The 139,218-nt window shown below is 58.7% G+C and overlaps 3 protein-coding genes across 5 annotated transcripts; 2 read left to right on the forward strand and 1 right to left on the reverse strand.

Annotated features, from left to right (window-relative positions):
* Positions 1 to 3,585: 3,585 nt before the first annotated feature.
* On the reverse strand, positions 3,586 to 28,125 carry STX2 (syntaxin 2). 2 transcript variants are annotated; one of them, XM_040986900.1, is made up of 11 exons: positions 28,053 to 28,125; positions 20,227 to 20,298; positions 17,633 to 17,732; positions 15,412 to 15,486; positions 12,822 to 12,895; positions 12,068 to 12,176; positions 11,390 to 11,463; positions 11,168 to 11,305; positions 9,445 to 9,555; positions 6,895 to 7,018; positions 3,677 to 3,744 (listed from the first exon to the last, which is right to left on the reverse strand). In XM_040986900.1, exons 1-10 carry the CDS (start codon positions 28,080 to 28,082, stop codon positions 6,938 to 6,940), a joined length of 864 nt encoding a protein of 287 aa, XP_040842834.1. In that variant the 5' UTR covers positions 28,083 to 28,125; the 3' UTR covers positions 3,677 to 3,744; positions 6,895 to 6,937. The 2 variants fall into 2 exon arrangements, with proteins under 2 accessions (XP_040842835.1, XP_040842834.1); XM_040986901.1 differs by lacking the exon at positions 6,895 to 7,018 and having other exon boundaries at positions 3,586 to 3,744.
* An 8,727-nt stretch (positions 28,126 to 36,852) lies between these two features.
* Positions 36,853 to 39,189, forward strand: RAN (RAN, member RAS oncogene family). Of its 2 annotated transcripts, XM_040986902.1 has the most exons (7): positions 36,853 to 37,051; positions 37,303 to 37,349; positions 37,624 to 37,708; positions 37,779 to 37,904; positions 38,208 to 38,395; positions 38,549 to 38,719; positions 38,804 to 39,189. In XM_040986902.1, exons 2-7 carry the CDS (start codon positions 37,314 to 37,316, stop codon positions 38,846 to 38,848), a joined length of 651 nt encoding a protein of 216 aa, XP_040842836.1. In that variant the 5' UTR covers positions 36,853 to 37,051; positions 37,303 to 37,313; the 3' UTR covers positions 38,849 to 39,189. The 2 variants fall into 2 exon arrangements, with proteins under 2 accessions (XP_040842836.1, XP_040842837.1); XM_040986903.1 differs by lacking the exon at positions 37,303 to 37,349 and having other exon boundaries at positions 37,004 to 37,051.
* A 24,637-nt stretch (positions 39,190 to 63,826) lies between these two features.
* Positions 63,827 to 113,808, forward strand: ADGRD1 (adhesion G protein-coupled receptor D1). Its single transcript, XM_040986866.1, has 26 exons — positions 63,827 to 63,883; positions 63,966 to 64,002; positions 69,503 to 69,586; positions 70,372 to 70,467; positions 71,751 to 71,873; positions 74,175 to 74,354; positions 76,407 to 76,661; positions 79,152 to 79,216; positions 80,333 to 80,488; positions 82,460 to 82,519; positions 83,527 to 83,644; positions 84,281 to 84,391; positions 85,184 to 85,259; positions 86,029 to 86,164; positions 94,089 to 94,162; positions 95,893 to 96,016; positions 99,990 to 100,093; positions 100,963 to 101,074; positions 102,575 to 102,728; positions 106,680 to 106,746; positions 108,251 to 108,317; positions 109,397 to 109,488; positions 111,716 to 111,842; positions 112,593 to 112,634; positions 112,903 to 112,995; positions 113,713 to 113,808. Exons 1-26 carry the CDS (start codon positions 63,827 to 63,829, stop codon positions 113,806 to 113,808), a joined length of 2,706 nt encoding a protein of 901 aa, XP_040842800.1.
* The last annotated feature ends 25,410 nt before the right edge of the window (positions 113,809 to 139,218 follow it).

Consider the following 139,218-nt stretch of genomic DNA (forward strand, 5'->3'; position numbering starts at 1 on the left):
ATTTATAAAAATTTAGTCACAAACTTTTTCATCTTAAAAAATAAAGGAATAATTAGACATTCACATCAAGCTTGTACTCTCAAAAGAAATATATTCCTTGTGAAAGAAATCTGACTAAGGTTGATGTGCAAGAAGGGCTGGCGTTTGGGTTAACCCAGGCTGTTCTGCATCCGGGAAGACAGTGGAGAGCTGCCCTCATCCTCGGGCCCCTGCTGCCCAGGCTGGGTCCTGCAATGAAGCTCCTGGGGCCTGGCCTGACCCTGCTCCAGCGCCGGGGCCTGGCCTGACCCTGCTCCAGCTCCTGGGGCCTGGCCTGACCCTGCTCCAGTGCTGGGGCCTGGCCTGACCCTGCTCCAGTGCTGGGGCCTGGCCTGACCCTGCTCCAGCGCCTGGGGCCTGGCCTGACCCTGCTCCAGCTCCTAGGGCCTGGCCTGACCCTGCTCCAGCTCCTGGGGCCTGGCCTGACCCTGCTCCAGCTCCTGGGGCCTGGCCTGACCCTGCTCCAGCTCCTGGGGCCTGGCCTGACCCTGCTCCAGCGCTGGGGCCTGGCCTGACCCTGCTCCAGCGCCGGGGCCTGGCCTGACCCTGCTCCAGCGCCGGGGCCTGGCCTGACCCTGCTCCAGCTCCTGGGGCCTGGCCTGACCCTGCTCCAGTGCTGGGGCCTGGCCTGACCCTGCTCCAGCTCCTGGGGCCTGGCCTGACCCTGCTCCAGCTCCTGGGGCCTGGCCTGACCCTGCTCCAGCGCTGGGGCCTGGCCTGACCCTGCTCCAGCGCCTGGGGCCTGGCCTGACCCTGCTCCAGTGCTGGGGCCTGGCCTGACCCTGCTCCAGCGCTGGGGCCTGGCCTGACCCTGCTCCAGCGCCGGGGCCTGGCCTGACCCTGCTCCAGCGCCTGGGAGATCCCTCTCCTGTCACCCCGCCTTTCCATAAAGAATTTTTTGTATACGAATATGGCAATCCAGGAATCTACCACGAGGAGTCTGTTTTCACCAGGATGATCCGATTTTTACTTTCTTGATGTTCTGGTTGCACATGTCCACATCCTAGCCCACGCCCCGCGCCTCACACAGCTGTGCGTGTCCACACCCCAGCCCACGCCCCGCGCCCCACACAGCTGTGTCCACATCCCAGCCCACGCCCCACACCCCACACAGCTGTGCGTATCCACACCCCAGCCCATGCCCCACACCCCACACAGCTGTGCGTGTCCACACCCCAGCCCACGCCCCGCGCCTCACACAGCTGTGCCTGTCCACACCCCAGCCCACGCCCCGCGCCCCACACAGCTGTGTCCACATCCCAGCCCACGCCCCACACCCCACACAGCTGTGCGTATCCACACCCCAGCCCATGCCCCACACCCCACACAGCTGTGCCTGTCCACACCCCAGCCCACGCCCCGCACCCCACACAGCTGTGTCCACACCCCAGCCCATGCCCCACGCCCCACACAGCTGTGCCTGTCCACACCCCAGCCCACGCCCCACGCCCACACGGCTGTGTCCACACCCCAGCCCACGCCCCACACAGCTGTGCGTGTCCACACCCCAGCCTACACCCCACACAGCTGTGTCCACACCCCGGCCCACGCCCCGCACCCCACACATTAATGCTAACATGTCTAAACGGGGAGAGAAACCCTGAGGGAAGACAGAGAAACGGGGAGATGACACAGATACTGGGCAGGCCAGGGCACACACCATGGTCGCCCCAGCTGTGGGCTGCCTGACCCGGGTCTGAGAGATGCGGACTGAATTTAGTGACTCATGACTAGTGCAAGAACTCTAGCGGATTCCTTTAATACATGGTGCTGCCAGCCGAACACAGACAACGAGCAAACGTGCCTGAGTTAAGCTGCACTGTCACACACAATCACAGCCACAAGTATCAGCAATTTTCTCAGAACAATTTATTAACGGATGTGCAATAAAGTAAGTGCCAACATCTTTCCAAAAATGACAAAGTAGAAAGCAAGCATTTCTCGTTCTTCTTCTCTGGGAATTTTTAAAAATGTAAACCTGAAATATTTAAGGGAACAATAAAAAAGTAACAAATCAATCTGTAAATATACTGTTAAAAAATCTGACTTCAAATTGGTACATAAGGCTTCAACATATTGGTGGGACCACTCCAACTGATTCAAAGATCCACCCACAAAGCATTTCCGCGACTTCAGCCAGGAAACCCCGAGACGGCATTGTCTGCCACGAGCAGCGGGCGGGCAAGCGGGACGGAAGTGGAGGCAGATCCAAGCAGCGCTGGGGCCTCGCCGGGCGGAGCCACCCGCATCACAGGCATGATCCACGAGCCGGCCGGGTACACGCGCCCACGGGCAGGGCAGCGCCACACACACACAGAGCCCCGCGTCTCAGCCGAGCCGTGCACTGGGTCTCACTCAGGAAGGCCACCCTGCTGGAAGCCAACCAGAGTCCGACCACACGGCGGCCTGCTCCCGGGCACCTGTGGCACTGGGAGCTAGCTCCCCGGGAGCCAGTTCATCCACTTACAATCTCAACAGTCCCCTCAATAGATGCCCACACCCACTCCGGGCACTTCTTGGGTCCCCAACAAGTCACCCAGTGGCTGCTTCTCGGGTCCCACGAGCACTGGCACCCAGCTTTCCCTCAGGCCCTAAGCGGAGCCCCGGGGTGTGCATGAGAGCGCGCTCTAGCTGCTGGAACGATCCTGGTCAGCACAGAGGCCCTACCGCGTCCTGGGGCAGTGACGGCAGGGGACGCGCAGACAGGGCTGCACGCAACCTGCACCCGTGGCAGGAGTGCTGAGGGCCGTGCAGCCGCGTTCTAACTGCAGGCTGTCGGCAGGCAGCCAGGATGGGGCTGCATCCCGGCTCCAAAGGCCACGCGCGCAGACAAAATGGGGTAAATGAAGTTGTTCCTATATTAAACAATTTACAAACATTCAAAATTACACATTTCTTACAAAACAGCTCTGTGATAAAATTATTTCTGCCAACAAGATATAAACACAAGTTAGCACAGGGCAGAGAGTATCTTACTAGCCTGTTACCTGAAAGAAGGCAGGAAAGAAAATCTTCGACCCAAATCTAACGGCTTTGTAACAAAGTATTCCTAAACAAACTGCATATGCACTTTTAACACTGAAATATTTTTAAAAATTGAAATGTTCAATAATTCCCCATTTCAAGGCACTGACACAGGCGTCACTCCAGGCCCAGGCCACCCCAGCTCCCAGTCTGTGCAGTACTTCCCCTAATACCAGGCTACATGCTTCCTCCTCGGGGCTCTGCCATGGGAGCCCGGAGCCCAGAGCCCAGAACCCAGAGCCAGAAGCCCAGAGCTGGGAGCCCGAAGCCCAGAGCCGGGAGCCCGAAGCCCAGAGCCAGGAGCCCGGAGCTGGAAGCCCAGAGCCGGGAGCCAGGAGCCCAGAGCCCAGAACCCAGAGCCCGAAGCCCAGAGCCGGGAGCCCGGAGCCCAGAGCCCGAAGCTGGAAGCCCAGAGCCGGGAGCCAGGAGCCTGGAGCTGGAAGCCCAGAGCCCGGAGCCAGGAGCCCGGAGCCCGGAGCCCGGAGCCGGGAGCCAGGCAGTGGGGCCCAGCAGGCAGGAGGCCCCCAGGAAAGAACAGGATGTGTGTTGTGCTGCAGATGTACGTTGCGTCTCCAGGGATAAGCAGCTCTTGGAATACGGTTGCTAGGACAACGTGGCTGCTAGGATAATTCCAAGGATCACAAGCAAAACAATCACACAAATAATCATGAACATCATTTTCTGCAAGATAAAGAAAAACATTAATTTTTCAATGTATCAAAAACTACAATCATCAACAAAGTCCTTCCAATAGTATAAGACAAGCCCTTCAACCGAAAAGGGTCTGGAGGTCACGGACGTGGGCAGGGAGGTTCCCAGCGGCAGCACGGAGCTCTGGGCCGGGGGCCACACTGCTTCACCGGACTGTGACTCAAGGCCACGGGCCACTCCTGGAGGGAAGGCACGGGCGGCTGCCCCGCGTGTGTGACACCTCCCGCCACAAGGAGCTCAGGCCGGCTGCTCACGGAGTCTGACTTCACCACTGCTCCGTGTCTTTCCCCCTGGAAGGACGCGGCACGGCACGCGGCCACCGGGGATGTGTCTGAATGAACAGAAGCCTGCCGCGGGCAGCTGGTCCCCCCGGGTGAGGAGGAGAGGAGGAGGACAAAGGCACACAGCCTGGGGTTCCGGTAAAGCAGCCTCTTCATTCCAAACTCCCAAGTTCACAGCCACAGGGACGGCTCAGGAACCCTCGCTGTGCCCGGACAGTCCGACAGGAGGCTGAGCAGCCAGACGCGCTGCTGGCCCTATGAGGCACACGCTGCCCTGCACAGCAGCCCTGAGGACGGGCACCACCAGGGAGGGCCAGTCCTGCCTGTGCCTGTGGTACACTCTTCCAGGAATGCCCCACCCTCCTGCGTCTCACTGCGAATGCCGCACTCCAGTCCAGGAGACACCTTCCCCCGGATCCTCCCCTCGGGTCTTGGCAAGCACCGCTCCGACCTGGCAGGCTGGCCCTGGAACCTCGTGGACTCAGAGCCTCGGAGCAGGCCTGCACGGTCCACGGGCACGCCCTGCAGCGCATGGCTGACACTGTATTCTGGAGCCTGTGTGGGCATCCTCTCGGAGTGGCTGTGGAGCTGGGTGCCCTCCCTGTGCCCTCAATGGCCTGCGTCTAACAACTACTCCCACCCCATCTCCAGGAGCCAGCTCCCAGCAATCGCTTGGGCTTCTCGGTGGAGAGCACGCCTGCAAGGCGACCTGGCCTTGAGCTTCACGCTCTGGCTCTCCCTGTCCAGGGGCACCCTGCCCAGCCTCCACTTCGGCCTGCGTGTTTTGTGCAGGAGCAGACAGCACCAAGGGGAAGCCCCCAGCCAGGCCAAGGGCACAGGCAAGTCCACTCCCAGGGGTCAGGCCAGGAGCAAGCTTTCAAACTCAACTCTGCCATTGTTCCCTTTAGCGTAACCTCCGGGAACCGACCACGTGTGATGGCCAACTGCCGGGAAAGCAGGGGGGCATCACTCTGAGGGGCTGGCACACATAAACGCCAGCCTGGCAGTGGAGACACAGCACATAGCCAGTTCCTCGGCACAGCTGAGTGGAAGGAGTCAGGAGAGGTGCAGAAGCATCCCACCTGGGCTCTCCTCCAGGAGCGGACGGGCAGCCCCAGCCCAGCAGGTTCCTGGCATGTTGTGGCTGGCAGCCTGCAGTGGCACAGTGGCTTAAGCTGCCAGCTGGGTCACCAGCAGCCCTCACCGGGATCCCAGGTTCCTGGCTTTGGGCTGACCCAGCCCTGGCAGCTGCAGTCATTTGAGGAATGAACCAACAGATGGAAGATTGATTGGTCTATCTAATTAGCTCTCCTTCCCCTCTCCATTAAATAGATAAATTTTAAAAATTAAAAAGATTGAACAGCAATAGTGAAAGGGTACCATATAAATTATTTATTTGCTATGATATCTTATATTTTAAATATTTATTTATTTTTATTGGAAAGTCAGATACACAGAGAGGAAGAGAGACAGAGAGGAAGATCTTCCATCCATTGATTCATTCCCCAAGTGGCCACAATGGCCAGAGCTGAGCTGATCTGAGGCCAGGAGCCAGGAGCCTCCTCTGGGTCTCCCACGTGGTTGCAGAGTCCCAAGGCTTTGGGCCATCCTCGACTGCTTTCCCAGGCTACAGGCAGGGAGCTGGATGGGAACTGGAGTTGCTGGGACAAGAACCATCACCCACATGGGATCCTGGCACATGCAAGATGAGAACTTTAACCACTAGGCTATTGAGCTGGGCCCATATCTTATTTTAATAAGAACCCACAAAAGGAGAGAGAGACAGAGAGCTCTTCCATCCACTGCCTCACTCCCCAGATGGCCACAGTGGCTGGGGCTGGGTCAGGCCACAGCCAGGAGCCAGGAGCCCAACACAGTCCTCCACCTGGCGGCAGGGATCCAAGCACTTGGGCCATCTTGTGCTGCTTTCCCAGGAGCATCACCAAGGAGCTGGGTCCAGAGTGGAGCAGCCAGGACTGGAAGGGCATTCACACGGGATGCTGGCACTGCAAGCGGCAGCATCATGAGCTGGGCCACAACACTGGCTCCTACTGACAGTTTTCGAAGAAATAGATGTTGCCACACACACAAAAATTAGACAAAAAGATTTTGATGACAGTCGATGTTTTATAAGCTTAGTTTCCCCAGTCAGGCGGCTGTGACGTCTAGGAAGGGCTGTGTGGGAGGGCTGAGACGGGAGACGGCAGAGCAGTCAAGTACGAGCACACACGGGACTCACAAACCAAACAAGAGCCAGTGTGGCAGGCAGCGGGCTAAGACTCGACCTGCGGCGCCAGCGTCCAGATGAGGACCAGTCCGTGTCCAGTTTATGCTCCACTTCCCACCCAGCTCCCTGCTAATGGCCCGGGAAAGCAGACAGCATGGCCCAAAGCCTAGGGCCCCTGCACCCAGCTCCCACTGGCAAGTCCTGCTTCCCGGCCTCGGCCATTTCAGCCCATGACCCAGCAGATGGGAGAGGGCTGTGTGTGTGTGTCTCCCTCATTCTCTGCAACTCTTTCAAACAGATAAATACATTTTTAAGTATTTTAAAAATTAAATAAAAACTGTGTAAGGTAACAACTCTGGTTTAAAGACAAATAAATGGCCACATGGTCTGTGTTAACCCTCAGTAAGGTAGCAACTTAGAGTGCAAGCCCCACGTGCGAGTGGGACAGACCGCGAGACGGGGCTGCTCCAGCAGCAGACCCCGCGTGTGAGTGGGACAGACCGCGAGACGGGCCGCTCCAGCAGCAGGCATGCACCAAGCGCCATGCCCACACACTGCAGCTGGGCAAGCGTGGCCAGCGGGAAGAAGCAAATTGGTTGATTAGTTACTTACTGCCAGGCTGGCAGAGGCATGCTCCCTGACGTCATCAGCACCATCATTTGCCGACTGATAAACCAATAATTAGAGCAATGACAGCAACCAGAGCCACGGACACAGCCACAATTATCCACTTTTTCTGTCAAAGAAAAGCAAGCTGATCACACTGGTGTCATTTGTCACAGCGCAGACACGGTTCAGTTCAGACTCACGTCACACTTACTGGAACCCGAGTTAAGTTGGTCTCCTTCACCTTGTCTGGTAACTTACTTGCCCCTCAGCACACAGGGCCGCATGCGGGAGACCCCTGCCAAGCCAGGGCTTGCGTGGGGCACAAGCCTGCTCCATGTGCTGAGAGCGGTCACCCATGGGGAAGAGCCCCTGCGCCACCTGGCCGAGCAGAGCACAGCAGTGAGCAGGCAAGCGTGGCACGCTGGCGACCCCCGGCCCCAGGCTGGCATCCCGTAGCTCACACGGCCCAGGGTGCCGACCCCACCCAGCACCCGGCAGAGCCAGGCCCCCACCGCGTCTCTCCCCGTGGATCGGTGCCCGTGCAGCCAGCACGCCCCAGCTGACACGTTAGGTCACGGGGAGGAATGGGAACCACCATCCCAGTGCAGCCTTCGCAGTCACGGCCAGAACCTCGCATTCTTTAAAGGCAGCACAGCAGACCCCGTGAGGAGTCACGTCCATTCCCAAGTGCAGAGCAAACGCGCCCTGCAGGCTGACGTCACAGCCGGCTGACGTCACAGCCACCTCAGCCCTTCTCTACCCAGCCCCTCCTGACTTCCCTTCTGAACCAGCCCCTTGTCCCCACATGGAGCAGCAGGCTGTCACCAAAGGCACTGGAAAGCAAGGTCTGTGGGAAGCAGCTGAGGGAACAAACCCCCAACCAGGCTAACGCCCTGGGTCCCTGTCCCCCCACACTGCAGGACACAGCCCTGTGGCAGCAGGCCAAAGCAGCAGCCACGCACCGCTACCGGCCTCCGAGGGCCAGTTCTAGTCCAGCTGCTCTGCTTCTGGCCACGCCCCCTACCGTGCACCTGCTCAAGCCCAGGACGGCCCAGCACCTGGCCCTGGCTCTCCTATTGGAGACTGCACCTGCAGCCTCCTGGCTTTGCCCAAGCCCGACCACAGCCACTGCAGCCACGCCAGCAGTGAGTCCCCAAATGCAAGACAAAATGAGTCATAAAAGAGAAAGGGGGACAGAGGCAATGAGACTTAACCTAGCAGATTCACTGTCAAGGTCAGGCCTGAGCAGTAAGAACAGTCACACAGGGCCTGGGACCCTCCAACGGGAAGGGTGAGGGGCGAGCCAGAGGGACCCCCTTCCCCTGAGGACCTGACACGGCTCCACAACCTCACACGACCCTCCGTCCTCCAACCAAAGAACCAGCACATCACCTGAGCAAGGAATACACAGTCACGCAGAATGTACCTAACAAACAGCAGGAGAAGTCCAGCCCCGTGTAACCCCAGTAATCCCGGCCCTGTGAACCCCAGTAATCCCGGCCCTGTGAACCCCAGTAATCCCAGCCACATGTAACCTCCCAGTAATCCCAGCCACGTGTAACCCCAGTAATCCCGGCCCTGTGAACCCCAGTAATCCCAGCCCCGTGTAACCCCAGTAATCCCAGCCCCATGTAACCCCCCAGTAATCCCAGCCCCGTGTAACCTCAGTAATCCCAGCCCCGTGTAACCCCAGTAATCCCGGCCACATGTAACCTCCCAGTAATCCCAGCCCCGTGTAACCCCCCCAGTAATCCCAGCCACGTATAACTCCTCCAGTAATCCCAGCCACGTGTAACCCCAGTAATCCCAGCCCCATGTTACCCCAGTAATCCCAGCCCCGTGTAACTCCAGTAATCCCAGCCCTGTGAACCCAAGTAATCCCAGCCACGTGTAACCCCAGTAATCCCAGCCCCGTGTAACCCCAGTAATCCCAGCCCCGTGTAACCCCCCCAGTAATCCCAGCCACGTATAACTCCTCCAGTAATCCCAGCCACGTGTAACCCCAGTAATCCCAGCCGCGTGTAACCCCAGTAATCCCAGCCCCGTGTAACCCCCCCCAGTAATCCCAGCCCCGTGTAACCCCCCCAGTAATCCCAGCCCCGTGTAACCCCAGTAATCCCAGCCCCATGCAACCCTCCCAGTAATCCCAGCCACGTATAACCCAGTAATCCCAGCCCCATGTAACCCCAGTAATCCCAGCCCCGTGTAACCCCAGTAATCCCAGCCGTGTGTAACTCCCTCCTAGTAATGGCCGACGACAGAACTCCAGTGCAGCTCACCACCCGGCCAGCAGAGGGAGCCGCACTTGATTTGCTTGTGAAGGGGTCTGCTTATCCAGAACACCGAAAGGTTTCTACCCAACTTATAAAACTGCCAGAAAACGAATGAACATGGACTGAGGGGCTCTGATTTCCTGCAGCACCGTCCGGACAGGCTCATGTTACTGCGAGGTGGAAGGGTTAGCTAGGAGGCATTCATCAAACAGTGCTGACCTTCTGGCCTATAGACAAGAAGGGAAGAGAAAGACACCGCGACCCTTGAACCCAGACTCACCCTTCTGGCTTTGCTCTGGTATTTAATGGCTTTTTTGGTTTCCTCTTTGGCGTGCTCCACGTAGTCCGCAGCATTCATGACATTTCTCTCTATGTTGTTGACCATTTCGCCCTGAGGAGAAAGCCTCGTGCTTAGCAGACGCTCTCAGATGAGCCCGTACATCCGAGACAGCCACAAACATGACGTGAGCAGGTAAGGACCAGGAAGGGGAGATGTGGTGAAGGGGCTCCAGCAGGAGGAGCGAGGGGCAGGTGTGGCCGCCACACTGAGCCGCCGCTCTCACTGCCCGCTGGGCACAGGCTGCCACCGCGAACACACACTGACACACGGAGGACGCCTTGCCGACGTCGCTGAGCAGGCACGAGGCTGAACTAACGGAAAACAACGCAACCTGAGGCAGATGAGGTGGAATGCTGGGGGACACACATGTACCTGGCTGTGTGCAGCAGCAGGAACACCTGCAGCAGAAAGGAGAGCTGTGAGGGCCAGGTGGCTCGCTCACTCACACCAAGTGACCGGGCACACACGTGCATCCGCGGGGCACCACATGGCACGTCGTGGCAGCACGCAGCTCCACACAGCACCACACGGCACCTGGCAGCACCACGTGGCACCAGGGCAGACGCGCACAGAGCTGGGCCTGCGTGTCTTCCTAAGGAGATCTTTGAGAGGACGACGAAAGCCAAGGTCAGCACAAGCCCTCTGCGCCTCTGACGGCCCTGGCCACCTCTGCACACGTGCTGAGGAGATGCTGGGGGACAGCCGCGCTCCCTGCGCCCTGGGCACAAGCGATTGCCCAGCCCATGTCAGCCCAACTCCCCTCGCAGGCCAGGGAGCTGGGGGACGGAGCCCCGCATGGAGTCACTGAAGGCAGCCACTAAGACGGCGGCCCTGGGGGGTGCAGCGGCCAGAGCAGCCCTGAGCCGTGCCCGCGAGGGGACTCGGAGCCTCCTGGTGGCGGGCTGAGGGTCCCTACATCTCCTGGAGGCCCTCTCGGAACGGCAGGGCAAGTGAGGGCACACCAGGCACCCCACAGAGCGTGCTGGCTCTGTTCCACAGGTCTGTGTGGGGCTTCCCACGTGGCCTGTCAGCCCCTGAGAATACCACGTGACCAGGTACATGACTTGGGACAGGGGACGGGTCCCCTCAGGGTTTCCTCCCAGTTGGTCTGTGACAGATTTTCCTTGTAGAAAACACAGCCATTTAGAGAACAAAACTGAAATTCCCATAGTGCCCCTGTTACTACAATGCTTGACATTTCTCTGTTGATCCTGTTTCAGATACTCAAGTGCATCTTCTGTGTGTGTTCTAGCGGTTGTGCGGGGACACACGTGTGAGTAAAATTATCAGACTACCCAGCTCATCTCTTCATGCAGTGTTCTATAAGTACCCCCTGACATATCACAGTGTTGCTGGAGCCCCGACACAGGCTGACCTACACCCACCCTCCCTGGGCCCCGACACAGGCTGACCTACACCCACCCTCCCTGGGCCCCGACACACGCTGACCTACACCCACACTGCCTGGGCCCTGACACAGGCTGACCTACACCCACACTCACTAGTCACAGCTCAGGGTGCTCCCAGCACTCCTGTGTTACACACAACACTGAAAGTCACTTTTGAATTACAGGATTGTATCCAAGCAATCCCAGCGCCGAGCAGGGTCAGGGCGCAGCTCCCACGGCCCAGGGCCTCTCCTGAGGCCGCGTCGTGACCTCACCTGCGTCTCGACAAACATGGCCATGTCCACGAACATCTCATGCAGCTCCCGGATGCTGGTCTCCAGCTTCATGATGTCTTTGTGGCGTGACTCAATCTCGTTGAGAGCTTGCCTAGTAATCTGGGAATCTGAGATTATCTTTGAGAAACAGAGGAGAGCGCTCATGAGCCCGGCTGGTGGACGCCACGGGAGGGCAGGGAGCCCGCGGCCGCGTGCACTCACGTCGGAGATGAAGACGGAAGGCTTCCCGCTCTCCAGCATCTCCTCCAGCTCCTCGTCGGTGGTCGTCCGTCCAGCTGAAGAGGGACAGGCAGAGGCTGCACTCGGGGGGCCCGCGGTGAGACCCCAGGTCTCCCAGCCCAGCCCAGCTCCAGCTTCCTGCCACACACCAGGGGCGGCAGGGGGGACTCAGGTCACAGGCCCTGCCGCCCACGCGGGAGACCTGGCCCGAGCTCCTGACCCCCAGCCTCGCCTGTGGCCGATGAGGGCGTCTGAGGAGTGAGACAGAAGCACCTTCTCTCTGCTGCTCTGCCTTGGTCTCAGATAAATAACGAAAAAGAATGTCCTCCAATCAGAACGCAGCTACAAAGGATCAAGGACTCGCTCAACTGTGAGCAAGCAAGTAAAATCAGAGTCCCTAACACTTCCAACTGGATTTCTGTTTCCTCCCAACATACCCTCGCGGCAGGTGTGACACCGAGAAGCAGGCAGCCTTCCTGCTGGGACAGTACCTCCTACTTCGGGTTCAGTGAGGGAAACCAGCAGCTCGAGTCGTGGCTTCCAGGGAAGGGCAGTGGGCCGAAGAGGGCCCTCGTCCCAGGACTCGGGACGCACAGACCTGCTGCCCCAAGCCGGGACTCTGCGAGCAGACGGTCTGTCGGGGAGGGTCTGCACACTCACTGATCTCCAGCTGCCGCTGTATGCGTCCCTTGCTTCGCTCCCGAAACACAGTCTGGGCTTCGTTGTACTCTGTCATGACCTCCACGAACTTGCGAGACAGCACGGAGTGCTACAACAGAAAAGGCTGCCATCAGTCCATCTCGGGCAGCTCGCCCGTCGAAAGGGACAGGCAAAGCTGCTGCTTTTGGGGAACAGCGACTGTAACAGCCCCCCAACGGCAAACAACTGCGGCCTGCAATGGAGCCTGTACAGAACCAGGCCTGCACTACCCTCCCTACTCGCAGCAACTGTCGCAGCCTGCCTTCACACCTGTTCACCTGTTCACACATCAGCAGGCCACAGCTCTGATTTTATTAACCAAGGCCTGACTGGGCTGGCGGCCGGGCAGGCTGTCCACAGAGCTACACGTGTGGCAATGGGCTGGCGGCCGGGCAGGCTGTCCACAGAGCTACATGCGTGGCAATGGGCTGGCGGCCGGGCAGGCTGTCCACAGAGCTTGCTCTCAGGATCACTCTGGTAAAGTCAAGCATTCTAGAATCCTCTTTGCTGCTCTATAACTTGTTCAGATGACCTTCCCACCAACACTAAACTGGGGGAGTGTTCTCTGATCGTCAGACGAGGCCTGACAACAGATGACTGTTCCACACACAGACTTCACACTCTAATACGCTACGCAGAAATGATACAGACAACCAAGTCAGCAAGTGCAAGAAAAGAAGGCGGACCGCAACTCCAGCAAGGCTGCCACGCACACCTGGGTTCTTCGTATCCGGAGATCCACAGACGCTCGGTTCCCGCTCTCATCCTGCTCCAGGCTCCGTCCAATGGCTAGACACACACAGGAGCGAGTTAACTTCTCAATGTAAAATCCAATGTTTTCAAGACAAATCTCAAACTACTTCTTTTTTTTTAAAAGATTTTTTTTTTATGTGAAAGGCAAGTTTACAGAGAGAAGGAGAAATAGACAAATCTTTCATCCACTGATTTACTCCCCAAGGTGGCCACAACAGCCAGGGCTGAGCCGATCTGAAACAGGAGCCTGGAGCTTCTCGCAGGTCTCCCACGGATAACTCAGGGCTTTGGGCCGTCCTCCACTGCTTTCCAAGGCCACAAGCAGGGAGCTGGATGGAAAGTAGAGCAGCTGGGACATGAATTGGCGCCCATAATGGATCCCAGTGGATGCAAGGTGAGGATTTAGTCACTAGGCTATCACGTCAGACCCAAAATTGCTTTTCTTTTTATCTTGGAAGCATACTTCATTATAAAAATCAACATTAACAACTAGGTGACCTTTAAAAATTCTAATAAGACCACCTGGGCCCAGTGTGATGGCTCAATGGCTAAATCCTCACCTTACAAGTGCCAGGATTCCCTCTGAGTGCTGGTTCATACCCCGGATGCTCCACTTCAAATTCAGCTCCCTACATATGGCCTGAGAAAGCAGTCAGTTTAGTCCAAATCCCTGGGACCCTGCACCTGCCTGGGAAACCCAGAAGAAGCTCCTGGCTCCTGGCTTCAGATCGACTCAGCTCCAGCCATTGTGGCCACTTGGAGAGTGAACCAGTGGATGGAAGATCTCTGTCTCTCCTCTCTGTAAATCTGCCTTTCTAATAAAAATAAATAAATCTTTTAAATAAATAAATATAAAAAGATCATCATCCATCCCGAGAAAAGTATTTCCCTGCTCCTGATGCTGTGTGGACAGACGCACGTCCTCAGGGCAGAAACGGGAAGGCAACTAACCCACACACTTCACCAGCAAACAAGGCACCATCGGGGAGACGGGCAAGACAAGCTGGGCCTGGGGCAGAACGAAGCTCGGCTTCTACAAACAAGCTTTATCCTACAACTTTGTAGGACACACAACTAAAGTAAAATTAAGCACTTTAAAAGCAATCCTTAAAATTAAAAAGAAAAATGAAGCAAGCAAACGTAACAGTAATTTTGGCTAACAGCACAATCACATTAAAAATCTAAAACAACCCAGTGACAGAGAGAACAATTCAACGGTTCCAAGTGACCCCACAGTGACAAGTGTCTCTGCATGTTGCTGGGATAAAGCAAATGAGTCATTAGGAAGCTGGTGTTTCAGGCGTGGCTAGGAGACAGGGCCACAATGCATCCAGTTGAACGAAGCTCCTGTTTCGTTCTCTAACTTGCAGTACCGCACGGCAACGGTGGTTTACTCTATCTTTTGGGAAAAAGAGAAAAAAGCTCTTGGCTCTACCCACTGAAAAGAGGGAGTGAATCAACAGACAGAAGATCCTCTCTGTCTCTCCTCTCTGTGTGTCTGACTTGCCAATAAAAATAAATAAATCTTTAAAAAAAAAAAAAGAAAGAACAGTGGAGAGGAGGGCTACACAATCAGAGCGAGTGATTGTGTGTGCACACATGTATCTGTGTGTGCGTCTGTTTGTCATGGGCAGTTAGAGCCAGTGACCATGTATGTGTGTGTGCGTTTGTCAAGGGCATTTAGAGCGAGCGACTGCGCACATTGTCAAGTGTAACCGAGGGACCCTGCCATCCGGGACCTGCCTCCCTGTCGGCCAGTCGGTTGCCAGGGAGCACAAGTTTCCAGAGGCCTGCAGAGCCCAGCCCAGGCCCGCTGGCAGTAGCTCTCAGTGTTTCCAGAATGAAACCTACAGAGACTGTTCTAGATTTCCATGTTCTGTAAGAATCAAAATACAACCCATCTTTAGCAGATCAAGAGAAAGCTACTACTGGGTAAGTTTGTAAGAACTCGGCCACTAACAGCCACTTGGAGACTACAAAGCAAATCCACCTCCAACATCTGCAAGTCACCCACGGCATGAGGTCACGGTGTAACAAGTCACCCACCTGTCATGACGTCACGGTGTAACAAGTCACCCACCTGTCATGAGGTCACGTGTAACAAGTCACCCACCTGTCATGACGTCACGGTGTAACAAGTCACCCACCTGTCATGACGTCACGGTGTCACAAGTCACCCGCCTGTCATGATGTCACGGTGTAACAAGTCACCCACCTGTCATGATGTCACGGTGTAACAAGTCACCCACCTGTCACGAGGTCACGGTGTAACAAGTCACCCACCTGTCATGATGTCACGGTGTAACAAGTCACCCACCCTTCACGAGGTCACGGTGTAACAAGTCACCCACCTGTCATGAGGTCACAGTGTAACAAGTCACCCACCTGTCACGAGGTCACGGTGTAACAAATTAAAGCAAACAATCTTACCAGATATTAATCAGGACGTTTGAACATGCACAAGTAATTTCTGAAGAAAATGTAAGATTAGAGAAAACTGCAAGGAAGACACAATGACAAAAAATTCCATCATCATTAAGCTTTACACTTACACTTTAACTTGGCCCGAACTTTATTAGCAGTTTTCTTGATTTCTCTGTTCAGATCTTCAAGCTCTTCTTTTATCTCTTTAAAAATGTAAAATAAGGTACCTCGGTTATAACATTCCAGAAGAACAATATTCAATACGTCTCAACACAGTGGCAATCTTAGCACATCCTCTTCGGGGCCGGCATGTGGTATGACTCCAGCATCGCACGGTGCCGGTTTGTGTCTTAGCCGCACTACTTCTGACCCAGCTCCCTGCTAATAAGGGCCTAGGAAAAGCAGAGCACGCCCCAGATGTTTGGGTCTCTGTCTCCCAAGGAGACCAGCTGAAAGTACCCAACCCCGCGCTAGCCATCACAGACACCTGAGAACCAGTGGCCGGAACATCTGTCTCTCCCTCCCTCTCTACAAACTTCCAAAAAAAAAATAACCTTTTAAAAAGAATCATTTGTATATTTTTATAAATTTTGGAACGAACATATTTAGAAAAAAAAAACCTAAGTTGATACCAGGACCCCCAAGAGCAGGGGTGGGCTCAGGGCTTTAACAGACCCACTTGTGTCCAGCCAGAGGCGACCTGGGCCACGGATAGTGCCTGACTTAACCTAACCTCCAGGTGACGCCCGCGTCCAGCCGGAAGTGACCTGGGCCACGGACAGTGCCTGACTTAACCTAACCTCCAGGTGACGCTCACACAACCCAAGTCTGAGAACAGCTGGCTATGGCAACTCCTGGATGAAACAGCTCACCAAGCCCACTGCTGACACCCAGGCCTGAGAAAGGAAGAGATTAGCCATCTTTTTGGGAGGGTGGGTCCTGCCACGTGTTTGGTTTTCTCCTCTGCTAGCACTGTCAGGGGCCTCGGGAACCTGCATGAAGCCCAGCACCACATGCCCCTTCTCAAGGGCACTGGCAGGCATCCCACCGCAGCTCCCATGCTCACTTCCAGGAAATCCTGCCCATCGGCCTTACTGTACACAGAGGTGACTTCACATACCAAGTCACAAGCCATCGCCCAGTGACCATTCCCTGAACTTGACGTGGCCTTTCCTGTGTAACTGTGGCCTGACGGCACACACAGCCACCACCCAGGGATCCTGGGCGTCTCGATTCAGGAATACTCATGGCTCTCGCCTATGGGAAGCTGCAGGCAGCATCAAAGACCATGGCAATGCCAGCCTCCACACAGCGAGAGTCCAACCACCCAGCACCCCACAAGCTCCCAGGCAATGCAGTGGACAGCAAGGGGCAAGCTGACGCTGCAGACGGTGAGAGAGGACAGAGAGACCACGGTGACAGTGAGAGACAGAGAGAGACCACGATGACAGTGAGAGACACGGAGAGACCATGGTGACGGTGAGAGACACAGAGACCACGGTGACGGTGAGAGACACGGAGAGACCACGGTGACAGTGAGAGACACGGAGAGACCACGGTGACGGTGAGAGACACAGAGACCACGGTGACGGTGAGAGACACGGAGAGACCACGGTGACAGTGAGAGACACGGAGAGACCACGGTGACGGTGAGAGACACAGAGACCACATGACGGTGAGAGACACAGAGACCACGGTGACGGTGAGAGACACGGAGAGACCATGGTGACAGTGAGAGACACAGAGACCACGGTGACAGTGAGAGACACGGAGAGACCATGGTGACGGTGAGAGACACAGAGACCACGGTGACGGTGAGAGACACAGAGACCACATGACGGTGAGAGACACAGAGACCACGGTGACGGTGAGAGACACAGAGACCACGGTGACGGTGAGAGACACGGAGAGACCACGGTGACAGTGAGAGACACGGAGAGACCACGGTGACGGTGAGAGACACAGAGACCACATGACGGTGAGAGACACAGAGACCACGGTGACGGTGAGAGACACAGAGACCACATGACGGTGAGAGACACAGAGACCACGGTGACGGTGAGAGACACAGAGACCACGGTGACGGTGAGAGACACAGAGACCACGGTGACGGTGAGAGACACAGAGACCACGGTGACAGTGAGAGACACGGAGAGACCACGGTAACAGTGAGAGACACAGAGACCATGGTGACGGTGAGAGACACAGAGAGACCACGGTGACAGTGAGAGACACGGAGAGACCACGGTGGCGGTGAGAGACACGGAGAGACCACGGTGGCGGTGAGAGACACGGAGACCACGGTGACAGTGAGAGACACGGAGCGCCCGGTCGCCAGCAGCCACATACTTCCTTCCGGGTTTGGAGCTGAAAGGATGACGCTGTGGTCTTTCTTCACAGCTTCGACGTCCTGCGCTATTTTCGCGATGCTGTTTCTGATCTCTTCAACCTAGCAGACACAGTGAGATGTTGAGGCAACTGCAACAACGTCCCCATCTTCACGGCCTCAGATAAGAGGGACAAAGAGTGACAAACACTTGCAACAGAAAGAAACACAAGCCTCTTCTAGGCCCACACCACAACCATTTCGAGCAGGACTCCAGGGAGAGGGAGCCTACATCAGCTGTCCTCCGACGATGGTGACAGCAACACCACTGTGCAGCCCAGAGGCTGGGAAGGGCCACAGGTCCCGAGCAACATGACAGAGGCACCGCAGCACACTCCCGTAGCACCAGCACTGTGCAAAGTGGAACTCAGCTGGCCGCACAGGACGCGCCTGAGTGACACGCACGTGTGAGGAGGATTTTCAGCTCGTGTGGCTGGTCCTTAAGACTTCTCTCCAGTGGATATGGTCTACACTATTCAACACGTCCCGAGACGTAACGTTCTCACTCCCGAGTTACTCGGATGAGTGAGGTAGCCCTCATAAGCCCTGTGGCCGACTCACTCACGGCCCCAGAGGCATTCAGGGCCCGGTCCCTGGCGCCCTGTGGCCGGCTCTGTTGTGGCCCAGACATGTTCAGGTCCTTGGTGCCCAGGATGGCGCCCAGGATGGCCTCCAGCATGGCCAGGGAAATCCTGCAGATGTGACTGGACTCAGTCAGAACCACTGGCCCTCACGGTGCCTGCCCATGAGCATCCTGAGGAGGGGCCAGCAGGTGCAGCCTGACTGAGAAGGAGCAAAGAGGTCACTGACAGCAGGGACACGCAGCTGCCTCGTGGTGAGGGCATCAGCAGGCAGCTGGGACTCAGCCCACAACTGGCCTGGGGCTGCCGACTGTCAGTTTTTCTGGCCAAAGGGCCTTGACTGAGGCAGCGAGGCACTGGGTCCTGAGCCGGAAGACTACCCAGGAGAGCCTGCATGGCTGCGAGAAGACCTCAGGCATCCTCACTGGGAGGCAAGGAGCCCACAGCAGAAGAGGAGACGTGCCCGTGAGGACAGCTCAGAGGGTGCCCTGGAGGATGGAGGGCCACGCTGAGGCAGAAGATGGCTTCCGGGAGCTGCAAAGGGGGAGCCGACTCCCCGGGGCAGCCTTGACTCTGCTCTGCATGCACACAACCATGAGACGGCAGACGCCCAGCGCCTCTGCTCGCCAGCTCTGCGTCATCTATTACAGCAGCAAAGGAGGCTAAGACACATATAAATGTGAACATACCTCTGTTACTGAAAAAAAAAAATTCTAGGGCTAAGTGCTGCGTTGCAAAGCTGTCACCTGCAATGCAGACACCCAAAATGGGTGCTGATTTGAGTCCCAGCTGCCTGCTGATCCACTTAAACGCAGTGTAAAATGACCCCCAAGGGCCCAGTATGGTAGCCTAGCAGCTAAAGTCCTCGCCTCACACACATCAGGTTCCCATATGGGCACCAGTTCGTGTCCCAGGAGTCCCAGCAGCCCTACTTCCCATCAAGCTCCCTGCTTGTGGCCTGGGAAAGCTGTCAAGGACGGTCCAAAGCCTTGGGACCCTGCACCTCCATGGGAGACCTAGAAGAGCTCGTGGCTCCTGGCTTCAGAGGGGTGCAGCTCTGGCCGCTGCAGCCACCTGGGAAGTGAATCAGCGGACAGAAGATCTTGCTCTCTGTCTCTCCTCTTCTTTGTATATCTGACTTTCTAATGAATAAATAAACAAATAAATCTTCTTTAAAAAATGACCTCCACGCTTGGGCCCTGCCACCCACGAGGGAGACCCAGATGGAGCCACTGGTTTGAGGGTTTCCCTCGGCTCAGCCCCGGCCACTGCAGCCACCTGGGGGGTGACCAACAGATGCATCTCTGTCTCTCCTCTAACTCTGCCTCACAAATGATAATAATAAAAATATGTGTTTCTAGTTGTGTTTTCCAAAAACAGATGGGGTGACTGGAGCGTGGTTTGTATTTTTTGTACATCTCATTTCTAACATAAAGATGCTCAAATGAGGAGTTTCAACAGCAGCTACGCATCTCCCCTCAGTGTGTGGGTGTGACACCCTCCCCTTCCAATTCTAGTTTCCCACTGATGTAGCCCAAGGGGGCAGCCGGGAGGGCTCGAGTGCTTGGGCCCCGGCCCCTACAATGCAGACCCAGCTCGGGCTTCCCACCGGCCCAGCCCCAGCCAGTACAGGGCAGAGCTCCGTCTGTGTCTCTGCCTTCCAAGTAGAAAGGGCGTTAAAGGTTAGTTTATGTTGGTACACAGCGACATCTACTCTCGCGTCTTTAGTGTTCTGCCTCTGACCCTCATCTGGGGATGCCCCCACGCCCCTGGGCCAGATCAGGCTCCAGGAGGCACCTGTTCTCAACTCGAGCATTTCAATGGTGCCAGCAAATCCTAGAGAGCTCACAGAACCCAAATGGGGTTGCGAAACTAATTTATCTCAATATCATTTCAAATACGGCAACAGCACGATTACATTAACATAACCCCATTTACATATAAAACCACACCTGGACTTCGGTAAACGCCCTTACCTGATGGAAGAAATCGTCCATAAAATGGTCCCTTTCAACCACAACTGTGTCTCCATCATCATTTTTCCTACACTAAAATGGACAAAAATTTTAATGTAAAAGTTGTTTAAAATTTCCATAGCAACCAACAAAAATCAATAAAAACAAAGGCAGTCAGTAGTTGAAAGACCTCCACTCACTGGAGCGCTCAGCTCTCAACACACCGGCAGTGCCCCCGCAGTGCCAGCTGGCGCGAAGGGCCAACCCGAGGGCCTGCCCCTCAGCACCGCCAGGCCTTCAGCGAGCGCATGCAGACTCTTCCAGCGTGGAGAACACTGACCCACTCATGTCCTCAGGTCCATGACTCCCCACCCAGGCTCCCGGCCATAAGATACACTGCAGACCAGTGTAACAACTGCAAAGATGGCAGCCAACGCCAGGACCTCAGGTCAGACGACACCGGGGACTTCCCGGAGGCCTGGCAAAAGCACCTGCCTTTGGCACCGCTCGGGGAGTGAACCAATGGATGGGAGCGCTCACTCGCTCACTCTCTCTCATTTCCTCTCTCTTTTGTTCAAACAAATGATTTTTAAAAGAGAAAAAGCAAGAAAAGAAGAATGAAAGAGAAACAGAGAAAGAAAACAAACAAGTAAGCAGAGGCACTCGGATGGCCACCACACTTCCGACGCGCTAACATCCTGCTTGCAGACGTCTGGCCCCAGGACTGTGGGAACATAAACTGCAGCTGTGCCAAGCATCCCCACGCTATGACTGTGTTAGATCCAAAGCCACTAACGCAGCAGCAGAGAGGGGCGTGTGTCAGCCCACCGTGCTGACCGTCCTGGCAGGGGAGACGGGCATGCTGGCCCTGCCTCGCGTCCCTGCAATGGAGACGGCCGCTGCCCCTCAGGAAACAGGCTGTACAGATAACCTATCTAGCAAGCCTATAAACCAAAGAAGGCTCTCGACGCTCCTACCAGCGCATGCTTCCAGACCAAGCTGGGTCCGGGGAAACAGCAGCCGGGCCACAAGTCTAGAAACGGGAACTGAGGGCAGCGCCAACACTCTGCACCCTCTCCACGATCCCGCTCCTCAAAGCCAAGGTGTTCCCGGGGGCTGAGTGCAGGGCCCAGGCGAGGACAGTCAACCCTCCGGACGCCGGCCCATGACCTCTCTCACGTGCATGTTCCAACACACGCCCAAAGCCTTCAGCATGTGCCCCAAGTCTGGGAGAGGGTGGCAGGACCAGCACTGGAAGCCAGGAAGACTCCCCATCCCAGCGGCACTGCTCCAACTCATCTAAACCCTGACAGCTGCCTTTCTCCAGCTCGGGATGCTGAGGCATTTAAAACACTTTACAGGGGGCCAGCGCTGTGCAACACTGACACCCCATGTGGGCACAGGTCCCAGCTGCTCCCCTTCTGATCAAGCTCCCTGCTTGTAGGAAGCAGTCGAAGACGGCCCAGGTGTCTGGGCCCTGCCACCCATGAGAGAGACCCTGAGAGTTCCTGGCTCCTCTCTGGCCTGGCCCCGTATGGGAAGTGAACCAGTGGACAGAGTATCTGTCCCTCTGTGTCTCTTTCAAATAAATATATTAGTTTTTTAAACATTAACACAGGGCCCGGCACCGTGGCTTAGCGGCTAAAGCCGTCACCTTGAACACGCCAGAATCCCATGTAGGCACCGGTTCTAATCCCAGCTCCTCCACTTCCCATCCAGCTCCCTGATTGTGGCCTGGAAAAGCCGTCGAGGACGGCCCAAAGCCTCGGGATCCTGGGCCTGTGCAGGAGACCCGGAAGAAGTTCCTGGCTCCTAGCTTCAGATTGCACAACACCGGCCATTTTGCTCATTTGGGGAGTGAATCATCCAACGGAAGATCTTCCTCTCTGTCTCTCCTCCTCTCTGTATATCTGACTTTACAATAAAAATAAGTAAATCTTTAAAAATACAAAAATACAGTTCAATGAAAATAAATTTAATTTTTAAAACAAAATAAAATACGGGCCCGGCGCGATGGCGCAGTGGTTATGGTCCTCGCCTTGTACACCCAGAATCCCATCTGGGCGCCGGTTCTAATCCCGGCAGCCCCGCTTCCCTTCCAGCTCCCTGCCTCCCGGCCTGGGAAAGCAGTCGAGGACGGCCCAAAGCTTTGGGATCCTGCACCCACATGGGAGACCCAGAAGAGGCTCCTGGCTTCAGATTGGCTCAGCTCCAGCCAGTGCAGCCGCCTGGGGAGTGAATCAACCGACAGAAGATCTTCCTCTCTGTCTCTCCTCTCTGTATATCCACCTTCCCAATAAAAATTTTAAAAATAAATCTTTAAAAAAATAAATAAATAAAACAAAATCCTTTGGACACACGACAAACTTTTACTAACACCATCTCACCAGTGAGACCCCAAAGCCAGGATCACTTTGGGCACAGCTGTGAGAAGGCAGTCCTGCAGAGTAACCACCAGGCACCCTGCTCTGAATCTCCTCCAGCAGGTGTCTGCCCCCCAGCAGGTGTCTCCCCAGGCAGGTGTCACCCCCGCAGGTGTCTCCCCAGGAGGTGTCCCCCCACTTCCCAGCAGCAAGGCTGAACCTGCATTAAAGCACAGGGGAGATGGTCTTCAACACCACTGGTCCTGAGGAGGGTCACTCCCACTGGACACGCTCCATGTGGACAACCACTGTCCACAGGCATGAGCCCAGAAGCCCCATCCCCCGATCTGGAGCACGTGCCACGCATCACCCTTGGTCCGCATGCTTATCAGCACTGGCACTTTGCATCCTGGAGACCCGAGGGAGCCACAGCTTGGGCATATATTCTCTGTCTCACTTCTTCCCCGAACTCTCCAAACCATTAGCGGATACAAAGCGCCCCAGCTGAGGGTGCCTCTGGCTGGGAGCCTGAGCTGTACGTTCCTCCCGTCAGAGGGAGGCCACGCTCACTCTGCCATGATGACAAAGTACAACCCAGCCCCAAGCCGCCTTTCCGACAGCCCGTTAGCATGAATCGCAAAACTGCCGAGGGGAACGGCGCCTGAAGCCCTGGGACACGCCCCCACATGACACGCTTGTTTGCCAAAGCGTCAGAGGTGGGATAAACGCTCAAGTAGCAGCTTTCCATTGCTACTCATTTTGCTTCTCTAAAAAGAACTACAGTAAAAATACAATTCTCCTTGAGTGAGTCCTAGGCCACCCGTGACACAGTGTGTTGTGTCCCAGCTACTCTGCCTGCAGTACAGACCCCTGGCAGTGGGCAATGTCCCAGCTACCTGGGCCAGCTGCCCCTGTGGGGTACCAGGCAGTTCAGTTCTCTGCACTCAACCTGGACCCGCACCAGCCCTGTGCCCATCTGAGAAGCAAACCAGCAGACACATGTCTCTTCCTCTCTCTGTCATTCTGTCATTTGAACAAATAAATAAGCCCTCAGGACCTGGTGCAATGGCCTAGTGGCTATAACCTCGCCTTACATGCACTGGGATCCCATGCAGACTCCAGTGCATGCCCACTGCTCCGCTTCCCATCCAGCTCCCTGCTTGTGGCCTGGGAAAGCAGCAGAGGACGGCCCAGGTCCTTGCGCCCCTGCACCCGCATGGGAGACCCGGAAGAAGCTCCTGGCTTCAGATCAGCCCAGTTCCACGGCAGCCATCTGGGGAGTAAACCAGCAGATGGAAGATATTTCTCTCTCTCTCCTCTCGTTCTTTTTAACTTTTGCCTTTCAAATTAAAAAAAAAAAAAAATCTTCAAAAAACAGTATTATACCCTTCGCGGCTTTTGTAATTTGGCGTTTTCCCTGAATGTCAGGTTTAGAGATTTCTGCATGCTAACACAGGTCAATCATACCACACAACTCAGGATTCCCGTAAACACCCACGGTGCCGTGTTACACAGGCTGTCGTGTCACCCAGTGCACGGGAAGGCCCTCCTCAACAACTCCTCCCACACTCCGCATGCTCCCTGGGGCCCCGCACAGCCAGGCAGAGAGCTGCTGAGTCACGGGGTGTGAGCGCCATCAGCCTACTAAACAACACCACTGCGCCCCAAGGCACGTGCCGCCTGAGGCACTCCAGGGCGTGGTGCCGCCTGAGGCACTCCAGGGCGCGGTGCCGCCTGAGGCACTCCAGGGCGTGGTGGTGCCGCCTGAGGCACCCCAAGGCACGTGCCGCCTGAGGCACCCCAGGGCATGGTGCCGCCTGAGGCACTCCAGGGCGTGGTGCCGCCTGAGGCACTCCAGGGCGTGGTGCCGCCTGAGGCACTCCAGGGCGTGGTGCCGCGCCACCCTGGGCCACTGGGCAGAGTGGCCCCTCCCACAGCCACGCTCAGTGCTCCCCTCACACCAGGGTCAGACCTGAGGTGGTGCCAGGAGAGCTTGCAGAGAGGATGCTTCTGATGACAGAACTCCAGGCGGGTCCCCCATGTGGATGACCAGGAGCCCACCACGTCAGCCGGCACCTGTTGCCACCCAGGGTGCCACGAGCAGGAGGCCTGGTCAGAAGCAGGGGAACCAGAACTCAGGTCAGGCACCCCAAGCACTGCACCAGTCACCCCAGAAGGAGCCGGGAGAGTCGCTTCCCCCTCTCCTGGCCGCAGAGAAGGGGCCATGGCAGCTGCCCAGCTCTCCTCTCAGAATCACACTGGCCATCTTTGTCCTAGCCATCCACTGGCCTCTGCCACAGCCATGTGCTCACCTGGTCCCTGCTCACTAGATCTCACTGCAAGCCACGCACCGTGACTGGCACACTCACGCCCCTGCCCTGGCCCACGGGCCCCACGGGAGCCACGGCACCTTCATGCGCTGCCTATCCACTGTCACCTTCCTGCCCCAGGAGCCACGAGCACAAGGGCTCCTCTCACAACTTGTGCATCACGCCTAAAAAGCGCCTGGCACAAAGTAAGCCATCAGTCAGGAGCTGGGCACAGATGGCTGACAACCAGGGCAGGGATATGGGGCACTGCGCTCCCGGACTGAAGGCACATACCTATCCACACGACTCACACACCCAGCCCATGCACATGCACATATAACACACGACACACAGCACACACACACGACACAGCACACACGCGACACACAGAGACACACAGCACACACACGACACACAGCACACACAGACACACAGCACACACACGTATGACACACAGCACACACAGACACAGCGCACACACGGCACAGCACACATATGACACACAGCACACACAGACACACAGCACACACACGACACAGCACACACACACAGCACACACACGACACACAGCACACGACACACAGCACACACACGACACACAGCACACACACACGACACACAGCACACACACGGTGTGCACACAACACATACACACGCAGCGCTGACACACGGCCTGGATGCACGCAGCAAGGAACGGACACGGCCAGCAAGAGCAGCCCCTGGCCAGCTTGCTCAGGGCTGCCCCTGCCCTCTGCCCCCCTTCCTCCTTCTACTCCAGCGCAACAGCTTTCCCACCTGACAACAGAAAGAGCCTTGAAGACAAGACTCTGCTGGCATCTGTCTTGTTCTACCCTTCATTACAAAAGACACAAGCACTTGGAAGCAGACTTTCACAACGTATGCAGGGCCGTCATCTTGCTGTGCTGCTCCCACGCCTTCCACGCTGCGATGCACTGCCTCTGCTGACCCTCGCCCTTGGCCACCACACCCAGTCCCCGGCCGTGGCTGTGCAGCCTGCGCACTGCCTGCAGCGGAGCCAGTGCCCGGGCAGGTGTGCACGGCTGGCTCCCACGTCACGCCGAGTGCCCCTCTCCACTTGCAGCCACGAGCTCTGGGAAAGCCATGTGAGCTCTGTGCCCGACCGCTACCTTCACATGGCATCAGCGCTTAGACAAGGACCCGCAAGGACAAGGGGACATGCAGCTCTTCTCTAAGCAGTTAGCAGGGCTACTTCCCTCGTCAGGAGGAAGCATGAAGAGCTGACAAAGGGGACAGACACCTTCCCTTAGTGGACACTGTAGGTGAGATATGCTATCAAATCAAACAGCAAACTTTCCCTACGAGAAAGCCCAGCCATTCGGAGCCGTGGTGGCGGGAACTGAAAACAACCCCAAGAACTACTTGAAAATGACAGATTTTGTGGTGGAGGAGGCGGGAACATTTAAATTTCTATCTGGTAACACTGGCAGAGCTTTTAAGTATTAAAAGTTGCTCAATTGTTAAGTATGCCAAATTCAGTTTTGACTTTCAGTGCCAGGCCCAGGAGAGGGCAGCAACTGCTGGTGACCCAGCTCTACCCCATTCCATAACGTCAGACTCCAACCCGGGGGGTCGGTGCCAGCCCCACCTCCTCCCCAGGTCCACACCGCCCAACGCCCTCCAGGAGGTTAGACATGGCACCAGCCCCACCTCCTCCCCGGCTCCATCGCCCGACGCCCTCCAGGGGGTTAGACATGGCACCAGCCCCACCTCCTCCCCGGCTCCATCGCCCGACGCCCTCCAGGGGGTTAGACATGGCACCAGCCCCACCTCCTCCCCGGCTCCATCGCCCGACGCCCTCCAGGGGGTTAGACATGGCACCAGCCCCACCTCCTCCCCGGCTCCATCGCCCGACGCCCTCCAGGGGGTTAGACATGGCACCAGCCCCACCTCCTCCCCGGCTCCATCACCCGACGCCCTCCAGGGGGTTAGACATGGCACCAGCCCCACCTCAGGCTCAGGACACACCAAGAGGTGTGACATGAACTGAGCTGAGTCAAAGGCCTCCGGGAAGTGGTCCTTACCGTCCCCAGCCCCCCCCAGGACCCAGCCCGTCCCCAGAGCACCACCAGAACTCGAGGACCTGGCAGACTGCATCACGCCCTGCTGAGGGTGGAAGTGTGATCACTGCCGGCCTGCTCACTTCCTGCCCAAGCCAGGAGAGCACATACTGCGGCCCGTGTACATGCATGTATTCCGCTGGCAGCGCTCCCGGACAGTCCCGTGTGGACAGGCTGAAACCATCCTCAGACTGCAGGAAGAGTGCCCGAACCCGAGCCTCCCCAGGCCACTGGCCACCCTGCCTCTCCCTAACGCTGGACACACACACACGGTGCCACCTGTGTCCCCCCAGGCCACTGGCCACCCTGCCTCTCCCTAACGCTGGACACACACACACGGTGCCACCTGTGTCCCCCCAGGCCACTGGCCACCCTGCCTCTCCCTGACGCTGGACACACACACACACATATACACACAGTGCCACCTTGTCCCCCCCAGGCCACTGGCCACCCTGCCTCTCCCTGACGCTGGACACACACACACACGGTGCCACCTGTGTCCCCCCAGGCCACTGGCCACCCTGCCTCTCCCTGACGCTGGACACACACACACACACACGTGCCACCTGTGTCCCCCCAGGCCACTGGCCACCCTGCCTCTCCCCGATGTTGGGGACCTAGGGACACACACACTCGGTGTCCCCCCTGCTCCGCCCTGGGAGGTGGTCAACCCCCTGTCCAGCGGACGCCTCGCTGCACCTGCACGCTCTACAAGCACCCTAGCCAGCCCCCCGTGGCCCCGCGAAGCCCCCAGGCCGCTCTCCGCCAGCTGGGTGTGCCGGGACAAACACGCACAGCTCTGGGGTGCAGGGCAGCGGCGTGGGCCCGCCGGGCGCCCACGTCCCGCGTGGACAGGGGACATCCCGAGCGCTGGCCTTCTCCGGTGCGTCCCGGGCGTGGACACTGCGCGCCTGCGGGGCCGAGGCCGCCGGCCCGTTCCGGGCACCCGGCCCAGTGTTGACACGGCCCGGCCGACCCCGGCGCCCAGCGGCCAGACGCCCCGTCCAGCGCCGCCCCACGGCACGACGCCCCGAGCCCCGCCTCAGCCCCGGCCAGAACCGCTATCTGCCGCTCACCGCCGTCAGGTCCGGCAGCCGGTCCCGCATCCCCGCCTCCGGCCGGGCTCCCTGCTCGCCGCCTCCCCGCTCGCCGCCTCACCGCGTCAGCTCGCCCGGCCCGGCTGGCCGCCCGCCGTCCTCCCCCGGGACCGCGCTGCCACGGCAACGGCGGCCGGCGCTCTGCGCATGCCCGGCCCGCGCCCGCTCCCAGCCACCCACGCGGCCCGCCTTCCCGCGGGAATCCTGAGCGCCGAGGCGGGGCCGCGAGGGGCGGGGCTCCAGTGGTCGGGACCCCGAGGGGCGGGGCTCCAGTGGTCGGGACCCCAGAGGGGCGGGGCTGCAAGGGGCGGGGCTCCAGTGGTCGGGACCCCCCGAGGGGCGGGGCTCCAGTGGTCGGACCCCCGAGGGGCGGGACCTTGTGGCCAGGCCCTAGTGCTTTTATTTTATTTATTTATTTATTTATTTTCTAATTTTACTCCTGTTTATTATTATATTCCTTGATACAGTACGATCTATGGATCATGGGATTTCCCTTACTCCCTCCCCTTTCACTGAGTTCCCCTATATCGTTACTATAATATAGTTCTTCATACACAATTATATGCCCATCATTGCGGGCATGGACAATGGCAGAGTCCAGCATCCTATTGTCAGGATATAGTAAACAGTTTCATTGGGAGTCCATCTTTGTCTGGAAGTAGAGATGCACACTGCATTGTATCCTCACATCTGGATACGACAGTCTCCATTACACAGCTACTATACATCCCCTTGAATTAAAAGCCACAAAACATAGTCAACAACAAGAAGAAAAAAAAAATTAACAATGCCATGAAGTTAAATAACATGCTACTGAGTGACTAAGGTGTCGCTGAAGAAATGGAAAAGAAAATCAAGAACCTTCTTTAAGAAAATGATGCTACATTGAAGAATTTAATCAGAAGAAAGTGTTTTGAAGAGATGAAACTAACAAAAACCTCAAAACCCATGAGATACAGTTTCCACTGATCTTTGTTGGTGAGATATGTCTCCTGTGGGTAACAAATAGATGGGTTTTGTTTTTTAATCCAGTTTATTAATCTATGACGTTTGATTGATGGGTTTAAGCTATTTATATTCAGGGTTAATACCAAACAGGGATAATTTGGTTCTCTCATTTTAGCAATGGGTTGTTCATTGGTTTAGTCTTCTGTTGTTGTTTTACTGAGATGTTCTTCACATTTGCCTTTGGTTTCGGTAGATGCTATTTCTCTTCTCTGTCAAGAGAACATCTTTAGGGGCCCGGTGCGGTGGCGCAAGTGGTGAAGGTCCTCGCCTTGCACGCCCAGGATCCCATATGGGCGCCAGTTCTGTCCCAGCAGCCCCGCTTCCCTTCCAGCTCCCTTCCTGTGGCCCGGGAAAGCAGTCGAGGACAGCCCAAAGCTTTGGGACCCTGCACCCACGTGGGAGACCCGGAAGAGGCTCCTGGCCGGCATAGCATCGGTCGTTGCACTCACTTGGGGAGTGAGTCATCGGACGGAAGATCTTCCTCTCTGTATATCTGCCTTTCCAATAAAAAAATAATAAAAATAAATCTTTTTTAAAAAAGAGAACATCTTTAAGTATCATTTGTAGGGCAGATTTGAAAGAGGCATATTCTTTTAACTTTTTTTGACTGTGGAATAATCTTATTTCATTTTCAAAGACAAAGGAAAGTTTAGCTGGGTACATTATCCTGGGCTGACAACTTTCACTATTTTTTATTCAAGTGTGGGGGACCCTCCCCAAGGCGGAAGCCGAGAGTGCTGCAGTAGGGCTGAAGGCAGGCGCTGTAGTGTGGGGTGTCCCTCCGCAGTGTGGGGTGTCCCTCCGCAGTGTGGGGTGTCCCTCCCAAGGCGGGGTGTCCCTCCGCAGTGCGGGGTGTCCCTCCGCAGTGTGGGGTGTCCCTCCCAAGGCGGGGGCCAAACTACCTTTTGGGCAGAGTTGACCTCCTTCTCACCTTCTGGAGGTAGTGACTTATTTGTTCTTAAATTTTTATTTATTTTTATTGAAAAGCCAGATATACAGAGAGGAGAAGAGACAGAGACAAAGATCTGCCTTCTGCCGATTCACTCCCTAAATGGCCACAACGGCAGGAGCTGAGCCGAACTAAAGCCAGGAGCCAGGAATTTCTCGCAGGTCTCCCATGCAGGTGCAGGGTCCCAAGGCTTTGGGCCGTCCCCGACTGCTTTCCCAGGCCACAAGCAGGGAGCTGGATGGGAAGTGGAGCAGCCGGGACGTGAACTGGTGCCCACGTGGGATCCCAGTGCATGCAAGATGCAGACATAGCCACTGAGCCATCACACAGGGCCCAGAAACAACAACTTCTGCCCTGAAGAGGGTCTAGCCATGGACCTGGTGCCGTGGATCAGTCTAATCCTCACCTTACAAACACCGGATCCCGTATGGACGGAAAGCTCGTGGCCGCTGGCTTCAGTCCGGCCCAGTGCTGCTTGTTGTATTTGAGAAGTAAACCAAAGGGCAGGGGACCTTTCCCTCTGTCTCCCTGTGTTTCCCACTTCTTTCAAATAAAATGAAGGCTAGTTTCTGAAAACCAATTTGAGAAGGGCTGTTTGCACACACAGAGGGCAGAAGCTTTCAGAAGTGGTTCCAGAGATTTGGGTCTTGCTTTGTAGCAGAGAGCAGATTGTGGTGCCCGGGCCAACACGGCAAACCTGTGAACTGTGTGTCTTACACAACACAGTTCCAAAGGCCGAAAGTTCAGTGGGGAAGCCGTCAAGACCAGCTTTGGGTGACTAGAGGCGGCGTGGCTTTATATATATATATTTATATATTTATTTATTTATTTATTTTTACTGAAAAGTCAGATATAAGAAAGGAAGAGAGACAGAGAGGAAAAACTTCCGTCCAATGATTCACTCCCCAAGTGGCCATAATGGCCGGTGCTGCGTCAATCCAAAGCCTGGAGCCAGGAGCTTCTTCTGGGTCTCTTATGTGGGTGCAGGGTCCCAAGGCTTTGGGCCGTCCTTGACTGCTTTCCCAGGTCACAAGCAGGGAGCTGGATGGAAAGTTGAGCAGCCAGGACTTGAACCAGTGCCCACATGGGATTCTGGCACTGCAGGTGGCAGATTAGCCTGCAGCCCCCATGACTTTTCCTTTAAGGATGCCATTTCATCAGAGGGTGACTTTGTGTAACCTTTCCTGGTAAATTTATCTTTTATTTGAAAGGCAGCATGTCAGAGCGATCAAGAGAGTCGGATCTCCCAGTGGCCACAGTGGCTGGAGGAGGGCCAGGCTGAAGCCAGAAGGCCAGGCTCTGCCTAGGTCTCTTTGTGATTGGCAGGGTCACAGGTACTTGGGCCATCTCCTGCTGCCCGCAGGCACAGAACCAAGGAGCTGGATCTGAAACAGATCAGCCCAGGCTCAGCCCAGGCTCCAGTGTGTCAGCAACTCCCGCATCTAGTCCCGGTTCACTCCCTGAATGCCACATGTAACTGCCAAAGCACAGCTGAGTCCATCGCAGGGGGGAGTGGACAGAGGCAGACACGCAGCCGCAGAGGCACGCATCTCGTCTCTTTTCATCACTTTGCTTTCTCCCCATGATGACACTGAAATCCACAACTCAACGTGAGAGTTGAACAGAAACGATCTGGCTGGACCAAGCATAAGCAGGCGGCGTGATGGTACAGCGTGGAGTTAGCAGGAAGCAAAGCCTGTGGAACCTGCCCTGGGCCAGCCCTGGTCCTGGACACAGCTTGCAGCTTGTGTGAGACCCGTGCAGCCCCGGACGCTGCCAGCCAGGGAGTTCCCTGCTGATTTCCTTCCAGGGCATTCCAATGGGCCAGCGCCAATAATTTTTCTAAAGATTTATTTCATTTTATTTTAAATGCAGATTTTGCAGAAAAAAGATCTTCCACCTACTGGCTCTGTCCCGAAATGGCAGCAACACCTGCCTCCACCCTCCCCGCAAAAACCTTTAAATAAGTAATTACAACCAATAAATATTAATCACAACTACTTAATGATCTGACAATACTTATTGCTCTTAGAAATGACTAACATACAATGTGTTTCATTAAGGACTTGAGATTTATTTGAAAGGCAGAATTCTGGAGTGAATCAGTAAACAGATCTTTCGTTTTCTTCTCTCTGTATATCCGCTTTTCCAATCAAAAAAGAAAAAGCAAACGGGCAAAACATGTAATACTTTTGACTGCCCTCTACAGGAACTGTGAGGAAGTCAGCAAAAGAAGAACAGGAATACCTCCGTGGTGAAGGGGTTATGCGGGCTGTGTGGTCATCCCGAAGGTCCTTGTCGGCGTGTCCGGGCCTCTAGCACACCTGGCGGCTCAGCATGTAGGCTGTGGGCCACTGAATCCCCTGGATTTCATGCCAGCAACATGAACACACACTGCATGTCCACCTGGGCCAAACGGGGCACGAAGCAGCACTGTAGCAAGCTGGCCATACGCACTGGCCTGCCCGGCCAGAGTGTGCAGGACGCCTGGGCTGGGCTGGCTTTGGGTGGTGGGGCTCCCGGAGACACAGGGCAGCCACATGTGGCATACGTAAAGATCTGTGTCGTCCATATTAATAACATGCATTATTCATCATGCCCGTCTGTTGGTGATGCTCACCGTAGCTTTCTGCAGAATGGGAGCTTTCCTCAGGCGTGTCCAGGCCCTTGTGCGCAAGCTCACGTCACCCTGGGCAGAGCACCGGGGACAGTCCAGGCCGCATGCGCTGACCGATTCGCCCAGGGCACACAGGTGCTCAGTGGGAGCATCAGGAATGGAGCCTGCCAGGTGCCCACCTTTGGACAACTCTGTGAGAGCCAGCGTCCTGCCCCAGGGTGTGCTCTGATTCTGGCTGCTGTGCTCCCAGAACTCCATGTGGCTGTCGGGGGCCTGAACCAGCAATTCTAAGAGCTCTCTGTCGCTCTGCCTTCCAAAAAGAAAAGAAACAAAATAATAAATAAATAAAAATAAGTTTAGCAGCAAATAAAATGATAGATAATTTTAATAGCAAAATACAATGGAATTCTGTGGTTCTAAATAAACTCGTTTTTATTGTTTTATCTCCTTAATGAGATGCTAGGGAAACAGAAAACTTGAAATCCTCTCAAACGGTCACTTGCCAACTTGAGAAGGGTTACCAGCTGACTGCAGGTCCGTGTTCACAGTTCACGCCTGGAGGCCAGGCCGCCCAGGGGAGGGAGTGGGGCAGGATGCCCTGCGCTGTGCCGGCTGTGCTCCGTGAGTAAGACAGCGCCCAGGAGGCCGTATGCCAGGCCTGGCCCTCCGAGCCCACCATCAGGCAGCCTCCTCCGGGGGCATGACCTGCCTGCTGGCTGCGCTCAGCTTCCAGAGGCCACTGGGTCCTGAGCTCCTGGCATAGCAACTGAGCACCTGGTGCCTTCTCTGCTCCCTCTCTCTGACAACACCCAGTCTCCGGGCCGCTAAGATCAGGTGAAGTGCAGAGTAATCCAGGAGAGTCTCCCCCTGCCCGCAGCCTCGGCCCCACCGGGCTCTGGCCGTGAGTCCACGTGCGCCCGTGACTTCTTTTTCGAAGGTTAGTTCATGTCTGTTCATATGAATGAGAACGGAGGAAGGGCGTTCTTCAGACACTTGCCTTGCATTGACTGGCAGAGAGCACCTCCATCTGCTGGTTCACTGCCCTTCGAGCCACAGCCCAGGGGCTCTGGCAGGTGCAAGGGTCCAAGCACTTGGGCCATCCTGCTGCTTTCCCTGAGGGGCTGGCAGGAACTGGGCTGGAAAAGCCACCGGCAGCGGACGGGCAGCGGTCTGATGTGGGTGCAGGCTTAAGCCAAGGCTGGCCCCCAGGAGAACCTTCCTGAGGCGGCAGTACTGTTGCTAGACTGCTGCGTCCCACGAAGGCCAGCCTGGTATGAGCCTGCTCGTGGGCACGGACACCATGGGAGGCAGCGGAGGACGTCCTGGGCACAGCGTGCCTGTGGCCACACAGCAGGTGACCCACACAGCAGGTAGCCCACACAGCAGGCAGCCCACACAGCAGGCGACCCACACAGCAGGTAGCCCACACAGAAGGACAGGCTTGAGTTCCTAACTCTGGGCCAAGCTTGGTGCTTGCAGGTATATGGGAAGTGAACCAGCTGATGGAAGGCCTCTCGGTGTGTCACTCAACCTTTCAGAGGCATAGTTCTTGGCTTGTTTTTAAATTAGCTTATGCATTTTCAGAAAGAAAACAAACCCCTCACCCTGAGGCTCTGGAGCTGAGGTGCTTAGAGTTGGAGGAAGCCAAGCTCAGATCAGCAAAACACCAGGCAACTTCTCCCTGGGGTGCCCCACCCAGACCAGCAAACCCTTGATCAAGTTCCCCCTCAGGGCTCCTGGTGGGGACCCTAACTGCACCAGATTTAGAAAGTGCTGGTGGCTCAGATGAACGCGTAAGCTTTCTCGGAAGCGCCAGCCCTTTCTTTAACAGCACTGACGCCCACAATAAGAGGTTTGAAGTCCTGTGGACAGGCCACTGCTGCGGCCTCCTTCAGAGGCCTGGGGCTAAGATAGTACAGCTGCCCCCAGGTACCAGGCAAAGCAAACTCAAGCCCCAGGCTGGCACTGCTCTCCCAACTTGCAAGGAAAACAGAAAATGCACACCCTGGGCCGGCACGGTGACTCCAGCGTCCCAAGCAGCCCTGGTTCCTGTCCAGCTGCTCCACTTCCACCCTGCTCCCCACCAAGGCACCTGGGGAGGCAGTGGAAAGTGGCCCAAGTGTTTAGGCCTCTACGCTCACAGGGGCTCTTGACTTCCGCCTGGCCCAGCCCCGGCTGCTGTGACCACCTCGGCAGGGAAATAGAGGCTGGAAGGTCTGCCCGAGACTCCGACTTCCCAAAGTTTTAAACATCGAAGAAATCGTAAGTCATTTCTGGCCTGCAAGTTCCTCCTGAGGAAAGGAAGCCGCTCAGCAGTGTGGCTGAACCCCACGCCTGGGTAGGTGTGGCACAGAGCCCCTCAGGACATCCACGTCCCCCTCTCCGTCCCAGGGGCCGGCTACTGTGGCTCCTGGAGGGCAGCTAGCCACAGCCTAAGTGCCCCCCAGGGGAGGCCTGGATCCAGTTCCAGGCTTTTGACCTCAGGCACTTGGCGGGCAGGGGGCTGAAGCTGTGGATGGGAGCTCTCTCTGTCCCTCTGTTTTCAAATCAAAAACGAAAATGAAGAAGTAAAAACAAGCTCCAAACCTCGAACGTCTATGGGTAATGGAATGGTGGAGTAGGCTGGGCTGGCCGCCCTGGACAAGGAGCACGCTGTAAGGCAGGCCCGCCACTGCTGGCTCAGCCTGGCAAGGATCCCTGTGGCAGGGAGCGGGCAGGGCCTGTGGGCACCTGCATTCCACACTGACGCCTCCAGAGCTGGGAGAGAACCAACCTCTGCGAGTCCAAGGCCCTGGTTGTGGGGTTTTGTTGTGAGGTGGTTACGCCCCGTGTCTGTCATAAATAGCAGCGTAGGAGGCCTCTGTCCAGTGGACCAGAGGTTTTGAACCCTGTTGCCTGAGCCCTGTCTCCCCCATAGGAGTCAAGTGCCGGGTATTCAGCACACCCAGGGAGAGGTCATGTCACTCCTTCATGTCCACCAAGTGTCAGGTGAGCTCCGGCCCCGGGGGAGGCCGTGGGCTGTGGTGTGATCCCCCAGGCCCACAGGCACTGTGAGCCCCAGAACGTTCTGTGCTCCTGGGGAAGGTGTGGCTAACTGGGTCACCAGGCCCGCGGCAGTGTCCTCCCAGGGGAACGGCAGCTGCCAGTGACAAGATCTATGGCTGTGCACCCAAGGCCAACACTCCTGCCCGGACAAGCGGCGGGAGGACCCCCCAGTCCATCTCTGTGGAGGATGGTTTTCCCCATTCCCTACCACAGCCCAGGTCTTTCATGTCCTTTAGTAGTATTATTTTTTTCACGTTTACTTCACTTGTTCCTGGGAGACCGTAGTCTTCCAGCTGCTGGTTCACTCTGCAAATGGCCGCAATGACTAGCGTGGGGTCTGAAGCCAGGAGCTTTGAGTCTCCCACACGGAGTTCCAAGGCCTTGGACTGTCCCCAGCTGCTTTCCCAGGCCACAAGCAGGGAGTTGGACGGGAAACGGAGTTTAGAACTGGCTCCCACGTGGGACGCTGGCGCCTCAAGCTGGGGATCATGCACCTTAACTGGGGCCAGCACCAAGGCGCGGTAGGCCCGGCGCTGCACTTCTTATAGCTCTTTGCCAAAGCCTAGGAAAGCAGCAGAGGATGGGCCAAGTGCCAGGGACCCTGCGCCCACGTGGGAGCCCCCCAGGAAGCTCCTGATCAGCTCAACTCTGGTCCTTGTGGCCACCTCGAAGGAAGCCCTCTCCAATTCAGGCCTTTCCCATAAAAACCCGCCTTTGCCCGCGGGTTCGCCCGCGCGTGGAGCCCCGCCACTTGTCCCCGGGGCTCAGCGGGGCCGCCACGTTTGGGGGACGCTGCCAGCTGCAGGGATAGTCCGGGAAGGCCGCAGGCCTCGGGAGGCTGAGGGGACGGGGCACGTGAGCCTCTCATTCATTCTGCGGACGCGCGCGGGAGGAGCCCGTGGCCACGGGGCCCGGCCCCAGGGTGTCCCCGGACGGGCCGGGCTGCAGCAGCCGGCTGGCCCTGCCCCCGCAGGAAGCGAGGCCGCGCTTCCCGCCAGCCCGACCGGCGCCGCGGTGGGAGCAGGGCGCGCCGCCCGGCCACTGCGCACGCGCGCCGCAGCCCGCCCTCGCGGCCGGCGCACGAGGTCCGCGGCACGGCGTGCGAGCGCGCTCCCGGCGCGGCGTGCCGCGTGACGTGCCGCGGGCGCCGCCCAGCTCCGCTGGCCGGGCCGGCCGACGCCGGGCGGGGCCGGGCGGTGCGTGCGCGCGCCCGCGGGCCACGTGGGGCGCCGCGCCGTTGGCCCCGCCCCGCGCGGCCCCGCCCCGCCCGCCCGGCGTCGGCTGCGTCTCCGGCATTTGAATTGCGCTTCCGCCATCTTTCCAGTCTCAGTCGGACGGGCGCGGAGACGCTTCTGGAAGGTAGCGGCGCGGAGGCCGGGCGTGGCGGCGCGGCCGGGGCGCGGGCCGCTCGGGGGGCCGGGGCCGGGCTGCGGCGGGCGGCGGGCGGCGCGGGCCGGGCGGCGGGGCCGCGGGAGGGCCGGGGGCGGGAAGGCGCGCCCTCCCGCTCGCTCCCCGGGGCCCCCTCGGCCCGGGCCTCCGGCCGCCATGGCGCCGCGGCGGGCGGGCTTTGTGGGGCGCACGTGGGCCGCAGCTCGGTGTCCTCCTTGCAGACAACGCCGCGATGGCCGCGCAGGGAGAGCCGCAAGTGCAGTTCAAAGTAGGTGCGGGCGGCGGGAGGAGGACGGGAGGCCGGCAGGGCGGGAGGACGGGTGGCCGGCAGGGAGGAGGGCAGGGCGGCGGGAGGACCGGGCGGACGGCAGGGAGGAGGGCAGGGCGGCGGGAGGACCGGGCGGACGGCAGGGAGGAGGGCAGGGCGGCGGGAGGACCGGGCGGACGGCAGGAAGGGAGGCCGGGAGCACCGGGAGCACCGGGGCCGCAGCCTCGTGCTCGGCCTTTGTGGCGCGCCGCGTCCCAACGCTGGCCTCCCGCAGCTGGTGCTGGTCGGCGACGGCGGCACCGGGAAGACGACCTTCGTGAAGCGCCACCTGACCGGCGAGTTCGAGAAGAAGTATGTAGGTAGGTGGGCGCCGGGCGGCGGGCGGCGGGGCGGCCGCGTGTCCGCGCGCTCACGGCCTTGCCGTTGCAGCCACGCTGGGCGTCGAGGTGCACCCGCTCGTGTTCCACACCAACCGGGGGCCCATCAAGTTCAACGTGTGGGACACAGCCGGCCAGGAGAAGTTCGGCGGCCTGCGGGACGGCTACTACATCCAAGGTGGGCGCGGGGGCGGGGGGCAGGGCCTGGCGACCCCTGGCACCACCGGGCTACTTGCTGTGTCATGCTGGGCGCGATGGGGAGCGAGCATGGGACCCCGTAGGCCGTGGCCTCAAGTTGCCTAGGAAATCGGGGCTTGTCACGTGGTCATTGCTGGCCGAGACACCACTGCGCACGTGCCAGCCTGGGGGATGGCCTCAGTATGCGGGCAGGTGCCTTGCCCGCTCTGGGGGGGGCACCCCTGGGTGGGTACCCCCGGTGTGCTCCTGGGTTTGTGCCAATGGCTGTGAGTCTGTCTTGCAGCCCAGTGTGCCATCATCATGTTTGACGTGACGTCCAGAGTGACCTACAAGAACGTGCCCAACTGGCACAGAGACCTGGTGCGTGTGTGTGAGAACATCCCCATTGTGCTGTGTGGCAACAAGGTGGATATCAAGGACAGGAAAGTGAAGGCAAAATCCATTGTCTTCCACCGAAAGAAGAATCTCCAGGTATGTGTGGTGCCTGCCATCCGCAGCTCCTGTGTCTCGGCCTGGCCTGGGGCGTCTGGGAAGGGGGTCTCGGCCTGGCCTGGGGCGTCTGGGAAGGGGGTCTCGGCCTGGCCTGGTCTACTTCAGCACTTGGTTCCACTCTCTGTCCCACAGTACTATGACATTTCTGCCAAAAGTAACTACAACTTTGAGAAGCCCTTCCTCTGGCTTGCTAGGAAGCTCATTGGAGACCCCAACCTGGAGTTTGTCGCCATGCCTGCTCTCGCCCCGCCAGAGGTGGTCATGGACCCGGCATTGGCAGCACAGTATGAGCACGACCTAGAGGTATGGCGCCGCGCGGGGCCTGGCGTCGGGGCGGGCTGCCGTGGCCGTGCTCGGGTTAAGCTGGGTCACTGTGTCCTCCCCTAGGTTGCTCAGACAACCGCCCTCCCGGATGAGGATGACGACCTGTGAGGAAGCGAGGCTGGAGCCCGGCGTCAGAAGTCTAGTTTTATAGGCAACTGTCCTGTGATGTCAGCGGGGCCGCGTGTGGGCCATCTTCTTGTCTAGCTAAGCAGAACGTGTGCTTCATCTGTGGGATGCTGGAGATGAGCGGGCTGGGGTGGATGTGGCAGCTAACGCCCTGGTCTGCTGGACCTGCATATTAGCTCTTGGGAATGCAGTGGTCCTCTCAAGTTTCCAATACAAGACTGCTAACAGTCACATCACAATATCCCGTGGAGAAATTGTTTGTTACTGTCATTCCCATTCCTTTTCGTTTAGAATCAGAATAAAGTTGTATTTCAAATATCTAAGCCAGCGAAATCATCCCTCGTTACTGAGCGTGTTTAGATCACTGGAATTGGAGATTGATGCTTTGTCCTTAGGCTGGGTCTTGTCAGAATGGGCTCTGGCAGGTGCTGGGTCAGGTGCTCAGACCCATCAGAACAGTGCGTGCTTTGTACAAGCCAGCAGGAGTAACGGTTACCCTTGGCGTTTATAGCGAAGGAGACCCTGTTTGTATCCTTCGGACTTGGCCAGTGCCATGCACCGGGGCAGCTTGAGGGGGTGCTGGGTTTTGTCAGGTGTCGGATGTGCAGTTGGTGCTCTAGATGTTTGGAACACGTGAGGATGTGCAGGAGTGTGGTGAATCCTGTGGGAGACGCTGGCCGGGGTGGTCCCCTGGCTTCAGGCGTCCTGAGCCCCCTGCCTCGGCAGGGCGTGGCGGGGGTCACCGAGTGCGGTTTCTGTGTGATTCCCGCTGGCGGGTGCAGCGAGGGTGTGAGCTGCCGTGTACCCTGAGGTTCAGAACCACGGCTGGTCAGATTTCCATGTAAGCTATATTGTGTGGAATGCAAGTGACATATAGAGGAGTTGGAGCATATATGTAAGTGGTTAAAATTTGGAAGCTTTTTTCCCCTTGTTTTAGAACATTTATTTTTTATTGGAAATGTAGACTTACAGGAGGACCTTCCATTGGCTGGGTCACTTCCCAAGTTGCCACAGTGACCAGAGCTGAGCTGATCCAAAGCCGGGGGTTGCTTCTGCGTGTTTCGCATGCACTCAGGGTCCCAGGGCTTTGGGCTGTCCTTGACTGCTTTCCCAGGCCTACGGTCCGTGTCGGACCCACTTAGTTTTAATTGGGTAGGAAGGAATTTACAAGTCATTCACTGAAAGTATTGCAAATATATTGCTTCTGCCTTGCCTGGATTTTCTGAATCATTACTAGTATTTGTTGTAGGATTTAAGAGATGGTTTGGGCAGCTGAGAACATGGGGTGCAGTTCTATCCAGATTACATGAGTAGAAAATGTCTTCCCCCCTCCCTTTTGACCCAGTGGAAAAGACAGGACAGTCCTGTGGAGGAGTGGTGGCTTTTACAGAGGCCGGGTCGGTGTGCCTGGTCCAGGGTGCGGCTCGGGGAGGGCTTGGACCTGAGGCAGGTTGGTGTTTTTAGTGGGTTGTCTTGGTGTCTAGGAGAGCGGGCGTCCACTTCCTGGCTGATGTCCGCTTCAAGGAGCACCACACCAGTAGAGTTTCTGCGTTCATTAGGATTTCAGGAATGCGGGCAGGTGTTGGTGTTGGAGCCGAGTTCTTCGGCTCCTGCCGTCAGCCGTAGGTATCATGAAGTCGGCGACCGTCCACAGGACACTAGGGGGTGGGGGATGCACAACCCCACAGCCTGCCCTTCGTGAGGGCTTCGCTGCTCCTCTGCCCGCAGCTGGAGCTCCCGGGCACCCGGCACTCCCCAGCCGTCTGCCTTGATAGTGTGGTCTGGTAGGAAGGATGGGGTCCTGTCTGCTGCCCAGGCCCCGAGTGCTGTGGACTGGACACTCTGGGAACCTTGAGGATTGGGTCAGTGAGGTGTGCTCAGGCGCTGAGGGCTGTCCCGGAGGACCCATGGCCTTGACTGGGGTCTGCGCTTTTCTTGTGCATGGAAGGTTCCTGGGGGTGTGACTGCACTGGGCCTGGGCGGGCATGTGCAGGAGTGGGGGGTGGGTCCGGGAGCAGTACAGGTCCAGTGTTGCCCCAGAGCCCTCTTATTTGGCAACTGCCGGGACAGAGCCTCTTGGGGACACCAGCCAGTGAGTTGGCTGTGCTGCCCAGCTGGATGAAGGTAGACCACACTTGTGAAAGGGGTGGGACCCCTCGGATGCCAGTGAAGGCCAGGGCTGGGCTGAAGTTGGATGCCACACCCACCTCCCAGGGCCTGCATGGGCAGCAGAGTTGGGTTGGAACTGGACTGGGGCTCTTAAAGGATCTGGTGTCTTGTCTTGAGAGAGCAACTGGTCTTCACTGGCTCCCTTCCCACATGGCTGCCATTTCCAGGGCAGGCGCTTCGGCTGGCTCTCCCACATGGATCATCTGCCTACGTGGGTGCGTTAGCAGGGAGCTGGCTTGGCAGTGGAGCCAGCCAGAACTGAGCTGGTACCTACATGGGGCGTATGCCATGGCATCAGCTGCCCACTTCCTGTCGGGAAGGTTTTGCCCTCTGCAGGTGGCACTGCTCTCCCTGTGTTACACATGTGGAGGAGTAGGCACAGCGCACGTGCCCCGTGGCAGCTTGTGGAAGGAGCGTCTTCCCAGAGTTGGCTTCCGTCAGTGACAGGGCCAGAGTTTGTGTGAAGGTCTCTTGTCCTTTAGATTGTGTATATGTCTTCTTTATTTTACTTCATTGAAAGCGACGGGGAGGCAGAGGGAGAGAGCAGAGGAGGCCGCGTTACCCACTGTTTCACTGTGCTGTACCCAAGGAATCTTGTTTTTATTAATAAAATTACATCTTAAAAGTTAGAGAGCCAGCTGCCATTTGCTGTTTCAGTCCTCCAAGGCCCTGGACAGCCTAGGCCTGGGGAGGCCCAGCCAGGAAGCTGGAATTTAGTGGGACAGGCCCTCCAGTGTGAGGGGGCATGTGGGCATCACAGGCCTCCAGTGTGAGGGGGCACGTGGGCATCACAGGCCTCCAGTGAGGGGGTGTGTGGGCATCACAGACCTTTTATTGGAAAGGCAGGGATAGCTTGGTTTATGGACTCAGTCCCCAAGTGGCTGCTACAGCTGGAGCTGGGCCAGTGTGCAGCCAGAAGCCAAGAACCTGGCGCAGGTCCCCTCGTACGTAAGTGGAGCAGTCGGGCGCTCTGAGCCAGGATTGGAGTCCTCTCGGGCTCTCTGCTGCTGCTGCATTGTGTGTTCCAGAACCCTAGGTACATTGTGCAGTGTGCCCTGCAGCCAGTGCGGCACCGGCCTGTCCTCCCTGAGCCCGTCACTGTCCCCTGCTGGTGATGCTCCAGAGCGCCTGGCTCTTGATGTACAGCCACCGCTTCCAGGAGCGTTCACTGGCAGCTTCTGCAGGACGCTGAGCTGCTTGGGAAGAGGAGAGGGCAGCGTAAGGACATGTGCCATGTTGGGGCTGCGCCTGCATGTGCTTGTGAACACTGGCAGCTCGGGTGGTCCCCGAGGGGCTCACAGGCGGCACGTGTGCCAAGTGGGCTCTGGCAGGCAGTAGCTACTTGCAGGGTGATGGAGTCCTAGGCCTCTGGAACTTTGCTGTATTTTTTAAGATCTGTTCGAAAGGCTGATTTACAGACAGAGCTTCCATTCACTGGTTCACTTGCCCCAACAGAGCAATGCTGGTGTGGAGCCAGGAGCCAGGAGCTTCGTCCAGGGCTCCCATGCATGTACACGGTCCAATGCAGGCACTTGGGCCGTCCCCCCTGCTTTCCCAGGCAACAAGGAGGGAGCTGGGTTGGAAGTGGAGCAGCCAGGAGTTGAACCATTGTCCATATGTTGGTGCCACAGGAGGCTTACCCTGGTGTGCCGTGACACGGGTTCCCTGGGTGATTATTCATGTTAAGTTGGTGTAAGCAGTGAGGTACAGCATCTTTCTGGGAGGCCGTCCTGTCTTGAAGTGGATTTCCTGTCTGCGTTGACGTGCCTTGAATCCTGTTGGCTGAGTGTGCACACCGGTTGGACTTACTGATGCTGGGTGCCGGGATTTACTGCGGCTGTGCACACCTCGGTCCGCCTGCTGCGCCAGTCCTGCAGGGAGCTCTGGGTTTGTGTATCTTAACAGACGGTGACTGTGGTAGCCACCTGTGAGTTAGGCAGCCGGCTGTGAGTTCCAATGACTGTGCTTCCCAGACGGCTCTCTGCCTGTGGCCTGGGAAGGCAGCGGAGGATGGCCCAGGTCCCCGGCCCCCTCCCCTGTGTGGGAGACGCGGCAGAAGCTCGTGTCCACCCAGCCCAGCTCTGGCTGCTGTGGCCAGTGGGGAGCGAACCATTGGGTGCATGTGGCCCGCTGGATCGTGCTGTGGGAGGTTCTGTGGGGATGGCAGGTGGTAGCAAGAATGGGGTGGAACCCTGGAGAGCGCCTCCAGCCGTCCTCACTCTGGTTAGGGTGGTGGCTTCCCAGCACTGTGGCTCTGTGTCAGTGGGGGCTCTGACCGAGAACCGCTTCTCCACGCGGTCACACCGCCATCACAGAGCGACCGGCAGCAGCTTGTCCTTGTCGGCTTGGTGACATGGGGAGCCCCTCGCCTCCTGAGGCCGCTGTGGCAGGATTTCCGACTCCTTCTATTGGTTGTGTTCCTCCATGCGTTGTAGCTTGTTGAGCCGTTATTCGCTCTCCGGCTGCCGGAAGCCTCTGGGTTGGTTTCAGTGCCGTCTGGAGCTGACTGCTGGCCTTCAGGCACGGGCACGCTGGGAAGTCTGGGGTTGAGCAAGGCTGCCGAGGTCCTCGGGTGGGGAGCCCCGTCACAAGCACTGCGCGGAGGGTGCTGCCGGAGGTGGGAGTGAGCAGCGGCCCCGGCCGTGGCTGCCAGGCACGCGTTCAGACTCCTCCCCAATGCTTTCACGTCTCTGAGTTGATGCACACATGCCTTTTTTTTTTTTTTTTAATTTTTTAATTGGAAAGGCAGATTTACAGGGAGGAGAAACAGATCTGTCTGCTGATTGACTCTAAGTGGTAGTAACAGCACGAGCTGATCAGAAGCCAGGACCTTCTTCTGGGTCTCCCACACAGGTGCAGGGTCCCAGGGCTTTGGGCCGGCCTTAGCTGCTTTCCCAGACCACAGGCAGGGAGCTGGATGGGAAGTGGAGCAGCTGGTACATGACTGGCGACCATATGGGATCCTGGCAGATGCAAGGTGAGAACTTAGTCACTTGGCTACCGTGCTGGGCCCACACATGCTGCTGCTTACGCCAAAATGTTGGGTTTTGTCAGTGTTAATGTACTGTGTCCTTGCTTTACTGCGTGAGGCCACCACTTAAAGGAGTGGCACTGGCTGTGGTCTGGGCTCTGCTTGCATTCGCTCGCACAAGGCAGAGTGTTCTGACGTCACTGTCCATGTGGTCTACCAACAACTGAACACACTTACTGCAATTTTTAAACTTTTGAAAGAAAAATTTGTTTAATTTTTGAAAGTTGGAGATCTTCATATTTTGGTTCACTCCTCGGGTGCCCAGTCAAGGCCAGGCAGGAGGCAGGAGCTTCCTCTGGGTCTCCCACGCGGGTGCTGGGGCCAAGCACCTGGGTTATCCTCGACTGCTTTCCCAGGCTGTGAGCAGGGAGCTGATGGGACGTGGGGCAGCCGGGACACGAACCTGCGTGGGATGGCAGCGGCACAGGCTGTCCAGGAGAACACTCACCTTTGCATTTGTTTTGCTTTTTATCTATTTACATATTTGTTTAAAAGGCAGAGGCACACACCCACCCCTACCCCTTCATCTGTAAATGAGCAGAGCACCTGGGTTTGGGCTCCATGGGGGTCTCACCTGTGGGCAGCTGGCACAGGCTGAGGGTCTCCCCTGTGGGCAGCTGGCACAGGCTGAGGTCTCCCCTGTGGGCGGCTGGCACAGGCTGAGGTCCCCCCTGTGGGCAGCTGGCACAGGTTGAGGTCTCCCCTGTGGGCGGCTGGCACAGGTTGAGGTCTCCCCTGTGGGCAGCTGGGCCTCAAGCACTGAGCCCTCAGGCTGTACCCCTGGCACATCAGCAGGGAGCTGAGGGAAGTGGAGCAGCCAGGACTCGCTGGGAGCAGCTGGGAGCCAGGGAACAGTGTGGGTGCACCACTGTGTCTGCCCTCACAGCTCGCCAGCGTGATTAGTTTGGGGCTTGCTTTTTCAGAAAGCGTCCATTGTGTGTTTTGAACATAAACACGTGTGTGCACTGACAGTGCTGTGCCATGGACTCTCAGCTTCCTCCTGTGTGCTGGACACTGCAGCGTCTGCACCCGCTACATTCAGTTATGTGTTACTTCGGACATGCCAAGGTCTCCCATTGACTGGTTCACTTAGACACCCGTGGCAGGAGCCAGGTGGGCAGCAGGGCCCGGGTTGAGCCGCCCGCCCCGACCCTGTGCAGCAGCGGGCTGTGGCATCCGCCTCGGAGTGGGGCCCAGGCCCGAGTGGGGGACTTCATGCGGTTTCTTGGTGGCTGCACCAGGTACCTACCCTTTCTACATACATTGCTGCTGCTGCTGGGGTACCCTCTTGGGGCTGGTTCCCGGACCCCCAAATCCTCCAAATCCCCTCCCAGGACGAGCCCAAGCCGGCCGTGTTAGTGGTCAGGTGTGTCCTAGAGGAAGTAGCACGTGAGGAAGGACGCAGGCTGCGTATACTTGCTCACACAGTGGCATCTTCATCTTTTTCTAATTCGTTTGAGAGACAAGGAGAAGGAGATGAGAGATCTCTGCTTCCCACAGCGACTCATGTCCTATGTGCCTGGAGTGTGGCGCTGGGCTGGCCAAAGGCAGGTGCTGGGCAACTCCAGTCAGGTCTCCCATGGCGCTGGGGTACCGTTCCAAGCACTCGAGCCATCCCTGGTACTCCTGCGTCCACGTGGTGGGAGCTAGAGGGAAGCCAGACCTGGGGACTGAAGCCTGGTACAATCAGGTGGGGTGTGAGCCGCTGACCTTCAGAAAGCTCTGATCTGCAACCAGGCGAGTCCTCCAGTGTGGAACTGTGTGTCCAGAGCAGGGGAGTCCTCCAGTGTGGAACTGTGTGTCCAGAGCAGGGGAGTCCTCCAGTGTGGAACTGTGTGTCCAGAGCAGGGGAGTCCTCCAGTGTGGAACTGTGTGTCCAGAGCAGGGGAGTCCTCCAGTGTGGAACTGTGTGTCCAGAGCAGCCGGGGAGTCCTCCAGTGTGGAACTGTGTGTCCAGAGCAGGGGAGTCCTCCAGTGTGGAACTGTGTGTCCAGAGCAGCTGGGGAGTCCTCCAGTGTGGAACTGTGTGTCCAGAGCAGGGGAGTCCTCCAGTGTGGAACTGTGTGTCCAGAGCAGCTGGGGAGTCCTCCAGTGTGGAACTGTGTGTCCAGAGCAGGGGAGTCCTCCAGTGTGGAACTGTGTGTCCAGAGCAGCCGGGGAGTCCTCCAGTGTGGAACTGTGTGTCCAGAGCAGCCGGGGAGTCCTCCAGTGTGGAACTGTGTGTCCAGAGCAGCCGGGGAGTCCTCCAGTGTGGAACTGTGTGTCCAGAGCAGGGGAGTCCTCCAGTGTGGAACTGTGTGTCCAGAGCAGGGGAGTCCTCCAGTGTGGAACTGTGTGTCCAGAGCAGCTGGGGAGTCCTCCAGTGTGGAACTGTGTGTCCAGAGCAGGGGAGTCCTCCAGTGTGGAACTGTGTGTCCAGAGCAGCCGGGGAGTCCTCCAGTGTGGAACTGTGTGTCCAGAGCAGGGGAGTCCTCCAGTGTGGAACTGTGTGTCCAGAGCAGCCGGGGAGTCCTCCAGTGTGGAACTGTGTGTCCAGAGCAGCCGGGAGTCCTCCAGTGTGGAACTGTGTGTCCAGAGCAGCTGGGAGTCCTCCAGTGTGGAACTGTGTGTCCAGAGCAGGGGAGTCCTCCAGTGTGGAACTGTGTGTCCAGAGCAGCTGGGGAGTCCTCCAGTGTGGAACTGTGTGTCCAGAGCAGCCAGGGAGTCCTCCAGTGTGGAACTGTGTGTCCAGAGCAGGGGAGTCCTCTTGGATGTGTGACTGAGGCTGCAAAGAGAGGCCCAAGGTCTAGGTAGATTGGACCGGGACCCAGGGTAAAGTCAGACCAAATTCCTCCCTTTGTTATGTCTGTTTCTGTTCCCACCAATCCTGTATCTGTTCTGTATACAATAGTTTAAGAATATACAACTTACATGGTTGTTTTTTTTTTTTTTTTTAATATATTGGAAAATCAGATTTACAGAGAGAAGAGGAGACAGAGGATCCATCTGCTGGTTCACTCCCCAAATGGCCACAACGGCCGGAGCTGAGCTGATCTGAAGCCAGGAGCCAGAGCCTCTCCTGGGTCTCCCACGCTGGTACAGGGTCCCAAGGCCTTGGGCCGTCCTCAGCTGCTTTCCTAGGCCACGAGCAGGGAGCTGGATGGAAGTGGAGCAGCCGGGACATGAACTGGCTGGCACCCATGTGGGGTCCTGTTGAGCCAGCACACCAGCGCTTGCCTGTTTTGTACACTTGCCCAGGATCTCCTTGGCAGGTGCCAGCTCTGTGAGTTCTTAAGTGGGCCTGTGTCGTGTTACGATTTTCATTGGTGAATCCGACAGAACATACCTGCTGTGGAGGTGCTTCAGTTGAGTTCTGAGTGCACGTGTGACTGTCAGTGTGAGAGTGCATCTGAGCGTGAGTGTAGGGAGGCTCGGCATCCGTTACAGGTTTTTTAAATGTGGACATCATTATTTTTATAATATTTCTTTTTTAAAAGAGACATTTTTGTTTGAAAGGTGGATTTATAGAGAGGAGGAGAGACAGAAGGATCTTCCATCCACTGGCTTACTGCCCAAGTGGCCGCAGCAGCTGAAGTTGAGCCGATTTGAAGCTAGGAGCCAGGAGCCTCTTCTGGGTCTTCCACATGGGAACAGAGTCCCAAAGCCGTGGGCCGTCCTCAGTTGCTTTCCCGGGCCACAAGTAGGGAGCTGGATGGAAGAGAAGCAGCTGGGACACGAAACTGGTACCTATATGGGATCCTAGTGCTTCCAAGGTGAGGATTTAGCCGTTGGGCCCAAAGCTTCATTTATTTTAAAGTCAGAGTTACAAAGAAACCTTGGCTCTGCTGGTTTGCTCCCCAGGTGGCCGCAGGGACAGGGCTGGAGCCAGGAACTACGCAAAGCCACTCGTGTCTCCCACATGAGTGGCAGGGGCCAAAACACCACGCTGATCCAAGCCATTACTGGATCTGGACTGGACATGGCACAGCTAGCACTTGGAGCCACATCCCTGTGGAATGCTGGTGCCCACTGCGCCACGCTGCCAGCCCCGGGAGTCTGTTTCTCTGCACTGTTCATCACCTTCGTTGTGTGGGTGTTGAGTTGGGTCTGGACAGCACAACCTCAGGCTTCATTTCCAGAAGGGGCCAGTGCAGAGCCAGAGCGATCCGTGTGCCTCGAGGCCAGGCGTCTGGAGCCTACGGCCAGCTGCTGAGAAGGGCCAGCGGCTGCAGGCGCAGGCTGGCGGCGTGTCTGGTGGCAGTGTTGTCCTGCGGATGGTGAGAAAGACGCACATGTTTCCGGCTTGTGAGGCTTTTCAAAGTACATCATCCAGTACTTAGTGAGGCCAAGCCCTCCCCCTGTTCCGGTTACGAGGCTCTGTAAGTGTCGCAGTGTGACGGGCAGGCCTTGCTGTGACAGGGCAGCTGGCAGTAAAAGCAGCCACTTGGAGTGAGTGCTCAGGTAGAGGCTGACATTTCAGTAGGATAGGACAAGTCTTATTCATTGCCACTGAGCCTGTAATTGAAATTATATGCTAATTCTTGAAACAAAGCAGAAATGAATCACATTAATTTGGGAGGAACATCATTTGTGATGGAATTCTAGCTTAAGCCGCAACTTGTACTTGACTTGCACAGTGTGGTCGTGGGAAAAGCCCTCGTGATCCTCGAGGGCAGCGGCTGTGTTCCAGGCGTCCGTGTTGGCCACGGCCCTGAGGCTGGTCCAGCCTGGAGCCCCAGCTGCCCTGCTCGGGCTGCAGCCTCAGCTCCATCAGGTCCTGTTCTTTGACCCGGCCTGCGGTTTGGTTCTCCAACAAGTGTTGCCCAGTGGAGCAGGCGTGACTCCTCTATAGAACTAGGCATGTTTTTCAATAGATTTCTGCTATGGTACCATATGCCCAAGAGGACAGGGTGACGCTGAGCTGGACTGAGGGACACCGCCGGAGGACAGGGTGACGCTGAGCTGGACTGAGGGACACCACCGGAGGACAGGGTGACGCTGAGCTGGACTGAGGGACACCGCCAGAGGACAGGGTGACACTGAGCTGGACAGAGAAGGACACCGCCAGAGGACAGGGTGACGCTGAGCTGGACTGAGGGACACCGCCAGAGGACAGGGTGACGCTGAGCTGGACTGAGGGACACCACCGGAGGACAGGGTGATGCTGAGCTGGACTAAGGGACACCGCCGGAGGACAGGGTGACGCTGAGCTGGACTGGGGGACACCGCCGGAGGACAGGGTGACGCTGAACTGGACAGAGAGGGACACCGCCAAAGGACAGGGTGACGCTGAGCTGGACTGAGGGACACCGCCAGAGGACAGGGTGACGCTGAGCTGGACTGAGGGACACTGCCGGAGGACAGGGTGACACTGAGCTGGACAGAGAAGGACACCGCCAGAGGACAGGGTGACGCTGAGCTGGACTGAGGGACACCGCCAGAGGACAGGGTGACGCTGAGCTGGACTGAGGGACACCGCCAGAGGACAGGGTGACGCTGAGCTGGACTGAGGGACACCGCCAGAGGACAGGGTGACGCTGAGCTGGACTGAGGGACACCACTGGAGGACAGGGTGATGCTGAGCTGGACTGGGGGACACCGCCGGAGGACAGGGTGACGCTGAGCTGGACTGAGGGACACCGCCAGAGGACAGGGTGACACTGAGCTGGACAGAGAAGGACACCGCCAGAGGACAGGGTGACGCTGAGCTGGACTGAGGGACACTGCCAGAGGACAGGGTGACGCTGAGCTGGACTGGGGGACACCGCCAGAGGACAGGGTGACGCTGAGCTGGACTGAGGGACACCGCCAGAGGACAGGGTGACGCTGAGCTGGACTGAGGGACACCACCGGAGGACAGGGTGACGCTGAGCTGGACTGAGGGACACCGCCAGAGGACAGGGTGACGCTGAGCTGGACTGGGGGACACCGCCAGAGGACAGGGTGACGCTGAGCTGGACTGGGGGACACCGCCAGAGGACAGGGTGACGCTGAGCTGGACTGAGGGACACCGCCAGAGGACAGGGTGACGCTGAGCTGGACTGGGGGACACCGCCAGAGGACAGGGTGACGCTGAGCTGGACTGAGGGACACCACCGGAGGACAGGGTGATGCTGAGCTGGACTGAGGGACACCGCCGGAGGACAGGGTGACGCTGAGCTGGACTGGGGGACACCGCCAGAGGACAGGGTGACGCTGAGCTGGACTGAGGGACACCGCCAGAGGACAGGGTGACGCTGAGCTGGACTGAGGGACACCGCCAGAGGACAGGGTGACGCTGAGCTGGACTGGGGGACACCGCCAGAGGACAGGGTGACGCTGAGCTGGACTGAGGGACACTGCCGGAGGACAGGGTGACGCTGAGCTGGACTGAGGGACACCGCCAGAGGACAGGGTGACGCTGAGCTGGACTGAGGGACACCGCCAGAGGACAGGGTGACGCTGAGCTGGACTGAGGGACACCGCCAGAGGACAGGGTGACGCTGAGCTGGACAGAGAAGGACACCGCCAGAGGACAGGGTGACGCTGAGCTGGACTGAGGGACACCGCCAGAGGACAGGGTGACGCTGAGCTGGACTGGGGGACACCGCCAGAGGACAGGGTGACGCTGAGCTGGACTGAGGGACACTGCCGGAGGACAGGGTGACGCTGAGCTGGATGGAAAGGGACACTGCCGGAGGACAGGGTGACGCTGAGCTGGATGGAAAGGGACACTGCCGGAGGACAGGGTGACGCTGAGCTGGACTGAGGGACACCGCCGGAGGACAGGGTGACGCTGAGCTGGACTGGGGGACACCGCCAGAGGACAGGGTGACGCTGAGCTGGACTGGGGGACACCGCCGGAGGACAGGGTGACGCTGAGCTGGACGGAGAGACACCGCCGGAGGACAGGGTGACGCTGAGCTGGACGGAGGGGCACCGCCAGAGGACAGGGTGACGCTGAGCTGGACGGAGGGGCACCGCCAGAGGACAGGGTGACGCTGAGCTGGACTGAGGGACACCGCCGGAGGACAGGGTGACGCTGAGCTGGACGGAGGGGCACCGCCAGAGGACACTGCCACTGGGTGGCTCAGAGAGTAACAGGTCAGAAATTGCTCTGAGGATAAGTCTGAAACCAAAGCACCAAAGTCCGTGGAGCAGTCTAAGCTGCTGGAGACACAGATAGGATCAGATGACACAAGGTGAGCCCTTCAGCGGCCGCACCTGACCCCGGGAGGCTGCCCAGGACTCAGGGAGGGCGGCCCGGATGGAGTCCGCAGGTCCCTTCAGCTGTTCCGTAGCGCTGTGCCGGCGCGGGCCCAGGAGCTCTCACCAGGGACCTTCGTTACAATCCTGGGCGTGCGGGAGACACCCTGCCGGCTATAGTTCCCGGATTTGTGCCAGGCCCTGCTTGCTCAGGAGCGCCAGCGGTCTTGGCCAGCTCCCCGGCAAGCCACGCGGGGACGCCCGTGCTCCATGCACGGCTCCACACCCCCGGCTCGGCGGTGGCTGCAGTGCGGGCCCGGAACGGAAGTCGCAGTGTCCCCCAGGACTGCCAGGTGTCGCCCCCCCAGAAGAGGGAGAGCCCACGGGGGTGCGCACTCGGCGGTCTGGCTTTGCAGGGAGGCAGCCTGCCAGACGACCCTAAATGGAACCTGTGCATCTCGCGGTAGGCAGAGCGGTCTGACTCGCGCCATGGCCAGAGGCAGTGCGTGTAAAACTGGATTTAGTGTATCCTGTGGATGCCAGGTTTGCTCTCCAGACCCCTCCCGACTTCTAGATGCAGGAGGTGGTTACTTAGCAGGGCCCGGGTTCTTCACGCCAGGAGAGAGGCCGGTAGCCCGGTTGTCATGGGTGGGGAGCTTGCAGAGGGACTGGTGCACCCCAGGCGTCCGGGCAGGGCAGAGCCTGGGCTGGGAAGCAGTGGCATTGCCACTGCCAAGGACTCAGGGTGCAGTAGGGGCGAGCTTCCCTTACACCTGCTGCCGGCACCAGACTCCCCGCCAGGGGGCGGCAGAGCAGTCGGCTGGGAGACCCCAGGGCTGAGAGGTTCGCCAGAACGCGTTTTCCTGTGGGTTCAGCCTTCCTGCTCCGATTCCCGCAGGACCAGGAGAACGGGGTACACGGGGCTTGAAGTAGGGGGGTTGCCCTAGGCTGGTCAGGACACGGCAATTCCTGTCCCATGGGAGACATGCAGGAGGCTGGCCAGATGGTATAGTGATGGATAGACGCGTGGAGACCCCAGGTGTGACTGCCCGGCTGGGCCACGTCCTGGAAAGCAGCTGGTGCTGGGCAACCTGCCGAGAAGGGGGCGTCATAGCCTACAGAATGAGTGTTGAGCCAGAATTGGGGCACAGGTTGCAGGGTTAGCATCCTACCCTTCCCTCTTAGCTGTCCAGCACGGGGAGAGCCTGGCATGCTGGGCACCAAGCAGACTCCGCACCAGTGTCTCTGCCCCTGGCACCTGGGATGCCCTGGGTTGCCCTGACCTGTGGTTGGAGCCACCAATGGGGTCTCCTGTGGGCCAGGCACCCCTTGGGAGCAGTGTCAGCTCCCCTGGGGCACAGCCCGGGGGGTAACTAGTGGTTACTCCCATCCCTGGCCTTTCAGGCAGATTTCCTTGCCTGTCTGGCAAGGGTGGGCAAGGCTCCCCAGGGCTCACAGCTCAGCCAGTGTTACAGCCAGGCGCCCTGTGTGCGGCTCCAGGGAGAGTCACGTATATGTTAGTTTCTTGGTGTGACTGCTGACGTGGTTTTAGCCAAGATTCCCAGGATCTGGACGGAGAGAGGGGCCAGCAGGTGGACAGGGCCGGAGGACTGGAGCCGAGCTGTGCAGGCCGTGGACTGGGGAGGATGGAGCCGAGCTGTGCTGGCCACGACCTGGGGGAGGATGGAGCCGAGCTGTGCTGGCCACGGACTGGGGGAGGATGGAACCGAGCTGTGCTGGCCACGGGCTGGGGGACTGGAGCAGAGCTGTGCTGGCCACGGGCGGGGGGAGGATGGAACCGAGCTGTGCTGGCCATGGGCGGGGGAGGATGGGGCTGCCCTTGCTCCCAGCAAGGCTGACTTCATCTTGCACCACGTGGAGCACAGGAATGTGACACAGTCTTGGCCACTCACTGACTGGGTGGCAGCTTGAGCCGCCCGCCATTCCTGAGACGTCCAGGGAGAGGCCTGCCAAGGGTGTGGCCTGCTGTGGTGGTTGTGTCAGATCTGGCCAGTGGAGGGCGCTAGGGGTGCACGGAGATACCAAGTATGTGTAAGCATTCCTCACACTGCTCAGCGTGCCTGTCATAAAGGGGGCCGTCGAGAGGACTTGGGGGGCTGCAGGCCCGTGAGGTGGCCAGGCCAGACCCGGGACACGGCATCACCAGCAGGAACCTTGGTAGACGCCATGCTGTGAGCACACGAGGGGGACTGAGGCTTTCAGGGACCCAGGCATGCGCCTCCCCCCCCCCAGTACCAAGCTCAGGACTGTAGGGGATTTTACCCTTTGACCTCCCTGGTGCCACGTGCAGCGGAATATGTGCCCACAATTTCTGATCTGTCTCTCTTGCCTCATAGTTGGGGGACGCCCTTCCCTCTGGGAGCCCCATGGAGTGCTGGGTCTTGAGTGTGAAGGTAGATCTGAATGTGCTTGGAAGCCAGGCTGGATGGGAGCAGGGGGAGGGGAGGGAGCAGGGAGGGAGGAAGAGGGCAGGGCATGGGGGGGGAAGGGGAGGGGGCAGGGCATGGGGTGGGGCAGGGGGAGGGGGCAGGGCATGGGGTGGGTAAGGGGGAGGGGGCAGGGCATGGGGGAAGGGGGAGGGGGCAGGGCATGGGGTGGGGGAAGGGGGAGGGGCAGGGCATGGGGTGGGGGAAGGGGGAGGGGCAGGGCATGGGGTGGGGGAGGGGGCAGGGCATGGGGGGAGGGGGAGGGGAACGGGCATGGGGTGGGGAAGGGGGAGGGGCAGGGCATGGGGTGGGGGAGGGGGAGGGGGCAGGGCACGTGCAGGGGAGAAGGTGCAGGAGGGCTGAGCTCCGCCACAGGGCCGGCCCAGGCTGCTGTGGAGTGGACGTCAGACCACCGAGGGGCTGGAGCGGGGTCCATGAGCCTGGGCAGGGTGTGGCTGCACTTGGCACCTAGCAGGAGGTGGGAGGGAGGAGGACCTGTGAGTGGGAGAAGCTGTTATCATCCAGTCCTCCCCAATTGCGAAAACATTCAGGACCCAGAGGATGCTGGGAAGCAAGGCGTGAGAGGGTGGGCGTTGGCTTCTTTGGCAAAGTGGCCGCGTGCGTAATCACTTGTGAAAGGACACGAGAGGCGTTTCCTCACAGCGTGCCATCACTGCGGCCGGCTCTCCTTGGCTTCTCCAGGAACGTTGCACGGGAGGGACAGTGACCATGGAGGACAGGGTGATCGCTTTAGCTCTGCTGGACAGGCTGAGACGTCAGGAACCAGCAGGCTTTGTTCCAAGCTGCGCACGCGCGTGCTCAGGCCCCGCTCAGCAGGACTGTGGGGCAGGTGCAGTTTCCCACGCTGCCCACCTCTCCTTACTGACCAGCAGCATCAGCTCAGGCCACCTCTGCCCCCAGGGGGCACTAGGTCATGAGGGGCAGGCCTCAGGGACCCCTCCCCAGGTAGCGACGGCGCGAGGGTGGCCAGAGCAGGACCTGCCCGGCCATGGTCTGTTCCTCGTCCACTCGTCCCCAGCCGTGGCTCTAGGAGCGCTCAGTGCTGAGCTGTTTGTCGACTTCTTTTGGAAAGTGATGATGTGGACTTCTGGCTGCATGTGGCTTGTATGCATTTCCAGAATATTCCAGTCGCCAGTACTGAAAAGCCCAAAGACTTTACGTAAAATTCTGGCTCTAAAATCACCCACAAACATCAAGGGTCCTTGTAAAACCAGGCTCTCAGTCTGCCTGGTGGGAAGCACATGGCTTCCCAGGCCCCATGGCCTGCCTGCTCACGGCTCCCCAGACCCCGTGGCCTGCCTGCTCGGGCCGTCGGGAGCCCATGCCTTGTCCGTGTGTGCTCAGCAGCCTCCTTGTGCATGGGCTGTCTGCCTTGGGGTCTCCTACTCCTTTCTACACTGGCAGAATTGGTCCTTACCCCCTCAGAGAACCCCAGCCCGGCGCCTCCTGCTCCCCAGGGCCCGTGGACTCTGCACAGGGTCGGTGGCCTTTGGGAGCCTGGAGGCCTGTGTCGGAGAAACCGTTGCAGTGAGGTCAGAGCACAGGGAGGACGTGGGGAGCACGAATCGCTGACTGTCCCCTCAGACCCGCCCCCATCCGCAGGGGCTCAACCCATCGAGCAGTGGGGTGCATCACGGCTGCCCTTTGCCACAGCCTCTTGTCTGCAGGTGTTCCAGAGGGGCCACAGTGGTCTCGGGCCGGCCAGAGCTCGACTGCTTGCATGATTGTACCTCTCCTTCCCTGTCAGACTGCGGTTTCTCTGGCCAGGCTGGACTGCAAGCTGACAGACACTCCCGGGGCCTGGACACGGCCGGGGCTGACCGACACCCCCGGGGCCTGGACACGGCCTGGACTGACGGACACCCCCGGGGCCTGGACACGGCCGGGGCTGACGGACACCCCCAGGGCCTGGACTGACGGACACCCCCGGGGCCTGGACACGGCCTGGACTGACGGACACCCCCGGGGCCTGGACACGGCCGGGGCTGATGGACATTCCTGGGGCCTGGACTGATGGACACCCCCGGGGCCTGGACACGGCCAGAGCTGATGGACACCCCCGGGGCCTGGACACGGCCTGGACTGACGGACATTCCCGGGGCCTGGACTGATGGACACCCCCGGGGCCTGGACACGGCCGGGGCTGATGGACATTCCTGGGGCCTGGACTGACCGACACCCCCGGGGCCTGGACACGGCCGGGGCTGATGGACACCCCCGGGGCCTGGACACGGCCTGGACTGACGGACATTCCCGGGGCCTGGACTGATGGACACCCCCGGGGCCTGGACACGGCCGGGGCTGATGGACATTCCTGGGGCCTGGACTGACCGACACCCCCGGGGCCTGGACACGGCCAGAGCTGATGGACACCCCCGGGGCCTGGACACGGCCTGGACTGACGGACATTCCTGGGGCCTGGACACGGCCCCTGCCTTCCTGTCATTCCGTGGGCACGCATGACCTGTGGTTTCTCCCTGGAGAAGGCAGCCTTCCCTGCCTGCCGCAGGGGCGGGTTCGGCAGGAGGAGTGTCTAAATTTAGAGGTAAATAGGGGAGGAGGGAGGCGTCTTTCCTTGGCTATTTTGGAATCTGCACGTCTGGGAGGAGCTGCCTGTGCCCTCTGGCGCCTCTGTGAGACGGGCCCGCCTGGCTCCGCGGTTTGGGGTGGGGATGGGCTCTGCTCACTCCTGCCCGGCTCCTCCAGCACTGCCTCTGCAGAGCAGCAGGGAGCTGAGTGCGTGCAGTGCAGCATCACGCTGGACCCAAAGGGAGAAGGCCGAGAGGGCCCTGGGGTCGCTGGTGGGCACATGGTCACTAGGAGGGCGTGAATGAGACAGGCAGGCCAGGGTGCTCCTTGACCCTGGCCCCTTCCCCAGAGCTTCTGTCTGCTCTTCTGGGCCATCACACTTGGGCAGGTGCCAGAGGTGGACGTGTGTGTGCACATGTAGACACGTGTACCGCACGCACACCTGTGTATGATGTATGTACAATGTATGCATGTGGTGTGTACAATGTATGTGCAGGTGGGGTATGAGCGCATGAATAGCCTTAAATTCTCCTTGGCTGTCCAGGCGGAGGTCACCATGGGTGCTGGTCACCGTGGGCTCTGGTCACCATGGGTGCTGGTCACCGTGGGCTCTGGTCACCGTGAGCTCTGGTCACCGTGGGCTCTGGTCACCATGAGCTCTGGTCACCATGGGTGCTGGTCACTGTGAGCTCTGGTCACCATGGGTGCTGGTCACCGTGGGCTCTGGTCACCGTGGGCTCTGGTCACCGTGAGCTCTGGTCACCGTGGGCTCTGGTCACCGTGAGCATTGGTCACCGTGGGCTCTGGTCACCGTGAGCATTGGTCACCGTGGGCTCTGGTCACTGTGAGTGCTGGCACGGGCAGGGACAGCCCAGCAGCATCCCTGCTTTCCTCATACCTCAGCCTGCCCATCCCGTAGCTGCTTTAACTGAGACGGACCCAGAGCGCAGCAGGCCGATGAGCTGCCGCTTTCTCGGGCTATTCAGGCTCTCCTTTTTCTTTCTTTTTGCTTGGGTATTTCCTTACTTATTTGAAAGAGTAGGTATAGAGATAGAAGGACACACACAGGGGAGAAGCCAGCCTTCTCACTCACTCCCCTAGTAGTCACAACAGCCCAAGCCGAGCCAGGCAGGAGCCAGGCCGGAGCCAGGAGTGTCATTGGGACTGCCAGGTGGGTGCAGAGGCCCAAGCACTGGGCCATCCTTCACTCCTTTCCCAGGGTATTAGGAGGAAGCTGGACTTGAACTGGCACCCGTATGGGATGCTGGCACTGCAGGTGGCAGTGTAACCTGGTATGGTGTTGGCCCCACCTTTCTGTTTGTGCGCAGCTCATCACCTAACTGCCCCACTCTCCCACTCAACAAGGGAGATCTGTTCTGAAAACTCTCACAGTCCAGCCAGGCGGCCCTGATGCTCCATCATGGTGGCCACCAGAGCGCCATGTTCTAGGCCACATAGCCCCGGGGGTGGGGTGCACACTCTTTTGGCCACGGGCTTTGAGCCCAAGAGGAACACGGGGACACCGGCCTGGAGCAGGGTGGTGGGGGCACAGGGCACCTTGGGCAGCCAGCTGACGGTTCACAGCGCTGTCAGGAGGCTCCTGGGGACTGTGGAACTGGCAGGTGCAAGGCCAACGCGTACCTGCAGAGCGCAGAATCTGTCTTCCACGTTTCCTCACCTTCTGAGCATTTGTGACATGTGGTCTGTGGACGTGTGAGAGATTGAGCAAAGGCAGTGACAGGACAAAGTAACCGCAGCCAGGCCCACCGGCACGCCAAGTGGAGTGCGGCATTTTCCGGCTCTCTGTCCCAGCCAGGGCTGATATGGCACCCATGCATGGCACTGCCTCTGCTCTGTCCCCCAGCTGCTCTTGGTCCAAAGTCCTCTGCTTGTCTCTCTCCCTAGGCCAGTGCCAGGCTACGGCCGTGGGCGGTACTTGCTGCTCTCCGGGAGACGCCTGCCTCTGCCCGATGTTGCCGGGAGGTGTGGTGGAGCCATGGGGTCCAGGAGCCAGGATGCTGTCCAGCCCTGTTGTCCAGGGAGGCTAAGGGCACGGGCCTGGGACACGCAGGGCTCCATCAGTTGTGTGGTCAGCCACGCTCCCGGGAGAATCCGCAGGCTTTGTGAGGATGGAGCTTCAGTTCGTCTTGAGAGCAGATGGGCCTGATGGGGTTTCTGTCTGTCAGACGTAGGCAGCGTGCAGCACTGCGTGCGCCCATCTACATGTGTCCTGTCTGTGCGTCCCACCTGAGGGTCTGGCCGGACCAGGGGCAGGGGTTACGGGCATGGCTGTGACAATGGTCCAGGGGCTTCTGCGGAGACACAGGAGGGGCAGGGTCCTTCTGTGGAGAGGGAATTAGGCCTCCATCAGCCACCTCTCTCCTACTTGGCTCTGGCTCCTTCTGCCACAACAGCACAAGGGACACAAACAGAGAGGGTGGATGGGCGCAGCACCCCTGGCTGCTGTTCTGCCATCACCAGCACACCTGCAGTCTCCCTGTGGATGCCCCTGGCAGTGGGCAGGCTGGGCTGCGTCTGCCCTAGAGCACCCAGGGTCAGTGAGGCCTCCGTGGGCTTGGGGAGGTGTCCTGGTGGCCCTGGCCCTTTGCCACCACCTTGTTCTCTGGATTCCTTTTCTCCTTCCTGGATCAAGTCCCAGCTGCTCCCTGCTAGTGCAGATGCACCTGTAAAAGCAGCAGACCAGGCCCAGCTGCTCAGGTCTCCGCCGCCCATGCAGGAGAGCAGACCAGGGTGGAGCTCTTGGCTCAGGCAGGGCTGCTGGGGCACTAGACGGAACGTCGCTCTCTGCTCGCTCTGTCACTTTCTCTTTCAAATAAGTAGAAAGAATAAATCCCTCCCTTGTTTTTCGGAAGAGAAGGGCAGGTGCGTGTGCTGTGTGGCGTCGGGTGCCGCATGGGCTGGCGATCGGCAGGAGCTGCCCCTCATGACCACGTGGTTTCCTGAGCTTTGGTCCTGCCCTCTGAAGTCCAGACAAAAGCTGTGGCTCTTCTCCCAGAAAACTTTCCTGTGCACATGCAGGCATAGCGGGTGTGTGCTCGGATCACTATAGGTTCCTTGGTGCCTTGGGGGCTTAGGGCAACGCCCGCTAGGAGTGCCGTCTCGAGAGGGTGTGAGAGCAGCCCACATAATGACTGGGGGAGTGGCCATGGGAAGCAGGCAGGCAGCCACGCAGGAAGCCGCGTGCAGGTTCACCAAGGTCGAGGTCGGGGAGGGCGGAATCCCCTAGCGAGCATCTGGGTGCTGAGGCGGGAGGCAAGGGTTCCAGGCCGGAGCCACCTATGGCTCCTGAGAGTTTGTGGTTGTAGGAACAGTGCTGGTGGAAGCGGAGTGGTGCTGGCTGCCCTGACTGGCTGCCCTGACCGTGAGGCTGGGCAGGTTGAAGGTGGTGCCTGGCACCTGCAGGCTGGATCCCGGCTCCTCTCCGGCCTCACGCCTGCCGTTTGCCCACTGCACTGTGTCTTCCCCGAATGCCAGGCTCCTTGGGGTTCCCAAACGTGTTGTACTCTAGGAATCTCAGTTGCCAGGGAGAGATCTAATTCAAAGATGCTTGATCCCAAACATGAGTTTGCTACTATCTGTTGCTAGACACTGGAGTTGGGCAAGGCAGGATTCAGAGGCTCACAGGACATTGTCAGGTCTGCCCTTGCCTCGCCTCCCTTCCTGGATGCTGGGATTTTACGTCTGTTTGAAAGGCAGAGAGAGCCAGATCATTCAGTTGCTGGTTTACTTCCCAGATGTCTGCAACAGACAGAACTGAGGCAGAATGAGCCAGGAGCCTGGAACTCCCTCTGGGTCCCCAGCTAAGCAGCCATCACCCGGTGCCAGGAAGCTGGACCACAAGTGGGACTGGGACTTGAACCCAGGCACTCTGGTATGGCGTGGCGGGGACCCCAAGTGCCCACTCTGATGGTACAATTCCTCTGCTCTCTTATTTCCTGCCGCGGGTAGTTCCATCTGATTTTAATACCACCTGGGTTAACAACTCCAGTCGGGGAGCTGTAAGGCCAGGGAAGACACTGATTGGGGTTGACTGGGTCACGTGCCCGTGCCTGGACCAGGCACAACACTGACTGGCATGGACGGGGTCACATGTCCACACTTGGACCAGTCACAGTGCCTGTGGTATGGACGGGCTCATGCGCCTGTCAGAACCAACGGGAGTCCACGGTTCATGAAAGGTGCATTTCCCAGAGGGAAAGCCAAGGTGAGGGCAAGAGGGTGCTGGGCCAGCAGGGACCACTGTCATCCATGCAGGTTGCACCCCGAATTTGAGTATAGTCCCTGGCTTCCTTCCAGAATGTTCTCCCTCCCCTTAGCCATTAGCAAGAGTCCCGTCCCCTCTGCTCCACTGCGTGCTCCTATTTGGAGACAAGTGGCAGCTGCACACTGCTCTCCCCGCTTGCTGCGGAGAGACAACTTAGGGGAGCAAGCGCAGCTGGCGGAGGTCTGGAGGTGTGTGATGGGCCTTGAAGAACTCCTTGTACCCCAGCTTGGCCCTGTCTCGTAGTGTCTGGGCTGCCCCACAGGATTCTGCTGCCCGGAAGCCCCGTGGAGCCGCACAGGCTACCTGCTGCAGGATGGCCCAGGCACTGGTGGACGGCCGCTCCACAACAGGCCGTGCTCTTTGACTAAGATCACGTCTCACTTGTGCGGAAGGCCCCATCTGCAGGTGTAATCAGCATGTACTCAATGCAAACCCGGTGTGTTCTACTCAAGCCCAACAATTCTTCCACCCCCTGGGCTGAGCACGTGGTCCCACAGGTGGGTGTGGACCCCGCCCCAGGCTGTGCTGGGAGCCGGGCTCATAGTGAGCCCTACGGAAGACCTCCCTGGGCGTGCAGGTCGGCAGGGCAATGGGCGAGAGTACCCAGCGGGCTGCTGAAGCACTGTGGAGGACCCCGAAAGCCTGTCGAGCTGGCCCACCTGCCCCCGGCCCCTCACAGTGCCACACGTCCCGGGGTGCAAGGGCTGCCGGAATGCGGAGTCGGCCGACAGAGTGCTGCACGTGGTGGCTCCCGTGCTCGTGTCTCGGCCGCAGTTGAGGTGAACCTGCTGGCCTGAGGCAGCAGTTTTGTGATGAGCAAAATGGTGGCAAGGGGTCAGTTTGGCATGTGGGCCGGGCCGCTGTTGGGACCCTGCGTCCCACCCTGGAGCCCTGGGGGACTTTGCTCCAGGCTCCGGCTTCCTCTTGACAAGGCCACTGTGATGGCACAAGCACTCCGGTCGTCACCCCCGACGGGGCCTGGAATCCCGGCTTCGGCCTGGCCCAACCCCCGCCAGTGTGGTATTGGAGGGTGACACAGCATATGGCAACCCGCTCGCTTTCCCTGTCTCTCAGGTAAGTAAAAGGTGGCAGCCATGCCAGCTTTGTTGGGTCGTGCAAGTGAGAGGTACAGTCTGGTTCATCTCCAGTTAGAGCTGGGGCTGAGGGGCATCAGCCGGCCCGAGCTCGCCCCGGGGAGGAGGCAGGTGGGCTGGTGACCAAGCAGCAGGTGCAAACTGTTCTACTGGAGCAGTCACACCAGGCGGCGGGATCAAGGCCGTAGTGGGCCCCAGCTGCCTGGAGTCCGTGGGCTTGCAAGTGCAGGAGGAGTGGAAACTCAGAGAAGCCTTGGGAACCTGCTCAGGCTCCCCAGGGCAGCCCAGGCTATTGGCCCATCTGCAGGCCGAAGAAAATACGCAGCTCCTGTGCTGACAGCGCTCACTCTGCCCTCTTTAGGGAGCATGTGGGCTCAGGACTCCTGGTTCCCTTTCAGAGTCAGGACAACGGAGGTGAGGCGGCTAGCTGGCATTCCCACTCACAGTGATCACCACGGATGTTTACGGAGCGGTGCTCTGCCCTCATAAAGAACGGCAGCGTTTATGGGGGCTGTATGCTTTCCAAGGCCTCCTGGAAGGCTGTGTGCTCAGCCCAAGCTGTGCAGGACGAGCTGGAAGTGGTGGGGGAGGCGCCTGCCCCTTGACGAACTGGAGGGGGAAGGCCCCTGCCCCGGGACGAGCTGGAGGGGGAGCCTGTCCTCTGGGACGAACTGGAGGGGGAAGGCCCCTGCCCCGGGACGAGCTGGAGGGGGAGTTCCCTGCCCCTGGACGAGCTGGAGGGGGAGGCCTGTCCTCTGGGACGAGCTGGAGGGGGAGGCCTGTCCTCTGGGACGAGCTGGAGAAGGAAGACCCCTGCCCTGGGACGAGCTGGAGATGGAGAGGGGAGGCCCCTGCCCCTGGACGAGCTGGAGATGGAGAGGGGAGGCCCCTGCCCCTGGACGAGCTGGAGATGGAGAGGGGAGGCCCCTGTCCCTGGACGAGCTGGAGGGGGGAGGCCCCTGCCCCTGGACGAGCTGGAGGGGGAGGCCTGTCCTCTGGGACGAGCTGGAGGGGGAGGCCCCTGCCCCTGGACGAGCTGGAGGGGGAGGCCTGTCCTCTGGGACGAGCTGGAGGGGGAGGCCCCTGCCCCGGGATGAGCTGGAGATGGAGAGGGGAGGCCCCTGCCCCGGGACGAGCTGGAGGGGGAGGCCTGTCCTCTGGGACGAGCTGGAGGGGGAGGCCCCTGCCCCTGGACGAGCTGGAGATGGAGAGGGGGGCCCCTGCCCCAGGATGCATAAGGCCCCAGCCGGACCCAGCTGTACTTGGAAGCATCTGGATTAAACGCTTTGCACATGGGTAAACCAAGGTACTGTTGACAGAAGTCTGACCGTGGCCACGTGAGGTGCTGTGGTGGGGGTCCGTGGCGTGGTACAACCTGCGACTGACTTCTGAGAGGGTTAAAGAGAAAAGTGTGGGTAGGTCCCAGGGTGGCGGCCATGGGGCCGTCTTCACCCTGCCCTCTGCCCACTTACCACCTGGTGTCTCACTCCAGGCAGCTGAGCCGCGTGTGGGTGGAAAGTGGTTTCACTTACATTTGTCTTTGATGTTTGTACGTGGCTTTGGGGGTACCAGTCGGAAGGTGTCCGACACGTGCTCACACACATCCGAATGCTCACACATGCCGGTTGGGGACTGCTGACTGAGCTTTCAGAAATGTTTCCAGCTGTTCTTACCAGACTAGTGTTAGGACCCAGGAAGGACCCAGCAGCAGGGCAGGACAGGAACTGAACGCCCAAAGTTTGAGCAGAGTCAGTGCTATCTTCATCACTCCTCTTCACCCGCGCTGGGCCTGAGCCGAGGGGCTGGGGTGGGGGCCCCAGCGCACAGCACCGCCCGCCCGCCAGGCGGACTTCTCTTCCCACTTGAGGACCGAGGGTAAAGTCCAGCTGCAGCCCTGGACTGGGACCAGCAAAGGCTCTGGGAAGGCGGCGACCTTGGGGCGCACACCCTGCTGCTTGGCACTCACTGGGGGCTGCAGTCCGACCCTCTCCCATCTGGACCGGGTTTCTCCTCCCTGCATTCCGTGGCTGCCATGTGCTCGTTGATCACCAAGGAATTCAAAGTCTGCAGACAAGGAAGCAACACCCACTGAGGCTCCCTCCCCGCAGCGGCTGGGAGCTGCGCTGGCTGGAGGGAAGCAGAGTCCCACACCGCCAGGAGAGGACACATCCCCCCACCACCCCAGGGCTCCCGCGTCCCCTGCCGTCCCCTGCCGGAGCCATGAAGGAGCAACTGCCTCTGAGCTGTTGGCTGTCTTTGGTTCTCTGCAGCCTTCAGGTACCAAGCTGGGGTGGGGTGTCTCCGAAGTGGGGTGGGCCATCCCCCAGCTGTGTCTCACAGTGGGCTCTTCTGTGTGCAGGTGCGTGGAGTCGACTCTAGGTTCCAGGATCACCGAGGTAAGGGCTCCCTTCGTGCGCTCCTTGCGGGCTGGCTGCGGGCTGCTGGTCTCAGCCGGGCTGGCAGATGCGCTTGGTTTGCTCCAGATCTCACTGCTGTCCCCCGCCGCTCTGCTGCTCCTTGACAGCCGGGGTGGGAGGAGGTGGGAAGCTGGTCCTGGGTCGCATGTGATCCTAAGCCAGTGTCCTGCAGTGCTCGCTCTTCCTTGACTCCCTTCCTGTGTCCTTGGTTCAAGTGCTTGCCCCTCGCAGGCTCTGCGTGGGAGGGTTTCTCCTCCATGCCCTTCTTGGTTAAACTGTTATTAATTTATTTGGAAGGAGGCAATTACAGAGCGAGTCTGTCTGCTGGTTCATTCCTCAAATGGCTTCAGTGGCCAGGACTGGGCAGGCAGAAGGCAGGAGCCCGGAGCTTCACTGTTGCTCATGAGGATGGTGGAAGCCCAAGGCCTCGGGCCGGAGCTGGATTGGAAAGTGGAGCAGCCGGGACTCGAACTCATGTCCGTATGGGATGTGGGCTTAGTGGCGGAAGGCTTTACTTGCTACACTGTGGTGCTGCGTCTGAGTCTCTTCTCTTGCCCCCGTGGCCGCTCAGCATGGCAGTGCCAGGTCGAGGTGCCTCGCTGGCTGCTGTGTGTGGTGCACACCTGGCTGCTGGGAGCCGGGTGGGAAAGGGGTGTCCGAAATAGAGCAGTTGCTGTTGCTGTGGGCCCATGGGGGTGAACAGACCTCAGTGGGGGGCTGGCCTGGTCTGGGGACCTGGCTGCTGATGAAGGACTCGGGATGGGGCGGGTTCCAGGCAGGTCTTCCCAGCAGCCATGCCCACCTGTCATGGGCTCAACCTTCAGGTGCTGTGGGTCCTGGCGCATATGCATAGCCATGTATAGGGATCAACTGAGAGCCCAGCTGCCCTCGTCCAACTGCTAAGACCTCTGAGAACACTGCTCTGATGCTGTGGTGTTGGTAATGCCATGTGGGGGACTGGTGCTCCCCACAGGAGTGGGAGTGCTCAGTGCGAGTTCACCCGTGCCCTCTGCCGGGTGCTCCCCACGGGAGTGGGAGTGCTCAGTGCGAGTTCACCCGTGCCCTCTGCCGGGTGCTCCCCACGGGAGTGGGAGTGCTCAGTGCGAGTTCACCCGTGCCCTCTGCTGGGTGCTAGCGCTCATGTACTGTGTTAACACTTCCGTGCTGTAGTGTTAGTGTCTTCATGGTGTCATGTTCTAATGCTACGAGAGTATTAATATTCCAAGTGTCCTTCAGCCCGCCTGCTCCCAGCCGGCTGGTGAGGTTGGGGCTGACCGGCGGGGGGCTCTCAGTTTGAAGCGAGGACTGCTGAGAGCTTGGCTGCGTGGTGAGCAGAGATGCAGAGGTGTGCAATTCTGAAGGGTCTCCCGTGTGGGACAGGTCTCCCTGGTCCCTCCTCAAAGGCACTGCGTGTTCCCTGTCTTCTCCACGCCCCTGTCCTGAGCCACCCCGAAACAGGTGCTAGAGATCCATGCAGACCCAAGGGCATGGGCTGCGTAGGCCTCGGCAGCACCGGGCAGCATGCGTGACTTCCACTCTCAGGAGGCTTGCCCGGCTCCTGTTATCCGATTGTCTGTCTGCAGGAATCCAGGTGAGCTGACAGCTGCCAGGCCTGTATCTCTGAATAATCTCTTTGGTAAAGACTGGCAGAGCGGAAGTCGGCTCCCTCATGGGTGCTAGCCTGTTGTCTGTGGGACTCTGGTTCTGGAATTTCAGAGCATGCGTGAGTGCTGGGGACTTAGCCCTGCTTCCCAGTGGATAGGGAACTGAGGAGTGACGGCAGCAAGGGGCCCGGGGCCTCGCAGCTGAGGCCTCTTCCTGCTGCTCACCTCTGTCCTGCAGTCCCCTGGAGCTCCAGCTGTGACATTGCAGGCTCTCTTAGAGCTTATTTGGACTGAGCAGGCACAAGAGCCCAACCCTACCATTAGCCCAGCTTCCCGGCTGGGGCTGTGCAGCCGCTGGCCTGGGTCCCTGGCCCCGGGGGGGGGGGGTGTTGGGGAGGCAAAGCAGGAATTACAGTAATTGTCGCCCTTCGGGTTGACACAGTGGCACATGGCGTGGGAGAGGCCAGCCGGGCACCACAGAGCTTCATTTCTTGTCTTTTGGGCATAGAATGTGTTTCCCAGGGGTTTTCAGAACCAGTGAGAAGCCCTGGGGAGCAGGTAGAAATTTGGCAGTCAGCTTTTGATTCTAGGCCATGTACACTATGCATTTGTTTATCTATCCTTGCATTGTAGCCTTCACTCTGTGGCTGTCTCCTTCAGCCGCTAGTCTTAAACTTTGGGGAAATGTCAAGTCTGGGCACTAGGCGACAGTCCTCCTGGAGTTCCAACAAGTGCAGTATATTTCAATTTCTGACACGTGCCTCCCCTCCTGCCCCCAGGCTGTTTCTGACTCAGGGGAGAAGTGTAAAGAGAACAGATAATATCTCTACATTCAGACAGGCCAATCATACACACTAACAGAACATCAGGCAATGGTGGGGTACAGGAAGAAACGTCTCGTGGCAATGGGGGAGAGGGTGGTCAGGGAGGCCTGGGGAGGGGCGTATGGGTGACGGGGACGGGCGTATGGGTGACGGGGGGGTGTATGGGTGACGGGGGGGGGTGTATGGGTGACGGGGGGGGGTGTATGGGTGACGGGGAGGGGTGTATGGGTGACGGGGAGGGGTGTATGGGTGACGGGGGGGGTATGGGTGACGGGGAGGGGGGTATGGGTGACGGGGAGGGGGGTATGGGTGACGGGGAGGGGGGTATGGGTGACGGGGAGGGGGGTATGGGTGACGGGGAGGGGGGTATGGGTGACGGGGAGGGGGGTATGGGTGACGGGGGGGTGTATGGGTGACGGGGAGGGGTCAGGAGGCCTGGGGAAGCGTCCAGCCAGGCCAGCCCTGGGTGTCTCCTTGGGTGGGTCCCACACGGCCCTGGGATGCTCAGTGTCTGAGGGGCGTGAACAAGTGTCCCCCCAGCACTACCCAGATGCTTCCTGGACTTGCCTGCCCGACCTCATCACTAGCTCACCCCCGGGACTGACCTGGTGCTGGTGGCCATGGGAGGCCTTGGGCATTCCGCATGTGGACGCCCGTTCAGATGTAGTGCCTGGGAAGCGAGGCAGCAGGCAGATCCTGGCTCGTGCTGGGCAGGTGCCTGAGATGCACTTGACCCATGATCCCTTCTGCCCAGGGCCGGGAAGGCGGGAGGGACGCTCACTGTCCACAGGGCTGGCTGCGTGAAGACGAGCATTCTAAGTGATAACATCTGTTCTTTGTGTAGCAGATGTCATTTCCTGTCCCTGTCTTTCCCCAGATGAACTGATGAGGAGTTCCTGTCGTGAAAGTGAGCCGCCTAGGGTTTGGGGAAGAAGCTTGAACAAATTGAGCGGGTGTGGGTTTTAGCAGCGAGCTCACACCATTCTGGGCCTGCTGGGGACAGGTGGTCCTCTAGGTGCCCCCTGAGCTTACATGCCACACCCAGCTTTGTCCCGGGCTCACATTCTCAGCTCGTGGGTTCTGGACCATGCAGATGTTGGGCAGCTAGTGGACAAAGGTGCGGCCCCTGGAGTCTTTGGGGTGGACACCACCTGTGATCCTCAGAGATTTTTTGAGGGAATGCAGCTCCAGAGATGCCAACGGGATAAAAACATTGCATGTGAATTGTCCTACGGCTTACCAACCACACCCTCAATTTCCTCACCCACTCAGTATGCCGGAGTTGGTTTCTTGAATATCCGAACACCTGTGCGTTACACAACTTGTTCATAGTAAACATGGCCTTCGAATTTTGACTTGTTAAACTGAGAGCTCCCATCTGCTGGTCTCCCTGCCCAGCGCCTGCAGCTGGCAGGACTGGAGCCCATGCTGGGAGCCCAGACTCTGTCACTCCTGCCTCCAGGGTGCCCCCAGCAGGGGGCTGACTAACTGGGGGCTGCCTGTAGTGTGGCACACCCATGTCAGATGCCGTCATCTTGTTTATGCTCACAGTTTTATAATAATATATCTCTTTTGAGGCAGAGAAATATGGAGACAGAGGGAGAAATCTCCCATCCGCTGGTTTATTCCCTAAATGCCCACTAACTCAAAGGCTAGGCTAGGTGGGAGCTGGGAACTCTTGCTGTATCTCCCATGTAGGGGAGCAGGTAGAGCTGAGCTCACAAGCCGTGCCCCACCCACGGGTGCTCTGTGCTACCTGGTCACTCATGCTTGTCTACATGTTAGGAGAATCAGCCCTCAGGACATCTACGCACAGCCCCAGTTCAGGCGGAGGGCCGTGGGGTCTCCAGATGCGGCTGTGCGCGTCTCGGGGCAGGTCGGAGCTCTTTGGGGAGCAGCTCTGGGGCAGCTGCCCCATGGCGTTCTGGGCTTTTCTGCAGGATCTTGTCGGGATCTCCATTCTTTGCCCTTGAACGTGTCCTCTCTGATGCTGCGTTTGTAAATGAGACTTTTCTTCTGCTTGTAAAGTGCGGCTGCTGGCTCGCGGGAGGCGCGGTCGTTGTGCTCAGCTCCCGTCTGGACCTTGCGCTCTGTTCGTATCAGCGCTGGCCAGCCCTGCTGTTTCTCGGAAGAACTCTTGTACATTCTTCGCTTATTTGTCATCGTTTTCACTTTGGTCGTGAGGCATACGTCATCTAAAAATAATCATATTATCTCCTCAGAGTATGTTACGATGCACACCGTGCAGCCTTATTAACGTCTGCTTGTCTCTGATTAGCAGGCACTTGGGCAGCAGATTCTGACTTGGTCATCGGGCCATTATTCTCGCTTCGGGGACGTTGTGAGCACAGGGGCTGCCCCAGGAGAGGATGAAGTCCTGGGCCAGGGTCGCCTGTGAGAGTGACAGGAAGCTGCCGAGGGCCTGCTTGGGCGCAGGTGGCACCGAGCGGCCGCGCGAGGCACAGAAGCCGACGGGTGCTGGAAAGAGCAGAAAATAACGCATGTGCACTGCGTTGTCTCCCCAGCACAAGGCTGTCTTGGGCATTTTGAAGCAAAGGACACAGGGAAAACAGAGGCTCGTGTGCAAGCTGTGCAGCTAGCGTTCGCCAGCTGTGGGGTTTGAGCAAGTGTCTTAGTCTGTCTCCACGAGGAGCCTTGGGATGGTCTGCCAAATGCCGGTTAGTTTGAACGAGGGAGTATTTGTGAAGCACTGAGAATGGAGTTTGGTTTGTCTCTCAAAAGAGTTTTTAGCTTGACTTCTTGCTGGCTTTGATGCCTCAGATACCACCCGGGAGCCGAGTTGGCTGACCGGAACGAGGGAATTCCTGTCTTCCTCCCAGAAGCAGCTCAGTTGAGCCCCGAGCTGTGGCTTCCACGTGGGCAGGGCGCTGTCTGTCCTGCGAGTGCACGGGCTGCGTTTGCCAGCGTCTTCCCTGCTGTCCCGGTCGCCTTCGCTGGCCGCTCGCTCCAAGCCTGCCACGTTCGGCACCTTCTCTGCTCTTCTCTCCCTGACCGTGACCTTACGTCTTTCTTGCATTTTCTTTCCCCAAGGGTTTGAGTTCTTGGCCTCTGTTTCTCATTACTGGCCACTGGAAAGTGTGGATGGAATCCATGAACTTCAGGACACAGCTGGAGGTAGGGCGAGGGGCTGCAGAGGGCAAGGGCGAGGGCTGCGGAGGGCGAGGGCTGCGGGGGGCGAGGGCCAGGAGCTCCATCTAGGTCTCCCTGCTGGGTGCTGGGTGGCTTTCCCGGGTGACCAAGGACCTATGTTCTCCGATGAGCTCAGCCCCCGCTGGCTGCCTGTGGACAGCAGTGGCCCTTATTAGCCTGAACCATCCAGTCTGTGCTGTGGGGTGTCAACTACCCTGAGCAAGTGAATTTTAAAAAGCCACTTCCTTGTTCTTGTCTTGCTTCCTGTTCTCGGAGCCCTGTCTGCCGGCCCCTGGAAGGGGATGGGGTTTAACCGGGGGAACCGCTGTGTGTAAACACAGTTCCTCCCGCGGGCTGCCAGGTGCTCGGTGCTGGGGAAGCACAGTGGCTTGGAGCCACCCTGGCCACGCACTTCACTCGGTGTCATTGTCTGCTGTGTCTGCCATGTGCTTGTGCACCACTTGTCCACCGCGTTTGTCTCGGCAGTCCTGGCAACGCCACCACCATTAACCCTCTTGTCCCTGTTTTATAAATGGCCAGTGTCGACTTCATATCTCTCGGCTAAGTGTCCATGTGGGAGTCGGTGCCAGCCTGTCCCGTGCAGCTGTGGAGTTGACGGGTCCGTGGGTGTGGGTCACGCGCTGCCGGGGTGGATGGCGGGGGAGAGACGTGTCCGGGAGTCCTGGCCGCCAGCAGCTCCTCCGGGGCTGCACCGGTTGAGATGTGGGTTCTGCTTCTTGTCTCACGTGTGTGCCTTTTGTCTCACTCAGCGCTGCGGGCCCACATCCTCACTGTGCTTGCTCCCCATAACTCTACCCTTGTCTGTACCAATGAGTCTGCCTACTCCAACCTCTCTGCGACTGTAGGTGAGCACGTACGTACGTCATCCCGTGTTGTGTGCACTGTGTGTCTGACGAGTGTAGACGTTGCTCGGTCGGGCCCCGGGCCAAGTCGCTCTGCCTCCGCTCCGAGTGAGCCAACGTGCAGCTCTGGGCAGCAGAGCGGAGCCAGGGTGGCCAGCGCGAGCGTGCAGGCCTGGCCACAGGGAGCGCCCCAGCTCAGCGTCCGCAGGCGGGTGGCGACATTCTCCGGGCGGCCAGGATCTTCCAGTCAACCACTTGTTTTCATGACAAGACACATGGAGTCTGTTCTAGAAATAGACATGGCAGGGAGTTTTAAGCAGATTAGTCTGTGTGGGGAGTACAATGTGCGCTTCCATGGCGGCGACGATGCCTTGTCAAAATCTGATCTCGTGCAACGGGCGCTACTCCCGAAGTGTAATCGGTTAACATGGTGCACGCCCAGCCAGCGTCTTGCCGAGCAGCCTCTGGCCACTGTGGTCTAGTTTCCAGGGTAGCTCTGAGCTAGAGGGAGGGGAAGCCAGTTTGGACCATGAGGTCTCCCCTGCCTGTCTTTATTGTCTGTGGGGTAATTGTTCCTTTCCGGGAGGTGCTTGGCTCCACAGCGTGACTGTACCAACCAGCCCGACTTAGTTAGGCCTCCCTTAGGCCAATGGGCAACCCTGAGTTACGGGTCTCCCCAGCAGCAGGCAGGCAAGGCAGTGAATAATGGGGTACATAAGAGACACAGCCAGGAGCCCCATGCCCCCGGCGCCTGGGCTGAACCAATGCTGAGGGCCTGTCACGCTGGACATGGTGCCCTTCCGTCTCTGTTCTGAGAACTGCTGGCCTCCTTCACCGTCAAGTGTGGCAGCACCTGTGACCTGGCCCTGGCTGCTGGGTCTCGTGCTGGGCAGGCTCTGCTGGGGCCCCGTCCTGGGCTGAGAGGGCTCCACAGGAAGTGCAGGTGGGCCGGCATGGGAAGGAGCTGGCAGTGGCTGGCAGATGGCAGGTCATCGCACAGCCCTGCTGCTGGCAGTCCCCATTCCACGGGGTGGACGCGGGCAGTGGAGGATGGCCCACCAGCACTGTGAGGACATGTGCCACACTGACAGACGGGATCTCAGTGACTTACGACCCAACGCTTAGGCCTGTAATTCCTTCCAGCGTACTGCTTAGCAGTCATGCAAACGGGCGTTCCCAGTGTTCTGTCACGCTGGAGCTGAGGCCGTCTGCTTGCCCCTGACGTGCTCGTGGGCTTTGGAGAGCCTGTCTTCCGGCTCGTTCACGTGTGCGCTTTCCTTGCTCAGACATCCTGGAGGGGAAGATTAACAAAGGCATTTACGTCAGAGAGAAGAAGGGCATCACGCTGCTCTACCACGAGCAGTACCGGGCCTCTTGCCTCAGCGACCCAGCGCGCTGTGGCCCCGACGGTGAGTGTGTGCATGTCCGAGCCAGGCGGCCCCTGCCCTCGGCCGCCGAACATGGGTGTGAGAGCTCTCCTTTGAGCAGGAGGGGCCGAGATGCTTGTCCTGCAGGCTCGTCAGGACAGGGCCAGAGACCGAGCGACCTGCTCTGTGAAAGCCGTCCTCACCAGGTCAGCGTCGTGATGGCCCGTGGATGTGGACAGCACTTGGAGTCGGGGCAGGGAACTGATGGGGGGTCTCTTTCCGTGTTCTTACTGGCTATGTGGGTGCTGCTGGTATTTGCTTTCTTGGCTAATGGTGTGATTATCTGAATTCCCAGTAGTGACTGAGTGTTTGGGCCCGGTGCGGTGGCCTAGCAGCTAAAGTCCTCACCTTAAATGCGCCAGGATCCCATATGGGTGCTGGTTCTAATCCCAGCTCCTCCACTTCTCATCCAGCTCCCTGCTTGTGGCCTGGGAAAGCAGTGGAGGACGGCCCAAAGCCTTGGGACCCTGCACCTGCTTGGGAGGCCCGGAAGAGGCTCCTGGCTCCTGGCTTTGGATTGGTTCAGCTCCAGCCATTGTGGTCACTTGGGGAGTGAAGCATTGGACAGATCTTCCTCTCTCTCTCCTCCTCTCTGTATATCTGACTTTGCAATAAAAGCAAAATAAATCTTTAAAGAAGAATGATTGGTTCTGCATTTTAGCCTCTTTTGCTGGAAGATTCATTATTTGGAAGTCAGAGTTAGAGAGAGGTCCATCTGTTGGTCCTCACTCCAGGTGGCAGGGCTGGTGGGGAGCCAGGAGCTCCTTCGGGGCTCTGCGTGGGGGCATCTTGCCCCTTCTCTCTGCAGGGGGCTGGGCTGCCAGCGCGCCCCTTTGGGGTGCCAGCGTCACAGGGCTGCCTTTACCCCCGCACTGCAGCGCCAGCCCCAGTCGCAGGCTCTTGCAGCCCCTCTGAGGGCTTTAACTGCAGGCGTGTGGCGCTTGATGGGAAGGAGGCAGCCGTGTGGGAGACCGGCCAGGTGGAGCCTGCCACAGGGGCTGCTGCCGGCCAGCCCGCGGCCACCTCGTGCCTTATCGCTGTGGTTTGACTTGGTTCTAGCAATTTCTTTCTTTTCACTTGGTCTTGCAGATGGCCGCTGTCCCCCTGCATGCAGTGTGAGGTCTGGGTTCTTGTTGACCTTGCTGTCTTGTTTCTCCCTTTGTAGATCAGATCGGCTTGTCAGTTTTGTGCTTGTCTCTTGTGAGAGCGCAGGGTGCAGCCAGGCGCCTCCCGTGCTTGCCTTCCCTGGCTTACCCGCACAGCACCAACGCTGGGATTTGCGTTTTCCTCTTGAACAGAAAACTGTTTGGCTGAGGCGGGACCCGTTTTCAACAGCATGACAGGAGTTTCCAAATGTAGCAGAAAAAACCCGACTCCCATGGTTCCCCCTGGGGATTCGTTTCGTAACAAGTTTAACAATGTGCCAAACTTACCTCTGCAGGCAGGAAGGCTTGAGGGCTGAGCTGCCCGGGGAGGAGCCTCGGAGCCCCTCCTAGTACCAGGGGCTCGCGTGGGGCAGGGGCCCAGGCTCCCGTGGGGCAGGGGCTCACCATCACCGTGGGGCAGGGCCTCGCCGTGGGGCAGGGGCCCACCATCACCGTGGGGCAGGGGCCCACCATCACCGTGGGGCAGGCGCCCAGGCTCCCGTGGGGCAGGGGCCCACCATCACCGTGGGGCAGGGCCTCGCCGTGGGGCAGGGGCCCACCATCACCGTGGGGCAGGGGCCCACCATCACCGTGGGGCAGGGGCCCGGGCTCCAGCGGGGCTCTCCCCTTACAACTTGGGGTTCTGTGCTGCCTCCTGGGTCCAGCCCATCCAGTGAGGTTCCTCTTGTGCTGGACAACCGGTGGAGGGGTCCAGTGATGCCCCTTTTCCGTGTTCTGGGTGAGTCTTGCTTGGGCTTTGAGCCCACAGAGGTGTCCCCTCGTGCTGGCTGGTGACCTGGAGAGGAGGTGGGGACATGGTGAGGTTCTTGTTCAGCGGCTGGGGCTGTGCCCGTAATCCCCGGGGGTGAGGCCAGAGTCTCCATCTGACACCATTTGCACCTGTAAGGTGCAGGGCAGCTGTCGGCTTTGCCCTGCACCCATCCCCACCCCAGTTGGTTCCGGTCAGCTCCCTGTGGGGCTGGGCCTCTGCCAGCAGGAGGTGTGGGAGGGGGTGATGATTCCGGCAGGACTGGGGTGGTCCCAGTCTGTGCTCTGTGAGCTCAAGAAGGTGAGAGAGGAAGGTGAGCACCGGCCAGGGGTGGGGGCGACATGGCTGACCCTGCCCCTGCCTGTCCAGGGGTCACCTTCTCCTTCTTCTGGAAGACGTGGAGAGAGCAGTCGAGGCCCACGCCGCCAGCCTATGGGGGACAGGTCGTCTCCAGTGGCTTCCGGATCCGTTCCAGAGGTGGTCAGGGCTCTGTGGAGCTGTACACGCGGGACAACTCCATGACGTGGGCGGCCACCTTCAGCCCGCCAGGTAAGTGACGGCGTCCCCAACCCAGGTCAGGGGCAGATAGAGCGGAAGTGCTTCTCTGCACGGGATGGCTGCACCGTCACCCCAGCCCCGGCAGGCAGGCCGTGAGGTGGGGCCGCTTTCGTGGGAGTCCCACTTGTTAGCACTCATGTCCGCATCAAGGAGGGAGATGGTAACAGCCAGGGCCGGGAACTCTGCCCGGGGCTCTCCTGAGTGGCAGGAGCCCCAGCCACTGTCACAAAGCAGGAAGCTGGGGGTGGGCTTTGAGCCCAGGCACTGGGCACGCCTGCCCCTCAGCACAGCTGAGATGTGCAGTGAAGCCAACAGCAAGGTTTCTGGCAGCTCCTGCCCTAGCGCATGCCCAGCTCGCCTGCTGTCAGCGTCCGTCCAGCGGTGCTGTTCTGGGGGCAGGAACCACATGGGCATGCTGTCGCCCTTGGTCCATGGTGCCCGCTGGCACAGTGCAGGGTGTGCTGTTGTCTCCCTCGGTCCGTGCTGCCCGCTGGCACAGTGCTGGGTGTGCTGTTGTTGCCCTCAGTCCGTGGTGCCCATTGGCACAGCGCTGGGTGTGCTGCCCATGGTGCCCGCTGGCATAGCGCTGGGTGCACTGCCCGTGGTGCCCGCTGGCATAGCGCTGGGTGTGCTGCCCGTGGTGCCCGCTGGCACAGTGCTGGGTGTGCTGCCCGTGGTGCCTGCTGGCACAGCGCAGGGTGTGCTGCCCGTGGTGCCCACTGGCACAGCACTGGATGCGCTGCCCATGGTGCCCGCTGGCATAGCGCTGGGTGCACTGCCCGTGGTGCCCGCTGGCACAGCACTGGGTGTGCTGCCCGTGGTGCCCGCTGGCACAGCGCTGGGTGTGCTGTTGTCGCCCTTGGTCTGTGGTGCCCACTGGCACAGCGCAGGGTGTGCTGCCCATGGTGCCCATTGGCACAGCGCTGGGTGTGCTGCCCATGGTGCCCGTTGGCACAGCGCTGGGTGTGCTGCCCGTGGTGCCCGCTGGCACAGCGCTGGGTGTGGTGCCCGTGGTGCCTGCTGGCACAGCGCTGGGTGCGCTGCCCGTGGTGCCTGCTGGCACAGCGCTGGCTCAGTGTGCTAGTTGTGAGAATGTCTGCTATTGTGATGCAGTTTGTTTCAGATATCATTTTTTCTCTGTTAAAGGTTTATTTTATTTGAGAGGCAGAGTTACAGAAAGGCCCCCACCTTCCAGTTTATTCCCCAGTGGCTGCAATGCCAGGCCCAGACTAGGAGCTGCGTCCAGGTCTCCCATGTGGGCGGTCTTTCCGTGCCTGTACCATGCTGTTCGGATTATGGTAGCTTAGCAATGAAGCTTAGAGTCGGGGCATGTGACACTGCAGATCACACTGGCCACTTGAGGTCACACGTGTTAGGAGTGTTTTGGGCTCTGCTTTGGGTTTTGAGATGGGTGGTAAGGTCACTTTGAGCGGGACGTCCCTGCCCTATGCTGCCCTAAGAACATGGGACTTTTTCCGTTTTCTTTGTCCCCTTCAAGTTCTTTCATCCACAGTTTATAGCTTAAACTGTGGACCTCTTTCTCTGGTTATATGTATTCTCAGTTTTAAACCTTCGAACTGCGCGTGTTTATTCCTGGGACGTGGGGAAGCGGCCGTGCTGCTGCGTGTTCTTGCTGTGGCTGTGTGACTCCCAGGGTTTTTCTTTGGTGTCTTCTGGGTTATGCACGTTCCTGTGACGTGGCGAGGGCCGTCTCCGCTCTGGCCATGCTGCTTCCGGCAAGCTCCTGGCCTAATTGGCTGCTGCCCGGGCTGCTCCCCCGTGGTACTGGGCATCTGTGTGTGTGATTCCTGTATTTAGTATCAAGGGGTTTCTAGAACTGCTTTTGGAATCTCTGGGCAAAGGTGGGGACAAAGGTGGTTTCTTTCTAGGGTCCCCAGAAAAGTCGGGCTGCGGGATGTCCAGCATCAGGACTCGCCAGCTCACAGTGGGCCCCCACTCAGGAAGATGAGCATGCGTGGGACCCAGGCAGCCATGTGTGGGCAGTGCAACCTCACCCTCTCTGTGATGTCTCATCTCTGCCAGGTCCTTACTGGACTCATGTGCTGTTCACCTGGAAGTCCAAGGAGGGGCTAAGGGTGTACGTCAACGGGACGCTGAGCACCTCAGACCCCCAGGGCAAAGTGTCTTACACTTATGGGGAGCCCGGTGGGCACCTGGTGCTCGGCTCCAAGCAGGACCAGACCCAGCACTACGAGAGCGGTGCCTTTGATGAGTTCATCATCTGGGAGCGGGCCCTGACTCCTGACGAGATCGCCCTGTACTTCATGGCTGCTGTTGGTAAGTGAGTGGACGGTGAGCAGGCCAGGTGCCTGGGCCCGGGGCTCCTTGCCTGCCTTCCCAGCATGCTCTTCTGTGTGTGTGGGGGGTGCCTAAAGGCCAGCACAGCTGTGGTTGGAGCACCCTTGTGGGCCTGGGGCCTTGGCAGTGGGGGGCTTGCAGAGGTTTCATTGAGTGGGTTGTCTGGACCCAGGCCACAGTCCCCGTGCACCTGCCAGGGCCAGGTTCCCTGACGGGCCCTGGGGGAGCCAGTCCCTGGACACCTTCCTCTCTTCTGGCTTGACTAACCCTTCCGAGCAGGGCTGGGGGCTAGCTTCAAAGGAATCTTGAGACAATGGGTGGAATGAGTGCACCTCAGGCTGAAGCTTTGGGATGGAGCGGTGGGGCAGTGCACAGCAGAGGTACGGGGAGGGCAAGACCTCTCCAGATGATTGTAGCGTCTCGGGCATGTCCGAGCTGCCATCAGGAGCCGGGAGCTTCCTCTGGGCTGGCCACGTGGGTGCCGGGGCCTGAGCACTCGGGCCAGCTCCTGCTGTGGTCCTGGACACGTTAACAGGGAGTCAGACCCGAAGTGGAACAGCTGGGACTAGAACCTTTCCTTCAGAGCAGGACAGGAAAGCCCACATCTTTTAGAACTGGAATTCCGACCATGTTCCAGTGCACAGCACTTGGCAAGTCATCCTTGGCATTCTGCTGGAAGCCCAGTTTGCTAAACATGCCTTCCCCGGGGTCCACCGAGGTGGTGGCCTGGGGGAGAGGAGCCGGCATTTCCAGTTCTTGGAGTTGGCACAGGAAGCTGCTGTCCTTGGGGTATTTTGGCTCAGTTTCTGACCTTCACTGTTGGTGAAGGTGACACCCCAGTGCTTTGGGCAGACCCCAGAGGTGTCCGTGAACTCCTGGAGGGTCCCCGGAAAAGCCCTGTGTCCCATGGTGATTGGGTTCTGAAGGTCGAGGTGAGGTGAGAATTCCTAGGACCCCTGGGGCCCCGGTGTGCCAAGAAAGTGGGAGCTGGGCAGCTGGGCGGGCTGGCCACGGTTGTCCCGCACTCCACGGGATTTCATTCCTTTAGCCTGAGCACCCACTCCTGCTCCAAGGAGCACCCTGCCCTCCACGGGGTGTTATTCGATCCCATCAGCCTGAGAAGTTGCCTTTTCTGATCAGCCTGTTAGCGACCCGAATGCTGATCCCTGCTGCTCTGACAGACCCCTGGCCCTGCTGGAAGGTGCCGTGGCTCCTGCTGCAGAGTACCAGAAGCCAGCAGCGGGCTGAGCTGAGGCCTGTGAAGGGAGATCCAGTGTCTGCCCATACCAGGAGTGTTGTCTCCATGCTGGGTGCCTGTGCAGCTGAGTCACAGGGGACACGGGGTCACATGGGCACCCAGGGGTGAGCATCACTGACATGGAGCCCAAGGTGGTCTCCTGCACCTGCCACTGCCAGCCTCACCTGAACCCAGCCAGCCAGGGGCTCTGCTGCTGTTTCTTGAGGACTATCAGGGGACCTGGGCAGAGTGCCCTGAGATTGGGAAGATTATACCCCAGGCCTGCTCCCAGGAGGGGACACGGGGCAGAGCGTCCCCCAGGCCTGTGTTCTCACCAGGCGACACGGGCAGAGCGCCCCCCAGGTCTGCAGGGATTCAGCATGAGCAGGGAGAGACAGGCCCATGCTTGGTCTGGGCATGAGCGACTCCCTCATAGCGTTTCACCACTCTGCAAGTGGTAGTGAATTAAGTAAAGTAGCTAGAGCCCTCTGGAATGAGCAGACTGGTAAAGGGGTGCTCGCCCTCATCCGTACCCCAGGTCCCCATCTCACGCCCTAGACACAGTGCCTGCAGCCCAGGATTGTTTTTTCCAGTTGGTTATTCATTTGCAATTGTGTAGACTTTGTTTAAAGACATATTTCCATGAAAATTTGCATCTAGAATAAATGAAATCCGCCCATCCAGTCACCATGCTCCTACTGCGTGCCCAGCAGCTCTAGCCTTCTCGGCCGTGCCAGGGGAAGGAGGGGAACGCGTCCCAGGATGAGGCCCCCAGCGGTGGGCCACTCTGCACCCCTCAGCTGGGCTCCTGCGGGGAGGCCCCCAGCGGTGGGCCACTCTGCACCCCTCAGCTGGGCTCCTGCGGGGAGGCCCCCAGCGGTGGGCCACTCTGCACCCCTCAGCTGGGCTCCTGCGGGGAGGCCCCCAGCGGTGGGCCACTCTGCACCCCTCAGCTGGGCTCCTGCGGGGAGGCCTCCAGCGGTGGGCCACTCTGCACCCCTCAGCTGGGCTCCTGCGGGGAGGCCCCCAGCGGTGGGCCACTCTGCACCCCTCAGCTGGGCTCCTGCGGGGAGGCCTCCAGCGGTGGGCCACTCTGCACCCCTCAGCTGGGCTCCTGCGGGGAGGCCCCCAGCGGTGGGCCACTCTGCACCACTCAGCTGGGCTCCTGTGGGGAGGCCTCCAGCGGTGGGCCACGCTTCACCCCTCAGCTGGGCTCTGTTCGTGCCTTACAGGAGAGCATGCTGTCTCCTCTCCAACGCCCACGAGTTTCCTCATGAGCCCTGCAGCGGCCGCCTTGGTAAGCAGCCCCTCACGCTGACCACTTTCTGCCAGAGGTGCACGCTGGGAGAGTGAGTTCATTAGGCTGGCAAAGCTGGTCAGGGCAGGCCTTGCTTGTGTCCTTCAGCAACTGGAGGAGAGCAACACGGGGGCAGAAGGTGTTCCTGTAATTAGCAACAGTAGTCAGAGGTGCCTTCTCTGAGACCTCTGTGGATACAAGAACAGAGACCCCAGGGTTCGATCCCAGGACTGTCAGCATTTGAGTGTGTGTCTCAGTGCTCAAGCCCAGCTGTCAGAGTGTTCATCCATTGGGCTGTTGTGAGGTGTTGTGTGTGTGTATTCTGTGTTGGTGTAAGGTGTTGGCGTGTGTGGTCTGTGTTGGTGTGAGGTGTTGGCGTGTGTGGTCTGTGTTGGTGTGAGGTGAGAGTCGGCCTGTGTGTTCTGTGTGTTGGTGTGAGGAGAGAGTCGGCATGTGTGGTCTGTGTGTTGGTGTGAGGTGAGAGTCGGCATGTGTGGTCTGTGTGTTGGTGTGAGGTGAGAGTCGGCGTGTGTGGTCTGTGTTGGTGTAAGGTGTTGGCGTGTGTGGTCTGTGTTGGTGTGAGGAGAGAGTCGGCCTGTGTGTTCTGTGTGTTGGTGTAAGGTGTTGGCGTGTGTGGTCTGTGTGTTGGTGTGAGGTGAGAGTCGGCCTGTGTGGTCTGTGTGTTGGTGTGAGGAGAGAGTCGGCCTGTGTGTTCTGTGTGTTGGTGTGAGGTGTTGGCGTGTGTGGTCTATGTGTTGGTGTGAGGTGAGAGTCGGCCTGTGTGGTCTGTGTTGGTGTGAGGTGTTGGCGTGTGTGGTCTGTGTTGTTGGTGTGAGGTGAGAGTCGGCGTGTGTGGTCTGTGTTGGTGTGAGGTGAGAGTCGGCGTGTGTGGTCTGTGTTGGTGTGAGGTGTTGGTGTGTGTGGTCTGTGTTGGTGTGAGGCGAGTGTTAGCATTTCCTGCTTTGAGGTTGGGTGCTTGCTGACATGCAGTACAGAGGTACCTGGCCCTGAGTGGGTGACTGCGGCTGACTGGCCATGGACAGCTGGGCCAACGGGTTCTGTCATACCCAAGTAGGGTGCCCTGGCATGCAGAGCTCACGCTGCTGCCTCCTTCAGGTGCCTACTGATGCCTACCATCCCGTCATTGCCAACCTGACCGACGAGCAGCGACGCTCCCTGAGCCTGGCTGTGGCACTGCGCTACCTACAGGATGTGTCCCTCAGCCTCCCGCACAGGGCTCTGTCACAGGAGACTGCCCTGAATCTCACCCAGGTGAGGCTGCCGTGTGTGTGGCGGTCAGACTGTGGCCCACGTATGGTTCTGAAAGCCTGCATTTTGGCTCTCACGTGTGGCTGGCGAGCCACTCTGGCCAGCTGTTTGAGCCTCTGGACCCTCCCTTAGTAGGGCGTGAAGTTGCATTCCCGTCCGCTGTGGGCACCAGGCTGTGCAGCTCCTGCTCAGAACTCGGCTGCCGCCTTGGCAGTGGGCAGCAGGTGCATCTGGGGCCTCAGGGCTCATCGACGTGCTTGGTTAGTGTGCACAGCATTGCCATTAGATGCTGTGTCTTCTCACCTCTTCATGTGTCTTTAGGTCCAGGCAGCTGTGGGGGAAGGGCTCCCGTGGACAGGACACCTGCTGGATGCACGGGGAGGGAACAGCTGCCTCTGAACAACCTCGGGGGGATTGGGGTACCAGGGGGCATACAGAGGGGGTGTGACTCGAGGCTGTTACGCCTCCTCTCCATGACTCCCATCTTGAGCAGAGTTCAGTGTGGTGCAGGTCATGCAGGAAGCACTTTTTTGGGAAACTTGGAGTGGAGTCCTCTTTGCCCTGTGCTCAGAGGGTGCAGCAGAGCAGGCTAAGCAGGTGGAGGTATGGAGGAGGTTGGGGGCTGACACAGCCAGAGCTTGCTCCAACTGCAGGGGGCAGTGTTCAGACCGACTGCAGGTAGCTCCTTGAGACCCAACCCTAGTCCACGGGGTGACCTCGTCCACGGGGTGACCTCTTCTGGGCTCCCTCAGGCTCATTGTTCATGTGGGTTTCTCAAATAGGACATCGGTCAAGCGGACCCGTGCAGGTCAGGCAGGAGCTGTCCCTGAGGCTCAGTGATGGATGGCTTGTCTGTGGCACCCTGTACCAGGTGGCCCTTTGAGAAGCTGCTGGCTCCTGCCCTAGGGCAGTGAGGACAGTGGGACAGAGGGACAGGGGAGTCGGGCACCATCCTCCCTTCTGGCACCTGCACGAGCGGGGCTGACCGTCAGGAATTCCAGTGGGGCAGTCACAACCTGTGCAGCCTTGGTCTGGGGTCTAGAAGAGGGTGACAGTGGAATCCCACGGGGTACCCTCGGGCATGGCGGGGCTGCAGTGGAATCCCACGGGGTACCCTCGGGCATGGCGGGGCTGCAGTGGAATCCCACGGGGTACCCTTGGGCATGGCGGGGCTGCAGTTGCTGGCCAGTGCAGACTGTTTGATCTGGCCAGTTGTGGCCACAAGGGAGTGTGACCAGGGCTGGTGTAAGCAAGAAGCCCTCTCAGCTTCGCAGTGTTGGAGCCTGCTTTCCACGCGGTTGCAAGGTGGTCTGATGCGGCCTGGGGTGTGTAGGTCTCACCCCAGCTCTCGGGCCAAGGCAAGCATCCCAAGGGCAGACTTGTGGTAATGGATTTTATTCAGGAGGTGAGAGAGGGAGTCGACATGTTCATGTGGGCGGTGGGCTGGGTGATGGCCCGAGAGGAGGAGCAGACAAAGGGCAGCTGCGTGGGTGGGAGAGCCCCCCTGGCTGGCAGCTCCTGGTTGGGGGGTGCAGTGCCTGTCCAGGCAGAACAGCACAGCATGTTGGGTTCCTGTGGAGCTTGCTGTCTGGGTGCCCTGGTACCCCACCAGGTCTTGGATGAAAGGTGTACATCCCGGGAAGGGGGAGTGTTTGATTGACAAGTGGGACAGAAGGAAAGCAGAGGCTCGCTGTGACTTGGGGCTCAGCCGACTAAACCAGCACTGGCTCACGTCATTAATCCAGGCTCACAAGCTGCTCCCGCTTCATGTAGAGCGAGTGTTGCCCAGCACACACGTGTTCAGCCGTGACATGGGTGGCATGGGGTATCCTGGTCCTGAGTTGGCCCTGGCCCTGTAGGTTCCTGTGAGGCGCTGAGGGAGACCCAGGCCAAGGCTGGGCTGTTGGCAGGGATGGGTGGCGAGCCGGGTATGGGCTGACCGTGTATGTGAGGCAGGGCTGTTGCTCACCCTAGACCTTCCTGAAGGCTGTGGAGGAGGTCCTTCAGCTGCCCAGCTGGACTGCGGTGTCTGAGGTAAGGGGGCATCCATGCCTGGGAACTCGGGGGTTCCCGGGGTCTGGGTCCTGCTCAGGGGAGGTGGTGCTCAGTGTGGCTAGCCGAGCCACTGCTCAGGCCCTGCCCGTTTGTCTGCATGCCCGAGGCAGCTGGCAGGTGGCGCTTACACGGGAGACCTGCATTTGTTCATTCATTTGTCACTTGGCACAACAGCATTCCTTTTTTTTTTTAAGCCATCACGCTGCTCTTGAATGGCAACAAAAGCATTTTCTGTTTGAAGGTCACTGGATTAAGTGGAGAAAGAGAACACACGAGAAGGGGCACTCCTGGTTTCAGCTGATGGCTCTTGTCCTCTGGGATGTTAGTAATTAATAGAGGACAAAGGAACTTTTCTTGAGTTTCTAAGATCTAATTGATTTTTCTTCTCTAAAGTGGAGACGGTGCAGAGTGTAGGCGATGCATCTCTGGTGTCGCCTTAGGCTGCTTGTCGGGGTGCAGGATGGGACTGCGCAGGTGGCATGCAGGCTGAGCCGAGGCCAGCGACACGGGCCCACTGCTGACCCTGGGGCCACAGGGATGCTCCGACATCGGTGCCTACACAGAGCCCATGCTTGCAAGAGAATGCCAAGGGCTCAGCAGCAGATGGAAGCTTCCAGAAAGACAGGGAGGAGCAGGCAGGAGATGCAGAGCCAGCATCATGAGCAATTTGAGGGTGTGTGTGCACGCTGGCTCTGAGCTGCCTTCTGGGGAGCAAGGTCCCTCAATCCCCACTGCCTTGGGGACTAGGAAGATGAAACAAGCCCATGGTGGGGGAGGCCTGCCAAGGCCAGTCGGTCTGGGGTCCCTGGAGTGCCGCTTCCTCTTGGAGCCTGTGCCAGAGCTGCTGGTATGCTTATACACGAGGGCCCTGGCCGTTGGCCCCCTCGCAGGCACAGGTGTCCCTCAGCACCACGGCCAGGGGCCTGTGTCCACGTCCCCAGCACACGGTGGGACGCGCGGTTCTCACAGGGCTGTGTCGCCTTCAGAGCAGGATCGTGGTGCTGGGCTTGATGGTCACCATTGACGCCGTCATGGGCCACATCTCCTCCAACCTGCAGACCGGCGGGTCCCAGGTCACCATCACCGGCTCGTCCACTGTGGCAGGTAGCAGGGCAGGCAGGATGTGCAGGGGAGGGGGCAGTGGGGGAGTTCCCGGTGGCTCCAGGGCATGCCGCGTGTGAAGGAATGCCAGTGGTTAGTCAGGACAGCAGGGTGCAATCTCCAGAGCAAGCCTGGTGCTGTCCTGCAGTGTCAGGAGCAGGAGGGACAAGAAGCACTCCCAGTCAGCTGGAGTTAGCTTTTCCGGATGACAGCTCTACAGTCTGAGAGTGGACACTGGGCCCTCTGGGTGACCGTCACGCAGTCTGAGAGTGGACACTGGGCCCTCTGGGTGACTGTCAGTCAGTTTCAACTTGCCCACAGCATGATGTTTCTGATGCTGGCCTGTGAGAGGCAGGCCGTGGCCACTCTGGGGACCACGTGGTGTTAGCAGCAGTTTTTCGGCCGGTGTCGGCCTCTCTGTGTTGGCCAGCTGGGTCTCTGTGTTTCCCCTTCCGTGGCTGCAGGGTCCCTTGGGTCTTGGTGGGGAGTACCTACATTTAGCTCAGCTGCACTTGGTGTGTGGGGAGCAGGGGCTGCAGTGGGGACTCATTGTGGGAGAGTGGCTTGGGCGGCCTCCCCGGGGCTCTGGCTGCAGGCCGGGGCGTTACAGATGGCTTTCTTTGGCCCTTCCGCCGGCAGACTTCTCTGTGACTAAACTGCTGCCCCAGAGCCTGAATGCCTCCCACTACCGCTTCCCAGCCCAAGGGCACAGCTACATCGAGCTCTCTCAGGAGGCCCTGCGCGGTCCAGGTGAGCGCCTTCCGGGCAGGGTCTGCCATGGTGAGCATGGTCCTGCCTGTCCCGGGCCTTTGCAGCAGTGTCTCCCCTGGCCAGGGGCCCTAACCCAGGCAGCCTGGGGGCAACACTGTCCTCTGCTAGCTGGGAGCTGTGCTCCTCACTTCCCGCTCCCCCTGGCTGCTCCTAGGGCCCTTCCCTGCTGTCCCTGGGGGAGCCCTGAGGTCTCCCTACCCGCGAGTGCCAGCCCCATGTTCTCATCGTGGCATCTGCTCTCTGTGGCCTGAGCTCTGGTCTGGCTGCTTCCTGTGGCCTTAGGCAGTTACGACCCTGCCCTCCCTCAGTTTCCTGAATGGGAGGCAGGGCGTGGGATGGGCATGCTTTATGCCTATCCCACCGTCACAGGGAGAATTACATGAGCTAAGCACCTTGTTGAGGCCCGACACACAGCAGGGGGGGTCCATGGCAGACGCAGTCACCCCCCCCCCCCGACTGTACCCTGAGATTGCAGGAAGCTGGCACGCACCCCTGCTAGGGGTGTGTAGCCCCTGCTTCGCAGTCCTCAGGCAGCTGTGGGGCAGGACCGTCGGCCTTCCGTGCTGTCTGGGCATGGCTCACGCAGGAGCACGCTGCCCACGAGGCTTTGGGAGGCCAGGGGCAGCAGCGGCCGCAGGTCTAAGCTTGCCCTGGGGAATGGGGCTGTGGAGGCCCCACAGGTCCTGGTGCCTGTGCTTCCCACGGGAGCTGCCTCTGTGCAGGGGACCCCGCTGAGAGGTGTCCCTGCCTCTCTGCTCTCCCCTCCCACAGCCTGGACCACCATCGTGGGCTTGCTGTACCACACCGTGCACTACTACCTGGACAACATCCCCCCAGCCAGCACCAGGTGAGTCGGGGGGAGGGCCTCCGGGCAGGACCCTCTGTCCAACCAGACCTGTCCCCTGTCGTTGCAGGCTCACTGGCCTGTGCCCACGTGAGCAGAGCTGGCTGGCCCAGGGGTTGGGAGTGTCCTGTCCTGAGGGCTCCTGGGCCTTGCTCCAGCTTGTCAAGGGGTGTGGCTTTGCCCATCCCCAGGGGCTCGGTCCCTTCTCCCGAGCCAAGACCCCCTGGCCTGGGACCCAGGCCTCTGCAGTCAGCTCTCACTGCAAAGTGGGGACCCAGGGAGCCAGACAGGCAGAAGCCCACAGCAGCAGTAAGAATGACCGCACTGGTTGTGCCTTGGCGCCGCCCCTGCCGGTCAGGATGCAGGAGGTAGGGGTCTGCGGATCGAGAGCTCAGCTTCCAGCTGTTGTGGGGGGCAGGCTGTGCAGCCCAGGGATGTGCCCAGGTGGCTGTCACCGCAGACTGCCCATCACGGCTCCAGAATGGTCACCCAGCTTGCTAAGCAAGCAGCCCGGGGACACGTCAGGCTGGGCACTGGGCTGGCCTGATGTGCACACAGCCTGGGCACAGCCTTGGGCACACGGCCAGAGTCCTCCAGGCCTGTGTACTCTCTCTGGATGGGGGAACAGCAGCGCCAGGGCCACACGGAACCCACACAGAGCCCACATGGAATTCCACATGGAGCTCACGTGGAACGTGCGTGGACTCCACGCAGAGCTCACAGGGCGTCCGCTGCCTGATTGCTGGTGTCGGGTGACTCTCCGCTTCCCCAGGATTGCCGAGGCCGCGCTGTACAGCGACTGCCTGCTGTCCGCCAGCAGCCACCTCATCTCCCTGGAGGTGTCGCCCACGCTCTCCTGGAACCTGTCAGGTTCTCCACTCGTCGTCATCCACCTCAGGCACAGACTGGTGAGTTCTCGGGCATCTGTGTCCCTGGACCTGGGGCTGAGCTGGCCATGTCGCTGTGGGGATTCAGGTGGCGTTGGGGCTGGCTTCAGTTGCCTCTGGTGTTTGGTCTGCAGTGGGGCGCCCCTCAGTGGCAGCATGAGCAGCGTGGCTGGGGCGCCCCTCGGCAGTGGCGTGGCTGACTCAGGGTGTGAGGCCCTGAGCCCGGAGTGCCTGGGCCTTGAGTGTAGCTGCTGTGGTGTTTACCCTGTACAAGGGGCTGTTCCCAGCTGTGTCCAAGAGCCCTGCCTGGCGGAGCTCCCCGGACTCGGGAACGGTGGCATGCCCCAGGTTGTGCTTGATGAGCTGTGTGCGGCAGTCCCCCTGCAACAGCTCTGCCTTGTTTGGCGTGTGTTTGGAGGACACAGCTGCCCTCATGGAGGGGAGGAGCCTGGGCACGGCAGCTGGTGTCACGCACGTGGGGCCTGAGGGCTGTGGGGCCCTGGAGTAGAGGTGGGCTGAGCGGGGCAGAAGCCACTGGGTGGAGAACCTGTCTCACCACGCTCCATCGCCAGTGTTCCGTGTGGTCACATGCACATGTGTGGACACACAGCCCCTGGCACACATGCGCACACATGGGCACACAGCCCCTGGCACACATGCACACACAGCCCCTGGCACACATGCGCACACAGCCCCTGGCACACATGCACACACAGCCCCTGGCACACATGCGCACACAGCCCCTGGCACACATGCACACACAGCCCCTGGCACACATGTACACACAGCCCCTGGCACACATGCACACACATGCGCACACAGCCCCTGGCACACATGCACACACAGCCCCTGGCACACATGCACACACAGCCCCTGGCACACATGCGCACACAGCCCCTGGCACACATGCGCACACAGCCCCTGGCACACATGCGCACACAGCCCCTGGCACACATGGGCACACAGCCCCTGGCACACATGCACACACAGCCCCTGGCACACATGCGCACACAGCCCCTGGCACACATGCACACACAGCCCCTGGCACACATGGGCACACAGCCCCTGGCACACATGCGCACACAGCCCCTGGCACACATGGGCACACAGCCCCTGGCACACATGCACACACAGCCCCTGGCACACATGTACATGTGTGCGCACAGCCTATAACATACACGTGCATGCATGTTGCCCTGGGTCTCACTCCTGCATGTAAGTTATGTCTGGGCCCTTCGTCCTGTGAACACAAGGTCTTTCTGTGTGTCACAGAAATTTGGCCCAGACCAGCTGGCTGAGCTCAGTCCTTGCCCATCACAGTGCCAGGCCCCTCTTAGGGTCCTGCCACTCCAAGCAGCTGTGGGCATTATGGTCATGTGACGGTCAGGTAGATCTCGTGCGTTGCTGAGGGTGTCAGCGGGCAGGTGTGCCCAGGGGGGCAGTGCCCGGGGAGCAAGCCTTAGACCTTCCTGCCCTACCCTGGCAGAGCCGGGGTTGGCAAATGACAGAGCGGACAGCTATAGTCCCTGCAGGAAATGTCCAGACAGAGGCCGTCCCCACGCCCCTCTCAGCTTCCTGGCAAGTGTGTGACTTGTTCCTGAAGACAGCCTCATGACTCGCCAGTCATGGGCTGACACACCAGAAAGGGCAGCCAGCTCTCCTGGTTGTCTTCTGGACCATCTGAGCAGGGACTTGGGGAGTGGCCACCCAGGAGGACAGGCCATTCTCACCTACCGCAGGCAGGCCCAAGGGAGCATGAGGCAGGCAGCAGGTGCAGTGGCTTGGGGCTGAGAGGCTGGCTGGGAGCCAGGCTGGAGGAACCATGTCAGCTCCTTAGCGAGCTGGGCCCTGGCGAAAGGGGACAGTGATGGCTCTCGGGGGCCAGCAGCCTCCTTAAGGGCCCGTGGGCCTTCCCGGAGAGTGTCTGGAGAAGCCATGGCTGGACTTCTGGAGCCCATCCCTCTCCGACTGCAAGGCTGGGCAGAGGCGAGTTCCAGACTCTAGCGGCCTCCCTGGGCAGAGAGAGGTTTGTAGAAAATGGTGTTTTGTCTTCTGAGAAGTGAAGATGGCCAGCTGGGAAATGAGAGGAGAGAGGAAGGATTAAAATGCAGCCCGCGTCCTGCGTCTGTGGCAGTTATCGTTGAAGGCGTCTGATGGGAGCCCTGGCTTGGAGGAGCAGCTCGACCTGCGGGACAGGGCGGCTGTTGGAGCTCACGGCCAGGCAGCCTCCAGGGCTCCCGGGCTTCTGAAGGCTGCGTGTGGATCTCCCAGGCCGGTTTGGAGGCAGGTTTTGCGCGGCTGACTCCTCTGCTGGGGCTGTCTCCGCAGAAGCAGCCTCCCTCCCCCGGGAGGCAGGGCCCCAGCTTGCACCCAAGACGCAGGCCCCTGCCGTCCCCCGGGGTGGGCTTTCCAAGTCGAAATCGAGATGAAGAAGTCGGTGTTAAGGGACAGGGTGCCAGGGCGTCAGGGCCCACCCCAGGCTCTGCTGCCACTCCACACCCCCGGGCATGGAAGAGGCTCCTTGGCAGGCTCTCTGGGGACTCCATGTGGCAGAATCTGGTTACATGGCAACATCCAGCCGTGACTCGGAGTGTGGACTGTGTTGGTGGCTGAGCCAGGCTGTTCTGAGAATGTGAGAGAGCAGACATCAACCCAGGCTGTCCCCCGGGCAGGCGAGGCCACTGTCCTGGTGGCTGGGCGGGTGCTGAGCCGATCCAACGGAGGGTGGGGCCACAGGTCCCCTCTGAGTGTGCTGGCACCCACCCTGGGTCGGGGTCCTCTTGTTCCCCTGGCCGCTATCCTGGTGACCTCGCCCCTCTTTCCTGGCTTGGCCACGGAGCCTCCGGGAAGCGTTGAGATGGGTGGTGTTCTTGGGGTGTCGCCACGGAGGGAGTTCCCGGCCATCTGGGGCTCCTCAGAGCTGCAGGGCGGGGCCCAGTGACGCTCCGGTCAGTAATTCATCCCACGTTGATCATGGGTTGTGGCTGCGGCGGCTTTTTATAACTCACATGAAAGACGCATCTTCTGAGAAGTCCCCCCATCTGTGGGTGGAGGGCTGCTTGGTGGTGGTGCGGCCCTCAGCTGGACGCTCACCTCCCTTCCCTGCCCTGCCCTTGGCCCGGCAGCACTCTCCCCGCCCCCTCCTGTAGGGCGGCCCCCAGGGCAGGGGCAAAGGGGCACAAGTCGCTGCTTTGGTCACATTCCAGTCCTCTGGGGTGCAGAAAGAAAAGCTGAAGGGACAGGATGGGTCATGGTGAGGGGTCCGGGCAGGGTCTGGCCTCGGGAACCGGAGGGAGGCTCTGGGCTGGGCCCTGGAGGTTCTGGGGGCCTTGGGTGGGGCCTGTCTGAACTCCCAGTTGGCCAAGGGCCTCAGGCTGTCCTCAGCTACACTTCCGGGTGTCCCCCAGGGCGGCCTGCACACCCACAGCCAGGCGTGTTTTGTTTGGGCTGACCACGTCCTATTCTCAGAAATGTCCAGAATACGCTCCCTCAGCAAAGTCAGGAATTCCGGAGTGAGCCCCTCATCACGTGGTTTATGGCCCAGGCACAGGGGTGAGATTCCCAGGTGTGACATCAGATGGGGGAGCTTCTGGTGTTGGCTCGAGGACCAGTCCTGGTTGCTCTTTCAAAACTGCATGGGCGTGGAACTGCAGGTGGGGCGGAGCTGCAGGTGTGACACCAGACTCTGGAACGTTCTGGAAGAATTCTAGCCAGATGTCTAGGGGACAATAACTTATAAAACAAATATTGCATGAGCCAGTGGCGTCTGGGGAGGAAGAGAAAACCCAAAGAGACGCAGAGGCCGAGGTCGACAGCTGTGACGTGGGTGGTGGGAAGGCCACGGGCAGCGCCCCGCAGGACAAGTGCTTCCTTGGTCCCAGACCACACAAGAGACCCTTGAACGTGAAGATGGCGCACACAGCTCAGGATGCAGACGCACATGGGGAGGAAGCGAGGCCTTGGGGGACTGCTGGGAGCCAGAATCGGGGTGCTGGGAAGCAGGGAGGGCCACACCCTCACAGTCCTGTCATGGCATGAGTCACTGGGCCAGATGCCTGAGCTGTCTCTGGGCCACAACCAGGAGTGAAGCCTTCGGGGTGGGTGGACTATGTGTCCCCCCAGTGTCCGGGGGTCCCGGACCTCTTGGTGCAGTCCATGTCACTGCATGGACCGGGTAGGACACTCAGCCTGGGCCTGGAGCTTACTCAGTCCGGGGTGGCATCCCCTTGACCTTGACCCGATCCTGTCTGTCACCTCCCCTGGTGTGGCCCCAGGCCCCTGCATTCCCTCCAGGCACTGTGGGTAACGAGCTCCGGATGCTTTCCTTAGCCATGAGGGGCCGTGGGCCGTCATCAGCCCCTCATTTAGAGCCCCTGGCCTCCGGCGGGCGTTCTGGCCTGAGTGGCCGGGAGCCTTCGGAGGTGGGCACGGGTTCTGCTTCCAAGGCTCTGTGCTGAGCGTCCAGACCCCACTGCCCACACGGCACACAGTTTTGCTGTTCTCTGATGGTGCCAGGACTGGTGTTCATTTTCATTCTGAGCAGGCAGGCGCCTTGGCGGAGGCAAGGGAACGGCGGTGCAAGGTCTGCTGAGTCTGGTCCCCTGACTGAGGGTGGGAACTGAACGTTGGCTTGTGTGATCTGCTCTGGGCTGAGAACTGGTTGCGGGCACGTGGGAGCAACTTGGCCGCTCAGCAGCAGGCTCTCGTTTCTCACCATGCACCCAAGCCTGGAGGCCCTGTGGGGTGACCCAGACAGCTTTTAGGGGATGTTTGTAGGGCACAGGGCAAATGAGGGCAAGTCCTAACGCAGCCAGCAGTTCACACCTGGGTCCCTGCCTGTGATGTGCATGTGGCTTTGGGCTCTCTCCGGAGTCGGGGAAGTGTCTGCACAGGGGACCCACGAGGCTAGGATGGGCTGGGCAGGTGGATGGGCAGTGGGCTAAGGGGCCAGGCCCTGGACATGTGGTCAGGTTTGAGGATGGTTCAGTGTGGGGAGTGGCCGAGGCCTGGCATTCAGGAACCAGGAGAGGCCATGGTTGCAGTGTGCAGAAGCAAGGCAGGCAGTGCGTACTGGCCCATGGGGCTGGGCAGGCCCACGTGTCCCCCGGCTTAGCACTTTCAGGGACCGGGCTCCACAGATCTGGGGACCTCTCCACTAGGCAAGCTGCCACCCCTGGCAAGACCAGGAGAAGGGGACAACACTTGAGCAGTGTCAGGGTCCCTGAGCAAGGGCAGGTGGGCCCTTGCCCAGGTCCTGCCCTGGGCAGGGGCTGCCAGGCTGGCCTCCCTGGCTCCTGGGTACTGTGTGAGCAAGGGCAGGTGGGCCCTCGCCCAGGTCCTGCCCCGGGCAGGGGCTGCCAGGCTGGCCTCCCTGGCTCCCTGTTCCTGGGCACAGTGTGTATCTAGCTGGGCTATCCAGGCAGCCCCTGCTAAGCCCTCCGTTCCAGGACACAGTACTGGAGCTGAGCGTTGATCACCAATATTCCAGTGGGTCCAAAGCCTGTGGGAACTCAGGCCCGGACAGGCCTGGAGCAGCTGAGTCTGGGCAGTAGGCAGGTCTGTGTGCTGTGCTCCAGTCGCTGGGCCTGCATGGTGGCCAGAGACCAGAGGACAGTCTTGGTGGCAGACATCCGGGCACTGGCCTCCTTGCCAAGGCTCAGAGTGGGACCCCAGACCCTGCAGGACGAGAGAGGTAGTGGTGGGGAGGGAGAGGAAGGCTGGCCTGCGTGTTCTTGCCGTGAGGCCCTCTCCTGCGAGGGTGTACCGTCGGCTGTACGCAGGCCCTGCTGGACCCCGGCCTGAGTCAGGTGTCCGTCCTTATGGAGAGGTCCCAGCTGTGACCAAATGAGGAATGAGCACCCGAGTCTCCTGATGTGAGCTCCACGGGGACATTTCATGACCAGGATGAAGGGGCAGAGCGGGACCCACACCCCAGGGATTCCAAAGAGCAGAACTTGTGGGGGGTAAGTCTGGGAGCCGAGCCCAGCGTGGCAGTGAGAGGTGAGGCCCCAGGCCCGTCCTGACAATCGCGCCCACACTGGGCTCGAGGCCTCTGGGACCAGTGAGGCTCTGGGCCCCAGGCCACATGCTTGTGTCTCTGTGCTGAGTCACAGCTCAGCTGGGCGGTTAGCCGAGTATGGGATGTCCTTGGTGAACAGTGCTCGGAGAGCTGTCAGGCCCAGGTGGCAGGAGAGGCAGGCATGGCAAACCCTGGGCTACCCTCAGCTCAGGCTGCTGCCTGGGGGCTGTGGCAGGCACTGGGGACACTGGGACCAGCTGGAGCAGGAGGCAGATGCCGCCCGAGCTGCTGATCTGACAGCCTTGGGTCACATCGGGGCCTCCCTGGTCATTGAGGCTTGGAACAGCATGGTGACTGTTCAGTTTAGAAGGAATACTGGTTGTGATGGATTTGGAATCCAGCAAGTGCATTTATTCTGGGCCCCAAGCCATGGCCAGGCAGCCCTGGTTCCCAGCCAGGTCACTGACTTCCTGAGCCCCTGGCCTCCTGTGGTGAGGCACATCTCTGCTCCTCACCTGGGCAGAGGCGCTGCTGCTCCAGGGTGCCCCAAGCTGGAGTCCAGTAACAGGGAGGCCGGTCTTCATGCAGTGCCTGCTGTGTGCCAGGGGACTTGATGCCAGAGGCCAGGGCAGCACAAGGAGACAGGCACCTTGGCCCCAACTTGTGTAACCAGAGGGGAGAAGGCAAGAACCAAATGTGGGACCAGCAGGAGGAGGCAGGCGTTGGCGCTGTCATTTGCACAGGCAGAGACTCATTGGGGACAAGGACACAAAGCTGTCTTGGGGCGTGTGTAGTTATGCAAAGGCCTGGGTTTGTGGGGTGCTGGGGTTGGGGCTGACCACTGCGGGCATGGAGGTGGCCAAGGGATGCCCCCACACTGTGCCAGGTTTGTGGGGTGCTGGGGCTGACCACTGCGGGCATGGAGGTGGCCAAAGGATGCCCCCACACTGTGCCAGGTTTGTGGGGTGCTGGGGCTGACCACTGCGGGCATGGAGGTGGCCAAGGGATGCCCCCACACTGTGCCAGGTTTGTGGGGTGCTGGGGCTGACCACTGCGGGCATGGAGGTGGCCAAAGGATGCCCCCACACTGTGCCAGGTTTGTGGGGTGCTGGGGCTGACCACTGCGGGCATGGAGGTGGCCAAAGGATGCCCCCACACTGTGCCAGGTTTGTGGGGTGCTGGGGCTGACCACTGCGGGCATGGAGGTGGCCAAGGGATGCCCCCACACTGTGCCAGGTTTGTGGGGTGCTGGGGCTGGGGCTGACCACTGCAGGCACGGAGGTGGCCAAGGGGATGTCCCCACACTGTGCCAGGTTTGTGGGGTGCTGGGGCTGACCACTGCGGGCATGGAGGTGGCCAAGGGATGCCCCCACACTGTGCCAGGTTTGTGGGGTGCTGGGGCTGGGGCTGACCACTGCAGGCACGGAGGTGGCCAAGGGGATGCCCCCACACTGTGCCAGGTTTGTGGGGTGCTGGGGCTGACCACTGCGGGCATGGAGGTGGCCAAGGGATGCCCTCATACTGTGCCAGGTTTGTGGGGTGCTGGGGCTGGGGCTGACCACTGCGGGCATGGAGGTGGCCAAGGGATGCCCCCACACTGTGCCAGGTTTGTGGGGTGCTGGGGCTGACCACTGCGGGCATGGAGGTGGCCAAAGGATGCCCCCACACTGTGCCAGGTTTGTGGGGTGCTGGGGCTGACCACTGCGGGCATGGAGGTGGCCAAAGGATGCCCCCACACTGTGCCAGGTTTGTGGGGTGCTGGGGCTGACCACTGCGGGCATGGAGGTGGCCAAGGGATGCCCCCACACTGTGCCAGGTTTGTGGGGTGCTGGGGCTGACCACTGCGGGCTTGGAGGTGGCCAAGGGATGCCCCCACACTGTGCCGAGCATCTGCAGCCATACCAGGCCGGTTTTGCTTTGTTTCAGACCCAGAAGCAGTCAAGCAAGGTGGTCAATGAGAGCAACCGTGTCTTCCTGTACTGTGCCTTCCTGGACTTCAGGTACTGGCTGGGTGGGAAGTGGCAGAGCAGAGCTGGACTGCAACCCCAGAGCCCCTGACCATGGAAAGTGACACATGGCAAATCCACGTGATACAAAGAGCCAGCACTCCTTTGACCAATACATCTCCCCTTCTGCATGGTTTATGTGTCTGGAGCAGGGTGAGGCCTCCTGCGGGGTGCTGGGTCCTGTCCACGGGCCTCATGTCATCCTGGCCATGTGGGCACCCGTTGGCTGCTCAGCAACTGTGTGAGCTGCAGGGATGCAGCTCTGCTGGCACTAGGCTCCCTGGCACAGGCCCTGCAGCTTTGAATGGTGCCTGGCAGTACCTGGTGTTACCTGGCAGTAGGTTGCTGTACTTGATGTTACCTGGTGGTACCTGGTGTTACCTGGATCTGGCAGTAGCTGGCAGTACCCAGCTGGCATCCACAGATGTTTGCTCCACCAGAAACCTGCCTTCCTCTGTGCATGGACTCGTTAGGAAGTGGGTCTCCACCATGGACACGGCTCCCAGCTCAGCTCCCTGGCCCACAAGGGCAGTGGTTTTCACGGCTATTTGGAGATGGTCCATGGTCAGCAGCTTGCTCTGCATGAGTGGAGGGGCTTTGTCACCTTGTGGCCGTGAACATCGAACCCAACACCTGCCTGAGCTCAAGTTGTCTCACATGGACAGCACTCCGTGTGCCTGGCAGGCAGGCGAAGCCCAGGGCAGCACCCGGGCTGCTGGCTGCCCTCAGTCCTGGAGCCTGGCCTCGAGGTCACTGTGGGGCTGAGCTGCTCTTGAACAGGAGCCTGCAGTGGTTCTGGCTTTGCTCTCTGCTGTCCCCCTGCCCTGGGGAGAGCATAAAAAGCACCATGGAAATTACATCTGGTCCTGAAGCCCAGCACCTGCCTGGAGCCTCCCCAGCCCCTGGTGTCACCCATGCAGCTGCCCCATGTCCTAGGGATGCACAGATGCTGCTGGCACATGCCTGGCCTGGGGTGTCCGAGCAGGAGGGCCAGGCTGGGCCCCATGGGTGCCTGGCCCAGAGTGTCTGGTGGGAGGGCCAGGCTGGGCCCCATGGGTGCCTGGCCCAGGGTGTCCTGGTGGGAGGGCCAGCTGGGGCCCCATGGGTGCTGGCCCAGAGTGTCCTGGTGGGAGGGCCAGCTGGGGCCCATGGGTGCTGGCTGACATCTGTGGATAGACAGTGAGGCCTTGTTCCTTCCCCAGGGCCCCTGCCTCAGGCTGAACTGCTGAGAGCTCAACTTCCAAAGGGGCTGCTGTGTCACTGAAAAGGGGCTGAACTTGTCACTGGGCTCCCCCATGAGCTGGCCCCACCAGGAACGAGGGCTTGCTCACACTGAGGCACTCGAGTGCCCTCTGTGGTTCCATGTCCTGCATCAGCCCTCACCTCCCTTGCTCCCCCTCCCCGGCCTCTGCACCTGGGGGCGTGGGTGGGGGTTGTACGTTCTGAGCGAGGTAGGCTGTCGTGTGTGCCCACTCTGTACCATGGTGCTGTCCCAGGCCGGGGCTGGAGCCCAGCAGCCTTGCCTGGTGTCATGTGTGGCTCCATGTGCACTGGTCCAGCTACTGGCTGGACGTGAACTTGGCTTCATTTGATTTTCGAGGGCTTCTGCAGCCTGGGCCACTGCCCCGCCCCTGGCCTCCTTCAGCCCCGGGAGAACCTGTATTCTGGAGATTCTTGGCTGGCTGGGGCAGTGCCACCTCCCTAACTGCCTGCTGTGTCCTCAGCTCCGGGGAAGGGGTCTGGTCCAACCAGGGTTGTGCACGCACAGAGGGCGACCTCACCTACTCCGTCTGCCACTGCACACACCTCACCAACTTCGCCATCCTCATGCAGGTGGTCCCGCTGCAGGTAAGAGCCGGCCTTGGGCTCTGCTGGGGGCGGGGGCTGCAGGAGCAGCTGTGCTGTGTGGCCCGGGGGCCTGCCTGCGTGGGGGATCCCACGCTCTCAGCTTGGGGGTCCCACGCTCTCAGCTTGGGGGTCCCAGCAGCTTCGGCGATGTGCTGAGTCCAAGGTGGGCACAGGGAGCTGAGGGCTGGCCTCACCCACCCGCCATTCACAGGCCGTTTGTGCAGGTCCTGGGGCTGGACAGTGAGCAGGATGCCGACGCATCTGTGTCGGGGGGCATGTCCTCACGGGAAGTGCAGATGGTAGGGGTAGCCCACAAGGCAGTCACTTCCTGGAGTGCTGGGTGTGGAGGGAGCGAACAAGCTGTGAGCATCGGAGGGGAGGGGCTGCAGTGGCAGGTCCCAGAAGAGACCTTGGAGAGGGTGGAAGAAGTAAGGGCAGGCTGAGGGTCGGCGTTGGTGCTGCGAGGGTGAGGGGAGGTGTCTCCATTCAGTCAGTTAAAGCACACCCGCACCACTGGGATCCCAGGAGCCTTTGCAGTAAATCTGTCACCGTGAGCGGCAAAGGTGACACTGATCTAGTCTGCCAGTGGGTGTCCTTGGGGAGCAAACCACACCGACTCACCACCGTGAAAGGCTCATCTGAAACGGTTTAAAATCAGCCACGCTGAAAACGAATCTTCCACAGGCCCAGGAACATCAAGACAGGTGTCACAAACAGGGGCGTGAGCGGGGTGCATTTACAGAGCTGATGAAAAAGCGGGAGGGACCTGCTTCACTTATCGCTGAGCCCACGGCTGCCGGGGTCCCGGGGCCAGGCTCTCTGAGACGCCCACACCCACTGTACATCCACCATGTGCCCCCCAAGCCCTCCCAGCCCCTCCATGCCCGGCTTCGCCCCTCCTCCCCGGAGACCCCTGATGGGGGCCTTGGTTAGGCACGTGGGTCTGGGCATGTCAGCAGAGGACCAACCCAGGGGACACTCCCAGGAAGCCCTGCGCGTGCAGGCATGCGACTCCTGCTGCGGGCTGCGAGTGAGACCAGCGTGAGTAGCAGTGGTCCACCCGTGCTTGTGCCGGCGTGGAGCTGACTGCACACGCCCCTCTGACGAGGCCCTCTGCACCACCCTGGGTCCAGGGCATGCGGGACTCCTGCTGTGTGGGGGGACAGGTCAGCGCCCCCGGGGGAAGCTTCCTGAGGTACTTCCCCTGGGAGTCAGTTGCTTGCTGTTCCGTGGCGGCCTGCCTGCCTCTATGGTGGCTGGGCTGGACTTGGGTCCTTTGTGAGGATGACCAGTGGGGGACCTTGGGGACAGGCCCCACAAGGAGAAAGACCCTGCGTGCCTGCCCCAGGACTGTATGACTCGGACACCCACGACCAGAGACAGACTGCAGGTTTTCCTAAGCTGGTCTGGCACTAAGGGACAGCACCCCAAGTGTAGAGACTGTGTCCACCATGGATAGCCAGTGGGAGAACCAGGTCAGTCCCCACCGGAGAGGTTCCTGGGAGTAACATACATGCTGGGGCGGGTGAGGGCCTCTGCGAGCAGGAGTGTCTGGGAGGGACTGGTTGATGTGAGCCTGCTCACAATGCTACTGGGAGTCGGGGGTCCTGCTGGGATTCTGCTGGGAGTCAGGGGGTCCTGCTGGGATTCTGCTGGGAGTCGGGGGTCCTGCTGGGATTCTGCTGGGAGTCAGGGGGTCCTGCTGGGACTCTGCTGGGAGTTGGGGGTCCGGCTGGGATTCTGCTGGGTGACGGTCTGGGTTGGGATGCTGTTGGTAATAGTGAGTCCGGCTCAGAATGGTGGGCAATGGTGAGACTGGCTCAGGGTGCTGCTGTTTCATGGTGAGGGGTCGGCTTGGAAGCTGGCTATAGGAGCCTCGTGACCTCCACCAACTCTGGCGGACTCACTGTGCTGAGCAGCCATGCGCTGGGTGCAGGTGCAGCTCCACCCCTCGCCTGGGGGAGGGACGTGCAGACATCACCGCAGCACTGGCTCCTGGGGCACTGGTGTGCATGGAGCACTAGGCCAGGACGGTGAGCCCTGCCCCAGGAGCTGTGGCAGCCAGAAGTGCAGAAGGGAGACTGGGGTACAACCCGGGGTGCCCACAGAAGCCTCTGAAGGATGAGCTGGGTGGCTGGCTGGCAGGTGTTCCTGGGCCATGCTGGGAGGAATGAGGGGCTGGTCTGGGCAGGACACCGTTCTGCCCTCACTGCGGGCTCTGCACATCCCTGGTGACCTGGGGTGTGTCTCCCTAGAGTCCCTTCCAATAGTCTCTGGGGCACCGTGGGGTGCATCTGCAGTGGCCCTTCCCTCCCTGCCATGAGCCAAGAACAGCTGCCTGGTGTGGCTGTGCAGTGCCCGCCCCTGCGAGTGGCGACACAGGTGGCCTCTCAGGACAGACCTGCATCGCCCACGCGCAGCCAGGCCAGAAGATACACAGAGCCACCCCAGGGAGCATCGCTGGTGCCATGGTGATAAGCGCCCCTCTTGTGGTTGCTGGGCAGCAAGATGCTGGACTCAGACCTGCCAGCACCTGCCTGGCATGTGGGGGCAGGTGGCCTCGTGGGTGCAGACCCTGGTTGAGCCTGGAGGGTGCCTGGGGCCGCCCCTTGACTGCACTGAGGGATTCTGGCGGCATTGGAGGAGCCTCTAGGAAGTGAGTGAAGTGGGCTGTGAGATTCCTTCGGGGGGCAGCTCCCGGCTCTGTCACATGGCCTCTGATCTGACCCCTGTACCACCAGGCCCTGGGGAGCTGGGTAGCCCCTTCACTGCCAGGCTTGTCCTGGGGCCAGTGGGGCGGCTTTGGCCCCTCTCCCAGCCCCCGGGGGCAGAGTTCTGGTGTCCTGGCTGAGGACGGGAAGCCCTTGTTCTGTGGTCCCCGTGTGTGCGGCTGTCCCTGGTGCAGGGGCCACGCTGGGCAGTAGAAGCAGGTGTCTCGGGCCTGGTGCATAGAAGTGAGGAGCCTGCTGGATCAGGGGCCAGGGTGCAGTGCAGAGGGGCTGCCGGCGAGCTGTGGCATGTGTCAGTTGTCGCTCGTCTGTGTCTGCCCAGCCTCTGCTCTCAGAGGCGTCTGACCAGTGGGGGTGAGTGCTGTGGCATGGTGGACACTGGGGGTGCCCCGGCACACCTGCTGCTCAGGCCCAGCTCCCTGCTGATGTGCCTGGGGTGGCGGCAGAGGGCCTGCTTCAGTCTGGCGCAGTCCAGGGGCATTTGGGCAGTGAGTCAGTGGATGGAAGTCTGGAAGTCTCCCTTTCCTTCTGCCTGCTGACCCTTCTCTCCTCTCCTCTCTCTTCTCTCTCTCTCTCTCTCTCTCTCTCTCTCTCTCTCTCTCTCTCTCTCTCTCTCTCTCCCCCCCTCCTCTCTGCTGTTTGGCCTCTCAAATAGATAAACACTTCTTTAAACACAGTGCTAGTCTTTGGAGCAGGCAGTTGTTAGTACATATGTTCTGGTAGGTGGTGCCCAAATCTTACCTGTGCCAGCCAGTGTCAGGGGCCTTCATGTGTGCCCACTACCTCACTACAGGGGAGCTGTAGGCACTCCCTGGCACGTGGGGCCCCGCTCAGAGCTCCCCTGGCATGTGGGGCCCCGCTCAGAGCTCCCCTGGCACGTGGGGCCCCGCTCAGAGCTCCCCTGGCACGTGGGGCCCCGCTCAGAGCTCCTCTGGCACGTGGGGCCCCGCTCAGAGCTCCCCTGGCACGTGGGGCCCTGTTCAGAATGCCTTGGAGGTGTGGTTTCTTGTGAGGCGACCTGTGAGCCTAGCACGCAGCCCCTTGCCTGTCATGGGTGGAGACACACACGTCCCAGGTCATCGGTTGACGCCATTGAGCTGGACCTTAAACCTGGGCACTGCCTCGGCAGAACATGTGCTGGGGCAGACACGGGACAGTGCGAGCATGACAGGAGGGCACCTGCTCGGCCTGGGGTGGCAGTTCTGCCATGCAGCCACCCACCGGGCCTCTCTCTGCTCCTGCAGCTCGCACACGGACACCAGGTGGCGCTGTCGTCCATCAGCTACGTGGGCTGCTCTCTGTCGGTGCTCTGCCTGGCCGCCACGCTGGTCACCTTTGCCGTGTTGTCGTGAGTCACTCTCCACCCCCGTGTCCTGGGGGGCAACAAGGGGGGGCATCTGGTGGCTTTGGGCAGCTCCCAGCATCCTCTGCCTCTGCCTGGCCTCCCTCGAGGGCGCATGCCCACCCACAGGCTGTGGGCGGCTGGTAGCTTTGGTGAGAAAAGGGTCCCTTGGGTCAGGGCCAGCCTGGACAGGCTTGGGGAGGCCCCTGCCCGACCACCTGGGTATTCTGGAAGGGTCTGAACCAGGCCAGTGCAGGAGCGCAGGCCCTAAGCTGCCTCTGTCCCGGGCTGGGACGTTCATGCTGGGGCAGATGGGGACAAGTTGGTGTGGGACCAGACAACAGCAAGGGAACAGAGCACGGCCAGCGTCATCACCGTAGCTGTGCAGGGAGCCAGGGACGTGGGCACTGCCTGGGCAGGACGCTTGGTCAGGGATGCCTGGATCGGGGTGGAGGGATGCACAAGGAGTGGCTGGCATGGGGGTGTGGCGGGGAGGGAAGACAGGCGTGTGGTAGGTAGCTGCTCCCGGAGCGGTGGTAGCTGGTGGTGGCCAGGCTGAGGCAGAGGGTGCCGGTAGCTGGTGGCGGCCAGGCTGAGGCAGAGGGTGCCGGTAGCTGGTGATGGCCAGGCTGAGGCAGAGGATGCTGGTAGCTGGTGGTGGTCAGGCTGAGGCAGAGGGTGCCAGTAGCTGGTGGTGGCCAGGCTGAGGCCGGTAGCTGGTGGTGGTCAGGCTGAGGCAGAGGGTGCCGGTAGCTGGTGGTGGCCAGGCTGAGGCAGAGGGTGCCGGTAGCTGGTGGTGTCTGGAGGATCACAGCAGGGACGGGCGCTCAGCAGGCCGAGGCCGAGCCAGCAGCAGCCGCCCCCTCTTTGCCCAGCTCCGTCAGCACCATGCGGAGCCAGCGCTACCACATCCATGCCAACCTGTCCCTCGCGGTGCTCCTGGCCCAGATCCTGCTGCTGATCAGCTTCTGCCTCGAGCCGGGCACGGTGAGTGGGCACCCGCCCTCTGACGTCACCCTGCGGCCCCCTCCTCTGGTGAGGTCCTCAGAACTCAGACCCCATCTGCCCGGGATGAGAGGGGTGACTGTCCCAAGTCAGCAGAGCTACGAGGGCGCTGCTGGCTGTCTCACACTTGGGAGTGGCCGTGTGTGTACATGTGACACATACATGGTCTGCATGCGTGTGTGTGTCGAAAGCCTGCACCCCCCTGGCCAGGGGATGGAGGCCCAGGGCTCTGGAGCCGTGGCCGAGGTGACAGCCCTGGCAGGGGCACACCAGGACCTGGCCTTGCTGCCATTGTACCCCAGCTGTGTGTGCACGCTGAGCATTCAGACCCAGCACCTCTGACTGCCAGGCAGGGACTGCCCAGCAGAGGGCAGCACTGAGTCCTGCAGCTGCAGCCCTTGCTCCTGTGCGAGCCGTCCGAGCCGTCTGTGGGGATCTCCACCCGCAGGACAGGCCCGTGGGGGTCTCCACCCGCAGGACAGACGCTCTGGTAGGACGCTGCACTGCCCACGCTGAGGAGGGAGATCCTGCAGCCTTGGTGGGGGATGACAGCTTCCTCCCACAGCCCTGCCTGAACTCCCCGGGATGGCTCTCACCATTGGGTTAAGCTCTGCCGCACATGACCATCGTGGTCTCCCCGGTCTGGAGGAAGGGGGCAGCCAGTCCTAGCAGGTGCAGGACCAACAGAATGACAGCCATGGCCAAGGCCTGCGTCTGTCACGATGAGTCAGACAAGCAGGGGCGTGGCGTCAGTCCCCTGGGCTGACTGAATTAGCAGAGGGAAGCAGCTGTCAGCCCCCATTCCCTGGACCTTTCTGGGGGCGCAGGTAGGCCCTGGGGGTTCCTCCTGTGCTCAAGGACCACAGAGTGACAGACTCCTGGGGACCCTGAGAGTTTGACTCCCCAGCAAAGACCAGGAGGCCACAGGCTGGGGGACACCCCGACAGGGGGCCGTGGGCTGGGGACACCCTGACAGGGAGGCTGCAGACTGGAGAACCCCGACAGGGAGGCTGCAGGCCGGGGGACACCCCGACAGGGAGGCTGCGGACTGGTGGACCCTGACAGGGAGGCTGCGGGCTGGTGGACCCCGACAGGGAGGCTGCAGGCCGGGGGACACCCCGACAGGGAGGCTGCGGACTGGTGGACCCTGACAGGGAGGCCGCGGGCTGGAGACACCCCGACAGGGAGGCTGCAGGCCAGGGGACACCCTGACAGGGGGCCGTGGGCTGGGGACACCCCGACAGGGAGGCTGCAGGCCGGGGGACACCCCGACAGGGAGGCTGCGGACTGGTGGACCCTGACAGGGAGGCCGCGGGCTGGAGACACCCCGACAGGGAGGCTGCAGGCCAGGGGACACCCCGACAGGGGGCCGTGGGCTGGGGACACCCCGACAGGGAGGCTGCAGGCCGGGGGACACCCCGACAGGGAGGCCGCCCACTGTGTCCGTGGCGGGAGCCTCATCTGTGTCTGTCCTGCCTCCAGGTGCCCTGCCAGGTGCTGGCCGTGCTCCTGCATTACTTCTTCCTGAGCGTCTTCGCCTGGATGCTGGCAGAAGGGCTCCACCTCTACAGCCTGGTGGTCAAGGCCTTCGGGTCGGAGGACAGCAAACACCTGTGCTACTACGGGATCGGATGGGGTAGGCGGGCTGGGGATGAGATGGGCGGGAAGTCCAGCTGGTTTTGTCTCTGCTGACCTCAATGCCTCCTAGAGGGGACCTCACTGGCCCGTTTCCCATCTCTGGGGAACAGTTCCAATGTTCCAGGCTTGGCTCGTCCACTTGGTCATGTTTCATCAGTTTCTGCCTCAGGGCTCCCTGCCTGCCCCTCTTCTCCCAGGCCGAGCGGAAGGAGTGTGTTGTGGGCTCAGGTCTGTGGTCCTGAGTGTGCGTTTCCCCTGTGCCGTATCAGCTACGTCTCCTGTTCGTGTCTTTATCTCCACCCGTCCCCACGTGTTTTGTAACTTCTCCTCTGATCCAGTGACATGTATTTGTGTTTCTCACTTTTTTCACTGCCGGTTTCTAATGTTCTGTTGTGTGCAGATAACATGCTGTGTGGGATTTCCGTCCTTTTAAATGTCCTCATGTTTGTTTATGCATAAGGAAGTGATCTTTCTGGAGAGCATCTCACTTGCGCCTCCAGGAAGTCACACGTGCTGTGGCTGTGGGCGGAGCGCTGCAGGTGCCGTGCTGTGGGTGGAGCGCTGCAGGTGCCGTGCTGTGGGCGGAGCGCTGCAGGTGCCGTGGCTGTGGGCGGAGCGCTGCATGTGCTGTGGGCGGGGCGCTGCAGGTGCTGTGCTGTGGGCGGGGCGCTGCAGGTGCTGTGGGCGGGGCGCTGCAGGTGCCGTGCTGTGGGTGGAGCGCTGCAGGTGCTGTGGGCGGGGCGCTGCATGTGCTGTGGGCGGAGCGCTGCAGGTGCTGTGGGCGGGGCGCTGCAGGTGCTGTGGCTGTGGGCGGAGCGCTGCAGGTGCTGTGGGTGGAGCGCTGCAGGTGTCGTGGGCGGAGTGCTGCAGGTGCTGTGGGCGGGGCGCTGCAGGTGCTGTGGGCGGGGCGCTGCAGGTGCTGTGGGCGGAGCGCTGCAGGTGCTGTGGGAGCCGCGCTGACACGCACCAGTGTTCAGGCTTCCGGTCTCCTGGCTGCTTGGCCAGCTGTTCTGTCCCGGACAGGCGGGCGTGGCAGTCAGCACCGGCTGAACTGCTCTTCTCGCTCTGTTTGGCTATTTTTGGGGGCGGAGGGGCGTGTCATTGGGACCTTTGTGTTTGTCTTAGGCTCACAAACATTTATACTTCTGTCTTCCTATTGAATTGACATTTTGAACAAATTTGTTTTGTTTGAAAGACTGAGAGACAAGGAGAGACAGAGAGATCTTGAATCTGTTGATTCATTCCCCGAAGCCTGCGATAGCCAGAGCTAGCTGGCCTGAAGCCGGGATCCCGGAGCTCCTTCTGGGTCTCCCGCGTGGGTGCAGGGGCCCAGGCGCATGGGCCACAGGCAGGGAGTCGGATGGGAAGTGGGGCAGCTGGGACCTGAGCCAGTGTCCATGCAGAGATGCCGCAGGCGGAGGCTTAGCGTGCTACACCACAGTAGCAGCCCCATCAACGCCGTTTTCCCTCCGGTTCTTTGGCTGTCCTCCCTCACTGCCTTCTGCTCCGCTCGGTCTGACTAACATGCGTTGGCCTGCGAGAGGTGTTGCTTGGTCCTTATCCTGACGTGTCTGCATGTCTCCGTGTTCACGCTAGCTGGACCCTGCGGAACTGCCCGGGTGTGCGGGGCTTCCCACCACGGTCTCCCGCTTTCTGCTCTCTCACGTTGGTGGACTGCATGGCGTTCCACGTCTCCCTAACAAGGTGACCCCATTTCCTCCTTTCTACTCTCCAAACTATGTGTTCTTGATTCGTGTATCTTCAAGTTCAGGAATTCTTCTCCTGGCAGTTCAGGTCTATTGTGGAACTCACCTCCTGCGTCTCCCCTCCTGCGTCTCCCCTCCTGCGTCTGCCCTCCTGCGTCTGCCCTCCTGCGTCTCCCCTCCTGCGTCTGCCCTCCTGCGTCTCCCCTCCTGCGTCTCCCCTCCTGCGTCTCCCCTCCTGCGTCTCCCCTCCTGCGTCTCCCCTCCTGCGTCTGCCCTCCTGCGTCTCCCCTCCTGCGTCTCCCCTCCTGCGTCTCCCCTCCTGCGTCTCCCCTCCTGCGTCTCCCCTCCTGCGTCTCTCCTCCTGCGTCTGCCCTCCTGCATCTCTCCTCCTGCGTCTCCCCTCCTGCGTCTCCCCTCCTGCGTCTCCCCTCCTGCGTCTCCCCTCCTGCGTCTCTCCTCCTGCGTCTGCCCTCCTGCATCTCTCCTCCTGCGTCTCCCCTCCTGCGTCTCCCCTCCTGCATCTCTCCTCCTGTGTGTCACCTCCTGTGTCTTTTCTTTCTGGTCATTGCACTTTCAACTCCAGAATTTCTGTGGTTTTTTTGTTTGTTTTGTTTTGGTTGTTTCACATCTATCTGCTTGTTCTCTGTCGGATGAGACACTATGCATTCAGTTCCTTCTGAAGGGTGTTTTGCTCAGCTTTTCTGAGAGCAGTTAGTGCTTTAGCCTCTTCCTGTTGAGGCTGACACGGGGCCTGAACCAGGCTGCGTGTGTTGCTCCCCGGCGTCTTCAGTGCGGAGGCGATGCCTGCTGACTCTGCACGTCCCACAGTCTAGTTGAGCCCTCGCTGTTTCTCCTGGGCGGCATGCTCCCAGGAGGAGCTCCTGAGGCACGCTGCGCAGCTGGGGGCATGCACAGCCACCCTACATTCAAGGTGAGGAACAGGCTCAGGTCTCAGGGCTCATCTTGCCCGTGTAAATCCTGTCCCCAGCCCCAAGGCAACCACGGTGAGGGTGAGGCGGTGGGCCGCACTGCCAGCGTGCCACCCCCGCTGGCCCTGTGTCTGCGAGTTGGAGCTGGGTGGAGACAGGCTTTCAGCTGCGTTTCCCTCCCACTCATAAAGGACGTGTCGCCTCTGTGATCTGAGTCCATTTAAAGGACTCCAAGATGACACGTGGTCAGTCATGGGCATGTGACGGGTCTCCTTATGGACAGTCACAACGTGGCAGGCAGGTGGGTGGAAAGTGTGTGGAGATGGTCACCAGAGAGAACCCTAACTGGCCAGGTTGCCTGTGGCAGGTGTGTGTCCAGCTGTGTAGGTGTCTGAGCACGTGTGAGTGTCCAGCGGTGTGTGTTTGTCTCAGTACTTGTAAAGGCATGTGTGTGGCATAATCCGTTCCACTCCGGACGAGGCTCTTACTTGATTTGCACAACACTGGAGGACGGAACGAATGAGCTGCCCGCATCTTGAAGATCGAAATGACAAAGTTCTTTTGACAACTGAGGCGGCTTGGGCAAAACCACAGGACCTGTGTGGTTTCTGATATGACACAGCACTTCCCAAAAGTCCCCGGGAGGGCTGGGCAGCCTCCATCGTCTTCCTCTCAGCTCGCCCCACTTATCTCACCAGCCTGGGGGGTCGTGTCCCCTGCCAGGGTGGTGTTGGCCGCCAGCCCAGGTAGGGCGGCATGCAGGTGGCTGCTCGGCCCTTAGCTGAGGCGAGGCACGCTGTGGGTGCAGGCGGGGTGGGCTGGGCCCAGGCTTCTGCCGCGACTCCTCCCTGGTCTAGCTCCAGCCCTCAGGCCGCTGGTCGCCACCATCCCTGGGCTCAGATCATGATGAGCACCGGGAAGTGTTGGCTGGCGCAGCAAGAGACAGGGACAGGGAAGATCACACCTTCGTGCAGGCTCATCCCGGTGAGCCTGCAGCACGGAGCTGCCCCCTCAATCCCGGGGGGCTCGGCCTGGTGAGCCTGCAGCACGGACCTGCCCCCTCAATCCCGGGGGGCTCGGCCTGGTGAGCCTGCAGCACGGAGCTGCCCCCTCAATCCCGGGAGGCTCGACCTGGTGAGCCTGCAGCACGGACCTGCCCCCTCAATCCCGGGAGGCTCGACCCGGTGAGCCTGCAGCACGGAGCTGCCCCCTCAATCCCGGGGGGCCTGACAGCATGAGCCTGCAGTTCTCCCTCCGTCCGGTATGAGGTGAGTTAAGGGATGCGAGGAAGTAACCAAGGCTGTCTGTCCCCAGGTGCCCCTCTTCTCATCTGTCTCGTCTCCGTGCCGTCTGCCAGGGACAGTTACGGAACAAGTGACAAGTGAGTGAAGGCGCTTGCATCCTGGGCACCCCGGGGCTCCACAGTCACAGGGAAAGGGCACTGCATGGGCTGGCTGCTCTAACCCTGGCCTGGCATGGCAGGGTGGCGTGAGAACTGTCGCCGGTTGTGCCCCAGGCACTCCCCTGGCCTGGCACATGGCAGGGTGGCGTGAGAACTGTCGCCGGTTGTACCCCAGGCACTCCCCAGAAAGCAAGGCAGCTGGCGGGGTTTCACCTGTGAGGTTGTCCTGTGGAGTGACTTTTGCCCTTTCTGGGGGTGGCCAGCTGGTGCACAGTACCCAGTAGGTGAGTGAACATGTGCGTGTGAGATGCGTCCCTGGCAGGTGGGCCTTGAGTGCCCACTGCTTGGGCAGCAGATGGAAACTTGTAATGCCTGAGGCCTGAGCCGTTGTCCTAACCCTGCAGGTCCATGAGCCAGGCACTGAGCTGGGGCCGTGGGAACAGGCCGGCTACTTGGGGCCAGGAGCAGCACTTCTGTTCCTGGGGGAGGTGGTGCAAGCCCCAGCCAGGCTGGGATGCCCACAAATGGGGTGTGGGCAGGAGTGTCTGAGCAGAGGGGAGGCCAAGGTCTCCTGGACAGATGCGCAGCTTGGCAGCACGGGTGGCACAGCTGTCTGGCAGAGGTGCTGTGGGGAGTAGAGAGACACAGCTGTCGTCCATGCCTCCCTCTGCCGGCTGCTTGCAGGGGTCGGGGCTGCACTAAGAGAGCGTACCCTAAGCCCCCGGCCGTGCTTCGTGCTGGATGCTCCCTGGAGCCCACGGGCCGGAGGCTGCATGCATTGTATGTCTCAGCCATGTTGGAAGCCGCTCTCCTGCCTGTGTGTCCATAGCCAGGCTGCCTAGCCAGGCTCCAGGATGGGCAGCTGGAAGCCCTCCGCCCACTTCTGCACCTGGCCACCCCATCTCCGGGGGCCCGGGCTTGACAGCTGCTCCTGGCCCTGTGCAGGGAGTACAGTGGCCGAGGGGCCTCTCCAGTGCCAGGGTAGACCAGCCAGTGGTCAGGACAGCATGTCCCGAAGAGGTTTGGGCTCTGCCAGCACGGCCAGCTCCAGGAGCGTGGGCTGTGAGGGCACCGGCTCCTGCCTGGGGCTCAGGGTCCCGAGCCAAGGCCAGTCACCTGTTTTCCACCATGAAACTGAACCTGTGTGGGACTCAGGCCAGACTTTAGGGTGGCAGGCCCCTGGGAGCGTGTCAGGGAAGAGTGCTTGTTGGGCTTGGTTAGGGCTGTGCCTGGGGTGGAGGGCACGCCGTGGGGCGGAGGGCACGCTGTGGGGAGGAGGGCACGCTGTGGGGCGGAGGGCACACTGTGGGGAGGAGGGCACGCTGTGGGGAGGAGGGCACGCCGTGGGGAGGAGGGCACGCTGTGGGGAGGAGGGCACGCCGTGGGGCGGAGGGCATGCTGTGGGGAGGAGGGCACGCCGTGGGGCGGAGGGCACGCCATGGAGTCGGCCAAGAGTGCGTAACAGCTCTGCCTCTCTCCACAGCTGCTGGCTGTCGCTGGGGAGTGGCGCCATCTGGTCCTTTGTGGCTCCTGCCCTGCTGGTCATCGTGGTATGTTCCCTGCCCAGGAGCTTCCTAGCCTGGGAGAGGAGGGCCTGTTGTGAGCACGCTGGGCACCCTGCTTCTCTGGGTATTCAGAGGGCCTCAGGGCTGAGACTGGCCTGGGCTGCACCCGAGCAAGACCATCCCTGGCCATTCCCGGGCCATCCCCAGGCCATGTTTGGGGGCAGGACCATCTCCGGGCCATCTGCGGCCATTCCTAGCCATTCCTGGGCCTTGCTGGGGGCAGGACAATCCTTAGCCATCCCCAGGCCAAGCCCAGCCCAGTGTCTCTCCTGCTCCCGTGACAGTGCAAGGCCTGGCTGCACCCAGGGGCTCTGAACAAACTCCCTGGTTATTTGCAACAACAAGGTACCTGGGACAGGGGCCAGTGCCCAAGTGTCCCTTCTCCTGCAAGGGTCTGAAGGACTGGCAGAGCCAGACCTGGCCCAGTGAGAGGGCTGCTGACTCTGCCACCTGGCTGGCAGGAGCTGTGGAGATGAGATGTGTCAGCCGGCATCCAGGTGTGGGGGTGTCCTGGAGGCCCCCCAGGGGATGCTGTCCTGGTGAAGGCCTCACACACAGATGACAGATGGTAGGGCCAGCCAGGGGTCACTGGGCACCAACAGACCTGTGGGCTGAGCATCTGTGCTTGCCTGTGTCCAGCCTCTTGCCTGGAACTGACAGTGAGCTGTAAGTGACAGGAGGGCCCTGGCCAGGTGCGAGCTGGATCAGCAGTGGGTCATCTGGCCCACTCCTGCTCAGGACCCCGGAGGGGCCACAGGGCTCTAGGGTCTCTACCAGGAGCCCCCACCAGGGGACTAGCCATTCCTGGGCCTAGGGAGCCAGCACTGGGCAGCTGGTGGACGTGAGCCTTGAACTGCTTGGAGCCGGTCCCCGAGGGCTGGGCCGGGGTCCCGCAGAGGGGACGGGAGGAGGAGGCGAGATGTGTGTCCTTCCACTTCATCTGAGACTCCCACTTAGGAGAACCAGTGTCCCCACCGTCTTCTCCGGGAACAAGTCAGGTGTGTCAGTGGTGTCACCTGGCTGGGGACTGGGCCAGCCCCCTCACAGCCTCCGCTCCTCCCCAGATCAACGTTGGCATCCTTGTCGCAGTCACCAGGGTCATCTCACAGATCAGTTCCGACAACTACAAGCTACATGGAGACCCCAGTGCCTTCAGGTACGTTGTGGGAGCCATCAGTGGTGTTGGCCACACGGGGCACGTGCCTCCCGTGGCCAGGAGCTGTCAGCGGGGCTGGCCACCAGGGCCACCTGCAAGCCGCAGGGAGATGTGTGCCTCCCGTGACTATGACCAAGCCTTGACTTGCTCAGCATCCTCACGACCATGGCTCCTCCCCACTTAACTCCCTTAGGTCTCCGTGTCCCAGGACAAGGCCTGTGCAGCCTCAGGGACCCCACACAACAGGTGGTCTGCCTGGAGTTTAGGGGTCCCCTCTAGCTCCTGCGGAGCTCCCTGAGGTGCTGCAACTAGTCCACTGGGAGGGACAGGTGCTTGGGAGGAACCCACCCCCACAACCAGCTACTCCACGGCTTCCCTGCCCCACCTCCATCAGAGCCCTGCTGACAGCAAGTGACAGAAGCATACAGTGGGTGGGCGGCAGGGACACTAGGCACAGGTCACTGTGGGCCTGTGGCCCAGGGGTGCCTGGCTTCACAGTAGCCACAGCAGACCACCCCACCGCGCAGCAGACCACCCCACCGCGTCGTCTGCACTGTCACCCCACGTTGGCTCCTAGTGAGGTCATTGCTGACTGCCTGGTGGGAGGCTGGGGACAGCAGAGCTTCCTCCTGCTTGCCTGGGTCCTGCACCTGACACAAGATGCCACCCAGGGCCGGGCCTTGTCCCCCTGCCTCCCCCCAGCCCGGCAGAGGCCAGAGCCTCCCGGTCTCCCTGGTCCTGAGCTGATGTGGCGTGGGAGCGTGTCCCCCGTGGGTTTGTGACTCAGTGCTCGGCGCTCTCTCGGTTACTTCAGCTCCAGTTTATCTTCTCTAGTCCGGAAAGCAGGAACGGTAAACATGCCAGCAGCAAATCGATGAGATAATTATCCTGCAATGATCTCCAAACACCATAGATTCACTTGACAAGCGTGCCAGCCCTCCCGGCTCTGTCAGTCCCTGGAGTCCTTGGCAGCTGCGTCCTTGGACATAACAGGGCTGCTGGGGTCAGTGGCGCTGCCCCCACCCCACTGAGCCCTCACTCCTGTGCCCTGCACCTGTGGGTCATGCCTCTTCCTGCCCCCACGCCTGCACAGTGCCAGCCCCGGACCTACTGCTGTTCCCTCCTCTCTCACTGGAGCCCAGGTCGCAATGAAGAGGCTGGCACTGGGCAGTGTCGTGAGGGCCAAGAGGACATGCACCTGCCGAGAGCAGGACCGAGTCTGTGTGGGGCACTGCCCGTGGTGCCCTTCAGGGCTGCTGGTGACAGCCAGGAGACGGTGTCCCCTGGACAGGCTCTGGAGGTTCTCCCCTTGGAGTGTTCTGACCCTAGAGGCCCTTTCTCCCGGTGCAGCTGTAGGGCCCCGGGCTCAGCAGGAGGCAGCCCTCTGAGCAGCTTGTGATCTGGGGAGTGAGTGAGAGCATGCCAGTCTGGCACGGCTCCTCTGGGCAGCTCTGCCCAGGGCTCTGCAGACCTCGGGCCCCTGGACATCCATTTCCAAGTGTCCCCAGGCTAGTGGGCTGGTGGGTTCTGCTGTCCCATGGCACTTCCAGCCAGCACTGCTGAGGGCTGGACTGGGTGGTCAGCCAGGAGACCACAGCCAGCCTGCCTCCTGTGGCTCCTGCCTCTCCCGCCTCTGGGGGCTCTGCCTCCTCTGGGAAATGGACTTAGCACACAGTATGATGCTTCCTGCCAGTGCCTGGGAGGAGGGGGGTGGCACTCCCAGGATTCGGCTGGCACACATCACATGGTAAACCGGCGAGGTCCATCCGTCAGGGTTGCAGGTCAGATTGGCACTGCGAGCTAGGTGCAGGGCAGCTCCCGCTAAGGGAGCTCGCCTTAAGGCGTGTAGCGTGCAAAGATGCAGGCTGAGCCACGGGGGCCCATTGGTGGCTGCCCACCAGCCAAGGCTGAGCCATGAGGACCCACAGCCTGCCAGCCAAGGCCGAGCTACGGGGGCTGCCAGCCAGCCAAGGCTGGGCCGTGGGGACCCACAGCCTGCCAGCCAAGGCCGAGCTACGGGGGCCCACTGGCTGCTGCCAGCCAGCCAAGGCTGAGCCGTGGGGCCCACAGCCTGCCAGCCAAGGCCGAGCTACGGGGGCCCACTGGCTGCTGCCAGCCAGCCAAGGCTGAGCCGTGGGGGTCCACAGATACCTGGCGACTTGGCCTAGACCTCACAGCCCCTGTCCACCAGCCGCTGCCTGGCTGATCATCGCTGCTCCTCTTCCAGGCTGACAGCCAAAGCCGTGGCTGTGCTGCTGCCTATCCTGGGCACCTCGTGGGTCTTTGGGGTACTTGCCGTTAATGAGCAGACTGTGGTCTTCCAGTACATGTTTGCTGTCCTCAACTCACTGCAGGTAAGCTCTGCCAGGACTGTGTCGGCCCTTGGTCAGCAGGGCAGCAGGAGGCAGGCTCTGCTTGCTGGGACCCCCCAGGATGGAGGCTTTGGGGGCTTCTGGGGCCTCCAGCAGATACAAGCTGTAGGATCTGCACCTGTGGCTGCCTCATGCCTCTGGTCAGGATCTCAGGGGATGCACCGGTCTGCAGCCGCGGTCTACTGCACTGGGAAGCAGGGGCTTGCATGCTGCTCTCAGTCCCTAGGGAGAGAGTCACCAGGGAGTCCCTGGGGAGGCCACCTCCTAAGACCTCAGCCCTCACCCCGCTGGCCTTGCCGCCTGTCTGGATGGGACCAGGGCTCCTGTGTGCTGCTCCCTGGGAGCCTGTCCACACTGCTCGCCCTGTCTGGCCTCTCTGCCCTCTCCACTGTCCTCCGCCCAGGAGTAGGGCTAGTGAGAGAAGCATACCACATTGTCTGCTGGTGCTGTCACATCCCAGCGACCCCTGGACACTGCTGGCCATTGTCACCCTGGCTGATGGTGACAGGCTAACTCCTTGTCCTACTGCCTGCTCTCCTCCCCCCAAGTGGGGCCTTCCTAGGACCCCCATGTCTGCACCCAAATGTCCCAGTCCAGGTGCAGCTGTAGGCCTGGCCCTGGTGTGCCCAGCTGCCTTGCAGGACCACACAGCAGTCCTCCGGTCGCAGGCTGTGGGCACGGACACCAACAGCACGCCAGTAACTCCAGCTCTGTTCTCTTCCTTCGCCCCAGGGGTTTTTCATCTTCCTCTTCCATTGCCTGCTCAACTCAGAGGTAGGTCTGCTCTGCTGCCTGTTTCCCTTCTGAGAGGCTGTGGAGGGCTGAGCGGCCGTGCCTTCTCACCCCACAGTCTGGGAGTCAGACTCGGGACGAGGGATGAGCCCACGCCTGCGCTGCCAGCCCTTCTGGGTCTGGGATTCCATAATGTTGTCCCCATTCTGTGCCTTGAAGCTCTGCATCCGGTGACAGAGGGCAGAGCCCTGGGACTGTTGCAGTTCCAGCCTCTGAGATGACCGCTAACAACTCCTGCTTCTCTTCCAAGGTGAGAGCTGCCTTCAAGCACAAAATCAAGGTCTGGTCCTTGACTGGCAGCTCCAGTCGCAACGTTACCACAAAGCCCTTCAGTTCTGACAGTGTGAGTGTGGCGATGGACACCATGCCTGCAGCCCCTTCACTGTGGTGGGAACAGCGCCTGCAGCCCCCTACCCCACAGTGGGCACTGCGCCTGCAGCCCCCTACCCCACAGTGGGCACTGCGCCTGCAGCCCCTTCACTGTGGTGGGCACTGCGCCTGCTGTCCCTCCCTGACCCCAGGGCAGGGCGGGGTGGACTGACCTTGTTCTGAATGTCCAGCATCCTTGACCTGCACTGTGTTAGCTGCTCCCCCACCCCGTCTTCACTGAGCCCTGAGCCACGTGGTACTGCAGGCTCCCTACCCTGCCTTTGTGCTGTACTCAGCAGCTGCCCAGGGTTAGGGCTGTTACACTCCAGCTGATACCAGTCTGTGTGCCACAGTCGCTTGGGCTCACCTTGGCCCATGGCATTCTGGGTCCTGAGCGAGTCACCACAGCCTCTGCCCTACCCCGCTCCTGGGGTCAGCTCTTCTGTGCCAAGTTGGGGCAACAGAAGGACCAAGCAGCAGACACCGGCTGTGGCAGAGGGTCTCCTGTGAGGCCCAAGGACAGGGAGAGGGTCAGTGTGGAGAATTCTCTGGATCCTGCATGTGTCTGGGCCCCCTATGTCCCAGAGGCAGGGGCCTCCCAGCTGCATCATGGCTGGGGGGACGGGTCATCACATAGGGCTTGGGGCTCCCCAGGAGCAGTCCACAGTCCTCACTTCTCTTTGGTTTGCAGATGAATGGGACCCGGCCAGGAATGGGCTCCAGCAAGCTGAGCCCTTGGGACAAGAGCAGCGAGTCTGCCCACCGTGTGGACCTGTCCGCCGTATGAGGGGAAGACTGCTGACCAGGCCAGCCTGCTGCCCGGAACACACGTCAACCCCCAGACAGAATAGAGCAAGTGCCCTGCCCTCACCCTCGCCACCAGGACCTGGGGATCACAGCCCCACAGTGACTGTGACAGAGCCCTGTGGTCAGCCACAGTGGCCTGCTGCCCAAGCTGGTGGGGGCTCCTTGCCTTGGCTGGCCTGTGTGCCAACCAGCCTCAGTGTGGGCTCCCAGCACAGGCCGCTGGCGATGGTGCTGTGGCCCCCCTCCAACATGCCATGCACAGCACCAGGTCCAGCAGGGCCATGGGGAGGGAACCGTGGGCCCCCTACCTCGATGGGGACTTGGAACATAGAAGGTGGGGTCCTGCCTGGCGGCTGAGGTCCCACACACTCCAGCTGCTAGACGGAGTGTGGACAATGTTTTTGCCTGCTGAGTTTACCCAAGGAACCTCCCAAAGCTAGCCCTGACCAGTGCATGCTTCCTGGACGGGCCTCAGGCCCATGTGCTCCAGGTGTGGTCAGCCCAGGGCTTCTGTCCATGCTGAGGGCTGGAGCTCCAGCTGTTGCCCTGCTCCTGCCCTAGGGCCTTCTAAGAGCCTGCTGGAGCCAAAGAACTATGCTTTGTGAGTTGTAATCCTTTGGAGCCAGGGTCCCCTTGCCACGTCCCCTGCCCATGCTGCTCCCCTGGGGAGTAGTCTGTTCCAGGTAGGACCCCCTAGGTCTCAACACTGGTGCCTCCCTCCCTTGCCTCCACATCCCTGCGCCGGCTGCCTACTTGCCACGTGGCACATCCTGGCAGGTCCCAGCTGTGGAGCTGGCCACAACTGGGGCTCCTGTGTGGATGCTCATTCACAGACTTGGGCTCTGTCCTGCAAGAAATGGAGCAATTGTTTGAACTCCGCAAGTGGGCCATCCTGTGGGAGCCTAGGTTTGGAATCATAGATGTGAATCAAAATGCTCTGGAGACTTGGCAGTGGGCCACAAGCTCACTGTGATGTGGACACGGGCTTGGCAAGCATATGGCCACAAGGTCACTGTGTGATGTGGACACGGGCTTGGCAAGCATATGGCCACAAGGCCACTGTGCGATGTGGACACGGGCTTGGCAAGCATATGGCCACAAGGCCACTGTGCGATGTGGACACGGGCTTGGCAAGCATGTGGCCACAAGGCCACTGTGTGATGTGGACACGGGCTTGGCAAGCATGTGGCCACATGGCCACTGTGTGATGTGGACACGGGCTTGGCAAGCATGTGGCCACAAGGCCACTGTGCGATGTGGACACGGGCTTGGCAAGCATGTGGCCACACGGCCACTGTGTGATGTGGGCACGGGCTTGGCAAGCATGTGGCCACACGGCCACCCTGTGATGTGGGCACGGGCTTGGCAAGCGTGTGGCCACACGGCCACCCTGTGATGTGGACACGGGCTTGGCAAGCATGTGGCCACACGGCCACCCTGTGATGTGGGCACGGGCTTGGCAAGCGTGTGGCCAGGCCTGTCAGATACTGGAAAATCTTCCTGTAACACTGTGAGAGCATTGTGCCAACTGCCTTGTTTCACGGCCAGTTTCGCCCTGGCTGTGTGGACTGTCTCCACCTCCGTCAATGACGGCTTCACACTGTGACTCTCCGTCAGCCACTGGACTGCACCTGCCACCTCCAGCCGCCCCCGCCACAAGGAGCGGCTGGGTTCTCCCCGAGTGCGCCTCACCGTGGTGTCACCTGCCTTCCCGCAGCCCCCTGTGGCCAGGGTCAGCTCCTTGCTGTCAGGGAGCACGGAGGCATAAGGACACTGTTTTCTTAAGCTTGACGCTAGGATTTTGTTTCTATCGAGGATGGAATGGTCTTCTGTTTGGGCTAGAATTCTTTGTTTCCTCACTCAGCTTAGACACTCCATATCGTTAATATATCAAGGGAGGCAACAAACAAAAGCTGTCTAAAGCCTCCATTTCCCAGGAGTGAAAATAGTGCACTTCATGTGTGGGCTTCTCCTCATCTTTATCATCTGTACATTATTTCTCCAAAAATAAGAAATTGGAACAAATCATGCACGTGAGGTAGTTTATAGCACAGAAATGGTGATGAATGCCACTACGTAGTGAAAATACGTCGTGGTTTTTATGAAATAAAACCTCGATGTCCTTCAAGTGTGCACTGTAAAATCTGTTGCTAGAGGAATGAGAGGCGAACTGAGTCTTCTGAGAAAACCCAGTGGGGACGTGAGCACGCTCCATGCTGGGGCCCCTCCGGCTGCTCTGCTCACACGTGGGAGCCCCGTCGCGGGCTGTCACAGCAGCAGGGCCAGCTGGCAGGCTGGGAGGACGGAAGGAGCAGAGGACTTTGACCGGTCCCTCTCCTCAACCAGAGGCTGCACAGCGCCTTCCTGATGCGTCAGCCACCCTCCTGCGGGGAGGCCCTGCCAGGCGGGGGCCGCAGACAGCATTCCCGGGTCTGGCTTCACGGCTGTGCCTCAGGGAGGCCCTGCGGCCTGGCAGTGCCATTTGCTCCTTGGGGTGCCATTCCAGCCTGAGATGCCCAGGACTGTTCTGGCATCTCTACCTCGGACCCAGCTTCCCACGGATGTGCCTGAGCCAAGTCCTCGGGTCCCTGCCACCCATGTGGGTGGCCTTCGGCATGTACCTTTTCCATGAACGTTTTAGAGAACTTCACATATTTTTTTCACAATTATAATATTTGGAACACATTCGATTGGTATTTTATAGAAACCTTGTATTTTACAATTAGATTTTTCTATTTATCAACAAATGTATTCCCTGTATAAGCAGTTTGCCTATGTGCATCTAAGTAGATGGACAGACATTCATGTCTTCACTCTGACAGGGCTTGCTTTGCTCCCGATACAGGTTGAAACCTTCCCCTGCAGGGAAAGGGAGCGGCCATCCCGTGGCTCTTGGATCTTTCGCCAGGATGAGGCCACTCTCCAGCCACTTCACGGTGAGTGCTTCCTCACACCCTCATCGCTCAGAGACCCTTCCAGACGGGAGCAGCGGCTGCGTTGGCATGACTGCTCGGAGTGTGTATCGAAGTCCCGTGAGGGTGCACAACTCCTCATGTCTGCGTTTTCCCAAGGCACATAAGGAACAGTTCCGCCTGTCGGTGCCACTTTCTCAGTCTCCTGGCTGGATGTGAAATGGGCTTTGCTGGGCAGGGAGACAATGTCCTCCGTGTCTGGGACCAGGAGGGTGCAGAACTGGTGGCTTCTGCTCCCAGACTCTCAGCAGAGCAGCCCTGAGCAGTGCTGGGTGCTGCCCTGTCCATGGCAAGCCCCAGCCCTCCTCTTATGCCCAGGCACACCCACCCCTCTATCGCCCTTTCACCTGTGCCCCAGCATGGAAGCATGCCTTTCCCATGAGGACCCCAAGCACGAGTGGGCATGAGCGTGGAAGGGGCTGGGGTGACCCCAGGGTCTCCTCCCAAGCTTTGTGCGGGGTGACTATGGTCCCCTGTGCAGACTGGATGCAATATTATTTCCCTCCTATTCCAACAGCTCGAGTGTGAGATGGGCAGTGTGGCCCAGCCAGGCGCCTGCTCTTAGTCATGCCTGCCTAGTCTTCATCCGTTCTCTGCTTTTTAGCCTTTATTCCACTTTGTGCTAGCACGTTCTGCGTCTGAAAGGCTTATTATTAGAAACATCTTCAAATTCAGCTTCTGGCGGGGAGCTGACCTCCATCCCCATGATGTGACGTATTTGTAACTCCGTGTGCTCTGTCCCGTCCGGTTCGCTGTGCCGTCCAGGCTGTGATCTGCAGCAGTTCCAGGCCCCCTCCGTCAGCGCCCTGACATGCGCCCGTTTTACAGTTTCTGTCACTTACCGGCGTATTTTATTCTGTTTAATATTTAAAGAAAGAAATCTCACAGTTCTCTTTTCTATCATCACACAAGCAGTCCATGGACGGTCCATCCTTCTGTGTAGTGTGGGAGCCGTCCTTTTGTCCAGTCCATCACTGTCACCTCTCCTTGGTGCTTTGGAACATTTTGTAAATCGACTGTCATTTACCACACTTCTATTTTTTTCAGGGTCAGTTCGCTATCATTTCAACCAAGGATACTATGTTTAGGCAGCTGAGGTTGCCATTTGATCGCACTGCACAAGTTACACGATGGAACGTGTCCTTTGGACTCCCTGCGAGGCCAACCACCGCCTGGCGCCTTGTCTCCTCCGGTTGCAGGTGCTGCAGCTCCCACTGCTAGGTGTGTTGTTTTTCTCACTGTGAATTTACTTTTGAGAACAGGATGGAATTTTTCAAATCCGAGGGGCTTTCCCTTTGGTTGGGGTCTCACTCTGGCCTCCATATGTTGATGAGTCATTCCCAACTGTGGTGGGTCACAAAGTGATATTGGTTTTTTTTAACAACGCACATCTAAGCATTGTCTAGACTGTGACGAATGCATCCCATACAGCCTGTGCTTTACATGTAGCAACCAAGCAGCACAGGTAGGAAGCACCCACACAGCCATGTCAGTAGCTCAACCTTGTGCATTTCCAATGGCCATTAGACATGCAGTGTCCATTCCTGGAGGGAGGGGAGTCCATCAGCCTCGCATGGGCGGGGAGTTGGGGCCCACTCACGGGAGCAGCTACAGCCAGTTGGTAGGCAGCCAAGACTGTGGCTGCTTGTCAGTCCCATTACTGACCCGACAGCTGTGACTGCCCGAACTCATGGATGGGGTTGTGCTCAGCTCTTCATGTCTTTTTTTAATAAGTAAATCTTATTTTCTTTTTATAAAAACTTATTTTACCCTAAAGGCAGATTTACAGAGAGAAGAGACGCAGAGAAAGATCTACCAGCTGCTGGTTCACTCCCCGAGCGGCAGTGGCCAGAGCCAAGATGATCCGAAGCCAGGAGCCAGAAACTTCTGGGTCTCCCAGGCGGGTGCAGGGTCCCATGGTTTGGACCATCCTCTGCTGCTTTCTCGGGCCACAAGCAGGGCGCTGGATGGGGCATCTGGGACATGAACCGGCATCTATATGGGATCCTGGCTTGTGCAAGGTAAGGATTTAGCCATTGAGCCATCATGCCGGGCCCAGGATGTTTTGTTTCTTACAGCTGCCTGAATTCTAAGTTTGGAGAGGAAGAGCACAGGGGTCAGCTGTTATTCCACTGCACCACCATGGCATGGAGCGCACCGTGAACCCAGATGTTGACTTGTGCGTTCCAGCCGACCTTGCTCAGACCTGAACTGGGCATACCAGGCTCCACTGAGAAGTGTCTCCCTCTACCCACTCAGCCCGCCCAGTCTCTTGGGAAGGAAGCCACTGAAGAGTTAAGTGGGAGTTAGATGACTTAGAATTCTACACCGGAGAAGCTTGCTCCCCATGTATCTTCAGGTTTAGCCTTTGCATATGTGGTGGGTTCCCACCCAGCTTTGCTCACATTGTCTCAGCATTGGTCCTCAGCTTGTGTGGGTTTTATTTATTTATTTTTTTAGGTTTTGTTTTGCAATTGGCTACCATGTCTCTTATCATTACATGTATAGGTGCTTTGAGAATTTCCCTTAATAGACATTTGGCAAATATCTTACCAGTGTGTGTGTAGCTTGAATTCTCACACTTTTTACAGCCTCTTTCACAGAGAAATGTTCTAGTTTGGCAAATTTCGATTGTTAGCTCTTGTCTTTCAGCAGTTATACCTGTGTATCATGCCCATGACATCTCCCACAAACCCCCCTGCCTCAGTGTTCTGTGTTCTACAGTGTTCTAGTCTTAGCTTGCAACTTAGTTATATGATGCTTTTAAAACTGACTTTTCCATCAAGTACAGCATTTAGGTCAAGGCTCATGGCCTACGGACTCCCTGGTGGGCTTCCAGCTACAACAGCCGCACTGGGTCAAGGTCTGGCCCTCGCCCCCGAGCTGCCTCGGTGCCTTTGTCACACTGCACTTCACTCTGTGTGGTTCTGGTCTGGCATTTCCATCGTCCCCAACAACCACGCTACCTAGTCATGACTTTACTCTTGAGATGAGGAAGTCTGAGTTCCCAGACGACATTCCTCTGCACTGCGTGGGCCAGGTCTTTTGCCTTTGCACACAGATTTTTGGAAACCTTTTGTCAGTATCTTAAAATTCTTGATGGGACTGAAATGAACATGTAGGTGAGCCTTAAACTACCGATTTCTCAACATTGTCAGTCACAACTAGGAAGTAGCCCCCTCTAGCTGGGCGTTTAGAACTAGAATCTCTTCTTTATGAACGTGTAGTAGAATTTCAGATTTGATATTTAGATCCCGACGTAAAATAACTTTTTTTTTTTTCCTTCAGTGTCGCCCTTGAGGCTGCGGCACAGACTTCAGTGACTAACCCGTTCCCAGGTAAGAGCCCCGACACTGCACCTGCAGCGCCCTTTGGCACCCGGGTCTCATTCGTTTCCACCTGTCTTTATATCATAAAGCGTAGTGTTTCGGGCCACGGAAGAGTGGATCTCACCTCCGTTGATTCTGGTGCTGCTCCCTGCTCTGTGCTGACGTAAATTCCTGTGCACGCGCACGGCCTTCCTGCCGGGCGCAGCTGACGGACGTTCCCTGGGCTTTGCTCTTCATTCACTAGATAAGCTTGCTAGTGTACATTTTGCAGGATGGTTTTTTTTTTCCCCAATAATTTTAACATTTCACTACTTCTGACATGAAGTCACTAAACTTGCCCTTCTTGTCTGAGGGAGAGGTGTAAACCAGCACTTTATATCCTGCACAGCAGTTCCTTGTTTCTGGAGCTGCAATTGGTGTGTAAAGTTGGAAAGTTCTCAGTCACAATGTTTCTTCTGGCTTCCTTTTTTACTAACATATCACACACACACACCCCTCTTTAACAGTTGTCCTGTGGGTCTGAGGTCTTTGGGGGACGCTCCTGTATCTTTCCTGAGCTGTATTTAGTCTCCCTGTCCGAGGCATCATTCATTTGTTGGTTTCCAGCACCTCATTTGGAGTCTTTCTCGCACTGACCATCCTCCTCCTGACGCGGCCTGTCTGTGTGGCATGTGTTTCGTTCAGAGAGCCCTCGACATGAGGGAGTTAAGCCATGACTGACATGCCAAGTTCTCTGTCGGAACCATCACGGCCCTGCTGCCTCCCGGTTTGCCTAGCTGTCAGGTGAGAGCTATGGATCCTGCGAGAGCAGCTGTGTGTCTGCCATGGGTTATAATCCTCTGGTGTCCTTGTGTTTGTTCTTGGCCTTCATGGTGAACTTCCCAATCCACAAAGGCACTTCACACAAGTCAACAAACAATGGAGTTAAGATGTTTATTTTGGTTCATAAACTTTTTCTGAATCTGTTTTGCCAGGAACCATCTGAATTTCCTCCAGATTCCTCAGAGTGTGCACCTGCAGTGCTGTCAGCTGTACCCTGGTGTGGCCGTGTGGGGTCAGGGCACATGGCATGGAGCCTTGTAAGTTTGTCTTTAAAGGGCCTGTGTCTAGGGTGGGACCTTCATGCAGGGGAGGCTGAATAGGAAGTTGTGCCTGCGATGACGTGGGGCTCAGGCTACTGCTAACATGGTAGCAGATAAAGGCTGTCGGTCCCAGGCAGCTCCTACCTGCCATGGCCCCACCATGCATCTCTCCTCCCCACTCCTGCCTCTGCAGACCTGGGAGAGGCCGAGCAAGTGCCCGCCAGTGGGCAGGCCTGGTGCTGCAGACTGAGACCTGGCCCCCTCCTCCGGGCTTTGGTACACATGCGCTCTGCAAAAACAATGGACATGGGGGTCCAGTGTGGACGCACTGACTGATAATGGCAGGGAAGGGCCCAGGCAGCCGACCCTGGTGTCACATGGGGCACCCACAGGTGTTGCTCCTGCCCTGGAGTACCTCCTAGGGGTTCTGCAGTGACCTGAAGAGCTGTGAGAACCCTGGGGTTCAGCAGAAGGAGCCCTCCCATTTCCTCCAGCTGCTGAGCACTCCTTCCTCCCTGGACAGACCTGCTAGAGGAAATCGAATCAGGCACATAATGGGCCTAATGGAGTCTGTCCAGAGAAATGAGCCCGCGGGCCAGCTCAGCCCATACTGTAATTGCATCGTCTGGGGCCCCTGTGCTTGCATTAGGTTAGCAGGTTGTGTCTGTCGGGATGTGGTCAGCAGTACCCTCCCTCTGCCCTGCTCTTGGCGTCACAGGTCTCCTGGGCAGTCCCCTGCTGCTCGGGGGACCCTGGGCACGCAGTCCTTGTGCCTGGCCCTGCTGAGATGACCACTGGGTCTTCCCTGGGGCTCACCTGGGACTCAGGCTGGTCCCCAAGCTTGGAGGTGACCTGACACGGTGGCAGAATCGTCAGGGAAGGGCAGTGGCCTTCCTGCACAGGCTGGGGCATGCTCAGACAGCCGTCCTGGAGCCCTGCCGGGATCACGTGCTGAGGACATCCTGGAACCGAGGCAGAGGGGCCTCCTTCCCTGCCCTGGACTTCCACTTGGGGCTGCCTCTATCCTCCAGCCATGTGGTTCCACCAGGTGGGTTTCTCAGCTGTCCTGCAGGCCCAGACGCTGACTGGGCAGGAAAACCTTGGAAATCACCTGCCTGGTGAGGTCCCAGGTCAGATCCTGTCCAGTCCTTACCTGCTGGAATAGCTTGAGACAAGCTCAGCCACAAACAATTCCCACACAGTGGCCCAGAGCCTGCCCTGTTACTCAGGCTGGAACAGGTGTGTGGGAGCCATCTCACCCCACAGCAGGGCCTGGAGGAGGCGTGAACAGCCTCTTCCAGGCTCCTGTTGGTTGGCGAGGGCTTTCAGGACCCAGGTTCTTGCTCTCGGTGAGAGATGCTGATGGCGGCTTCCAGGTCTCAGGGCCTGCACAGATGCTGTCAAAAGGGGTGGGGAGGGTACAGACACAAGGCCCGCCAGCTTGGCTACCCCTGGGGCCCTAGGCCCGGTGCCTGGCCTGGCAAAGCCTTCCTGGCTGCCCCTGCCACGAAACAGCTCCACTCAGCACTTTCTTCTTAGAGCAATGAATCAACTTTCGCCTTTATTCCAGGAACTCATCTACTTAAGTCTATATTTAATTTTAAAAGAACAGTTTCTTGGGCACCTTTAGCAGAACAAAATTTTGCCAGTACATGTTGGAGTGAACCATCCAGACTTCTCACTACTCCTAGTTCCCACTTTGTGGAGGCCTGAGGCAGTATCAGTGACTGCTACGAAGAGGAATGCTGTGTTTTGTAATGAAATACATATTTATTGTGGAAAAAGTGTTGATTATTGATCAAGTGTCAGGGAAACTCACCTGTGACTGCCACTGAGAGAATGGTGTGGAATCTTCCCTGGAAGTGTGTGCTCTGTCTTCTGGGAAGCACAAGCAGCGATCGGGGGGAGCCCTGTACCTACAAAATCGTAAGATGAAAAGCAGGAATTAACGTGAACGGTAACGCGTTCTCTCTGCTGAGGTGTCGCTGACAGCTGGCACTGCACATGCAACTAGGTATACACCGGGTGTCCTGGCTATGCTGCCAGCTGGGCCCCACCACCAAAGTCACCAACGATTCCATCCCTCCCCTGGCTGGCCTCTGTCCTGCCCGTTCTCCTGATGAGACTAAGAGGGCAGATACAAACCCAAGGTGCATGATACAGAGCTAGATCTCAAACAGCCCTGTGCATTATTCACAGTGGCCAGGAGCACGAGGCCAGGGCCAGGACCAGCTCCCAGCACGCAGGCCATGTGCTAGGTTTAACACTAGAACCTTGTTGAACAGCCTGGAGTATGGACTTGGTGGGAAAGGGTTGGCTTGCTACGCCTGAGCTGACTAACCCTGGCAGCTGCCAAGCTCTGGGAGGTGCCCGGGAATGCCCTGCCTTACAATGTCATGGTTTCAGCCAGAGCACACACTGGGTGTGCATCTCTACCCAGGCCTGAGGTAGACCACCCTCAGCCAGCCTAACATGTGCTCCGAGCCTGTGCGAGTGACTGAGAACACATTCCCCAGGCTGGGGGGCTGCCGGCCCCGTGCCCTGTCCAGCACAGGGACTGTGATGCGTCCTCCCCAAGGCAGCGGGGCGCAGGTTGGGGTCTCCATGCAGGCAGCCTCCCCAGCCAGTGCCCTCCCTAGACTGCGAGCCCCACACAGCTGTGGGATGCCCGCCGTGTTCCTACGTACGGGATGACTTGTATGTGCTGCTGTGGGGAGATTCAGGACGGTGCGACTTGTTGGGGACACATGGATGGGTCAGTGCCATCCTGGCCACCTGGGCCCTGCTCTTGTCCAGCCCTGTCAGGTGGTGCCCTCTGCCATATTCCCACGCAGCACCGTGAACACCACTCCTACACACGAGTCCGCCCGGGTATGGCTACAGCCCACAGGCACACATTCAACACCCAAGTCGGCCACCAGTCCTGCAAAGGCCAAGCTTGCTCAGCAGCCCCCATTCCCCAGCTGGGGGTTGGACTTGGTGCTGTCTATAGGCATCCACGGCCGTAAGTGGCACATTGGGGCACCCCACAGCAGCCAACACACGCCTGCCCAGTACTCAGCTCACTCACTGCCCCCGGTGATGTCAGGACACATGCTCACTCTTCCCTGGGCCTCCTGGGAACCTCTCAGCTTCAGCTCCTCCTGGCCTTCATGCTGCTCCTGATGGGCTCTGCTAGCTCTACAGAGGTGTGCTGCTCCACCCTCCTCCCTCTCTCCAGGCAGGACAGTCCTTGGGGAAAATGGGCCCTGATGGGTTTGCACCCTCCAGAACTCCAGCAGAGCCTGCCTGCTGAGTGCCAGGGACTGAGGCCCAGCCAGGGCCCTGCGGGGCACCCAGGGAGCTGCATGCTCCGTGTCTCAGTAAATGAGCTGGAACCATCAACAGCATCCTCTGAGAGGATCTGTGTCCCTTTCCTTCTAAATGCATTTGTGATTAAAGCTGGGCAGTGTCGTTCCGCACTGACATCACGCACAGCAATGCAGGGACAGACGAGACTAAAAGGTTCAGACGCTGATAATGCTGCTGACTGCGGTGCCGTTCCGTGAAACATGCCGTGATCTGAAACCTAAAACTATTGTAAGGGAGTAATAAAGATTATAGCAGAGAAACAAGTGGAGAATAGAAAGGACTATTCAAGGGTACTTCAAAAGTTCACAACGAATGGAATTAAAAGAGGCTGGGGCGGGCTGGGCTGGGCAAGGCTGCAGTATCCCTTGGCACACGTGGGAGCTGGGCTTGGGGGTGGGCTGGAAGGAGTTCTCAGGGGTCTTTCAACCAGGCACCAGTCCCCGCCACTGGTCTGGGGTGGGTTGGACCAGGCCACAGCACCCAATAGCACATATAAGTCTGAGTCTGTGAGCCAACCGGGCCAGGCTTGGCTCAGCACCAGCTGGCACCCTCAAGAGCTGGCTCTGGGGACCAGCTCAGTAGGTCAGTAGGGGCTCTTAGCATTCAGCCAAATGAGTCCATTCCACCTGATCCGCAACCTCAAGGAACACAACACGGACATCTGATCAGGCCTTGCGGTGCATGTTGTATGCCTGGGCCAACACCTGTTGCTGACTCAGACAACATGAAAGGCTGCATGCCTTAGACATGACAGAGGACCTTGAGTGCCTCACCAAAAGCTGGAAAGAAAGCAGGTTGGACGATGCTACAGGCCAAATTCTCCACCAAGCGTCTATGGCTAATGGACACACCAAAACAGACCTAGACATTTCACACCTGGTGCGACAAAGCCAACCCCAGCTCAGAACCATCAAGACTACTCAAGTAACACCCTCAGGACACTCTTCCACCCATCGCGGTCCCGGGGACCATCTCTGCCCCCTGAGGTTGGCACGACCTGGCAGCAAGGAGCCGGGCAGCATTTCCTCCATCCCCACCCGCAGTCACCTGGAGGAGGGCAGGGTCTCTTAACCTTTGCCCACCTCATCCTCAATCCTTTCCCACCCCACCCAGACATCTGCATGGGTCTTCAATCGCCTCACCAATGTAACAGACATTTAACAAACTTAAATTAAATATAGATGTATATTTTGGTGCAAAAATTTAAATATGTGCATAGTGTTTTTATAACATGTATTTCTCATTAGCTTTTTCAAGAATCCCTCACAGAATCAATGAAAAACTGATTCTTAAGAAAAAGTAAACCTAGTTGACAAATATATTCATGAAATCACTATTGTTACAGAAATGAAAATCACTATGAAATTGTGAACAGTTTTCTGTGAAAAATTCAGTTATTCAAAGAAGACATGGTCAGTATTCCAGAAACACACAAGTTACCAAGACTGGCAGAGGAAGAGCAGGGGACGAGGGAGTCGGCGAGCAGCAGCCCAGGGTCGACTGGCTCTACTGGTGAATGCCACCGAACATTTAAAGAATAAACACCAGTCCTTTCCAGATTTCTTCGAGACACAGAAGAGGGGAACACTTTCAAACTTACTTTATGAGAGTACTGTTGTCCTGTTACCAAATCCAGACAAGCCACACCAGAAGCAAGCTATGGAACGGTATCCTGCATGAACACAGATGGAAAGGCCCTGGACAAACTCCTGGCTAAGCCAACCAAGGCACAATAAGAAGATTCTGCACCGCGGCCGAGTGCAGCTCCTCCCAAGAATGCAGAGCGGTTAATGCAGGAAAGCCAGGGAGTGTGCGGTGCATTTCAAGGGAACACAGGGAGAGGAATCACAGGCCAGAAAGTCATTCAACACAAATGCAGCAGCTGCCTATGATGGAAGCACTCAGAACATCATGAATAGGAAATTACAGCATTAGAATAACAAAGCATTCATGAAAAATTCACAGCAAATAATATACTTGAGAAAACCAGAAACTTTAAAGATTATGGACAGAACAGGTAAACTAATTTATACCACTATTCAGCATTAGATTGGAACTTCTTACCAGACCGATGAATATGAGCAATAAGACAAAAGACACCCATCTAGACGGGGAGAAGCCTGGCCAGCTCTATTCATACAGGACCTGATCACATACATTTAAAAATCCAGAGTACGGACAAACAACCAGAGCTAAGAAATGCAGTCAGCAAAATTGAAAGGTACAAGACGGACACAAATGAAAAGGTTCTCTCTGTATACACAAGCAGAGAACAAACTGTAAATTACGATGGTTCCATTGAGGATCGCTGTTAGACTGGGCAGAGCAGGAGTGACTCAAGGCAAGCCCACACTCCCACCCAGGGATGACTGAAGGCCGAATCGCCCTCACCTAGTCCCCGTCCAGGTTTTCTGCCAACATGGTGAGTGCCACGCGCCACTCGCTTGCCCGCCTGAGAGTCTGCTGCCTTTTCCCTCCCCACGCCTTAAATGTACAAAAACCCAGCACTGCGTATCCTGGTGGCCACTTCCCTTGCGTGGTCACCCTGCCATGTGCAAGTGGTCTCGGGCCGTATCCTACCAGTGAGTGGTCCATCAGACTCTCTCCTCTGACCAGTAAAACCCTTTGCTTGAACTGGAAGTCTTTCTCACTCTCAACTACCTCTGAGCCTAACAATAGCAAATAAAGGAATCAACTTAGCCTAGGAAGTGAAAACCTGTATACTGAGAACCACAAACAGTACTGAGAAAAAAAAATAAAGAATATGCAAACAAAGGAAAAGACATCCCTTCCTCATGAAATTGGAAGTCTTAATATTGCTGAGATGGCAACACTATTTGAACTACCTACAAATCCAACACAGTGTTTACCACAATCCAGTCACTTTTTTTTTTTTACTTTTTCAAAGTTAAACAGCAGAGCCGTGCCACGTCTACACCGCAAACCCTGCTTCTACAGCAATGCTTCCATGTAAAGGTTGATAGTATCAAAAAAGCCAAACGTGGAAACGATCAAATGTTTGTCAAGGCAAGAATCAAACACATACAAAGGAACATCACTTAGCCGTAAACAGCCATTCCACAACACAAATAAAACCAGAGAATGCCTTGCCAAGTGAAACCAACTGGAGACGAGAGGTCACCTGTTGCATGTGTCTGCTTACACGTGCTGTTCAGAACCGGGTAATCCACACAGATGAGGTGCAAAGGACCCAGCTTGCCCTTGGGTTCATGGAAATATTCTGCAGCTAGAGAGGGTGGAGGCCCACCACTGCAGAAATGTTACTGCAACTAAACTACTCACCTTAAAACGACATTGTGTCAAGTGAGTTTTACCTTTAAGAAAGAGAGAAATCATAGTTGCTGACATAGGAAGCTGAATCAAAATGGGCAAATTCAAGTTGGGACACTTTCTTTTCTGTCAGGTGTAAATTGAAAACTGACTGAGTCAACTCAAAGCTCAAGGAGAGATTGTTCTTCTCTGGTGAGTGGGAGAAATGAGATGTGAAGAACATGAGACGAATGTGCTGGCTAAACGCTAATAACCCGCCAGCCTGTGTGAAAGATTGATGAATGAGAAAATCCATTTCAAGCTTAAAAGGTAACAAGTACCAGATCCAGTTCCTGGTATTTTTGCAAAATGGAGGCTTAAACATTAGGACTGAGGTGGCTCCAGGAAAACAAAAGGACACGTCTAATGATTCTGGTCCAGGCTCCCAGTGAAGAGGGATGGGGCTTTGTTTGATGAGCCTTCCAACCAGCACTGCTGGCCACTGCCTGGACACACCGCCCACTGATGGATTTCCATCCCGTCTTCACCACTGACATATCGCCAACTCAACACAGCACTTGTGTCCTCATCACCCTCACCTCCTGTCCCCATGGCTGTCCCACCATTGTCACCCTCACCCTCCTGTCCCCACCATCGTCACCCTCACCTCCTGTCCCCACCATCGTCACCTTCACCTCCTGTTCCCACCATCGTCACCCTCACCTCCTGTCCTCATGGCTGTCCCCACCATGTCACCCTCACCTCCTGTCCTCATGGCCGCCCCACCGCCGTCCCCACCATTGCACACACTGCTTATCCTGTCCCCAGAACTGCTCGCAGCACCTCTCATCCGTGTTCCTCCTGTCAGGCCTGTGAGGCAGGTGCCCCTTCTCCTCCATCTTCACGATGTAGGAACTGAGACATGGGCAGCAGAGTCACTGGACAGTGTCCGGGCAGTGAGTGATGGAGCGTCGGCTCTGACCGCGCAGCTGGTCTGCACATCTCTGCCCTCTGACACTCACCTGTTCTCCCCAGTGAAAGTGACAAGGGGCAAAACAGCCTCCTGGGGAGTGTGTCCCCTGCTTGGGGGGCTGTTGTGGTCTTTCAAGACCCCAGCGCCAGGACATGGCCTCCAGGGAGATCTGTTCCTTACACTGCTGGCTCCGAGCTGGTCACATCTGGCAGAGCCCGAGAGACAGGACCTGCTCCCCTGGTTCTACCCTAGAGTGCCACCTGCTGCTTCCTCTACAGATGGGCACTGGGGATGGTTCATTCACCTGACAGAGGCCCAGAGTAAAGAGGGACACGTCAAGAGCTGTCCAAACAGCCGTCATATCTTCTCCATCATCATCGTCATCAGCAACACTGCCCAAATCATCCTCACTGCCACCGTTACTGCCATCCTCACCATCTTCACCATCACCACCCTCAATCACCACCATCATCGCACGTCCTACCTGTTCCCTGCCTTTTCCACTGAGTGTCCTTCTTGTGTAGACACCATTGATTTCTTTGAAAAGGTCATTTTTCATCAGCATTTGCTTAATTTGATTCTCCATAAAACATCGTTTTCAAAATACACATTACCACCTAACCACAGGGGGAAGGCATGTAGGTTTATGAATCCAAAAATACCCAACGGTGTGGAGCCAGAGGTGAGGACACTGACCATTTATTCTCCCAATATTTTGACAACTCCCCTTCCAGTGTTACTTTATGCAAATATATGCTAATATGCACTCACCAAACAGCATCAGCAGCCCATGGTGTTTCTCAACCTGTGTCCCATGGGAGACACCTCCTAGGATCCCACGTCCATGGGCCCTTCACCATGACACGCAGCCTCCCTCCCCCAGTGACACCGCCAGCTCTGTCCTCACAGGAGACCTGTCGTAGCATCCCACACGTGCATGGGCCCTTCACCATGACACGCATCCTCCCTCCCCCAGTGACACCGCCAGCTCCTGCCCTCTGTCCTCACAGGAGACCTGTCGTAGCATCCCACGTGCATGGGCCCTTCAGCATGACACGCAGCTTCCCCTCCCCCAGTGACACCGCCAGCTCCTGCCCCCTGTGCTCACAGGAGACCTGTCGTAGCATCCCACGTGCATGGGCCCTTCACCATGACACGCAGCTTCCCCTCCCCCAGTGACACCGCCAGCTCTGTCCTCACAGGAGACCTGTCGTAGCATCCCACGTGCATGGGCCCTTCACCATGACACGCAGCCTCCCTCCCCCAGTGACACCGCCAGCTCTGTCCTCACGGGAGACCTGTCGTAGCATCCCACGTGCATGGGCCCTTCACCATGACACGCAGCCTCCCTCCCCCAGTGACACCGCCAGCTCCTGCCCCCTGTGCTCACGGGAGACCTGTCATAGCATCCCACGTGCATGGGCCCTTCAGCATGACATGCAGCCCTTGCTACCTGTCCTCCTGGCTCATCACTAGCACGAGCCTCCATTGCTGGCTCCCCCTCTTTACCTGAACCCCATGAATTCCAGGCCATCAGCCCTGCCTTTGCTCCCTGTGCCCCCTCCTCCTGGGTCACAGGCAACAGCCAATCTTGCTCACCCCATCTCAATCCTGAGGACCAGTCCCAGGGGACCTGGAACTGCCCAGCTGGTGTCTTCTACCCCAGCAGGCATCCACTGCTGCATGTTCCTCCCCAACGCAGCTCAGGAGGCATGTCCTGTTCCTCCCCCCAGTTAGACCTAAGGAACACGAGACATTCCTAAGTTCTATGAAGCAGCAGGCCTTTGGATGAATGTAAGCACTGTTGTAGTGCATGCCTTTGGCTCTGCATTGGCTCACACTGCCATGGCAGCACAAAGCGTACATGTATGGAATTACTCCATTTTCCTTCTTTTCATAAAACAACTCTGGCTGGAAACCCGTGGCAAAAACATCTGTGGGTGTCCGTGGAGCTGCCCTCTGTAGCACCGAGATGTGGGGTGTGCTCTCCCCAATGACGCCCGGTGTATCATGGTGGCAGCTCCACCCACTCCGAGGGAAAGCGCCCACACCTCCCTGTCTCTCCCAGCAGCAGCAGGCTGAGGTGATCCCTGATGAACCCCGGAGCACAGGCTGCCACCCAGCCCCTGTCTGGGATCAGGGCACATGTGGAACGTTCTAGCAAATAGCACACATTCTTCCAAATGCACATGGCACAGTGGGGGTGGGATGCACCACATGCCGGACCATAAACCAATGCTCCAGGAATGTAAGAGGAATGAAGTCGTGCCTTTATGTCCTCCCACAAAACGGAGAGTAGAAATTCAGGACAGGAGGAAATGTGGCAAACCAATGCAGTTTGTACAAATTAACCACCATGTTCTTAACAACCAGAGTCTGGAAAAAAACATAATGGGAATTAGAGAATACTTTGAGTTGGATGGAAACAAAACACCCAACACAGGGAGACGGGCTGCTCAGGGGGATACTGTCAGATGTCTGCTGTGCAGGGCAGAAGCCCCAGACGCATAATCTAGCTCCCACAGGGAAACAAAAAAGGAGCAGGCCACGCGGGAGCCCGCAGAAGGCCAGCAGGGAAAATGAGGTGAAAAGCAAGTGAACTTCTGCAAGATGAACATAATTCACACACAGAATCAGGTAAATCTAAGACAGAGCCAGTCTGCATTAGTAAAATCCGATATGAAAGAGGAGACGTTGCTACAGATCTAAGGAAAACTGAGGTTACAAGTAAGTACTATGGAGAGGTTCGCGTGCAAATGACAAAAAGGTGGCTGAGCTGGACCAATCTCCAGAAAGATGGAAGGCACCAAGCTAACTCAGAGAGAGACAACGTTTGAACAGACAAACCGCCCAGAGACTACCAAGTCTTCCCAAACTCTTCCAAATGTGTAGCAGTAGCAAAAATTTCGAAGACTAGAGCCAAAGCCAGACAAAAATATTAAAAACGAAGAAAACCGACATCATATAACATTTGTGCACACAGATATTCTTCAGCAAAATACTGCTAAGGGGCATAAAACATCCTAGGCCACAATCAAGCAGAACCTTCCCCAGCAAAGCTTGATGGGGAGATGGAAATCAGGTCAGCAGGCGCCCCAAAACATAAGAACCGCAGCCACACACGTGTCCCAATAGATGCAGTAAGAGCAGACACCCACAGCATTAGAACCACAGCCACAATCACACACGTGTCCCAATAGATGCAGTAAGAGCAGACACCCACAGCATTAGAACCACAACCACACACGTATCGCAATAGATGCAGTAAGAGCAGACACCCACAGCATTAGAACCACAACCACACGCGTGTCCCAATAGATGCAGCAAGAGCAGACACCCACAGCATTAGAACCACAGCCACAAACACACGCGTGTCCCAACAGATGCAGTAAGATCAAACACCCACAGCATTAGAACCACAACCACAGCCACACGCGTGTCCCAATAGATGCAGTAAGAGCAAACACCCACAGCATTAGAACTACAACCACACGCGTGTCCCAATAGATGCAGTAAGAGCAGACACCCACAGCATTAGAACCACAGCCACACGCGTGTCCCAATAGATGCAGTAAGATCAGACACCCACAGCATTAGAACCACAGCCACACACGTATCGCAATAGATGCAGTAAGAGCAGACACCCACAGCATTAGAACCACAACCACACGCGTGTCCCAACAGATGCAGTAAGAGCAGACACCCACAGCATTAGAACCACAGCCACAACCACACGTGTGTCCCAATAGATGCAGTAAGGCCAGACATCCACAGCATTAAAACCACAGCCACACACGCACATGTCCCAATAGATGCAGTAAGAGCAGACACCCACAGCATTAGAACCACAGCCACATCACACGCGTGTCCCAATAGATGCAGTAAGAGCAGACACCCACAGCATTAGAACCACAGCCACAAGCGAGTCCCAATAGATGCAGTAAGAGCAGACACCCACAGCATTAGAACCACAGCCACAACCACACGCATGTCCCAATAGATGCAGTAAGAGCAGACACCCACAGCATTAGAACCACAGCCACAAACACACGCGTGTCCCAATAGAAGCAGTAAGATCAGACACCCACAGCATTAGAACCACAGCCATACGCGTGTCCCAATAGATGCAGTAAGAGCAGACACCCACAGCATTAGAACCACAGCCACAACCACACGCGTGTCCCAATAGATGCAGTAAGAGCAGGCCCCCACAGCATTAGAACCACAACCACACGCGTGTCCCAATAGATGCAGTAAGAGCAGACACCCACAGCATTAGAACCACAGCCACAACCACACGCGTGTCCCAACAGATGCAGTAAGAGCAGACACCCACAGCATTAGAACCACAGCCACACGCGTGTCCCAATAGATGCAGCAAGAGCAGACACCCACAGCATTAGAACCACAGCCACAACCACACGCGTGTCCCAACAGATGCAGTAAGAGCAGACACCCACAGCATTAGAACCACAGCCACAACCACACGCGTGTCCCAATAGATGCAGTAAGAGCAGACACCCACAGCATTAGAACCACAGCCACATCACACGCGTGTCCCAATAGATGCAGTAAGAGCAGACACCCACAGCATTAGAACCACAGCCACACACGTATCGCAATAGATGCAGTAAGAGCAGACACCCACAGCATTAGAACCACAGCCACAATCACACACGTGTCCCAATAGATGCAGTAAGATCAGGCACCCACAGCATTAAAACCACAGCCACAACCACACACGTGTCCCAATAGAAGCAGTAAGAGCAGACACCCACAGCATTAGAACCACAGCCACACGCGTGTCCCAATAGATGCAGTAAGAGCAGACACCCACAGCATTAGAACCACAGCCACAACCACACGTGTGTCCCAATAGATGCAGTAAGAGCAGACACCCACAGCATTAGAACCACAGCCACAAGCGTGTCCCAATAGATGAGGTAAGAGCAGAGACACACAGCATTAGAACCACAGCCACAACCACACGCGTGTCCCAATAGATGCAGCAAGAGCAGACACCCACAGCATTAAAACCACAGCCACAACCACACGCGTGTCCCAACAGATGCAGTAAGAGCAGACACCCACAGCATTAGAACCACAGCCACAAACACACGCGTGTCCCAATAGAAGCAGTAAGATCAGACACCCACAGCATTAGAACCACAGCCATACGCGTGTCCCAATAGATGCAGTAAGAGCAGACACCCACAGCATTAGAACCACAGCCACAACCACACGCGTGTCCCAATAGATGCAGTAAGAGCAGGCCCCCACAGCATTAGAACCACAACCACACGCGTGTCCCAATAGATGCAGTAAGAGCAGACACCCACAGCATTAGAACCACAGCCACAACCACACGCGTGTCCCAATAGATGCAGTAAGAGCAGACACCCACAGCATTAGAACCACAGCCACACGCGTGTCCCAATAGATGCAGTAAGAGCAGACACCCACAGCATTAGAACCACAGCCACAACCACACGCGTGTCCCAATAGATGCAGTAAGAGCAGACACCCACAGCATTAGAACCACAGCCACAACCACACGCGTGTCCCAATAGATGCAGTAAGAGCAGACACCCACAGCATTAGAACCACAGCCACATCACACGCGTGTCCCAATAGATGCAGTAAGAGCAGACACCCACAGCATTAGAACCACAGCCACACACGTATCGCAATAGATGCAGTAAGAGCAGACACCCACAGCATTAGAACCACAGCCACAATCACACACGTGTCCCAATAGATGCAGTAAGAGCAGACACCCACAGCATTAAAACCACAGCCACAACCACACACGTGTCCCAATAGATGCAGTAAGAGCAGACACCCACAGCATTAGAACCACAGCCACACGCGTGTCCCAATAGATGCAGTAAGAGCAGACACCCACAGCATTAGAACCACAGCCACAACCACACGTGTGTCCCAATAGATGCAGTAAGAGCAGACACCCACAGCATTAGAACCACAGCCACAAGCGTGTCCCAATAGATGAGGTAAGAGCAGAGACACACAGCATTAGAACCACAGCCACAACCACACGCGTGTCCCAATAGATGCAGCAAGAGCAGACACCCACAGCATTAAAACCACAGCCACAACCACACGCGTGTCCCAACAGATGCAGTAAGAGCAGACACCCACAGCATTAGAACTACAACCACACGCGTGTCCCAATAGATGCAGTAAGGGCAGACACCCACAGCATTAGAACCACAGCCATACGCGTGTCCCAATAGATGCAGTAAGAGCAGACACCCACAGCATTAGAACCACAGCCACACGTGTGTCCCAATAGATGCAGTAAGAGCAGACACCCACAGCATTAGAACCACAGCCACACTCATGTCCCAACAGATGCAGTAAGAGCAGACACCCACAGCATTAGAACCACAGCCACATCACACGCGTGTCCCTATAGATGCAGTAAGAGCAGACACCCACAGCATTAGAACCACAGCCACATCACACGCGTGTCCCAATAGATGCAGTAAGAGCAGACACCCACAGCATTAGAACCACAGCCACAACCACACGCGTGTCCCAACAGATGCAGTAAGAGCAGACACCCACAGCATTAGAACCACAGCCACAACCACACGCGTGTCCCAACAGATGCAGTTAAAGCAGACATCCACAGCATTAAAACCACAACCACACGCGTGTCCCAATAGATGCAGTAAGAGCAGAGACCCACAGCATTAGAACCACAGCCACACGCGTGTCCCAATAGATGCAGCAAGAGCAGACACCCACAGCATTAGAACCACAGCCACAACCACACGTGTGTCCCAACAGATGCAGTAAGGCCAGACACCCACAGCTTAGAACCACAGCCACAACCACACACATGTCCCAATAGATGCAGTAAGAGCAGACACCCACAGCATTAGAACCACAGCCACATCACACGCGTGTCCCAATAGATGCAATAAGAGCAGACACCCACAGCATTAGAACCACAGCCACAACCACACGCGTGTCCCAACAGATGCAGTAAGAGCAGACACCCACAGCATTAGAACCACAACCACACGCGTGTCCCAATAGATGCAGTAAGGGCAGACACCCACAGCATTAGAACCACAGCCACAGCCACACGCGTGTCCCAATAGATGCAGTAAGGCAGACACCCACAGCATTAGAACCACAGCCACACGCGTGTCCCAATAGATGCAGTAAGGGCAGACACCCACAGCATTAGAACCACAGCCACACGCGTGTCCCAATAGATGCAGTAAGAGCAGACACCCACAGCATTAGAACCACAGCCATGTTCGGGTCCCAATAGATGCCTTAAAAATGTTGCTGAATCCAACACTTCTCCTGGCTAACGCATCCTGAATACGACCGTTGGACAGGCAGGTGCTTGTCCCCCTTAGGAAGGGCATCGATGATACGCCAAGATGGCAGATGCGAGACACCCTCGTAGCCAACCTTGCATGCAGACATTAAGACACTCCACGGCTCAGCTAGCTCGCGGAGATGGCAGAGGGAGCTCACTCTTGGAATGGCACAGAGGTGACACTCCATGGCTGAGCTCACACGCGGAGATGGCAGAAGTGCCATACTGTATGGCTGCATGTTGTGTAAACACCCCGGATCTCTGAGCAGTCTGTCCTTGTCGTGCCTGCTCCGTACAGTCCAGTACTTCTACGAAGGGCACCCAGAAAAGACGATAAAGCAACTAAGAGGCATAGTCCTATCTTTGTAGAGGACATGACATCATGCATGGAAAAATGTTAAAGAATCCAGAAAATACTGGAGTTAATGAATGAGGTAAACAAAGATTCAGGGTATTTTGCCAACACAAAAGACTCATCAATTTTACATACACCGGCATTCAGAATTTTGAATGTGACATTTAGAAATCAATCCCACTTATTACATCATCCAAAAGAATGAGCACAAGAACAATTTTAACAAAACCAATTTAAATTTAACCAATAAATTTAGCAAATTTTATACACTGAAAACTACAAAACATTTTTGAAATAAATTAAGACCAAAAAAAGTGGAAAGGTATCCCAGTCCAGAGTTTGAGGTCACTTTGTGCTATAAAGACGGCAGGACTCCGACACCCCCAGGTCATCTGAGGGTCTAGGAAGACCCTTGTCCCACTGCAGCTCTCTTGCAGAGCTGCACCGTTGACAATGCTTACAGACACCCAAGGGACCACACAACCACACATTCATGAAAAGGAAAGAGCTGGCTGCAAAGCTACTGTGGCCAGCACTACATGCCTGGAGCACTGGCATGGTGCTGGGTGTAGGTTCCAGAGGGATGGACTTGAGAGCTCAGAGACAAACCCACAATTATATGCTGTGCATTTTCAACAAGGGCACCAAGTCCTGAGGGAAATACCAGTCCTTTTACCAAGCAAAACTAGGACAAGTGGATAACCCACAAGAGAATAAGGTTGGTCTCCAGAATCCTGTCATACAGAGATCAGCTCAAAAAGTATTAAATGCCTAAATGTCTTAGCTAAAATATAAACACATACAAAAAAAAAAGTGCACACAAGATGGCAAGTATCAAGGCCCCATAGCTCACGTGGACAAAGACATGGGACATCAGATTCCACAGCTCACGTGGACACAGAGGTGTCAGACCCCCCATGGCTCACGTGGACACAGAGGTGTCAGACACCCCAAGCCTCACGTGGACACAGAGGTGTCAGATACCCCAAGGCTCACGTGGACACAGAGGAGTCAGACACCCCATGGCTCATGTGGACACAGAGAAGTCAGACCCCCCATGCCTCACGTGGACACAGAGGTGTCAGACCCCCCCATGCCTCACGTGGACACAGAGGTGTCAGACCCCCCCATGCCTCACGTGGACACAGAGGTGTCAGACACCCCAAGGCTCACGTGGACACAGAGGTGTCAGACCCCCCATGCCTCACGTGGACACAGAGGTGTCAGACACCCCATGGCTCACGTGGACACAGAGGTGTCAGACACCCCGCCCATGGCTCACGTGGACACAGAGGTGTCAGACCCCCCATGGCTCACGTGGACACAGAGGTGTCAGACACCCCATGGCTCACGTGGACACAGAGAAGTCAGACCCCCCATGCCTCACGTGGACACAGAGGTGTCAGACACCCCATGGCTCATGTGGACACAGAGGTGTCAGACCCCCCCCATGGCTCACGTGGACACAGAGGAGTCAGACCCCCCATGGCTCACGTGGACACAGAGGTGTCAGACCCCCCATGGCTCACGTGGACACAGAGGAGTCAGACACCCCATGGCTCATGTGGACACAGAGGTGTCAGACCCCCCCCATGGCTCACGTGGACACAGAGGTGTCAGACCCCCCCCATGGCTCACGTGGACACAGAGGAGTCAGACCCCCCATGGCTCATGTGGACACAGAGGTGTCAGACCCCCCATGCCTCACGTGGACTCAGAGGTGTCAGACACCCCGCCCATGCCTCACGTGGACACAGAAGTGTCAGACACCCCGCCCATGCCTCACGTGGACACAGAGGTGTCAGACACCCCATGGCTCACGTGGACACAGAGGTGTCAGACACCCCATGGCTCACGTGGACACAGAGGAGTCAGACACCCCAAGGCTCACGTGGACACAGAGGTGTCAGACCCCCCCCCATGGCTCACGTGGACACAGAGGAGTCAGACCCCCCATGGCTCACGTGGACACAGAGGTGTCAGACCCCCCCCATGGCTCACGTAGACACAGAGGTGTCAGACCCCCCATGCCTCACGTGGACACAGAGGTGTCAGACCCCCCATGCCTCACGTGGACACAGAGGTGTCAGACCCCCCATGCCTCACGTGGACACAGAGGTGTCAGACCTCCCATGCCTCACGTGGACACAGAGGTGTCAGATGCCCTGCCCCCACCAGATCACGTGGGCAGCAGTCTCAGCTTGGCTCTTGTCCAGACTTCCTGGTGTGGCACTCTCGAGAAGGCAGCAGGGTGCCTCAGCGAGCTGAGCCCTGTTTCACAGGAGATCTGGGCAGGGTTCCTACAGCATCCCTGCCTGTTGCAGACATTGGAGAATGAACCTGGACTCCCTGTCTATGCTGGTGGAGCTGGGTGTGTCGCAGGTGTCAAAACAAACAGCTTTCCAGGGTGGTACTCCCTTTGCATCCCACAGTCAGCCACAGGGAACACAGGGCCCAGCTGACCCACCCAGGGAGCGTGGAACTATTTACTTAGAAGGTAGGATGAGGGAGGGAAGCGAGAGAGCTATCTTCCATCTGCTGTTTCACTCCCCAAATGTCCATCACTTGAGCTCAGGACCTGAGCTGGATGGTACCGGGGCCCCGCCTTCCCATGGGTTTCCACAATGTATCCTGTGAATCAGGACATCCACCACAGGATGTCCAGTAATAACAGAGGAGCAGAAGACGAGCACGCCCT

The sequence above is a fragment of the Ochotona curzoniae genome, unplaced genomic scaffold (genome assembly GCF_017591425.1).
Source record: "Ochotona curzoniae isolate NIBS_2020 unplaced genomic scaffold, NIBS_Ocur_1.0 contig_46, whole genome shotgun sequence".
Lineage (NCBI taxonomy): Eukaryota > Metazoa > Chordata > Mammalia > Lagomorpha > Ochotonidae > Ochotona > Ochotona curzoniae.

What these genes read in the sequence shown, in the direction of transcription:
- STX2 (XM_040986900.1), bottom strand. Translation starts at nt 28,082, where the DNA reads ATGCGGGACCGGCTGCCGGACCTGACGGCG. An exon ending in GGCTGCCGGACCTGACGGCG is followed by an intron (nt 20,299 to 28,052) that starts GTGAGCGGCAGA and finishes TGTCCATTTTAG; the next exon opens with TGTAGGAAAAATGATGATGG. An exon ending in ACAGCGGCAGCTGGAGATCA is followed by an intron (nt 11,464 to 12,067) that starts GTGAGTGTGCAG and finishes GTCCCTCTTCAG; the next exon opens with CTGGACGGACGACCACCGAC.
- RAN (XM_040986902.1), top strand. Translation starts at nt 37,314, where the DNA reads ATGGCCGCGCAGGGAGAGCCGCAAGTGCAGTTCAAA. An exon ending in GTTCGAGAAGAAGTATGTAG is followed by an intron (nt 37,709 to 37,778) that starts GTAGGTGGGCGC and finishes TTGCCGTTGCAG; the next exon opens with CCACGCTGGGCGTCGAGGTG. An exon ending in AGTATGAGCACGACCTAGAG is followed by an intron (nt 38,720 to 38,803) that starts GTATGGCGCCGC and finishes GTCCTCCCCTAG; the next exon opens with GTTGCTCAGACAACCGCCCT.
- ADGRD1 (XM_040986866.1), top strand. Translation starts at nt 63,827, where the DNA reads ATGAAGGAGCAACTGCCTCTGAGCTGTTGGCTGTCTTTGGTTCTCTGC. An exon ending in ATCCCCCCAGCCAGCACCAG is followed by an intron (nt 85,260 to 86,028) that starts GTGAGTCGGGGG and finishes CCGCTTCCCCAG; the next exon opens with GATTGCCGAGGCCGCGCTGT. An exon ending in CTGCCCTGCTGGTCATCGTG is followed by an intron (nt 108,318 to 109,396) that starts GTATGTTCCCTG and finishes GCTCCTCCCCAG; the next exon opens with ATCAACGTTGGCATCCTTGT.